This window comes from Papaver somniferum, chromosome 2 (assembly GCF_003573695.1).
Source record: "Papaver somniferum cultivar HN1 chromosome 2, ASM357369v1, whole genome shotgun sequence".
NCBI classification, from domain to species: domain Eukaryota; kingdom Viridiplantae; phylum Streptophyta; class Magnoliopsida; order Ranunculales; family Papaveraceae; genus Papaver; species Papaver somniferum.
The window spans coordinates 159620403-159764581 of NC_039359.1; the positions used below are offsets into that span (position 1 = coordinate 159620403).

The 144179-nt window shown below is 37.1% G+C and overlaps 5 protein-coding genes, 1 long non-coding RNA gene and 3 pseudogenes across 6 annotated transcripts; 4 read left to right on the forward strand and 5 right to left on the reverse strand.

Moving 5' to 3' along the window:
- Positions 1-38180: 38180 nt before the first annotated feature.
- LOC113352341 (agmatine hydroxycinnamoyltransferase 1-like) lies at positions 38181-39224 on the forward strand. Its single transcript, XM_026596170.1, has one exon. The coding sequence runs from the start codon at positions 38181-38183 to the stop codon at positions 39222-39224; it is 1044 nt and encodes a 347-aa protein (XP_026451955.1).
- Positions 39225-56622: 17398 nt separating this feature from the next.
- LOC113354197 lies at positions 56623-58278 on the reverse strand (annotated as a pseudogene).
- Positions 58279-69081: 10803 nt separating this feature from the next.
- On the reverse strand, positions 69082-70053 carry LOC113352342 (uncharacterized protein K02A2.6-like). Its single transcript, XM_026596171.1, has one exon. It carries the CDS (start codon positions 70051-70053, stop codon positions 69082-69084), a length of 972 nt encoding a protein of 323 aa, XP_026451956.1.
- A 6044-nt stretch (positions 70054-76097) lies between these two features.
- Positions 76098-77642, reverse strand: LOC113352343 (benzyl alcohol O-benzoyltransferase-like). The gene is made up of 2 exons (XM_026596172.1): positions 77169-77642; positions 76098-77069 (listed from the first exon to the last, which is right to left on the reverse strand). The coding sequence occupies exons 1-2, from the start codon at positions 77640-77642 to the stop codon at positions 76098-76100; spliced, it is 1446 nt and encodes a 481-aa protein (XP_026451957.1).
- A 1593-nt stretch (positions 77643-79235) lies between these two features.
- On the forward strand, positions 79236-80934 carry LOC113354198 (probable acyl-activating enzyme 6). Its single transcript, XM_026597603.1, has 2 exons — positions 79236-80433; positions 80515-80934. Exons 1-2 carry the CDS (start codon positions 79251-79253, stop codon positions 80907-80909), a joined length of 1578 nt encoding a protein of 525 aa, XP_026453388.1. The 5' UTR covers positions 79236-79250; the 3' UTR covers positions 80910-80934.
- Positions 80935-82766: 1832 nt separating this feature from the next.
- Positions 82767-84365, forward strand: LOC113352344 (benzyl alcohol O-benzoyltransferase-like). The gene is made up of 2 exons (XM_026596173.1): positions 82767-83234; positions 83394-84365. Exons 1-2 carry the CDS (start codon positions 82767-82769, stop codon positions 84363-84365), a joined length of 1440 nt encoding a protein of 479 aa, XP_026451958.1.
- A 4951-nt stretch (positions 84366-89316) lies between these two features.
- LOC113354200 lies at positions 89317-94349 on the reverse strand (annotated as a pseudogene).
- LOC113354201 lies at positions 92490-92891 on the reverse strand. Its single transcript, XR_003361727.1, has 3 exons — positions 92823-92891; positions 92621-92723; positions 92490-92531 (listed from the first exon to the last, which is right to left on the reverse strand). It is a non-coding gene; the product is annotated as an uncharacterized LOC113354201 (long non-coding RNA).
- Positions 94350-95699: 1350 nt separating the features above from the next.
- On the forward strand, positions 95700-97242 carry LOC113352345 (annotated as a pseudogene).
- The last annotated feature ends 46937 nt before the right edge of the window (positions 97243-144179 follow it).

Below are 144179 nucleotides of genomic sequence, written 5' to 3' on the forward strand. Positions count from 1 at the left end.
TTAAGTTGGTTATTTTCTAAAAACGATTATTCGTGAACTTAAACTTATATAAACTAAGGAATGCAAGTTTGAAAACCGTGGATATAAAGTTCAGGAATCGATTCGAGTGAATCAAATAGTTTTTTCTTCGATTGTGTCTTGTATACTTCTATAAGATCTAAGCAATTGAACAACTCTCTAACTAGTTCATTTGAGTCATTTGAACTAGTTATGGTAAAGAAGAATATGGTTCATATGAAAGTGCTCATATGGCTAACCATTTGGTTAACTACTGTTGAACCAACTAGATGTGCATGTTTGGGTACGGTTACACAAACCTAGGTAAACGTGCATTTCATTTGTGTGTAACAAGCTAAGTTTCGATCTAACGGTTTAAAGATATTAGCTTGAATCTAATCAGGTTTTCATCTAACGGTGAATATTGAATGCTTTGTTAGTAACATAACATTGATTGCAAACCCTGATTTGAAAGACTATACAAGGGAGAACTCTAGCAACTGGGAAACCTAATCCCCACACCTCCTGTGTGATACTAGTTGTATTAGCTAGAGTTTATTCTCCTTTAACCTTAGGTTTCTACCGTGACCCTGTAGGTTAACGACTTGAAGACTTCACTGGGATTGTGAAGCCAGAACGAAACTACTTTTCTTGTAGTTGTGTGATCTAATCTTTTTGTTTCTATCGTACTAAATAAAATCGTAAGATTGTCTTGGGATTGATTTCTCTGATAGGCAAGATATAAAAGAAGTCACAAACATCTTTGTCTCGTCGTTTGTGATTCCGCAATATCTTCCTTCGCTAGTCGATTAAGATTATTGTGAGGTGATTGATAATACTAGGCTGTTCTTCGGGAATATAAGTCCGGGTTATCAATTGGTTCTTGTTCACCTTGATTTATCAAAAGACGGAACAAAAACTCGTAGGTATTTCTGTGGGAGACAGATTTATCTACTACCGTAGACTTTTCTGTGTGATACAAATTTGTTTATTAAAGTCTTCGACTTTGGGTCGTAGCAACTCTTAGTTGTGGGTGAGATCATCTAGGAGAATCAAGTGCGTAATATCCTGCTGGGATCAGAGACGTAAGGAGCGCAATTGTACCTTGGATCAGTGTGAGATTGATTGGGTTTCAACTGCAGTCTTGACCGAAGTTAGTTTGTAGTAGCCTAGTGTCTGTAGCGGCTTAATACAGTGTGTGTTCAATCTGGACTATGTCCCGGGGTTTTTATGTATTTGCAGTTTCCTCGTTAACAAAACTTCTGGTGTCTGTGTTATTTCTTTTCCGCAGGTTGTGCGTTGAATCAATCAATTTGGAAATCCAACCTTAGGTTGTTGATTGAAATTGATTGATGCTTGAACATTGGTATTTGGTACCGTTCAAGTGATTTCTCTTGTATTCAATTTGACTCGCAGATTTCTATTTGCTTGAGTAAGTATTGAATCGATAAAGAGAGATATAACTCTTTGATATACTTTTATTAAGATTGAGTTTGACTGTCTAGTTGATTCTCATAAAATTATATTGTAGTTAGTCCATACAGATTGCGAATCGAAATATTGGGTGTGGTTGTTAGACCCCCGCTTTTTCAATTGGTATCAGAGCAGGCACACACGTTTAAGGACCTTACAAGTCTGTGTTTGTAGTGATCAGACTCTATGGACAGGAATTCTATCTCCATAAACGTACCACCAGTTTTCGATGGCTCAAACTACCTATGGTGGAAAATTCCTATGCGTACTTTTCTTCAAGCTCGTGATTTTAAAACATGGGTACGTGTTGTTAATGGCTATGATCCTCCTGTTAATACAAAAGGTGATGTATCTATACCTAAGGATATTGGTAGACATAGTCCAGAAGAAATCCTTGGTGCAACGCAAAATTCTGACGGCTTAAATGTTATCATACATGCCATTACCCCAGATCTTCAACACCATGTGCCTACGTGTGCTAAGTATAAAGAATCCTGGGATATCTTAGAAACCATATTTGAAGGAAATACCAGTGAGAAAGAAGCTAGGCTTCAAAACCTAAATTCTGATTGGGAAAACCTTCGTATGGCAGATGAAGAAACATTTGATGAGTTTAATCACAAAGTGTCTGAAATTGTTAATGCATCTTTTGCATTGGGTAAGACCATTCCTGAAAGGGATGTTGTGATGAAAATTCTCAGATCGTTGCCATTTAGATACGATTCTAAGAAGCATGCCATCGTTGAAGGAAATAATCTCGCAATGTTGTCCGTAAATACTCTGGTTGGGAAGCTAAAGATCTTTGATCATGAGCACATGTCCAAGTCCAGTAACGATGTTGCTTTCAAATCACTAAACAACACTAAATTACTTGACAAAAGTAAAAGTGTTTACATCTCTGAAGATGATATTTTTGAGGCTGATTCATCAGATGAAGATCTTGACAAGTCAGTCTCGTTGATCACGAGACAATTTAGGGATATTCTTTTGAAGAGAAGTAAGCGGTTCTCCAGAGATAAATCCAAGTCATCAGATAAACCACATAATCGTGTTCCTCCTAAAAATAGGGACAATGATGAAACTGATGACGAGGATATGCCTTAGTGCTTTAAGTGTAAAGGCTTTGGTCATTTTGCAAATGAGTGTCCAAATTGAAAGAAATACACTGGGAACAAAGGTCTTGCTGCAACTCTTGATGAAATGTCTGACAATTATGATTCTAATGAAGACGAAAAATAAAGTGTTGTACTTCTTTGTGAGAATATTGATTTTGATAATTGTAACAATACATACATCAATCTTGATAAACTTTCAGAAGAAAACTCAACCAATCTGGAAGATGAAATCGACCTCTCTTTTGGAAACTCTGTGAATAATGTTTCAGGTTCAACTATGTGTCTAGCAGGTTGCACATCTCAGATGCCTGAGTTATATTCAAGGTTGACGTGCTCATATTGTTCACTCAAAGGTCATGAACTATCAAAGTGTTACAAGTATAAACACAAATTGAGACATGTCAACAAACTTCAATGAAGAGAAAATCGATTAGAAAACAAGCTCAAACTTGTTCAAAAGACCGTTGAGGTATGTAAGATTTTATCTTCGTCTAAGAAGTTAGTTTCCAAGGATAAAACAAGACCATTAGATAAGAAATCATGGTCCAATCGTTATGATAGACAAAGGTCTATGGATTCCTCTCAAGAGAAACATGGTGGACATATTATTGTTCACCGCAACACAACTTGATTGTGTTGATTTGGTGATCTTTTCTCATGTGCTTGATCAAAAGAGACAAGGTTGTGCACCTCTCAGGATTTAGGAAAAGTTTGCTTTTATCTTTTCTTAGTTTTGTTTTGATACAAAATAGGAATTCCCTGTCTATCAATAAATGAGGGTTATTCTCAACCAATTCTACTCTCTCTAGGGTTCAGAATTGTGCGTGCACGAACCTATTAAAGGTTGCGTAACCCTACATTCGTTTTTTCTTTCCCTGAAACTTCTTTTATCTTAAGACTACTTGTTGAGTTGAATTGTGATTTCCTCTCACAAACTCATACGCTTATGGATGCTCCAAGTATTATGTCTTCTGATGGAAAAAAATGTTAATATGATTATCAAGCCATCAATCATGAAGGAAAAAGAGAAATTTCCGTTGCATCTAACTTTGAAAAGGAAAAGAAGGAATGTGAGGAAGCCAAGAGTCGTTCCTTCAAATTCTCAGAAGTTTTTTGATGTTCTTGAAGTATTGAAGGAGACATGAAAGGAGATTCAACAAATAAAGGCTATTGTGCTTAAGACTCATGAGATTCAGAAGGCCCTGGTTCGACATCAGTCAAGAAGGTTTATTGATATTAACTTCTATCTTCATGAACCTTATGTCCCAATGGATGTTGACGACAAGGAGTTCGGGGATGATAAAGAATTCTTCAAAGGTCTTAACATCTAGTAAATCTTCTTATGAGAATTTTATTCTTGTATTTTTAGGAAGAATAATTAGAGTTTGGAATAGCCATTATTGTGATTACACATAGCTATGTCCAATGTTTTCATCTTCATGTTTTTTTTAGGTTTATTTGCTTAAATTCTAAAAAGTTGTTTGGAAGATGATTTTTGCAGTATTAGTCTTTATGGTTTCATATATTGCAATGTATTATGGGATATGTGTGTTTGCGTCCGTGAACTATGATTGTCCCATACCTTGTCAAAAGTTAAGTCTTTCGTATGTCGAATGAACTTTTGACATTACAAAAGTTTTAAGCCTATTATGTCATTATGCAATTATTGATGGAAGATAGGATGAACTTTTGATTACAAGGATTATGTCTATTGTATGTCATTGTGAAAATAGTGATGGAAAATAGAATGAATCCTTGTCTATTTCGCAGTATTGATCTTCCCTGATCCATATTTTATGTATATACTGTGCGGATCCGTAAGTTCTCTTATGTCGAGCATGACCAATTGACTTGATCACACCCTTGTGGTAATTTAGTTGTATATTCCGATTGAATTAATCATGGGTTTTCTTGTGGTTAATTTAATTGAGTATTTTTGGATTCAAATTCATATCCATATGTGATTTGTTATGTCCAAATAAATCCTTCTTTTCTTGTGAAAGTAAAGTCGCTCTTGTTGTTCTTTCGGGAATGATATTTTATGGGGGAGAGTTCTTAATTGAACTTGTGCTTAATTTCCAAATCTTTGTGGGGAGTGCGGTTGTGGAATATTATAGGGGTTATCTTGTATCTTTATAAACTCCTTGATGAATGCATTTAGCTTCGGCTATATGATGGCATCTAAAAAGTTGATATGTGCTTTTTTTGGTCATGAAATGTCTCTATGGAAACTTCATTAAGATCCCACTAGTTTTCGTACCTTTGCCAATTTTATTGACAAAAAGGGGGAGAATTAATGTGTAGTTCACACTACAAATACATATGGTTTTCGGATCATTATGTAAGGGGGAGTGGTTTCCATGTGAGATGGAGTATTGACTAAGGGGAAGTGATACATATCACCATAGTATTGTTGTCGAAGTTGTGATACAATTGAACTTTGATGTTGTGTAATAATACTATGGCATTGTATAACAATGATTGATAATTCTTGTTTTCTCATTGTTATGACTACGGATTTTCAACAATGGTGATAATAAACTTACAACCATTGGGATCATTGGAGTACTTGGAAGTGACGAAGATTTCGAGTAATGTTGAAGAACCAAGAAGATCAGGCATGTGAAAGAGAAGCTACAAAAGTTTATTTATCTATTTTTGTATTCCATATGTATTGATAGTTTTGTCACTAAAATTAACAAAGGGGGAGATTGTTAGAGCACTGCTAGGTCGAACTCGCATGCGTTGCTATCTCAAGCATGTTTGTCAATGTTAGTGATCAAAACTATAAGTCTTGATTTCTAGTCTACTTATAGCTAAGTCTCGGACTAGGATAAAAAGTGTAGTTGAGATCAAGAATCCATGGCGATCATCATACAAAGACAAAAGAACTACTCAAGGAAATGGTGGAACTTCATCGACTAAAAGGTATGTGGAGACTTGACCTTATCTATCACTCAAAAGTCTATCTACTTTATCTCCTATCTTGAGACAAAAGTCGTTTTGCTACATAGACTTTGATTATACACATTTGCTATTTCGAGCCGAGTTTATCTCGTTTATCTATTTCTCGAAATATGTGTTGGTAAGCTTTTGCTTTGGCCAAGTTCATCTTTACTAGTGACGAAAGTCATATTAAGTTTCAATTACTTGAAAATTGCTTTGACGAAAAATAATGTGTGAACAACAACTATATAACGTCCTTTAAGAATGTTTGAATGATTGAAATGAGAGTTTAGATTATATAACCATGGTTGGATATAAGCATTGTGTGGTAACTCATACGTGTATAATATGTGTGCTTTGCTGCTCAGGAAAACCGGAACTAGAGTCCGCGTACTGTCGGAGGTTCTCATCCCGAGAATTTCTGCTGGAGTTTGTGAACTGGAAACAAACTTATTCCGGGTACTTAAGTACTCATACCAGTCTGCGTACTTAAGTTGGTTATTTTCTAAAAACGATTATTCGTGAACTTAAACTTATATAAACTAAGGAATGCAAGTTTGCAAACCGTGGCAATAAAGTTCATGAATCGATTCGAGTGAATCAAATCGTTTTTGCTTCGATTGTGTCTTGTATACTTCTATAAGATCTAAGCAATTGAACAACTCTCTAACTAGTTCATTTGACTCATTTGAACTAGTTATGGTAAAGAAAAATATGGTTGATATGAAAGTGCTCATATGGCTAACCATTTGGTTAACTACTGTACAACTAGTTGTACATTTTTGGGTACGGTTACACAAACCTAGATAAAAGTGCATTTTATTTGTGTTTAACAAGATAAGGTTTGATCTAACGGTTGAAATATATTAGCTTGAATCTAATCAAGTTTTCATCTAACGGTGAATATTGAATGCTTTGTTACTAAGCTAACATTGATTGCAAACCCTGATTTGAAAGACTATATAAGGGAGAACTCTAGCAACTTGGAAACATAATCCCCACACCTCATGTGTGATACACAGAAAAGTCTATCAAAGGATATATTTTTCTCCCACAGAAAAAGCCTAGGTATGATGAATCGCCATGAAGTCCTTTGCGACTTCTTTATCTTGCCTATCGGAGAACTCTCACGATCTCAATCTAATCAATAGATTGTACTCGTACGATAGAAGATGAAAGATCATATCACACAACTACGATAAAAGTAGTATCGGTCTGGCTTCATAATCCCAATGAAGTCTTTAAGTCGTTAACCAGGTTTTAGAGAAGAAAACCAAAGCTTAAAGGAGAATCGAATCTATCGAGCGCACTAGTATCACACAGACGTGTGGGGATTAGTTTTTCACAATGCTAGATGTCTCCTTTATACAGCCTTCAAATCATGGTTTTTCCTTAGTTACAAAGCAATCCAATTCATCGTTAGATGAAAACCTGATTTAGATTCAAGTTAATATTTCTCAACCATTAGATCAAAAACTTAGCTTGTCACACACACTTGGGTAGACGTTTACTGGGTTAGTGAAAACCATGCCCAAACGTGTACGTGTATGTTGGTTCAACATAGTAACCCAAAAGGTTAACCATATGAGAAATTCATATTAACCTAGTTCTTCTTCACCATAACTAGTTCAATTGACTCAAATGAACTAGTTAGAGAGTTTTTCAATTGCTATGAGATCTTATGTAACTACACAAGACACAATTGAAACAAAGATGATTCGATTCAATTAAATCGGCTCATGAAATTTATAGCCACGGTTTGCATAAAGCATTCCTTAGTAATTTAAGTTTCATGTTCAGAGCACATCTTTAGATCATAACCACTTAAGCTCACAAATAAGTTCGCGTACTTAAGGCAACCGACAGAATTTTCCAAACTAAGCAGAAAATCTCGGCAAAGAGACTTCCGCCAGTTCGCGGACTAGGTTCGCGGACTGAGTTCGCGGACTTGAACTTCACGAACGAATGTGGAATCCCAGCAAAAATTCTCGGTACAATAACTTCCGACAGTTCCCGGACTGAGTTCGCAAACTGGGTTCGCGGACTTGGCAAAGCCAATTCCTCCGGTATCTCTCAATCAACAAAGTTCGAAAAGTTTGGATTAAGGAATACATGGTTATGTAATCTAAACTCTCATTCCAATCATTGAGATATTCTAAGAGGATGTTATATAGCCGTTATTTACAGATCGTTTCACGTCAGAGAAATTCTCAAAGTAATTGAAACTTTTCATGACTTTCGTCACTAGGTGAAGATAAACTTGATCAAAGCGAAACGCTTTGACAACACACGATTTCGAGAAAAAGATAAGTAGTGAATACTCAGCTCGAAATGTCAAATGTGTATGATCCAGTATATATAGCATACGACTTTTTGTCTCATAAGAAGTACGAGATAGAATAGATAGATTTTTGAGTGATAGAGAAGTTCAGGTCTCCATATACCTTTTTGTTGATGAAGTTCCACGGTTTCTTGAGTAGATCTTCGTCGTTGTATGATGAATCTCCATGAAATCCTTGAGCTCAACTACACTTTTCTATCCTAGTCCGAGACTTATCTATAATAGACTAGAAATCAAGACTCATAGTTTTGATCACTAATATTGACAAACATGCTTGATATAGCAACGCATGCGAGGTCGACCGAGCTATGCTCTAACAAACTAGCATAAGTTTTTTTCCAAAATATGGGATCAACTATCACATCCAGAGCAACCTATAAGAAGTTATTTAAAACCTATTGACAACAAGCATACATGCAAAAAACATTAGTAGAGCCTAGAGCAGAAATGTAAAGACAGTTTACCTTTACAAAAACAACAAATTGTTTAGAACAATTGCAATAATGTTGGAAATAAAGAAGTTCACGAAAAATAAAACATGTTCAAAGAAACTGGAAAATGGAAAACTTCATAGGAACATAAGCCTACCACAACTCCTTTTTTTGCGAACCTCCAATTGCATCCTTTTCTTTTGAAAAACACTCGACAGTACAGTGTACAATCATGTTAACCTAAGAAAAACTCAAGAATAAAAAACAAAAACATGAACTCACAATCACCGAAAAATAAACAAAGCAAAGGCTACAAAACTGCAGGCAACTAGTCAGCTACACAACTCGAGATCAAAAACATCATGAATCTGAATAAAAAAATTGTTAATCAAGTTGACTCCAGTTAAAATTTGGTAGTGACATAATTCACTCGGGCTATGCCCCCTCGTGAAAAGTATAATCAAAGCAACTAGTCAAAGCTGTCTCCAAATTTGGAAACAACTAACACAAGTTGTCTCCAAATCTGAAGTCAACTTGTTCAAGTTGTCTCCAAATATGTCGGCAACTAGCACAAGTTGTCTCCAGAAAGAAAAAAAGCATACACGAATTTGTGAACCTGGCGTGAGTTGAACACACATCTTCTGACAACTAGTTCAAGTTGTCTTCAAAAGTGAAGGAAACTAGCACAAAGTTGTCTTCAAAAGTGAAAGAAACTAGCTCAAGTTTTCTCCAAATATGGAGGCAACTAGCCTAAAGTTGTCTTCAAAAGTGAAAACAACTTAGCCCAAGTTGTTTCTAAATCTAGAAGCAACTTTTTCAAGTTTGTATCCAAAAAGAACAATTATACACGAATGAATGAACCTGGCGTGAGTCGAACACACATCTTCTGACATATATTCGGTTGTGCTACCATTACACCACAGATTCGTCAATACAAAATAACATATCAAAACCACATCTAATAGAAAGATAAATAGCAATACAGACCAAACATGTCAACCGAAAAATTGACAAAGAACTATACACCAGGAATTTTAGTTTCCAAATTGACAAAGAACTATATACCAGGAATTTGACTGAATGAACATAGCTCTACCTTAACAAGATCACACGTGATGTCTAATTTTTTTTAACCAAATATTTCTACAATGAAACGCGAGAACAGCTGATCGGAGATCTCAAGTTTTTGATTTTGCAGACAAGTCAAACATGTAGAGTATAGCAGGAACAATGATAACTGTCTAACACGACAGGATTTATGAAATTCGGTACTAGATAAGGATTCTCACTTTATGTCTTTCAATCCTTCCTCAGCCCCAAAAACAGCCTCTTGGTTGTCTCTCCTACTTGAAAATGCTGAAATGCTATCATAGGCAAAGTCCAAGTCCTCCCCCCTGGCGTATAAATAATCAACTAATGTGTTGGAATTTGTGAAAAAAAAAACCTTTATGAAACCAATAGTTAACAGTTGACACTCATGATTTGCAAGTAGATTATACTCAGGGAAGAGCGCCTAAAATCATTCACACTATATAAATCTCTATAATAGCAAGGGAGGATTAAGTAATGCAATATACCTCCAATAATTTCCCTTTTTGCAGAACTGCTCGTACCTGCAATACAAATATCTGGTAACCATTTTAAAGCTTCATTACTAAGTTGTACAACACCAGTAGAGCAGCATTATTAATTCAACACACTATCATTCTTCAGTTCCATCTGCAAACTATAAGCTTTAATTCTTTCTCCTCTTTTCTGGTGCTTCAAAATCAAAACTTCTCCAGCAACTCCTCTTGCATTCAAACTATCAACACAACCAGCACCATCTCGAACTCGACTACCAGACCCATAACAACTCCACCTTCTCTGTAACTCTAGCTGCAACTTCCACCTAAATCAGCAACAACAATACTCATAGCAGCCAACAACCAACTCAATCATCACTGCCAACTGCAATTTTTCTTCTCAAACCACCAATTTCATTCTTGACAGCACCTCCCATCTTACAATTCATCATACAGTCAAATCCAACCAATTCAGGACCAAATTCGAAATCACAACAACAATTACTAAAACCCATTTCGAATCGAACCATAGAAACATCACCCTTCACTTCCATCTCCTCCATTATCTTCATTGACTCAACATAGATCCCATCGGATCTTCTTCATCTGATAACCCCAACCCTATTTCTAATTCATCAATTACAGTGACAAACACCATCATTTGCTTCGACTAATATCTTCTCTGCCTATTAGAATCAAAGCTCGAGCATCATATTTCTATTTAAACTCAGAACCATTATCATCAATCTCACAATATATATTCATCTTCTTCTTCTCTCAATTCACCATCACAAATCTTAAGTTTTCTTCTTCTATAACCGCCACCACTACCACCACATCATCGTCATTACTCCTTGAGCTTCAATAAAACCTGAGGGATTGAAGTTAAATTTTAGGAACCCTAAATTAATTTTTGTTTGCGGTTACACTCGATATCTCCACAGTTTCAAATTATCCTTCCCACCACCACCGCCACCATCTCCTTCGCTATCAGATAGTGATTTATACCAATCACCAGCTAGAATAACGAGATTGAGACAAGATAGTTATAGATCTATACTTTAATCATGATTCAAGTTAGAAAAATCAATATGAAATCGAAAAAATTAGGTTTCCGAAACCTTACGAATCGATTTGAAATCGAAAAACTATTATTCACTATCTGATAGTAGTGGCGGACGTGACGAAGGCGGTGATGTTGGTCGCAGTGGAGGTGATTGAGATGGTAATGGTGGTGGGGCGATGGAGATGACGGTTGTTTGAGGGATGATTTTTTTTCTGTATTCGAATAAGTAAACAAGAACCAAAGTTGGAGAGGAAGGTTAAAAGAGGAAAATAAAAATTATAATTGTGAATAAAATTTCAATTATGCCATCGAGGGTACATACATAAATGGATAAGGGTATTTGTGAAGGATCCATGGATAGTAGGGGTGTTTATAACATTCCCACTTTTGTATATACATAAATTTTAAAAAAATCCTCATTTAAATAGTTTTTGTATATAGTTAGATACATTTTTGTGTTTCGTATGCATATGCATTAATATTCCCAAATACACATATGAAAAACATTTTTTTGGTCTATTCAAGTTATACATCCATATAAGAATGAACAATTAATTGGGGGATACATGAATTAATTGGTGGTTATTTCATTATAGCTGCCGGCATGGTTTTTCAATGCCGGGAGTCCATCAACCATGTCGGCAGCAATATCCCCCAATTAATTTATGTATCCCCCAATTGCATGTTCATAAGAATAACCTCCATATAAGATTTTTTTTGTGGTCCCTAAGATATTATTATACATAGGTAAAACAACAAATACTAAAAACACACATAGAGAAAACAATCTTCAAATTAGTTGGTGGAAGTCTTGGGATTACCTCTGGAGGAGAGGGTGGGTAAGTCGTGTTTGAAAAAGGTTGGTGCGCATGGGTGTGGTTAGCTGATGCCACACCCATGAAAAAGATTACTAAGACTATGAGAAAGATAAAACGTCGATCCATAATAATTTTTTTTTTCTCGTTTCTCTGTTTTTTTTTGTTGCTTTTCTTGCTTTGTAGTTTTTTTAATCAATATTGCTCTGTAGTTCTTGCTCTTGCTCTGTAGTTTTTGTGATTAATATTCCTCTGTAGTTCTTATTTCTATTCTTTAGTTTACTAGCTTTGTATAATGAGATGTTGTTCTGCTCTTTATAATGAGATTTTCCACAATGAGGAAAGTTCATCGAATTTACAGCTTATTCACATGATATCTTTTCAAAATGTATTGTATTTTTACTCACTGTCTTATACAAATTCATGTGATACGTAATTTAGTTTAATTGGAAATAGAGAATAAATCCCCACATACCTTATGAAGGTAATTTTTAAAACAAAATAAAAATATCCGCGTAAGAGAGTTAAGAAGTACGGACGTATTCAATGTTAGATAATATCATTAGTTTGAGAAGTTCATGAGGTAGTTCTCATTGTCATGCATCGGGTTCAAAAAATTATAGAGAGCCGAGTTGTTAGATAATAGGAAACTTGGTCTTTATTTCCTATTGAAAGTGTGTTTTTCTTCTCATACTTTTAGTTTTGTTTGTTATCTTTTGTATGCCAAGTTAAGACAAGTGTATCTTTCCTGTAAAACAAATCATGTAATCGTATATATAAATAAAACTCTATATTTGTTTTTCTAAAGTTGAGAAACCTTGTATAATATAAAGCATGTTTTGGTATCAAACATGTCGTTCCTAATATGACCTGTTTAGGGCTTTTTCTTTTTTTATTTCTTTCTTCAACTCCAGCTTCTCAATCCTTTTATTCATGGTTGTTAGAGCATAGCTCGGTTGAACCCACCAAGCGTTGGTATGTCAAGTTTGGTTGTCATATTTTAGTGAACCAAAACTCATTTAAAGAGTCGCTTGATTATGTACTAGAGTCAACTTCATACAGGTTAGCTTGAAATTATTAGGATATGAGACATTACAGGTATTGCGAAGATTTGAAGAAGTGAAGAAGTAACGAGATACAACGACAACATCATCCTTCCACTTGAGGTTAGTGATATTTGACTTGAACTGTTTCATTCCCTAACGTATCTTTCAAGTCGTGCATATTGAAAACATAACTGCGAAGCATGAATGACTACACTCTAGTTAGACGTAGTATTAAGGAATACAATACGAAGTATAACACTTATCTTTTGAACTTCGTATATAAGACATATACATAATCGTTTGAATGCTAGTGTGATTATGTATGGATATGAGGTGAAGATTTCATACTAGGAAACAATATTTTACATTAGTTTAAAGGAAGTAACTTCATGAACTTGTTTCATGAATCGAAAGGGAAATCGCTAGGCTTATTGGTATTTTTATTCATTGCATATCTTTTGAACTACCAATATGTGTGATTAGTATAACTGCTCATGACTTGTTTATGTTCTTGGTAAAACTGTTCGCAAGGCCTGACTTTTGTATTGGTATGACTTTTATTGGTGAAACCGATCTTAAGTAACTGAGATGGTATGATAGATTTAGTGTTATTGGTATGGCCAACTCTAGGCAAAGGGGAACCGATCCTCTGAACAGGTGAAACCGATCACAAGAGGGGAATCGATCCTTGTAAGAGGTGCAACACATTTTTAGTAGATGGAGGAACCGATCCTATGAACATGTGCAACAAGTTTTTAATGAAAGGGAAACCGATGCTATGGACATGTGCAACAAATACAAGTAGTTACCATAAGTATGTGGGGAACCGATCCTAGTACATAGTCAACCGAATTTTTGGAAAGCTAGTTTGACTATGCACAGTACTCACATGGAGGTAGAACCGTGAAACCCATGATTTGTGATTGAGTGTTCTTAATCAATCGCATAATTCTTGAAAGTCAGATGAACCAATTCTAAACTCGTTTGGGAGTGTGGAAAATCGGTTTCAAGATTGTAAGTATGAAAGAGGACTTACAAAGTAATGATGTCGACATTCTTTGAACATGTGCAGTAACGCTTATCTTTTATTGTTCAAAGATATTCCTTAATAGACAAACGAAAAAATCCCGGTTGAAAAATAAGTTGAGAATCTTTTAATTAAGGTTTTTAATTTTATTTTTGGAAAATGAATATTGGTAATGTGCATTTACTAATTGGTGATTTTCTAAGCGATTTTCGGTCAATGTTTGGACAAAGCATTTCCAGGAATTATGGAAACCGAATCTGGAATATATTGCATATCTTGAGAATATTTTCGGTTTTGGAAATTCCTTGGTGTCCAAACTTCCTTGGTCTATAAATACCAAAGTTTGCATTTCTAGCAAACTAATCCTCAGAGGCAGCAATATTACCTAGTTGTGTTGTTATTAGTGGAGCCACCTATTCGGAGAGGAAAGTAACCTAATTAGGCGAAATCTCTTACGACCGCTCAGTTTAAAGATTTTTGTGGGATTGAGAAGCTCTATCAGTACTGATGATTATTTTCAATGATGTTGTAGTAAAAGGTTCGTTGAGATTTGTGAAGGTTCGATTTTTAAATTAAATTTCTAAGCTAAACAAAGATAAACTCAAATAAAGTGATATCAAGATTTTAAAACTAGACCAAGACTCCGGATTCCACTATTCCTTTAACTGATTGGTTGATAAAGATTATTTCAAGAATTATTATTAAGCCCTTTTTTCACATTAACTCACTAATATCTGTAAGGTTTCCAAACATTAAATTGTAATCCCTAAGCATGAATTATCAAAGAAATATTTCTGAGCATAAGATATTAAATTGATTCACAACTAATTAAGAAAACCATTTTCATCTCATAAAACACACAATTATCATGATCTTAGTGGATTAAATTAAATTAATAATAATTAAAATTATAAAAAGAAATTACCAATCAAGCATAAGTGAATAGTTTCCTCGTCGCCTTGGTCATGGGAGAATTAGCTCATCATCATGTTGGAAACACGCTCAAAAGTTGATTTCATTGCTCAAAGTGTTTACAAATGATGAAAAATGAGAGAAAATGATTAAAACCGGGTTTGTAACAATTATATTTGTTACAAACCGAACTGTTACAGAGAACGATAAATAGTAATTGTTGTTGACACTGTAGCATAAACGACTGTCGCCTGTGCGTCTTATGTTCTTGGTGTTCTTCACAGCAGCAGAAATGGAAGTTCTCTGCAACTTGATTTTCTCGCTCTGTAATGTTCTGAACTCTCCCTAATCACTTCGTCCCCCCTCCATGAGTCCTGTATCACCCTTATATACTATCAGGATCACCAAAATCACTCTAATAACTCTCGAATCCTCCTCCATAACTCTGCCATACACGGGAAGATATTCTTGCCTTTTTCTTCTACTTAATCTCTGGCCGGTGGCTGCAACAGTTCCCGCCAAAACTGAAATTTGAATGAAGAAGATAACCTCCCCCTAACAGAGATGGGGGTGTGAATAGTAACTGGCTCCCTGGGGTGCAAATAGTCAAGAAGGTGCCTCTTAGTAATTGAGGTGCCCCTTATCCAAACCGAGAGTCCGAATACCAAATCTCCTCCGGGGTTCCAAATAGCACTTTTTGAGCAACTTTTTCCACACAAGTGTATTTCTCCAAAAACACCTACACAAACATAAAAACACCATAATAAGTACAAAATCAAGCACTAATAATAGAGACACTGAGGACAATTCAGACACAAAAATGTGTCTACCAAATACCCTCAAACTTATTATTTGCTAGTCCTCGATCAAATCTAGTATAGAAAATAAAATCCTAACTCACTGTCGCGGGCATCACGGCTACACTTAGCACGTGCAGCAAGCCGTTAAACCGCTAGGTGGCCCTAGCGGCCGAGTGTTGTCTCGGGAGGGTTTACAAGAGGTGTACCCACAAAACCTTTATTCCAGACCCTAGCTATCTACGAAAAACCTTGGAAGGCACTAAAGAATCTCCTTGGTTGGCATACAATCATTGACTATAGGAGGAAGTACCCTGATGCGAAATTCCAATTATTGTACACGAGTTTGTACTCAATCATACTAAAATTCATATATAAGTGACAGAGCTCTACTCAGATAGTTTCTGGACATCATAACCGGAGTCAACCAATCACATGGATAGATTAAGAAGATGGATGTAGAGAAAAACGTAGATGGTTTTGATGTTGACTAAGGTGAACAGTGTTTCCCATATCTGTCTGAAGGCCACTACTAGGATGAACCTATCCTAATGGACGGAGATACCGGTCTGAATAATATCAACACAGCTGGCATATACAAGGTCAACACAACTGGCATATACAAGGGCATCAATGGTCGACTTTATTTAATTTATTCTGATTGGTCTGATGGTCTGGTCTTTTTTTTTTGTGTGTGTATCTCAATCACTCTATTTCACCCCAGTAATGGTAACAACTGGAAATATATTTAAAAGAAAATAAAAAATAGGAGTGAAAAGGATTCAACGAGATATGGCGAAACTACCATTTTTTTCTAACACCTGAGCTCTGTGCTTTTATGAATAGACTCTATAGATGTTACCATCTAATCAGATTGGTTCCTCAACTCCTACAACCAAGATATTTTCATCCACTTAGATTGGTTAATGCCAACCTTAATAAACATAAATTTCTAGGCTCTGGAGTTTATTTATTGCAACTAAAATCTAACAAAAAGTTTCTTCCCCACCACCAAACTTAAATCTAACATTGTCCTCAATGTTTCTAATGAAAGAGCAATACCAAAAAGTAAAGTAACATGAGGAATAAGTAAAGAGAGAAGTCGGAAAGATAGTACCTGGGTGAAGAGAGAAATCAAAAACTAATATACAAATCGCCTTGATGGTCAATCAAGGGTAAACAGGGTCCTCCAGAGGGACCTCCTCAACATCACCTGTAGGAAAGGGCTCTAAAAAGGGTTTCAATCTCTGACCGTTAACCTTCGAAGAACTACTACCATCCGATGTCTCGATCTCAACAACTCCATGAGGAATGACAGTGCAAACAATAAAAGGACCCGTCCACCGAGAAAGTAACTTCCCAGGGAAAAGATGCAAGCGGGTATCATACAGAAGAACTTTTTGACTTGGAGAAAATGAATTTTTTAGAATATTCTTATCATGCACAAGTTTCATTTTGTTCTTATACTCCTTAGCGTTATCGTATGCATCTCTACGAATCTCTTCCAACTCATTGAGCTGGAGTTTCCTATGGGCTCCTGTCTTGTCAAATGAAAAATTTAGCTGCTTAACATCCCAATATGCTCTATGTTCTAACTCAACAGGTAAGTGACATGTCTTGCCATACACAAGTCGATAAGGTGACATTCCAATGGGGGTCATAAACGCAGTACGGTAAGCCCATAAGGCATCAGTAAGCCTAGACGACTAGTCTTTCGGATTAGGATTAACTGTTTTCTCTAATATACGTTTTATCTCTCTATTGGAAACCTCTACTTGACCACTAGTCTGTGGATGATAAGGAGTAGCTACCTTATGTGTAATACCATATTTCTTCATCAAAATCCTAAAAGGTCCATTACAAAAGTGCGACCCTTCATCACTAATTATAGCTCACGGTGTACCAAAACGTGTAAGTATATTATCTTTTAAGAACTCAATCACAACCCTATGGTCATTGGTTTTACACGCAACCGCCTCAATCCACTTAGAGACATAGTCTACAACAACAAGGATGTATAGGTTACCAAAAGAATTAGGAAACGAACCCATAAAGTCAATATCCCACACATCAAAGACCTCAAAAAATAAAATAGGGTTCAAGGGAATCATGTTCCTACGGGAAATTGTTCCTAATTTCTGGCAACGTTCACAAGTAACACAATAATTGTGGGAGTCTTTAAACAACGAAGGCCAGTACAATCCACACTGCAATATCTTAGCAACAGTATTCTTAGCACTAAAGTGACCCCCACAAGCATGATCATGACAAAAGTAAATAATACTGGACTGGTCACTCTCAGGTATACATCTCCTAATAATCTGGTCTCGACAATACTTAAACAAATAAGGATCATCCCAAAAGAAGTGCTTAACCTCGGATAAAAACCTAGAACGATCTTGTTTACCCCAATGTTGGGGCATTCGACCAGTAACAAGATATTTCACTATATTCGTATACCAAGGTAATTGGGTAACAAAGAACAGTTGTTCATCAGGAAAACTATCCCTAACAGGAGGAGAATCATCAGGGTTATCCACAACAAGCCTAGACAAGTGATCTGTTACTACATTTTCTGCACCTTTTTTGTCTCTAATGTCTAAGGAAAATTCCTGTAACAAGAGGATCCATCTAATCAATCTAGGTTTAGTATCATTCTTGAAAAGAAGATACTTCAAAGCAACATGATCGGTGAAGATTATGACCTTACAACCTAAGATATAGGGTCTAAACTTGTCTAAGGAAAATACAATGGCTAACAGTTCCTTCTCCGTAGTGGTATAGTTCAACTGGGCATCATTAAGAGTTTTGCTAGCATAGTAAATCACATGAAGTAATTTGTTCTCTCGCTGACCTAGCACAACACCAATAGCATAATCTGAAGCATCACACATGATCTCAAATGGTAGGTTCCAGTTGGGTGCCTGGACTATGGGGGCGGTAGTGAGTAAAGTCTTAAGCTTCTCAAAAGCCTCTAAACAAGCATCATCAAAGACAAACTTAACATCTTTTGCAAGAAAATTGCAAAGAGGTCTAGAAATCAAGCTAAAATCCTTAATGAATCTACGATAAAAACCCGCATGCCCTAAGAATGACCTAATATCTCTTACGTTTTTTGGGACCTGTAAAGTCTTAATAAGGTTAACTTTGGCTTTATCTACCTCTATACCCTTAGAAGATACGATATGCCCTAAAACAATTCCTGAACGAACCATGAAGTGACATTTTTCCCAATTAAGCACTAAATTCTTTTCATTACACCTAGTCAACACTAATGACAAACGACGCAAGCACTCATCGAAAGACAAACCAAATACTGAAAAATCATCCATAAAGACCTCTAAAAACCTTTCTACCATGTCAGAAAATATGCTCATCATGCAACGCTGAAAAGTCGCATGGGCATTACATAGCCCGAAAGGCATGCGTCTATACGCAAAGGTACCAAAGGGACAGGTAAAAGTGGTTTTCTCCTGGTCTTCTAGGGCAACAACGATCTGATTATATCCAGAGTAGCCATCTAAAAAGCAGTAATGACTATGTCCAGCTAATCTCTTTAGCATCTGGTCGATAAAGGGAAGGGTAAAATGGTCCTTCCTAGTGAACTTGTTCAATTTCCTATAGTCAATACAAACACGCCAACCCGTGGTCACTCGGGTCGGGATTAATACATTGTTATCATTCTGGACTACAGTAATACCGGATTTCTTGGGAACAACCTGAACGGGGATGACCCACTTACTGTCTGAAATGGGGTAGATAATGCCTGCATCTAACAACTTAAGAACCTCGGTTCGAACTACTTCTTTCATATTAGGGTTAAGTCGATGTTGCATCTCCCTAGAAGGTTTCGTGTCTTCCTCTAAATAAATATGATGCATACAAACAGTAGGACTTATACCCTTAATGTCTGTTATGGTCCACCCTAAAGGTTCCTTGTTGTTTTGAAGGACAATTACTAGCATACTTTCCTGATCACTATCCAGGTCGGATGCTACAATCACAGGTAAAGTTTCAGATGGGCCTAAAAACACATACTTTAGGGTATCTGGTAATGGTTTAAGGTCCAACTTAGGAGGCTCTTCTAAAGAGGGAACTAGGGCAAACTTATAAACTGGTAGTGGTTCGAACTTAGGTTTCCATCCATTACTAGTATCTAACAAAGGGGTTGAATCTAACAAAGCATTCACCCCATTAATCACATTATCATCATCAAAATAAATCCCAAAGTGAGCTAGGCATTTCTCTAATGGATCTTCTAACAAAGTGTTTGGTAATGACTCATCGACTAATGTTCCTATCATGTTTACCTCTTCTATGTTCGAGTCATCTAGTTCAGAGGGTAGATTACTAACATTAAAAATATTCATCTCAATAGTCATATTACCAAAAGAAAAATTTATAATACCATTTCGACAATTAATGATCGCATTGGATGTAGCTAAAAACGGGAGACCTAATATCACTGGTATTTGTTTCTCTGGGTTAGGGACAGGTTGGGTATCTAGGATAACAGAATACACTGGATATATAAACTTGTCGACCTCTATAAGAACATCCTCGATTACACCACGAGGAATTTTAACGGACCTATCAGCTAACTGAAGTGTCATCTGGATAGGTTTCATCTCACCAAGTCATAACTTAAGGTACACATGGTATGGGAGTAAGTTCACACTGGCTCCTAAGTCAAGCAACGCTTTCTCAACACGGTATTTACCTATTGTGAAGAAATGGTAGGGGACCCTGTGTCTTTATACTTAGGAGTAGTGTATTCTGAATAATGGAACTCACGTGACTAGCTAGAAAGGCTTTCTTCTGGACACTAAGCTTTTGCTTTCGCGTACACTTATCCTTAAGGAACTTGTCATAAGCGGGAATCTGCTTAATTGCATCTAATAATGGAAGGTCGATAGTTACCTGCTTAAAAACCTCCAATATATCATTAAAGTTGGACTCCCTCTTAGTTGGAACTAGCAGCTGGGGGAATGGGGCTCTAGGAACAAATCCGGACTCATTAGGACCATCATTGGTCTCTTTAGAGACTCTATCAGTCTCCTCATTTTCTGGCTCAGAAGGGAGAACTACAACATGTTCACTTTCAGGCATGCCGACCTTATTGTCAACTTTCCTTCCAATCCTAAGGATTGTAATATAATTTACATGATTGTATGATTTCTCTCCTTTGGGGTTAGGATCAGTATGACTAGGGAACCTTCCATCTTCTCTCTCAATTATATACTTAGCTATTTGGCCGACTTGAAGTTCTAATTTAGTAAGAGTCTGGGAATTATTCTTCAAATTCTGCCTGGTTTCTTGTTTAAATCCAAGGTAGTTATTTGATAACGTATCATGGTTCTTTGCTATCATAGTAAGAGTTTCTTCTAAGGTGGAGATCTTTTTCTCGGAAGTGTTCTGAAACTGGGTTTGACCTGAAGAGTTCTTAGTATAACCAAAACCTGGGGGAGGCTGAGAATTACTAGACTTACCTTGATTCCGGCCCTTAGACCAAGATATATTAGGATGGTTTCTCCAACCAGGGTTGCAGGTCTCTGAGTATGGGTCAAACTTCTGACGGTTTTCAAACCTAGAGTTGTTGTAGACAGCATGGACTTTCTCTTCACTAACCTGACCTTCCCAAAACGAGTTATTGGGTTCTATTCGACAACTAGAGACTTGAGAGGCTCTGATTCTATCATTAGGTTCAACAAGGGACCTATTTTTATACTGACCCATTTCCAAAGCTTCTAACCTTCTAGACAAAGCAGCAAACTTAGCATCTGACCCAAAACTCGTATCTACCACATTGGTGCTACTTCTATTAACCAAGAGTCTTTTAGGGGGTTCAACACAAGACTCCCACTGTTGGGATTTTTCAGCTACATCTTCTAAGAAGGAGAATGCTTCATCAGCGTTTTTTCTCGTGAACAAAGCAGCGCACATAGACTCGACCATGGCTTTGGTCGAATAGTCTAAACCGTCATAAAGAATTTCAACTAGTTTCATTTTCTCGAACCCATGGTGAGGACATTGCTAAAAAAGATCATTAAATCTCTCTAAAAACCTATAAAGAGATTCTCCTTTTTGTTGCACACTGGAACTAATTTTCTGCCTAAAAGATGCGGTTCTATGCTTAGGGAAAAACTTTAAGTAGAAAACAGCAGTAAGTTCGTCCCATGTTTCTATAGACCCAGATGGTAGGTTATTGAGCCAGGAATTGGTTTTATCTCTTAAGGAAAAGGGGAACATCCTAAGTTTCAAGACTTCATCACTAAGGTCTTTAATCTTAATTGTTCCACAAACTTCTTCAAAGTCCCTAATATGAAAGTAAGGGTTTTCGTCGTCTTTTCCAAAGAATATAGGGACCATCTGAAGGATACCAGGTTTCAAATCATAATTAGCCATAGAGGCTGGAAATTTAATGCACGATGCTCGGTTGGTCCTAGTTGGGCACATGTAATTTTTCAAAGTAGTCATTGCTGGCACAGCTGAAGTGCTAGGGGTACTTTCCTCACGAAGAGACAGATTCTCAAAACTGAAGTTTCCGAAAACGGGGCTCTCAAAAGAAGAGTCTTCGAGCTCCCCGCTTCCACAAGAAGAATTACTAGGTTTTTCACTAATCAATCGGCCTAGATTGTCTCTTTTCCAAGCCCGCTCTCTAATAACCTCGGGCATACACTAGAAAAACAAAATTAAAAAGAAAAAAAAAATCCTAAAAGGAAGGGAATTTCTATGCAAACACAAACAAGACTGACTCCACCACACCAAACCTACTGATTTCTAGCAAACAAAAACTATGATGGCTCCACTTAGATTGTTTCTAGACCAGCTTCTATTATTTCGAAAGGGAATTCGTTACAATTTGAGCAAACCTCTCTAGGATCAATCTGAATTAAAGTAAGCTAAATAGAGACGAGGGAAGCTGAGTGGAGCTTTGATACCCAAGGCCTCACCGGCATTACATAGCGGTGCATTCAACTTACAGAAACCATCATCAACTTCGAAATATGCTTGAAAGAGTAACCAATATTTTTCGAACGACTTTACTATTAAGCTCGTTACCCTATCGGTCTCGTTCTAGTCAGTATTTTAGGCTTGGGTTCGCGTTAGGTATCGTTTTCCTAAAGCGGGCAAGAAGAAAACGGTGATAAAATACGAACCCTTATCTTGTACGGCCAGGCCTTTCCCTTTACTAGGAAATTAAAGCAACCATATTCAGTTCCTCGACATATATGCAAATGAAGGAATACAGTAACCCGCAGACAGGGGATTCGCGAGTGTTTCGACAAACTTACCTCCCGTTCCAGACGGGGGATGAACCGTTGTATTCGACTCGGTCCACGACTCCTATGTCATGTACGAACCCGAGGGGCAGAGGCAATATCGTAATTGCCTTCCTTCTCTGCAAACAGTTTAATATTTAATACTACCCCTCCGTAGGGTTTAAAAATAAAAGAATGTCCAAATGTCCAAGTCCAAAGTCCAAATAGGGAAGTGCAAAAAAAAAGAAAATTAAAAAAATAGAGAATATCCTAATACAATTTCGAAAAACTAAAAAAAAAACAAAATCTAAAAGATAAAAACAAAATCTAATAAAATTTTCCCCGTTTTCTTTTTTGTTTTTGTTTCGCTCTTTTCGCTTTGTCTTTAGCTCCAAATATTTAAGTATTCACCACAGGATTTGGCAAATTTTTCTTTCGCTCCGAATTCCAAAATCTGTAGTAAAAAGACAAAAACCCAAAAACGTAAAGTAGAACAAATAAATAAAAACCTAAAAAAATAAATCTAAAAATTCTAGCCTAAAGACGAGTCCGCGTCGGCGACACCAAAAAATTTATGATTATTTTCAATGATGTTGTAGTAAAAGGTTCGTTGAGACTTGTGAAGGTTCGATTTTTAAATTAAATTTGTAGGCTAAACAAAGATAAACTCAGATAAAGTGATATCAAGATTTTAAAAATAGACCAAGACTCCGGATTCCACTATTCCTTTAACTGATTGGTTGATAAAGATTATTTCAAGAATTATTATTAAGCCTTTTTTTCACATTAACTCACTAATATCTGTGAGGTTTCTAAACATAAAACTGTAATCCCTAAGCATGAATTATCAAAGAAATATTTCCGAGCATAAGACATCAAATTGATTCACAACTAATTAAGAAAACCATTTTGATCTCATAAACACACACAATTATAATAATCTTAGTGGATTAAATTAAATTAATAATAATTGAAATTATAAAAAGAAATTACTAATCAAGCATAAGTGAATAGCAAATCTCCTCCGGGGTTCCAAATAGCACTTTTTGAGCAACTTTTTCCACACAAGTGTATTTGTCCAAAAACACCCACACAAACATAAGAACACCATAATAAGTTCAAAATCAAGCACTAACAATAGAGACACCGAAGACAATTCAAACACAAAAATGTATCTATCAAGTACCGTTGGTGGGAAACTAGATAATTGCGGTTTATTATTAGTTTTCGATCGATTTGATTATCTAACGGTTGTTGAACTTTGATTGCACCTAGTTTGTTTATGCTTGTGAATCTTATCTTCTGATGTAAGATTCACCCAAACTAGATCGAAGTCTCGACGGAGATCTTTAGACTGTTTGTAGATCTAAAGACGTCTTGTGATAATTCATTGTTAACAGACTCCGTTCTGTGCATGATTGATCACAAGAGATTCAAGTTGATTGTGTGAGGGTGTTTATTGAAGATCTAAGAAGATTTGATGCCAAAGAAGACTTTGAAGGTTTCTGATTTGGGTTCATAATCTTTGGTTTGCACAATACTTGTTTCGGTTAAAGTGGATCCAACTATAATCAGTTTATCCTTGTGGTAGATTGGATTGATTAGTTGAGTAGATCGACATCAATAAGTTTCTTTGTGATTCAAAGTTTTGATTGCAAAATCTAGACGATTACTTCGGTAATTGTTAGTAGATAGATCTAAGGACCCGACACAGGAGTTTATTGGGATAAACGGAAGAGCCTTTTGTCGAACTCACATCACTTGGTTGAAAAGAGTTGCTACCAAACATATTTGTTGTTCCTTTACTGTTTGGAATACGAACCAAAGGAATTGTTACAAGTATCTGACATATTCATAAGTTGGAGGCGTGGGAATACAGACGGAACTAGGTGAACTATAGGTTTAGTTTCTTGGTCTCAACTATACGAAGTTGGTTTGATTTTGTATAGAGGCTTAATTTTATTTTAGGAAAATGAGAATTAGTAATGTGCATTTACTAGTTGAGATTTTCCAAAGAAATTTTCGGTCATTATTTTGGACAGAGCATTTCCAGGAATTATGGAAACCGAATCTGGAATATATTGCATATCTTGATAATATTTTCTGTTTTGGAAATTCCTTGGTATCCAAACTTCCTTGTCTATAAATACTTGAAGTTTACATTTCTAGTAAACTAATCCTTCTTGACAGAAAACTTCCTCGGTTGTGTTGTTACTGGTGAAGCCGCCTATTCAGAGAGGAGAGTAACCTAATTAGGCGAAATCTCTTACGACCGCTCAGTTAAAAGTCTTCTTTGGGATTAAGAAGTTCTACGAGTACCGTTGGTGGGAAACTAGATAATTGCGGTTTATTATTAGTTTTCGATTGATTTGATTGGCTAACGGTTGTTGAAATTTCATTGCACCTATTTTTTTTATGCTTGAGAATCTTCTCTTCTGATATAAAATTCACTCAAACTATATCGAAGTTTCGACAAGGATCTTTAAACTGTTGTTAGTTCTAAAGACGATCTTGTGATAATCCATTGTTAACAGACTCCGTTCTGTGCGTGATGATCACAAGAGATTCAAGTTGTTGTGTGCAGGTGTTTATTGAAGATATAAGAAGATTTGAAGACAAAGAAGATATTGAAGATTTCTGATTTGGGGTTCATAATCTTTGGTGTGCACAATACTTGTTTCGGTATAAGAGGATCCAACTATAATCGTTTTATCCTTGTGGTAGATTGGATTGATTAGTTGTGTAGATCAGAATCCATACAATTCTTTGTGATTAAAAGTATTGATTGGAAAATCTTAACAATTACCTTTGGTAGTTGAGAATAAGATAGATCTAAGAACCTGACGAAGGAGTTTATTGAGATAAACAGAAGAGCCTTTGTCGAACTCACATCACTTGGTTGAAGAGAGTTGATACCAAACAGATTTGTTGTTCCTTTACTGTTTGGAATACGAACCAAAGGAATTGTTACAAGTACGTGACTTATTCATAAGTTGGAGGCGTGGGAATACAGACGGAACTAGGTGAACTATAGGTTTAGTTGCTTGGTATCAACTATACGAAGTTGGTTTGATTTTGTATAGTGGCTTAATCCTGAGAGTATTCAATTCTGGACAAGGTCCCTAGGTTTTTCTGCATTTGCGGTTTCCTCGTTAACAAAATCTTGTTGTGTCTTTTACTTTTCTATTTCCGCAATTATAATTGTTTTTATTATAAATAGAAGTAAAATACACAAATGTTAATTCCTATTTACTTGATAGTAATCCTATTGTGTTTGGTTAAATCCGAACCTCTTATCAAGTAAACATGCTTCGTTGTTGTATTGTCTCGATCTCATATCCATATACGATCACACGAAGTGTGAACCAATTAGTTGTATTGTCTCGACTCAGTCCATAGACAATCACTTTCGGAGAAAGGACTTATAGGTGGAAAAGTTTTAGATTGAGGTATATTTGGGTACCCTCGTCTTTTCAATGGCTACTGTAGCTTCTCAATCTTGTTCAACTACAACCTCTCAATCGTTCCCAACTATGTCTTCCTCTATGCTACCACCAAAATTCTCCACCATAATCGTTTGTAATCAAAATCTCTACCCTAATCATAATCACCAACATTACAGAAATAAAAAATAATTCGTACATACGCGAAAATCGATATAATAAAAATCGATAAACTTCAGTTTCTTGAGATTTAAAAATTCAATTTCATTTATCAATTTAACATTTTAATAACAATGAAATACAGAGAAGACCAATAAGGAAGAAGAAGTTATTTCCGTCCAAACCTTTTGCGCCCAAACCCATTTCCAAGAGCTCGACTCAGTGAGTCCATTGAGTCATCCCCTTTATCAAATTCAATTTCTATATTTCCACCTTAAATAATGTAAAGGTCCCAATTTATTTAGATCAGGTACCTTTTGAGAGCCTCCATGGTGTTATATCCGGGAAACTAACTGGTCGTAACTATCTGTTATAGAAAGCTTAGTTCACGCCTTATTTACAAGGCTATGATATGGAGAAATATGTCGATGGGTTTCTTGAAATTCCACTAGCCCTTGTTAATGGAATCCCTGATCCGTTATTTTTTTCTTGGAGACGCACATATAAACTTCTTCGTGGATGGATTATGTCTTCTGTCAGTGCTCCAATCCTAGTGTTGTTTGAAGTTTCTAATAAAGAATTCCGTTATTATGTTGTTAAGGACTTGATTCATCTTATGAATCCATTGTTAACTCGTTAATCACCATGATGGGTGTTATTACTGCTTATGAATTTGAATCCATGCTTTTCTCTTATGATCTTCGTGTCACTGCGCAGAATCAGGTTGCCCTGTATTTACTGTTGCTTCTGTGAATCACACTGAGGATGTTCCGCTTACAAGGGATGGTAAACCAACTATTATTTGTCAGATTTGTATTAAACCCTTTCATAATGCTCGAGACTCTTGCAAGAGGTTGGATACAATGACTTATCCTCCTCGTGACAAACGTCCACAGTCCAAGAATAATGCTACTAGAGGACGCCACCGATCTCCTAATGCTCCAGCTGCATATACTACATCTCATAATTTTGTTTATGCCTGTGACTGGCTTCCAGATAGTGGTGCAACGAATCAATGATCTCAGCAACATGCACACCCATTGTGAATACAATGGACCTGATCATATTCGAACTGCTGGTGGTTGATCCTTTCCGATTTCCAATATTGGTGATGGTATTCTTGATACTCCTACTCATAAGTTTCTTCTTCCTAATGTTCCTAATGTCCCACATCTCAGAAAGAATCTTTTATCTGTCTTTAAATTCTGCCTTGCTAGTAATGCCTTCTTTGAATTCTATGACTCTTTTTGCCTTGTGAAGGTTCGCCAAACTGTGGAGGTGCTACTTCGAGGAATACTTAATAAGGAGGGTCTTTATACTCTTTTTCATATTTCACATGTTTCTGCTCTTTTTGGTGAACGTACTTCTTTACAAACATGACACTCTTTTTTAGGGCATCCAATGCTCAAAACTGTTAAAGGCATTGTCTCCAAGCACAACTTACCTGTTTCTTCTTTTAAATTCTCTATGTGTCAGTCATATTTATCCAATAAAAGTCATAAGCTTAGTTTTACTTCTAGTACTACAGTTTATGAAACTCCTTTGGATCTTATTGTTTCAGATGTTTGGGGTCCTGCTCCACTTTTATCTAATAAAGGCTTTCGGTACTATATTATCTTTGCTGATGCTTTTAGTCATTTCACCAGGATTACCCTATATACACAAAATCTGATGTTATAGTTATTTTTGACGTCTTTTATCGCCAAGTACAAACTCTTTTTGGCCGCAAAATAAAAAAAAATCGAACTAATAACGGTACTGAATATAAGAAACTCACTAAAATTCAGCAACAAAATGCAGTACACCATATTGCCCGATTTGAGACATATGGATTTTTGGGTTCGAGACACATATAATAATTTAGTTCGGTATAGCTTTAATTCCACTCATATAAGTGTCTTAAATAAAATATATTAGTAGCTTTAATTTTGATTTTTCAACTACTCTTACGAGTGTCTTAAAATTTAGTCTCTACAAAATTTATAATTTTAATATATATCTAATATTTGTAGATTTTTATTATTTTTTTTTGTAAAATAATAATAATATATATAGTATATATAATTTATCATTTGTTTTTCATTATAATTGCATTTTATTTCCCTCCAAAAACTCCAAACTTCCCCAAAATTTCTCTCCCTTTCCAATTTTCTAAATCACTCGCATTATTTCCCGTCTCAAATTCTACACCCCCTCCCCCCTAAATCTTTGCCTCAGACCAAATCGTATTGAAACACGATTTTCATTTATTCTCACCATTTATTTTTAGTTCCCACCTTTATTTTGGGCTGTCTTAAATTGGACAATATTTAATATTAACAACAATCCGGTCCTCGATATTAATAAAACAACTCAGTCCAACTCTTTCTCTCTCATTGTGTTTGATTTTCTTTTCTCTTATCGACTTCTTTGTTCCCCGCTAAAAAAACCAGAGAAAGAAGGAGAGAAATCAATATATTAGTCTCCTCACAAGTGTTTACAATTTCTTTTTTAAAGTTCTTTTAACTTGATGCAAATAGGTTATGCCTAAGCTGATCATCTCACCAATTAAAAGCGCTTATATTGAGGGGAGACGAATATATAATGGATGGAACATAATTGTTAATTAATTGCTAGATATGCCTGGTTACGGTCTAATGTTCCAGGTACTATTTGCAAGATAGGCTTGGAAAAGGCTTTACATAGAGTTAACGGGACTATCTAGAGTTTGTGTCGAAAGAAATCACATTTGGTGAAAATTTCAACATTGGCTAATTAAAGTTTATTTATTCTTCAGCTTCCTTTACGGTGCTAATAAATGGTCCTTCATTTCGTTTCCTCATAAAGCTCTAGTCATGTTCGACAAGGAGCTCTAAGGCCAAGCACAGTGGTCACTCTTATCCCTTAGCTATAACTTATTTAAAGCTAAGGGAAATGGCCTCAAAGGAAACCTTATCGTGGTGCTATGTCATCTTTTAGCTACACTAGTTTCCGTGTGAATAATACAAAGTGGAAATTCAGTTTCCTTTTTCATTTCAATAAATATTTTATCGTAGAACATTTTAGATAGGTTAAAAGATAATTAACAGAAATAAAATAAGATATAATAGGTTAAAGAAAGTTTTAGTAAATTTTTTTTTTTGCTAGAAAAGTTTTAATAAATCAAAATAGTGAAAAGAGAAGTTTTACGGGAATTAAAATGTGAAAACCAGATACGAATACTCAGTATTCGTTGTGTGGATCTCTTTAAAAGTTGGTATGTTATTTTATGTCGGTACGTTATTTTGTAATGCATCCTTTTTTGTTGGTATGTTATTTTATGTCGTTTTAATAGTCGAGTAAGCAAATTTCTGGAAAAAGACGAAGAAAGTAAGATAAATCTATTATTTTTTTTTTCTTAAAAGTTTTCCAACGAAATAAATTTTGTAAAATTCTAAAACACGATTTTTTAAATATGTTATATTCTAGTCTTCTTGCCAATCATACCTTTAAAGAAAATTGGTTGATAACTCGTGAGATGAAAAATAATCCAACTTTTTTTTTTTTGTAATACAAGGATACTTGTGTCTTCTTACTTTTTTTTTTTAATAATTTCAAATAATTATGGGGTTGACAAAATATTTTGGGCTTGTGAATAAGAAAAATATTTTTTGGGCCTTAGCCTAATTTGTCCTTGTCCATTGGGCCCATGTTTACCAACACTCATGAAATCTCCATGAGTTCTATATTCAGGTAATTCTTGTTAGTTTGTTAGCCACACATATCATCACCCGCATGACAACACATATTCCAGGCACTTATATATCCATGCATATGAATATCGTGTCAATGAACTTATACTTTACACTAATGATGATGTTTCTCAAAACGATGTCGATGTTAGTACGGGGATCTTCTGTTGAAGCTGTTTAACGAAAACCTAATACAAACCATCTTTTCCTTTTCCATACTTCGTATCTTAACGACTAGAATAATTAATCGAATCCTTGCATCGAATAAAGTTGATCTCTTGGACTTTTCTTGTAACCCAGCCGCCGTTTTGGTTCCGCGCAGCTATCCGTTCCAACCTTGAACACTTCGAATAAAATGAACATGTTATAGCTGAGTCCGAGTGCTGGTAACCATGTGACGCTCAATGAATGCCAACTGCAATATGTTATACTGTTAAAAAATATTAGTAGTTGTCCAACTTCGAAGTTTTCGTTGTTTACAAACTTGGGTTTTCTCTGTATACTGCAGATCCGAAGTACTTGAAGAGAGTTTCTGAAAAATCATTCTTGAGATCATTTTTGCTATCACTCCCTCGAAACCATACCACTAGTGATGGTCATATATAACGAATATATGTGTAAATTGAACAAATCAAATGCGGAAGCGAGTTATTAGTTCGTACCTTGTAATCGCTCCAAATGAGGATGACGTCGAACCAACGGATCACTTGCGTTTCACGTTCTTGAACCTCCAAACTCGGCGGTGAGTAGGTGCCACAAAATTGAGCACAAACTATATTTCCACAAACTAAATACCGTATAGAACTTCAATTTTCTCTCTAAAAGACACTAAGGGATTTGGATGTTCTTCACAACTAATGTTTGAATACTAGAAGACTTGCTCACTAACTTGAGTGCTCACATAGAACTCTCTAGCTTAATCTCCATACTTGTTTTATCTCTAGCTAAACTCACTAATATTGAGTTGTAGTATTTTTCTACTTCTTATTCTTATTTCAACAAATGAAACTAGAAGCCTATTTATACTCAAACTTCAAGTATCCTCTCTTGGCAAGTGTCAAGGAAGAACCAAACACTTGGAGCAAGTTCTAACACTCTTTTAGCATGGAGTAAACACATGGAGTAAGTGATCAAACACTTGTTAGCTTCATGCAAATACATGGTGGCAAAAAAACAAGACACATGTTTCACCATGACTTGGTTAGTTGGAGAAGGATTTTCCCTTTGATAAAGTCTAGCATATGACTTTACTCCTCCACCCAAGATGGACTTTGGGCATACACATACACAATGGGTGCCCATATTTTCAACATCTCCCACTCACACATAGTGTGTGTAACGCCAGCATGCTTCCCAATCAAAGTCCTAAGAGAAAAATGTTCATATTAGTAAATAGTTTGTGCGACCGCCGAGATACCTTGATTTTGGGATCTCCATATTAGAACCTCATTACGAGTCAGCATGGAGACATCAACTCTTCACAAAGAATGTTCGTATCTCATTACCTCAGATAATTTGACTACACATGACACAATACTCTTAATCCCTCTAGCAAGCAGTATTGCACCCATGTACATTTTATCAATTGTACTCATGATTTTCGACAGACGAAAAACGTTGGCCAACTATGAGTCACAATTCATGGTGTATCATCAAATTTTCTTCCAAGAAATTCATATCGTTCCAATTCAACTTAACATCTTTCCTAGACATGCATCATCATATGGGAAGTTGCATCGTATTAGAAAACATGTTAAAGTAGCATCATTAAGTATCCTCTTCATGACATAAACTCAAGTAAAAGGGGTAAATGAATTGGATATTAATCCAGTGGCTCACACAGCAATGAAGCAGGGAATCATTCATCGCTCTCACAATCGGTCGACTTAGCACATACATCACAAAGTGTATGCTATGGCGTTTCTCCCACTCAAATGGGCATGTCCAGCATAAAAAGCATATGCCATACAGATCTTAGTCTAGTCTCCATTTAAGCGCCTAACTTGACTTTCTGTTCCAACAGTCATTCACATAGTAACTGTTCAGAAAATCACATCTGGCTGTATAACAGGCTTCATTAAATGGTGGTTACATTTAATGATCCATCTCTTTGTAAGATCTCATCTTAAACATATTAAGGCGACTTCCAGTTATATAGAAAAGTTCGCCATTAAAATCACGTGGTTTTCCAAAAAACAAATCTACCGGAAAACGTCTCTTCTTTGTCTCATATTGCTCGCTATTCTAAGCGCCAAGGCGAATCACCTGTGTGAGTAGGCCGATTCTTTCCTGCTGACAACTTTAATATCCGTGTACAATCAAAAGTATATGATTTCTATAAAAACATATTCATTTAAGAAAACATTAATACTTATAATAATAATGTCATTATCACATGTTCTACATATCAAATCCTGTTTAATCCCATGTTCTCTATGTGAGATTGAAAAGAAATTTTCGGAATGGGCTTAGTCAAAGTGTCATCCAACATTCTATTTGTGGAGATATGTCTAAGAACAACCTTTCTTCGTGCAACCATATCGCGTATAAAGTGGAATCTCCTACCAATGTGTTTGGTTTTTCCATGGTATTTAGGATCTTTCACATATGCTAGAGCTGATGTGCTATCACTGTGAAGCAACACCACTTCTTTTGCGTGTTCCGAGACACCGAGTCTCTTAAGAAATCAGACAGCTTCTTGGACGGCTGATGCAAGTGCAACATACTCTGCTTCCATTGTAGATAGAGAAATACACTTTTGTTTATGACTACACCAAGTGATTGCACCACCTCCAAGTTTAAAAACGTATCCTGAAGTGGATTTAAACTCATCTCTATCGTTGCTCCAATCGGCATCGCTAAATCCTCTGAGTCTAATGTCTTCACCATGGTAACAAATAGGGAGATTAGCAGTCCCTTTAAGATAACGAAATATACTTTTAACTGCTTTCCAATGATCTGGTCCAGGGTTACTTTGGTAACGACTTACCATCCCTACTGCAAAACTGATGTCGGGTCTAGTACACAACATAGCGTACATAAGACTCCCAACCGCAGATGCATATGGTACATTGGACATGTATTTCTTTTCTTCTTCATTCTTAGGGCATTGGTCGTTACTTAGGACACATGCTTTGTCCATAGGAGTGTCAATGGGTTTGCAATCATGCATTAGAAAGAGCTCGGGTATCTTTTTTATGTAAGTCTCTTGAGACAAACTAAAAGTCTTTCTTGAGCGGTCTCGCGTGATCTGAACACCTAATACATAATTAGCTTCACCCATGTCCGTCATTTCAAAATTAGAGGACAGACACTTCTTAGTGGCGACAATTCCTTCTAGATCATTACCCGCTAATAGAATGTCATCGACATATAAGGCTAGGATAAGAATGCTTTCCTGGGATCGTTTTATGTACACACAATGGTCTTCCTTAATCATTTCATAACCAGCAGAGGTGATAGATTGATGGAAACGCATATACCATTGTCTAGACGATTGTTTAAGGCCATAAATGGAACGTTTGAGATGGAAAACTTTTCTCTCTTGTCCTTTGACCTCAAAACCCGTTGGTTGAGACATATAAATCTCTTCGTCTAGGTCCCCGTTAAGGAATGCAGTTTTAACATCAATTTGGAACAATTCTAAATCCAAATATGCAACAATAGCAAGGACGAGGCGAATTGAGTCAAACTTTACCACAGGAGAGAAGGTTTCCTCATAGTCAATACCCTCTTGTTGAGTATATCCCTTTGCCACTAGACGAGCTTTGTATTTTTCGATTGAACCATCCGCCTTGCGTTTAATTTTAAAGACCTATTTGTTTCCAATGGCCTTTCGCCCAGGTGGAAGATCAACCAACTCCAAAATTTCATTCTTATCCATTGATTTAATTTCCTCTTGCATTGCAAAAATCCATTTATTGCAATCAACTGAAGAGATAGCTTCTCTAAAATAAGTAGGCTCATCTTCAATACTTGCAGCATACATTAATATTCCCCCTTCAATATCAAAGTGACGACGGGGTACTTTTCCACGTTCACTTCTGTGTGGTTCAAAAACTCGTGTCTCTAGCGGTTCACTCCCACTAGGATGTAGACCACTCCCACTATCTTCAGCTATTATAGGTTGAGAAAATAATTCTCTACCTTCGCTCGAAGATAGTAAGATATCTTCACTCTCTTCTATTTCAAAGAGTTCCAAGTTTTTGTTAATGTCACTGTTTCGAGGAAAATCATTTTCAATGAAAACAATATCTCTGGACTCCATCTCAGTCATCCCTCCACTTGGATGTTCACCATACATCACATATCCTTTTGAGAAATCAGAATATCTTATAGAGACAAGCATTCTTTCTCTAGGACCTAGATTTCCATACACATGAAAAGCGTTGTGAACATAACCAGCTGAACCCCATGGGCGCAAATTACCTAAATTAGGTTTTTCGCCTTTCCAAAGTGCATATGGCGTGGAAGAAACCGATTGAGTTGGGACACGGTTCAAAATGCAGGCCGCAGTCATAATAGCATCCCCCCAGAAAAATATTGGGAGGTTGGCTTGCGCCATCATTGATCTAACCATATCTAATAATGCCCTATTCTTTCTCTCTGCAACACCATTTTGTTGCGGAGTATTTGGAATAGTAAGCTGTCTAGTTACTCCCTTAGTCTCACAAAATTTCCTGAACATATCGGATAAATATTCGCATCCACGGTCAGTACAGAGAGTCTTCAAACTCTTCCCAGTTTGATTCTCAACTTCTGCAACAAGGCGCTTGAAACAATCCAAGGCTTCGTAGCGGTGAGCAATCAAATATACATAACCAAATCGCATATAATCATCAATAAATGTGATAAAATAAGAATAACCATGTCTAGATCTAACATTCATAGGTCCACAAATATCAGAATGTACCAGCTCAAGAGGTTGAGAAGCACATTTGGCTTACCAAAAGGTTTTCTGCAAGATTTTCCTTCTAGACAAGGTTCACATATGGGTAAGGAAACTTTAGCGAGTGAGCCAAGATGGCCTTCTTGAGCTAACCGAGTCATCCTATCTTGCCCGATATGTCCTAGTCTAGCATGCCAAGTCACACAGTAAATAACACTACCACTACTAGCATCAGACACTAAAGTCTCAGAAAAAATAGAATTAAACAAGTCTAATTTATAGAAATTATTATATAAATAACCATGTCCAAACAAAGTACCATAAAAGAAGATGTACAACCTACCGTCTTCTATTTTAAAAGAGTACCCTAAACTAAGAAGATAAATAACTGAAAGTAGATTATGATGGATTCCTGGTACGTATAACACATCATGAAGTGTTAAAATACGTCCAGAGCGCATAGAGAGCTGATATGTGCCAATTCCCATAGCATCCTCACATGTGCCATTTCCCATATAAACTCTATATGTACCACGTGAAATACGTCGATAATCTACGAGCCCCGCTCGATCTCGAGCTACATGTTTTGTTGCTCCCGTATCTACAATCCATTCAGGGAGAGAGTGAGCAACCATTACATGTGAACACACAGATGTGTAAACAGAGTTAAATGAACAAAGTACCTTTTTAGGCTCAGTGCACTCACGGCCAAAGTGTCCTTTGTTTCCACAGTTATAGCATTTCATCTTAGATTTGTCTCATTTTCCAGCACGCTTTCCACGACGGCGCTTAGCTGGTTTTTCTGCCTTTTCAGCATCCCTTTGGCTATTTTTCTTGCGCTTCCCTTGTGGTTTGCGCTCACCTTGAGCATACAAGGTATCCACACGTGTGGCCTCTTGGCGCTCAGGTTCAAGCTCAACGTGTCGATAGATGTCAGAGAAATTCTTGATGCTTTCATTATGAGTCAGAATTTGCTTCATATGCACCCAAGAATCAGGCAATGACCTTATCGCAGCTAAAACTTGTTGTTCATCACTTAGAACATTCCCAGCAGATTTCAACTCACGAATCATTGACAGATGTTCTGTCATTGAATGTTTGGGATCCTTTCGGTAGACCTCAAATTTCAGCACTAAGCTGCGAAGTCTAGTGGTGGACGTACCACCAAAGTCAAATTTTAGCTGGTCCCACATTTGCTTTGCAGTAGGAAAATCCTCATATTCTCCAATAAGATCATTGTGCATGCTACTCAACATAGTGTGGCGTGCACTACGATCTTTCTTAACCCAAGTTTCCTAGGCTTCAAGATCACGACGGTGTTGGGAAGTATGACCCTCTGCGGGTCGGACCATTTCATTTGTTAGGAGTTCCATTTTGCCTCCTTCATCCAACAAGTATCGTATTTTTCTATGCCACACACCATAGTTCTTCCCATCAAGTTTGTCACCCTTATTGAGATCAGCAATCACATTGTTGCTAGCCATTTCTACACGTTTGTTGCACAAAGTTGGACATTATTATTATGTGTACACTCACTATATTGTCTCAAAATCTAATTGATAAAATCATATCTACACACAAATTCGAGAACGAAAATTTCGCTAGGCTCATAATCATCGCCCTATGCATTTTAATATAACCTCTATCAATTAATTTGGACTAATAAATATTGGTAAAGCATATAACTTAAGCCAATAAAACCACTTAAAATTAACCAACATATGATGATTAGTTATCTATCAACGGAGATAAATAAGCTACAAACTACATCATGTGGAAAACGGACACAAAATCAGGAGTTTCTTGCTACTAATTTTTAAAATATCTTGCTCACGAATGATTTTCAACTAACGAAAATAAAGCAAAAATATGCACTGTTTCGGAAACATATATTATTGAAATTATTTTCAACTAATGAAAATAAATCAAGTAAATTATTTTTCAACTAATGAAAAATAAAATAAAAATATGCCGCTTTTCAGAATAAAAAAAATCCACTTTTAGATTTTTCTAAAATTCTGAAAATACACAGAGTAATATATATTTTCGCAAACACATATACTAAGTATTTTTGTTGAGCAAGACACTAATGATATTAAATTAAACAACATGATTCAACAAATTAATCATATTTAAAAATTAATATCATGCATGTTGTATCTATATGAAATTAATTAAATCAACCACAAAGGTGATGACTCCACATAATTAATTTAAGGTCGTAGTCCTTTCGGGCAGAGGCCGTTTAGTCCATGATCCATTGGATGGTCGGTGTGAGGCCAGAAATTGGAACATATTGAACCACAAAGGTGATTGCTCCATATAATTAATTTTAGGTCATAGTCCTTTCAGGGAATGGACGTTTAGTCCATGGTTCAAAAATAACAAAAACGCATAAAAGGCTCTGATGCCGATGTTGGTCATATATAACGAATATATATATGTAAATTGAACAAATCAAATGCAGAAGCGGGTTATTAGTTCGTACCTTGTAATCGCTCCAAATGAGGATGACGTCGAACCAACGGATCACTTGCGTTTCACGTTCTTGAACCTCCAAACTCGGAGGTGAGTAGGTGCCACAAAATTGAGCACAAACTATATTTCCACAAACTAAATACCGTATAGAACTTCAATTTTCTCTCTAAAAGACACTAAGGGATTTGGGTGTTCTTCACAACTAATGTTTGAATACTAGAACACTTACTCACTAACTTGAGTGCTCACATAGAACTCTCTAGCTGAATCTCCATACTTGGTTTATCTCTAGCTAAACTCACTAATATTGAGTTGTAGTATTTTTCTACTTCTTATTCTTGTTTCAACAAATGAAACTAGAAGCCTATTTATACTCAAACTTCAACTATCCTCTCTTGGCAAGTGTCAAGGAAGAACCAAACACTTGGAGCAAGTTCTAACACTCTTTTAGCATGGAGTAAACACATGGAGTAAGTGATCAAACACTTGTTAGTTTCATGCAAATACATGGTGGCAAAAAAAAAACAAGACACGTGTTTCACCATGACTTGGTTAGTTGGAGAAGGATTTTCCTTTGATAAAGTCAAGCATATGACTTTACTCATCCACCCAAGATGGACTTTGGGCATGCACAAACATAATGGGTGCCTATATTTCCAACGACTAGAATTTTCGTTTGGTTCTACTGCACTTTGGAGCGCTATCAGAGATGATGAATGCGTCCGATATCATAAAGAACGAAGCAGGTACAGTGGAGATCCAACAAGTAAGTAAAAGGCTTCTACAACCAATCTACAACGGTGATCAACCTATCTCGACCACAATGTTTGTCCCACTTACAGTCTTTGATAGATTGGCAGATGACATGCACGTACCGATATTATATGCTTATAAACCACCAAACCCATCAAACACATTGTTAGAACAAGGCCTTCGAAAAGTTTTATCTGAGTACCGAGAATGGGCTGGTAGGTTCGGTCACAGAAGTGTTGAGATTGTAAAGCGGAAGATCAGTAAATATTCGATTCCGCTTCCTTACACAGAAGACGATTTGGTACAACAGGTTCTTCACTGCACGCCCGAGTTCATAGCCATGATCAAGAGTAAGGCTTCTTCTTCACCCTCTTATTCTTTTTCGGATGTTAATGGTGGCCATAGGCCACCTTATAGCACCTCTGTGTGCTTGGTTGCACATTTATGGAAAGTGATCACAAGGGTCTGGAGACTTGCCGATTCTCAAACAACATACGCCAAAATCTCAGTGAACGGGAGGAGAAGGTTGAGGCCTCGTATTCCAGATGAGTTCTTCGGCAATATGGTACTCTGGGATTTTGCTGAAACTCGAGGAAAAAACCTTTACGACGAATCTTTGAGCCACATAGCAGAGATAATACATAAAGAGGTGACAAAGGTAGACAGCAATTACTACAAATCTTATATAGATTTCGCAAACAAAAATTTGAACGATGACAATCTGACACCGCGGAAAGCAGATCCTCCGAGTGTGCCATCCTGCTGGCCGAATTTGGAAATCCAAAGCTGGCTTGGTTTTACATACAACGACGTTGATTTTGGTGTTGGTAAACATTTCATTTATATGCCATCATTTGACCCTCTGGAGGCAGAAACATACCTTGTTCCTTCGATTGTTGGTGTTGGAAGCATAAATGTGTATATAACTTTGTTTCGGCAACACCAAGCACTATCGAGGGAATTGTTCTACAACATTTATGGGATTTCTTCCGCACTGTAATTTTCTTATTATATATTCCCTCCCTCCTAAATTATTAGTCCTCTTTGACTAAGTCAAGATATTAAGGAGACCGGAAGAATGTACAAAACTACCCCTATTAAATGATACGTTATTACTAAAATTTAAAGGAGTATGTGGAGTATGTAAGAAAAATACATTGATAATTATCAAATTTATAGAAATATTTAAATAAAAGATAAAAATAAAAATCATTATGGATTGATTTAATAGATTTGTTTTTTCTATCGAGGAAGATATCATTTAATATTTAGGTTGGCGATATTTAAAATAATTTTATAATTGTAAGAGTTTGAAGGATATATTTGCAAATTTGATTAAAAATTATGACTATAAACAGAAGTTGACCCGTATTTTAGGACAGACGAAAATAAAATAGAAGACAGAAATTTTAAAACAGATGAAGTATCCTTTTAAGAAATAAATTTATGTTGTTGTATTTTAATTATTGCAATATACTGTATTAAGTTTTTGTTTTTCTTGCTTTTATTGAATTTGATCAATAGTTGGGTGCCTAGTTAGTAAGTTCGCGAATGATTCGCGAATCATTCGCGAATTTTTCCGTATCACGAATTTTACCGTCTTATTCGCGTACGTTTGCAACTCCGAACCCAAGTCGCGTATTATGTGGCATTCCCGGATTATTCGCGAACCGTTCACGAATTTTACGTATCCCGAATGATACGTCCGCTTAATTCGCCATAAATTCTTTAGCTTTTATTTTTCAAAGACTCCACTTTTTGGGCTTTACTGCCTCCCGAGCATACACGACCGAATATTTAAAGTGTTGTAATTTTTATGAAACAAAAACGACTGAAGAGATTTGAAGGTGAATGTGAGAGAGATCTCAAACTCACTAACCAAGCATCTAAACCACCATACGACGTCCTCTTGGATAACTAATGTTGTATATATTATTAATATCATCATATTAAGTTTATTTTTTCTTTAAATAACTCACACATATGCATAAAAATTGGTCTATGACCTTATAAATACAAATTATTTGCTATATATAGATACCGAATTTTCAGAGCCGAACTCACATTTATAAATCGAATTATATACGTACGTATGCCGTTCCGAATTACTGACGAATCACGTCCCGTTGACCGAATTTTGGACCGAATCTGGATTTTACAAAACCGTATAATACTCGTACGTTTGCCGTTCCGTACGTTTGCCGAATCCCGAATTGCTAACTAGGGTTGGGTGTCCTTTAATTGGTAAGGGAGACATTTAAACTTCAGCAAAGGGAATCTCGCAAGTTACTTTATTTTATGATTTTTAATCGGGTACATTATTTATATGTCCCTACTTTTCATATCTAATAAATATATCCTTATATAATAATAAATATGTCCCTACTTTTTAATAACTTTATTCATTTAAAATTAGATTACCTTAATACCCTCACCATATAATATTTTTCTTTATTTCGAAATGGAACAAATTTCTTCTTTTACCACTTCACCACCACCACTAGCACCACCACCACCAACATTCAACCACCGTTCAACAACCACCTACCAACCGCCACCACCACTAATATTCCACCACCACTCCTTCACCACCACCATTACACCACCAACAGTCCTCCACCACCACCAACATTCAACTACCATTCCACCACCACCACTAGTCCGCCGCCGCCACCACCGCCACCACCGCCATCGTCGCCGCCGCCACCACTGGTTCAGATATTTTGTATCAACAACAATAATTGATCCAAATAAAAATAGAGCTAACAGTGGAAGTTGATCCAATTTAGGGGATCAACAACGGTAGTTGATCCAAAAATAAAAACGGATCAACAATGAAAGTTGATCCATGTAAATGGAGTGAACTTGGCGTGAATCGAACACGCATCATCTGACATGGAGTCAGTCATGCTACCATTGCACCACAAGTTCAACATTCGAAGAAAATTACATGATTTAAACTACAAGCATGATTATACTTATCCAAAGGAAATATTGTCAACAATAGGAGTTGAAAGGATCAACAACATCAGTTGATCCCATAAAAAATTGGGTCAACAACAAGAGTTGATCCGATAAATGGGATCAACAAGAGTAGCTGATCCCATAAAAAATTGGGTCAACAACAGGAGTTGATCCCATAAATGGATCAACAACCGTAGTTGATCCCATAAAAATTGGGTCAACAACAACAATTGATCCCATAAAAACATATAAACAATAGGAGCACCCATTCCTGTAACTTCTCCACCAATAACATCACCCATCCTTGTTGTTCTCTCAATAACTCATCACCAACATCAACCATCAATTCAACAAAAAACATAAACACAAACTTTATACCACCTCCATGACCACATCCATAGCAACAAAAAACATATTATACTCTAAAATCATGAACCGACCAAATATCTATTGTGCTAGAATGAGTACTAACACTAGAATTACTGGCAGACGAACCTTGCCGTTTTGGTTGTCTCCTTTATGGTAGAACACACGTTCTTAATAGTCTCCAAGTCCATACTAAAAATAATTGCAACCCCAACAACTTACTGATTTCATTACAGACCATCGAAAAAAATGATTTCATTTCCGACGACCTCTACACAAAAATCCCTAGAAAAATTCACAAAAAAATCTAAACAATCCCCTAAATGTAACATCCCTTCAGTTCACCACCGCCACCACCACTAACTCCTCCGTCACTACAACCACCACCACCACTAACTCCTCAACCACCGCCAGGAGTAGTTGTTTCTCTATCAACGAGATTAATTATTAAACTTCAATAAATAAAAAATGCATATCTTAAAATAGAAAATTACCTGAAATAGAAATCCAAAATCAGATCTCCATCTTCTAAATCTTCAACTAAATTAAGAAGAGGAACTTTTAGTTTCTGCATCTTATTAAAATTCAACGAATATCTCTATGTTGTTCTTCAACGAAAATATGTATCTCTCGAATTTCAATCCAATAGAAATCAAATATAAACGATTGAAGTTCACCATTAATGTCAAGATCTTAAATTTGTTGAAACCGAAATCATCAAAGAGGACGATTGATCTATCCGAAAATTGAGGTGGCGGTTGAGGAGGTGGTGATGGTGACGGCGGAGATGGTGGTAGAGGTGGCGATGGAGGCAGGCTGGAAGAGGAGGAGAGTGAAAAGAGAAACACACTTTTCAGATCTAATATACAATGAAGAAAACGATTGATTTTCTTTGTAATTTTATTTACATAGAAAATATCATTTATGGAATTATAAATAAAATCAATTTCCTTCTTGAAAATACAGCAGAAACTCTATATATTAATGATGTTGGGACCACCACAGTTTATCAATTAAGCGAAATATTAATTAATCGATAAATTAATTATTATTAATTTATATATTAATTAATATCTTATTAACTTAAAGAGAAATTGATTATCATTTTTTCTTCTTCTAAATACTGTAAAATATTAAATTCTTCAAAGCACCCTTCAATCTCCACTTTGCTGCATTGTAATTTTCAATCAAATAGATAACACAAGTTTAGAACAATTTAGGTCAATCGTTAGACGGTGAAATCACGCATTATTTGCAAAATTTGATCGAAAAACAGGGTTATCGCAATTCAATGAACGCCAAAATGTGTCCGGAATTTCCGGAAGAAAATGAAGTTACGCAACTGTTGACTGATGAAGAAATAATTGAGAGCATTATGGGAACTGATAAAGATGGGAAAGGAAATGATGAAAATTCTACAATAGATCCCCCTTCACGAAATAGGTAGTTAAAGCGGCATTCACATTAAGTAATTTTTTGTTGAGCTATGAGAAAATAACATCAGGAATTCTTACGATGATAAGAAAAACTAGAGATGAAATTCAATGTGATAATGATTTTAACAAAGAAACAAAAGACAACTGAAACATTTTTCAAAAAATCTTTATAACTCATTGATATATTGAATATATATAATGAATTATTAATTTATATTTCATATTGGGCCTACATGGGTAATCAGAAATGTATTATCTTATAATTTTAGCGAATTATTAATTTGGCACGTTGTTCCCAACTCGGGACCTGCTAAAAATATTATTTAATCGAGTATTAATTAAATTTTTTTTTATTGTATAGGGATATAATTATTGTTGATAAGAATATTTATGAAAGACATCAAAAGGAGGGATATTTATTCAATTACCAATATCCGCATTCGAATAAAAAACACACCATCTAAGAATGCAGTTCTCGCACTCTTTCAGACCATTTTGGTGTAGTGGTATGACACTTATACGTAGTTCCATGGGATTAATTCTCATATATAATTAAAGTCACGGGGTGATCAAGTCTCGTCACATAGATGATTTATGACATCATTAATTACTTATTACTGTAGAAATGGTAAAGGCCAAGTAGCGTCTACAAGAGTTCAAGTAGTCAGGAGACCGAGTCAATACATGAGTGCATGACAAGGTACTCATCAGCAGTCCGCGAAGCTGCAAGGTTCTAATTCCTCACAAGTGCACATCCGTTTGAAATTTTGCACATACTTCATTCAAGTTGGTATTCTTAGGAGCATATTGCTTCTCCTTTGCAACAAAACGTGCATCAAAAATCAACATTTTCATAGATAAGTGCACATTTGTTCGAAATTTGGCGCACACTTCATCCGAGTTGGTAGGCTTACGACCGTATTGCTTCTCCACAGCGACAAAACGTGCATAAAAAAACCTATTACAACTCCTTGCCTTCTTTTCATTTTCGGTACCCAATCATGTAGGTCCATTTAGTTTTAGTTAACTTTAATTTCTCTGGGATACGAAGTTCCATCGTTTGTTGATGCAAAACGAACAAAAGACTAATTTCAATTTGGTGATTACGATCATTAAGAGATTTTGTTGGATCTGTTCCACTCAAAGTAAGGATAAAGTGGACTACAGCATTGAAGTCCTTCTTACAAACATTTCGATCATCCTAAACTCTGAGAAGCATTCGAATCCCATTACAACTTTACGAGCAATGTACGTAGTTATACGGTCAATCTATGACTTCTCCACACGTTAATTAATGGGCGATTTTCTTGTAAACGTTTGGGAACAATTTAATTCAGTCAATCCATATGTAAGAACTTATTTTCCAAATAAAATGCATTGTTCTTCTTTACAATAAAAAAGTTGAGATGCATTAAAATCACTCGCCATGTAGTTATGGGTTTTCCCACAACTACACCCATTAATAATTCCTAAATCTACATCTTGTTCAACATGAAAATGAAGGTAAAAGCACCAAAAATGTAGAGAGACACAAGAGACTTTTACGTTGTTCGATTAATATGATCTACATTCACGGATATTCATAATGAGTATCAGGGACGGACCCAAGAAACCATCTAAATTCTTTTTGATCTGGGTTAAAGGTTGTTGCCAAGGCCAAAAAACTTTTCATCTTGACTTTTTTACACTGACGGACCAGAGGGCCACCCGGACTAAAGCCCGGGTGAGTCCTCTCACAGATCCGTCCCTGATGAGTATAAAATTACATTGAGGTTACATGAGAATCCACTAATGGAGTTTTGTGTTTGAGTCATGTATCATAGTGGTGGTGGTTGAAAGAAGAAGAACTAGTAGGAGATATTTTGTGGTGTTCTCTCTCTCCACTGATTTCTCTTCTTTGGTCTTTCTCCAAAAATTGATTTCCCTTAGGCGGTCGTTTCTCGACTATGGGAAAACTGACAAATACTAGGTAAAACTGGCAAATCTTAGATAAAATAACAAATTTGGTATGATAAGTGGGACCCTTGTTAATAAAAATGTTGTTTGTGTGTATATGTGGGGTATTTATAAGGTTTTAATATATTTGGTGGGACCCGTATGAAGTAAAAGTAATGTTAAAATAAGAAAAAGTAGGAGAGAAGTAATTTGGAAATAATACAAAACTATTTGGCGGTGAAGTTTAGACCCCTAGAGGTCTAGTTTACACCGCCCGGTCAAGACTGGACCGCCCGATCGAGACTCCACCGCTCAGTAGAGTCTCGACCTGACCTGGCTAAGTGACAAATTTGCCACTTAGCCAGGTCTGTTTGCTAGTTTGCCAGCTCCATAATGGGTGCAAAAATGGCAAACTGGCTAGTTTGCTATACCCATAGGAACCATCCTTATTACATTGCCTTCTATCTCTTTATACTAGTAAGGACACATGTGCGATACATATGCTTGAATTTTTACTCATCCAACAATACTAACAGGGGGTTAGTCGTGGGAGAGTTCGAGAGATTTTAATGTATTTAGGTTTTCTCCTGTTAGTCCTGAGGGAGTCTCTCCAAATCTCCGTTAGTCGTGGGGGAGTTTAGAGAAGTCTCCTAAACTCTCTAGAAAACACCTGTTAGTCGCTGGGGAGTTTAAAAAAAGCTCTTGAACTCTCTGTTAGTCATAAACCCTATAATACTAGGGACTTGGTTGCTTTGGGGAGTTCGAAGGAGTTTTTAGTGTATTTTGGTCTCACAACAAATCTCTCAAAAGAGTAGAGATTTGGGAAGGAGTTTGGTGCGTAGAAAACCATAGGAGAAAGAAGAGGAAACGTTTTTTCCAGGTATGTTTTTTTTCTTCTTTGATCTCCATGATTGTTTATAATAGTTTGATTTTTGTACTATTTTGATTGTTTTTCATATCTTTGATCTCCATGATTGTTTATTTTGATTGTGTATATAGTTTTTTTTTGTGGGTACTCTCTCTCTGTCAAAATCCTAATTTGTGGTTCAAAAGATCTTGGTAAGAAATTGCATGATTTGATTATAATGATATCTTTAAATTAAACCGTTGGAATATGATGAAATTTGAGTATGTCGTAGTTTACCTTGTTATAGAAGTACAGTAAAAGTTTCACGGGGATCAGGTCACGTTTTCTACTGCAAAGATTGCACAATATATGATTATGGTCTGCTGAGTTTAAATCCCGAATAGGGGACTGATTCCTATTTATCTCATTCTCCACTTATCGGAAAAAGCTGAAATTTTAGTATGATGTTTGTATATATGACGGTTACCTACTGTAGAAATTTCATTAAGTTCTGATCACTTTAGGTACACCAAAGTGTGAGAAATCCGGAACTGAATTCTGTATGCACGTATTGAAAGTAGTCGGGTTCTGAGTAATGTATCTTTTTAATGAACCGTTGGAATGCTATGATTTTTGAGTGTGTTGTGGAATATTGAGTTGTAAGTGTACCGTAAAAATTTAAAGAGGATCAGGTAAGCATTAGTACTTCAAAGATTGGACAATCTGAAACTGTGTTTCGGTGAAACAGAATTCCTTTACAGCTATCTTCATAATTTGTTATGTCATCATGCATTAATTGGCTTGCTACTTTGCATGGGTGTCATTGAGAATCACTATCACTTGTTAAGTCATCTTATTTAGACACATACTTCTCTTCTATTCTATATGCCAAAGTTCAATACAGTGGCGTACTTCATTCCGTATTGGCGTGTTTTAGCCAATTCATACGGTGCTTTTGTTGCAAGGAGTTGCTAAGGGATTTTCTTTGATTAACAATTTGGCTAAGTAGCTCTGCGTGTTAGTACTGTGTAATCTAGTATCACATTTTTTTATCATGTTTACATTAGACTGTTTGGTGTTATTACTATCCTTGCTTTGTTAAGTTCTAGTATTAGTCTAAGTACTAATGTAGCTAACATGTCACACCATAGAATGGAAAAATCCAGCCAACCTGCTGAAAACAACAAGAAGAAAAAGAATGTTAGGAAGAATAAGAATACGGAACCAGAAACGGAAGTGACTACGAATTACAAACAATGGACAACTCGAGAGACTGAGAAATTATTGGAACTGTTGGTAGAAGCTACACTTGAGAAGAAGAAAGACACTAGTGGATGTTCGTGAACAAAGGGAGTTAGAATTGTATGGAGACCGTTAAATTGAAGGGAAAAAAATTATCTCGTTGCACAAAATAACATACTATTGATACATAGATATGATCATTTTCATTAATTTTTTTCTTTTGATTAAAGATCAATGTTATTTGCAAATAAGGGTTTATTGTTTCTTAAAAGAGAATGAGTTAGGAGTGAACTCTCTCAAACTCCCCCAAACTTCCTCTAATAAACTCTCTCAAACTCCCTACACTCCCCCAAACTCACTGAACTCAAAAACACAAAACTCTCTCAAACTCCCTACACTCTCTCAAAATCCCTGAGATTTAAAATACACTCAACTCCCCCGAAATCACTCGAGGACTAACCCCCTGTAAATTTGAAAGCTATGGAATTTTTTTCCTAAAACAAAAATTTATTATTCTTATTTGTACTCGTTACTTAGATAATTGAAAGAGCTTTTCAAATATACAAACGGTTGGGATCCTGTGACAAAACAATTTGACAAAAACTTTTAACAAATCCAGCAAGGCGTTAAATATTTTATATCTAACGGTTCGCATAATTTCTTACGTGGAGCTGGATTTTATGTTTGGTTAACATCTTCTTCGCAACGCCATATTCTCTTAGAAATACAAAATCTAAACTTATTATTAATCATCGTTATCATCCGTTAATCATCATTATTCAATATTTGCATTACAGAACAAAAAAAACCAATTGTATTTACTTATCGATGAATCGATCAAAGTTCCTAAGCACATCCTTATCCAACCGTAATTAGCTTGTTCCCATTCATTATATAGTACCGTTGCCGAAGCGATCCATAAATCTGAGTGTATTTTTCATTTTCCCTTATCTTTGTTTTTTTTTGCTCAGTGACCTTTTGGAAGAACACATTTCCTCGCCATAGGATTCATTACAAATATTAATAGGTTTACAGTACAATTCTTGTCAAAGATAATGCAAGCAATTGCTTCACTGGGCCTAAGATAGAGAGTTCATATCGAGTTACAAGGATAATCATGATCATGGTGATCAAAATATAAAATTATATATATAAAATCTCGTTGGGTTCCTATTAAAAAATATTCCTTGAATTTCTCCCTACATCATTTCCAAAAATTTCTTTCCATGTATCGGGTGTAGGTACCTGGTACCGCCAAACAGAGAGTAATGTTAGTTAGGTGTCGTTACAGTCAAAATTAATAACCATTGGATGAATCACATCTAACGGGTTAGTAGTTTTGTCGATCTGGTTTGTCAAGCCATTTTGTTAGAATACGGGCATCCAACTCCAAACCAATTGGCGATGAGTGGAGAGGCCCTAAGGAGTTATAAACCGCAGGATCTTAGATGCCCAGACAATGTGGGACTAATAATCTGAACACGCCCCCTCACGTGTAGCCTCGTTGGGTCAAATACGTGGACAATTAAATCGGGTGACGCGGAGTAAAGACGCGGTCAATGACTCGACGCAAATAGCCTGCTCTGATACCATGTTAGAATACGGGCATCCAACTCCAAACCAATTGGCAATGAGTGGAGAGGCCCTAAGGGGTTATAAACCGCATGATCTTAGATGCCCAGACAATGTGTGGGACTAATAATCTCAACACATTTTGTTACCTGATCCTGAACCATATATAAATTTTAAAAAAATCCGGTGTATATTTTGAAAGATAATAAGTTCTTAAAATTTTTGATCTATTTTTAAAACAATGGTAGTTATGTAAATATGTAAAAAGTAGGGACAACCAAGTAATTTAGAGGGTCTCCTACCAAAAAGATCTCTTTTCTTCATATTAGTATAAGATAGATGGTATTCACAATAGAAGACAATCAAGACTCACATGCTGTACTACTATATTCGGACTCTATTTGTCTTACTCGCCATGCTATCCCTAACTGTCGCAATATCACTTGGTCTTCACGCTTCCTTAATGAAGTTGGTCTTCGTATTATCTTCATCGCGTAATTGTCCTTTCACACTCTTTCTTATCGTCGCGTGATTAGTCTTCGTCTTGTCTTCTAATAATTATTTTGTCTCCGTGCTTGAGATTGTTTCGGCCAAGGCAAGGTTGTATGTTTGCCTTGTGCGATATTTCGCCCCGACATTTTGTCTCTTTTCTCTTGAAATCGCTTGAAGAGTGATCTTAAGAGAAAATTCTTCGTAATGTTGTTCTTGCGCGATGATACAGGTATCCATACTCTTTTAGGGAACTTAGTTAACCTCAAGATAAGTTGAGGGAGGAATCCTATTTTAGGCAGGAATCCTTGTTTACGCAGAATTCCTAGTTAGGGAAGAGTTTTGTTTTAGGTAATACTCTTAGTTTAGGAAATAGATTCCTGATAGAAGTCCTTGGTCGGCTGAGTACGATGAAGGCTATATATAGAGGGCTTTGGCTGGGGCTGAACATGGTTTCGGTTTTTCGCTGGAACCGGACTGAACCAGACCAATTAGGAAGAAACTAAACCGAACCATTTACTAATGGATTGGTTATGGTGTAGAAAGTGGAAAACCGATAGTGTTGGTTTTGGTTTGGTTTGACCTCGAAAATCGAACCAAAAACCATTGGAAAACCGATTAATTTTTAAACTTTGTTTTTACAGTTGATTTACAAGTATTAGATTCTACCCATTGATTTAGAGGATAAATAGAAACTCTAAATATAATATTTCATTATGATACTCTCCCTCTTTCTCTTTCGCCTTCTCTCAGTCGCCTCCCTTCTCCACCCCCAACTACAGCAGCCACTGCTGCTACTCGACTTTCTTCTTCCCGTCTTCCTTCTTTTTTGTTTGTCATTAACTAAATTAAGATATATTATATATCTTCTTTTTATCTCTAGACTTAGAGTAAGCTTTAACTATTCTTGATATTCTTTTTATTTATTTTTTGTCTGTAAATTTTTGTAAGCCAATACTATCTGCAGCTACGATTTTTTTTCTGTAAATTTGTGTAATTTTTTTTTTGGGTTTGACATAATTATTGGTTAACCAAAAACCACTGGGACAAATCGAAACCGGCTAGAACCATTTGGAAACCGAACCAATGGTTAATGGATTGATCTGGTTTAGATTTTTAGAAACCGATAGTATTGGTTTCAGTTTTGGTTTGGCTAGAAACTGAACCAAAACCGACCATGAAAATCCCTAGCTTTGGCTAATAGCTAAGGACACAGAATACTAGGCACATAAAACCTAGAGAAATCTTGGAACAATACTTGTGCAAGTTTAGCAAACAGTTTAAGGTTAATCCACTGTTTGGAGAAGTTTGTGAGCGTAACAAAGAGAGAATTGTAATCGTTTTCTTGTTCATAATATAGAGAAGATATTTTCTTCGAATTACTACTTGTGTTCCGTTTTCTAAGTTTCTCGTCTATTATTATTCTGAATTCCGCCTTTATAGTAATAGCTACCAAGGTATACGGATCAAAACGTATCAAGTTGGCATCACGAGCGAGGTTAGTTTTTATGGGTAAATCCCTATGGTTTATGATTTTCACTAGATCTCTCTACATAAATCTTGGTGAGGTACTCAAGAAGATAGAAGACGTTAAGAAGACAAGGGGATCAAGGATGACAAAGTCAGATGATGATCCTAAGGAAGGCGAACCACAAACTGTGGAAGAAAAGGTGGCTACGCTGCAAACGGACATGAAGTCAATTCCAGTTACCCTTAAGGAACTGAGTGAATGTTTTCGTTCTCATACACCCAAGCCGAAAACGAAGAAAAAGATTACACCTTCACCTGAAGGTTCGGAAAAAGATGATTCTGAAGAAGACGATTCATAAGAAGAAGAGGAAGAAGATGAGGATGACAAAAAGAAGAAAAGTGAGTTCTTAATAGTCCTACATCAACTAAACCTCATGGTAAGAATCTAAAAATTGATTTTCGTGTTGATATTCCACTTTACGATGGGAGTGTCGATGTAGAAAAATTGGATGATTTGATTGAATGTCTAGAGACGTATTTTTTTTTCGCGGCAGTGAAGCTACAAAATCATGCTCTATCCTGGTGGAAAGCTTATCAAAGACAAAACCCAGGTAAGAGAGTATTGTCGTGGAAAAGATTCAAGGCAGTTGTAAGGAAACAATTTTATTCGGTTTGCTACCTTGAGAAGAGATGGTTCAAGTGGTACAACTTGAAGCAGACTTACAACCAAACCGTTCAAGAGTATACTTCGGAATTTCAGAATCAAGCTATGATTTTGGATTTAGACTTGGGAGATTATGTTATCTATATGAAATATATTTCCGGGTTCCATGAGTATATACGGAAGGAGTTGAAAATGTTTCCGGTGGATACTATCTCCGAAGCAAGTATAAAAGCTAATGCAATTGAAGGCAGGCTTAAGAAATCCGATTCAAAAGGAAACACGAAGGTGAAATCTGTAGGTACCACTATGAAAGGAGGTGAAAGGATCAAGGAAGAAGGGAAGTCTAGTGAAAAGGAAGGTTCGGCTTGCACCCATTGCAAGCAAACATGTCGCGTTGTCGACAAGTGTTGGGTTAATAACCCTCGTCTAAAGCCTAAAGGGTTGCATAGGAAAGAAGCCAAGAAGGTAGAACTAGTCGCTCAAACTCCAAAAGAAGTCCACAGACTAACGGAACCCAATTCAAAACTTTTTCTTATGACAGGGGAAAAAGAAAGACCTTCAAAAGATGATCTTAGGGAGCGACTCTTCACAGTGAAGATGCGAGTCAAAACATCACTAGTTGATGATGTTATTGACCCGGGAAGTCAGAAGAATTTACTTTCAAATTCTTTGGTGCAGAAGTTAGGTTGAATCATGCGAGATTTTGACTTCCATGACACTACGAGTAACACCGCTCGTAGATCAAATGATACGCGATGGTTGGATTTCCCCATCATTTTAGTGGGCCCCTACATAACTGGCATAAATGGAGACGACTCAACTCTTCCCCTTCCTGCGGGATTACCTGCTTACGATCCTTGGGTATTCAGATGGACTGAAGAAGACAAAGTCGTATGCTACCTTCATCTCTTCCTTTTTCTTTTCTTTTAGTTATTTTTTCTTTCATTTCTCTTATCACTTCCTTTGGTTTCAGATTTCCCAATAGGAAAAGAAGGCTAGAAACTTGCCTCATGCGTCACCTTCGCATGATAATGAAGTAAGAAATACTCTTTGTTTAATTTTAACAATATTGTTGCCTCTGTTTCTTATCTCTCATTATTCGCGTAGGTGGAAGATGTTTGAACTAAAGGCAAGGGTAAAGGTAAACTCAGATATAAGAAAGCCGCTTCTAAATCCTCTTCCAAGTGTCTATCCAAGAAGCTAAAGGAGTTTTATCTCTCATTATTCACTCCAGTGATGATGATATTCTTCTCACTGAAGAACCCTCAATCACATCTTTCATGGCGCAGCTATCTAGTATCTTCTCGGACTCCATGTCAGCAGTTGGTGATGAGGAATTGACTCGTACTTGTGGAACAGTTTCGAAGATATGTGATGTCGTTTCTCTATATCATGAATCCCTTCGCGGGGTTGCCTCAGCGTTAAGTCCAAGTTTTCAATTTTCACTTGGCTCTTTGGTAATCTCTATACTTTCGCTCTCTTATCTTTAATGATGATGATTTGATGTCTTTAATGATGCTTAATATTCGCCTCTTATCTTCGCAGATGGCTCGTATGTCTTATGCTGTTTACACAGACTATCAAAGAAGACTTCAGAAGCTTAAGGCAGAGAATAATAAACTCAATATCCAAGTTTCCACTTTGAGGATGATATTTCTAGACTTCGCAAGAGAAATAATCAACTAGCTGGTGCATTAACTTTGTATCTCTCCCGCCTTCTTGTTTGCTTGTTTTTCGCTCCCTTTTAATTGCATATTCTTGCAAAGATTTATAATCTATCTGACGAAGCAGCTTCTCTATTTCGCTACCTTCATCCTCCTATCAATTATGATTCTCTCCTTGAGCACCTTAACACTTCCTTAAATAATATTTTTGATGACAAATTAAGAACCTTTTCTTTGGAGGAACTCAAGACGAAATATCAACTTCTTAATCGTGATCATAGAAGTGCATTATCTACCGTAAATAATTTTAGACGCCAATTTTTTGAATCCAAAGAAAGGATTAAAGTTTTAGAAGCAAGAATTAGCTCTCTTATCACTGAGAAGGATCAGGTTGCTCTCAAGGGTGCTAAATCTTTAAAGGAGTTTTAAGAAACTATCCTCCAAGTTCAAATTGAACGAGATCTAGCTGGAGAGAAAATAACGCACTTATTAATCATGGGAATTTGTTTCGTTCTCGACTTCTTATAGAAAATGATACTGAATTTGATTGGGCTGCTAGGGTATTAGATAATGCTAGAAATGATATAGCTGTGAATGTTAGCCTTGAATCTGATCATGCCACATTGGTTAGGGATATTATTTCTAAAAAAGAAGGTTGTTTATAATTCTTTTCTACTTGTTATTTTTTGAAAACTATCTTTATGCGGCATTAACCTTCTGATTTTCTTTCGCAGAGGATGAGAAGAAATATTTTGAGAAAATTGAGAGTCTAGAAGCGAACTTATCCGCTCGTGACTCTAAATATCGCAGACTCAAGAAAAACCTAACTGTCACTGTTTCCAATAATAGCATGGATTCTATTCGTATTCGTGATGCGACAATTAAGAAAGTCTGTACTGATAATGACATTCCTTTATCAAACTATAACCTTGCTGAAGTTTCTCCTAATGAAGAAGAATCTGATATTTCTGATAGCGAAGGAGAATATGAAGAGTATGTAGAGATTGAAGAAGAAGTTGGTGATTCTGAAGCTGAGGATGACATTGAAGATGATATGGACAAAAATTAGTTATCTTTCTCGCTTGTAAATTCCTTTTCAGCTTTTTGTATATCAGATACATCCTAGTCTTTGAAATTTCTTCTTCAATGTAAATTCTTTAAATATCCGAGGTTCTTTCGATGTAAACTCTCCCTGATATATACTTGCACCTATAAAATTGAAAAAATTGTTCTTTCCAACAGTTGGAGTTAATTTAGTTGTAATAACATGTATAACAATATTCGCTTATAATAATAAATATCCTATGCGTAAGTCTATCACATGGGGACGAGTAACAGGTTCAATTCCTGTTTCTAGCGCCAAAATGTAGTTGTGAGAAATCTCACAACCACACCCTAAATGAAATGTATAGAACAATCTAAGTAATCTCCATCAGAATCACAGGAACATTCATTAAAATCTTTAAACTGAATACAAAGAGATAAAGAATCCTAACTTGCTCTCAAACAATTTTTCTCTCTCCTAAAATCTTGTCTAAGCTCTCAAAAAGATCTCTCTCTAAATACAAGGTCGCTCGGCTCCTTATATATGAGTTTACATAGTGGATGACAGCTAATAAAGCTTTTATTTTCGGATTTGGACGCACCCTCACATTGACTCTTCTCGCACGTTCTCTTAATATCGCACAACTTTTCACACTTTACTCGTGATTAAGATGACGTAATCTGATGCGTCATTTCACGTATGATGTATGCGGTTGTCTTCGCTCAGTCTTGAGGGTCGTTACTTCGCATATCAGATAGGGGTGCGATATTTTACTCCTACAATTTGCATCCAGCAATCAATGAAGCAGCCGTGGTAGCTGGGGGGAGACACCTTGCGGTGTTTTGAGTTTAAAGTCCAAATTCAACGAATTTTTCCGAAGATGATATCATCAAATTTTGCAGGAGAAAACTGCCTCATTACATGGTCCCAAAAACAGTTGTTTTTGAAGAATCTCTTCCTAACACCACAACCGGTAAAATACAGAAATTTAAGCTTAAGAAAAAAGCTAAAAGCTTGGGTTTTACTCGAGTAGAAAGTCGACTTTAGGTGTGAAAAAATTGTTTTCTAAATTCAACTAAATTTTTGTTTCTAAATTCAGTTATTTTCGACTGGAGGAAGAAAAAAATTAATTATTGGTACTATCTTGCTTAATAATCCGCTAGGCCAATATCCATTTAGATAACTGTGCAAAAAAGTAAGATGATAAGCAACTTAGAAAAGTAAATACTATTAAGGTGCAATGAGTTGTCATTGTGCCTCAGCAGTCTGTCAGTAGGCGGTTAACTTCAGAGGAAGTTCTCCATAATGAGCATGAGCCACTGCACTGTTTTACTAGAGACGCATCATACAAATCTTAAGAGGAACTTGTTCAAATTAGAATTTTAGCATATGCATATCTTATGAGCCACTGCATTGTAAGTTTTTTTTGTGCTTTCTCAGCACTCTTGGAAATGAATTTTGTTGTTTCGAAAGATATTTTTTCCCGTGCTGCGTAGGTTTTTTATATCATGATACAAGAAAATTAGTGTATTGCAACACCTCACTTATGTGGAAAGAACCCACGTTTCATTTAGCAAAAACCTATTGCCACATAAAATTTTTTTTGCCCGTGGCAACAGCCTGGGTGGCAAGAAATTATTGCCACACCTTAAAAACACTGTAGCTTAGACTGGAAAATTTACACTCAAAACAGAAAACAATCTTGCCATCCTCACAAGATGGAATTGCACATTCTACTCCAAGCTCTTAAAACGAGCCTGCTGTTAATACATGGTCCTGGAAGATACCTCACTGTAATACTTACTTATAGGACTCAGAAGAGACCTAGCCCCTAGGGATAAAGAAATCATAAAGGAATAAATCTTAGGATATCCTACAAGAAAGAAACAAAACTAACGATAACGAAAAATAGTAACTATAGAGAGAAGTGTACAATACTTCCTCTTTACAAAAGTTGAGTAAAACTCTATTATTATCTTTAATACATTTCATATTTGATATTTCATCTTTTTGAACCTCTGCAAAATTGTCATAGGCATGCAGCAGGGATGGAACCAGACAGTATATTTCATTTCTCAATAAATAAAGGGTTTTTCACAAAAATAGGTCCGTTTTTTTTGTGCTTTTCATTTCTAGGCCACTTTTTTTATTTATTGCTAGACTAGGCATGTTTTGACCAAAAATGATGGATGGAAAGTTAGCACCGTTAGGTGCACTTAAAAAATCCTCTCTGAAGAACCCTCTCTGAAGAACAAAAGAGAAGAAGAAACTAGATGAATCGATTTCTCAATCCAAGAATCTTTTGTTATTCCTTATACCTTCCCGCGTTGTCGATAATAACAATGAAGAACTATCTTGGCCGTTCAATTCATCCTCGAGATTTCGTGTTACTTAGATTTGGCTCTCAGATAGCAACACGTGGAGATCTTATCGAGACAGGTGGACATCTAAACGTGTGTGACTGACACACGTGTGAAGGACATTTCAGTAATCTTACCACATGTATGAGATCTCCCTATATGATATTTTGGCGAGATATTGACAAGTCAACGCGATAAATTGACCGAGATGGTTAAAGTGGATGGAATCCGTTTAACTTGCCTAGTTTTGCAAGAAATAAAAAAAGTGGCCTAGAAATGAAAGTGAGGGTCCAGACGAGGCCTACTTCTGCATATAATCCATAAATAAATATATTTAGAAACCTTTACAGTCGACTCGTTACTGGAACTGAACCCATATTTTTAGTTTTGTTCTTAAGCTTAAACTTTTGTATCTTCCCGGTTGTAGTTTTTGGAAGAGATTCTTCAAAGACAATTGTTTTCGGGACCATATAATGGTAGTTTTGCCCTACAAAATTCGATGATGTCATTTTCAGAAGGCTTGTTGAATCCAGATTTTAAGCTCACAAAAGCACAAGGTGTTTCTCCCCAAAATTTATCAGGTCGAGCTACTACGGCAGCTTCATTGATTGCTTGGTGTGAGTATAACACTGATTCAACTTCCACACTACTTATATTCTCTCCACCACTTATAATCACATCCTTTGATTTATCTTTTATTTCTATGTACCCATCAGGGTGCATCACACCCACGTCTCCCGTGTAAAACCATCCATCTTCTTTCAAACTTTTGGTTGTACCTGATGGATCCTTAAGATAGCCTAATAAAACTGACGCACCTCGTAAAACAACTTCGCCTGTAGATAATCCGTCTCCTTGGACACTTAAACCAGATTTAGGATCTAATACATCAATTCCAGTCATCCCAACTGTTCTCACACCCTGTCTCGCTTTTAACCTTGCACGTTCAATTGCAGGAAATTTGTTCCATTCATTTTTTCATGCACACGACACAACGCATCCCGCTGTTTCAGCCGATCCATAACCATGACTCACTATAAATCCAAGTGGCTCGATCCGAAAGAGAACCGGGGCAGGCGGCGGAGCTCCGGCGGTTAAAATTTGAACTGGGTTTGACAATGGTTGAACGCTCGGATTGTTGGCTAACATGTTTAACACAACTGGTGCTCCGCACATATGGGTCCCACCATGTTGATGGATCAACCCATACACTGAAGAAGCATCAAATTTACGTAGGCAAATATTGAGGCCACCAACAGCAGCCATACCCCAAGGGAACGACCATCCATTCGTACGAAACATTGCCAGGGTCCATAGAAAGACGGGTTGTTTTGGTAGAGACCAATCCATTAAAGAATCAATGGTCATGATGAATATACCACGATGAGAGTGGACTACCCCTTTAGGAGATGATGTGGTACCTGAAGTATAGTTCAGCACCATTGGGTCCCACTCACTATCAGGTCTGATCCACTTGAAATCAGGATCACCTTTACTGATTAAGCCTTCATAAGTAAATGAAGATCGAGATCATCAGAGGTAGAGGTTGAGTATACATCATCATCCATGATGCAGATGAGTGTAGGAGATTTGGTCTCAGATGGTAAGAGAGATAAAGCTTCAAGAATTAAAGAACGAGAAAGAAAATCGACAAATACAAGTTTTGATTCACCGTGCCGGAGTATAACTGAAAGAGCATGTGCATCGAGACGTGTATTGATAGTGTTCAATATGGCGCCACTCATAGGTACAGCAAAATGAAGTTCATACATAGCAGGAAGATTTGGCGATACAACTGAGATGACATCTCCATGTTGAATACCCATTGCTTTCAAAGATGATGCAAGTTGAAGACATCTACGATTGGTTTGTTTCCATGTGTACGTTGTTTTATTGTAAATGATGGATATGGAATCACCGTATACAGTTGCTGCCCTCTCTAGAAATCCTAGCGTGGTCAATGGTGATGAGTTTGCTCGACTTGGTTTTAGTAAATCCATCGAAAAGATTAAGTAAGAATTTGATAATAAGGTTGGTTTTAGTAATGAAAGATGTAGCTCAGAGAGCCAATTAACAAACTGATTCTTTTTGAAAACTAAAAAAGAAGAAGCTCGTAATCCAAAGAGCACAGAAAGAGGACCATTCGAGTAAGCTCAGATTGTTCGGTAGGTAATTAATTTGGATTCTTGAAGAACTTATTAATAGAGTGATTTTGCGATAATATTTTGTGGACATGACAACTTGTTTTTTCTTAACTGATTAATGAGTTATCTTTGTAGTTTAGATATAGACTCATCTAGGCACTGAGCTCTTTTCTAATTAGGAAGATACTAACAAAAACAAATATTGAGAACAGACAACTTTAAAGAGAAAAAATGGAGATTTTATTATTGAGTGGATCGATCGATCTTTTACAAGGCATGGTAAATAAGAATATGAACAACTATATTTATAGTCTCCCTTTCAAGAGAACCCACGTATTCTGTCAACCTATTCTTTCTCCCACTTCCTATGGTAGTGGAGCACTTCCTAACTAATCCACCAGTAAAGTAGTAACGTTATAGTGAATGGGTTTTCTGCCGGTTGGAAAACTAATACCAAGTCTTTCCCTCATTCACTTGATGCACCCAAACTAAGTCCCATGTAAGCTAACTTGGCAGCATCTTATGATCAAATAATGACCATCCAAATCATATACATATTGTACCACTGTACATCTTATTCCGATAAAACTGGACTAAAATTGTAAGGAACTTTTGATGGGTAAAACGTGGAAGGAGGAACTAGCCCTAATCACATACGGTACTCCTGAGGAGAAGAAGGGTTTATGGAAAGTAATAGAGAATTCATGATGATCTCAAAAAGTGTACCTATTTCCCTTTTACGATGACCTTTTTATGGATAAATGTCCATAAGATTAACATTTTACTAAACTACCATTTCCCTTTTCTTAAGTTAATACCAAACTATAAAGGGTTTTCCTCTTAGGCCAAAGCCAATTGCCTTAATATGCTCTTGGATGAACTAGGACTTCCACTCCTTAATGGGTTAGGCCTGGTTCCCAAGTCTCTTTTTCCTAAAAGGGATCCTTCATAGGCTAAGGGCCATCTATTCTAGGATTGATTATTTTCATGTATCAATATTAGTCCCCTGACTGTTTGACCGGTCAAGGACCGTGTCAACAATCACATGTTAATATTATAGTTACAATTGGGAGTTATGGGCAATTTAAGTGCACGACTCTTTGGATGCTACGGTTACTGGTCTGCCTAGTAACTATTCCTTCTTTTACCTCCTTATAAATAGAGGAGACCTCGCCCTTGAACCCTCATCTTTTCACTGCCTCATTTTCTCTCTCCTTATCTTTTCTTACCATGTATAATGAACCACCTATTTGTGACTTGCCTCCCAGGTCAGAGTCGTACACGCTTGATGAATTTAGGACTAGTCCCCAGCTCAGGGACAAGCTACGGCCGCCTGCTGCAGATAATGGCACCGTTCTTTTCCCCGCTGATGATACACGTATGTTAAATCCTCATCCCCCATATGGATCTGAAGGCTGGCTCATCCGTCCTCAAGCAGAGTCACCTCTTATACCTTCCTTCGAAGACGCACCCCGTTTTCGGCCAATTTTCATTCATCCTATGAATCTCATGCCGCTTGGGAATCATGGATAGACTATATTTTCTCCAACTCGGAGAACGCGAGGGTTATTCGTTCTTTAAGCACAGAAGCTGCTTTAGAGAATTCAAAGATCAGGCATGCCCGGAGGGATCATAAGATCATGAATTGCTTGCGCGCGCGTTGGGGAATTGATCCGCACATGTTTCTATTTTCTTGGGGTGAGGCGACCCCTATCTTAGAAGATGTAGTGGCACTTACCGGTTTACCCGTTCATGGAGATACGATTTTTGATAGTTGTTTCCTTCAGAACGAGAGTGACAGAGGACTTCGTGATTGTTTGCTCAAGGCCAAAGTGAATTCCATGACGTACCAGTTACCCGAAGAGCTTAAAGCTGAGGCTCCGAGTGAGATTGAGTGCCCGGTGGATGAAGGGAAGAGTAAGGCTACTGCATCTGCTTCCCGTGATTCTCCCGCTAATGTTTCGTCTTCTTCAAAGTTCATGGCGTCCGCCATAAAAGCTTCTCAACCAAAACCATCTACCGCTGAAGAGTCTGACGATGTGAGAGAGGTGAAGAGCGACCAAAAACCTAAGTACCGGAAACGCCGAGCCTCTTTTTCTTGATGGATTAAGTATTGGGATCCTTTACAATCGGTCCCTCGTGAAGGTGTTCCTCCCCGAGAAGGGGAAACGGACAGAGCGGAGCTGGCGGGTTTCTTTTTTTTTTGGCTGTGTCATGACGTGTTCGAGTACAGTCCGCGGGACACTATTAAGAATGAGCTTATCCATATGGCCGTGCTGATGTCCCGCGGAGTGGTTTGTATCGCCACTTGGACATATTAACTTCATGCACATCATCATCATCAAGATTCACAGGTTGTTGACTAATATCGAACACATTCAATTCTACCGTCATGTTGCCAAAAGACAGTTTCAACACTCCATTACGACAATTAATGATCGCGTTGGACGTAGCCAAGAAAGGACGTCCTAAGATGACAGGAATGTGACAGTCTGGGTTTTGTACAGGTTGAGTGTCTAAGAAAATGAAGTCTACGGGAAAATAGAATTTGTCAACCTTGATCAAAACGTCTTCGACCACTCCACGAGGAATCTTGACAGATCGGTCTGCCAGTTGTAGAGTGATAGATGTTGGCTTCAACTCCCCAAGACCTAACTTCTCATAAACAGAATATGGCAGAAGGTTAACACTTGCACCTAGGTCTAATAACGCTTTATTGACCGTGTGTTCTCCTATAGTGCAAGAAATTGTTGGACATCCTGGATCCCTAAAATTGGGTGGAGTTTTGTTCAGAATGATGGAACTCACCTGTTCAGCTAAGAAAGCACGTTTTTGCACATTAAGCTTGCGCTTTTGAGTACACACGTCTTTGAGGAATTTAGCGTATGCCGGGATTTGCCTAATTGCTTCAAGAAAAGGAATGTTGATGTTGACTCTCTTGAACAGATCTAACATCTCATTATAATGGGTACTTTTCTGTTGATAGATCAATCTTTGAGGAAATGGGGCAACAGGAGAATGAGTTGGCAAAGGGACATTCACAGCAGTAGAATTGTCAGGCTTTCCAACTTGCTCAGATTCTTTGGTTTTCTGGGGTTGTGGAGACAGCGTGGAATTTGTATCAGATTCATTAGGTTCGCCCACGTTGTTCTCGATGATTTTACCACTTCGGAGGGTGGTAATGGCATGGACTTGATCGGGTGAGGTTTCAGTGCAGGATGTTGTGCCTGTTTGAAATATCCTCTTTGGATTTTGTTGGGGTTGGCTAGGAAGTGTACCCTTTTCTCTCTCGCTCATGGAATCGCACATTTGACTCATCTTTTGATCAAGATTTTTCTGACCTTGCACCAGACTCTGGACCATCTCCTCTAGGGTGGATAATCTCTTGTCGGTATTGTGTTGAGGATATGATTGTTGAGAGTTCGATTGTTGTTGAGGGTTCCTAGGATATTGATAACCTTGATTGTTCTGAGATCCCTGATTGTTTTGATAGCTCTGATTGGGTTGAGATGGTCCTCCCTGAGTGGGTCCTTTGGACCATGAAAAGTTAGGGTGGTTTCTCCATCCTGGATTGTAGGTCTGTGAATAGGGGTTATGCTCTTGTTTTTGAAACATGGCATGTGCCTGTTCAAGCCTAGATTCCTGGACTGCAAGCAAATCGGGGCAATTTTGGAATTGATGGTTGGGATCGTTACAAGCGGCACATACAGACGAAGCGACATGTTCTCGGAGAGTAGTGGTGGAAGGTTTTGAATTTTTATGTAGTTCTAACTCTTCTAATCTCCTAACTATTGATGCCATGTTTGCTCTTCCCTCGAAATCTGCTTCAATCCTAAAAGCCTTAGCTTCGGAAGTAGTCTTTCTGGGTTCACGGATGGATTCCCACTGTTGCGTCTTTTCAGCTACTTCAATCAAGAAGTCCCAAGACGCATCAGCAGTTTTGTCTACGAATAGACCATTACACATTGACTCAACCGTTGTTCGGGTGGACACATCTAGACCCTACAAAATTTGCACAAGTCTCCATTTTTCAAAACCATGATGGGGACATTGGAGCAATAATTCATTGAATCTCTCCAGGTATCTAGCTAAGGTCTCACCCCTAATTGCACAAAGCTATTCAGACTTTGACGAATTGTCGCAGTCTTGTGATTCGGGAAAAACTTTTTGAAAAACTCCTTTATGAGGTCATCCCATGTCATGATGGATTGAGGCTGTAAAGCATAAAGCCAGGCCTTTGCCTTATCTTTCAGGGAGAAAGGAAAGAGCCTTAACTTTAGGGTTTCGTCGGACATTTGAGTGAAACGCAGAGTTCCACAAATTTCCTCGAATTCTCTCACGTGGTGGTAAGGGTTTTCATTCTCAACACCTCTAAAAATAGGGAGCATCTGTATTGTGCTTGATTTCAGCTCATAATGGCCATTAGCCTCGGGTAGCACAATACAAGAAGGTTGACTGGCTCTAGTTGGGTACATATAATCCTTGAGGGTACGGGGTTCTCCCATTGTTTCAGATTGGTCCGGTGTGTTTTCCTCAGAAGTTGTGGGTATGTCAATTGGGTCTATTTGATTTACTCTAACTAGTCTATTTGATTGGTCTCTAAAGGTTACAATCATATCCCACTCATGAAATAACAAGCCCACAGATAAGGGAGAAAACAGGGCCCATAAGGATTTGAAGATTTGGTTTTGAAAGGGTTAAGTGGAATTTGGTTTTAAGGAGTGGAATTTTGGTTTTAATAAGGGATTTTGTTTTTGGTTTAAAATTGGGCTTTGGAAAAGTTTTTGAACTAAACCTAGCATAAATTAGCACAACCCATAAAAGAAAATAAAAACAATAATAATAATTACAAGCCCATAAAAGAAAATAAAAGAAAATAAAAGAAAAAGAAAATAAATAAAAATAAAAATAATTATTACAAGCCCAAATTAAAATAAATTAATTATTACATACCCAAATTGAATATTTAATGAGGCCCAAGTGGGTTACTCATGGTTTTAGGCTTACTTGGTTAAGGAGGGAAGCCCAGTTAGGCTTTTGTTCCCTTTTAGTTGCACAGCCCAGTTGGGCTTTAGGATCGTCCTAAGCAGCTCTCGCTCAAGCCCAGCAACAGGTGGAACAGAGCCCAGCACAGCAGCAACGAAGCCCAGCTCACAGAAGACCACGAGCCCAGCAACAAAAGGAGGCAGAGCCCAGCAGCACTTGGCAAGCCCAGTTCAGTTGAAGTTGGTGAAGCCCAATTCAGAGAAGTACAAGCCCACCAGTAGAAGGCAGAGCCCAGCAGCTTCAGTTGGCAGCCCAGTTGCTTTGGCTTGGCAGCAGCAGTTGCTTTGGTTCACCAGCAGCAGCAACAGCAGCAGCAGCAACTCAGTGGCACCAGTTCAGGAACTTCAGCTTCACTGCAGTTCCAACAGCAACAGCAGCTTTGGCAGCAGCTTGGCAGCAGCAAAAAAAATACTGCACAGCTCCAGCAGCAACAGGTGAGTGAACAAGATAGCAATTAGCTCAGACAACTCTGTAAGCACAGCAAGGCCACAACAGCTATGAAAACTTCAAAAAATATGGCAGCCAGCTCCCCGGCAGCGGCGCCAAAAACTTGGTGTGAAAATGGGGAGCACACATAGCTAAAGTTTACAGTGAGCTAAGGGCAGTAACTATGGTGACAGTGACAATGATCTAGAGTGGTAGTGAAACAAAGGCAGCAGCCTAAGGCAAGGGTATTGAGCATTCAGTGACAGAAAAGGAGAAAGATGCAGAATTGTGTGAAGTCACTAAGGCAATTGAATCCACCTTGTGCCCTAATCAAGCAATGCAATCTAGGTTGAGTTGGAAATCCTATGCATACATCTAGAATGAGATGAAAATCAGCTTGCTCACTGATATGCCCCTAGCATTGACTGTCTTTTGACAGCACAATCAATCACAGGCATGCCAGAGCACTGAGTACTTCCCATTGCTCAAGCAAACAGGCAATAAGAAAACTACCCTAACCATGCATCATCTAACAGTGCACTAGGCTTCATCAGAGCCTTAGTTGCAGTGAATTAGCTCATGCTAGACATGAGTATAACAACAGCATTCATCCAACAAACTAAATTAAAATGCAACATGCATACAGGTTACACACAATCAACTGTTGCTAAAATAGAAATTGGAAAATAAAAATTGATTAAAAAAATTGTTCACTGGCTAGCCCAGAGATGATTTCTACAACACCCATAACATCAATTTATAGTTTGTTACAACACCCTAAATTTCTACAAACCCTAAATTGAAAATCCCCAAATTTGCAAACCCTAATTTTTAAATTCCAAATTAAACTCACTGATTTCTGAATTTGTCTCCCCTGTGCTCGACCCATGCCCTGTTGATGTTCCCTCTGCTCCTCCTCAGCTCGAACTGCACCCAATTGCGTCTACTGATGCCCTAGCTTTTCTCTTTCTTATCTGTAGCACCTAGGGTTGATGCTAAGAACAAGAAAGGGAAATACTAGGGAGCTGGATGATGGTGAAGGCTCTGATTTGGTCGAGAGAATGGAGATGGTGAAGCTCGGGGTGGTGATGGAAGAGATGGTGGTGGCAGTGGAGTTGCAGGCGGTATGGTGGTGGAGAAGAAGTTTTGGGGAAAGAAAATGATTTGGGAAGAAGAGGGTGTTTGGCTTGAGGTCGATGGGTTCGATGGCTAAGGTGTTGAGCGGGTTCATCAAACTTTGATGTCTAGCGAGGAGACGCGTTGGATGTGAAGATGGTTGGTGGATCTAACGGTGGTATGAGAGATGAATCACTTCGACCGTTGGATTGTGAAATACAACAAAGTTAACGGCGAAGATCGAGGTTAGGTGCTGTAGTGTTAAGCGGAAGTATCGAGATTTGATGAGCAGGCAAAGAAGCGACCGTAGGATCTAAATGTGATCTAATCTGAAGGCTTGGAATTTAGGTACTATGGTGTTTTGCAGGGACTTCAGATTTTGATGAACGATGAAGAAGCGACCATTGGATGATGAGATGGATCCGATCTAACGGCTGAGAATGGAGGCGGGTATGGATATAGAAAATGGGTTTGGGTAAGGGTTTTGGGCCTTGGGTATGCCAAGCCCATATCTTCTTTAAGAACAATTCTTCCTTCTTGAGCCCATTCCTAGCTTTTTGGACGTGCGCTCCATTCTTTGCGGCTTCCTTGCGTAATTTCTTCCGGCCTTTCACTACTCTTCAGCTCTTTTCCGCTCCGCAAGTCATCCAGACTTTATTTATTACCTAAAAATGCAAAATTAAGTAAGAAAAATATTTATTCTTGAAAACAATGAAAATACAGAATATGGGATAAAATGTAGAATTACTGCACAAAAGATGAGTTAAATGCCAAGAAAAAGGGATAAATATATACATTATTTGGCACTCATCAGCTCATCATAGCGGAGGGCCTTTCCCTGGCGGAAGAAACCCTTGTTGATCCATCCACATTGAGGAAGTGGGATGCTGCCATTCAAACTTATCTAGTTCTTCGATTCCCCATCCAATGGCTTAAGAATCTGTTGGACTCGGCAAAGGCGAGCCACAATGAGCGGACCACATTGCCTCACGAGATTGAGGAGTTGGAGCGGGAACACCAACGTTTGCTCGATGTTTCCAGTGCTAAGAAGGGAGCACATGATCAACTAATGGCGGGTGTGGGCCGATCTACCAAGGATTTGAAGATTTCTCGGGAAGCTACTGAGGAGGTCAATGGGCGCTTAACTAGGAAGAGGGCTGAGCTGGTCGCTTTGGATATTTTCTGATAATGATTTCGAACAAGACATATTTTGTTGAAATGAGGATTTTATGGTTTTCCTTTCGTTTGCAAGACATACTTCACTACTTGGTTTAACTACATTTATTATTATGGTTGGATGGTAATTAATATGATATTACTATGTGTTTCTATAAGTAGGGGTAAGTGAAATTGCTTTAGTATCTTTCAAGCTTCTTTCAGTATTTCACCTTTCTTCTAGTTGTTAGGTATATTTTGCAGCGGATGGCTCATCGACTTCATGATTATACTTTGCCTTTTTCTCTTGTGCCAATACTGGTTGTGCCTTATGAGAAGAATCATGAGCTAACTCGCTTGTTGTTGGTAAAAGCTGAAGTGGAGATGCTTAGAGAGGTTAGAACGGCGAATATAGTGGCTACATGCACGAAGTTTGATGAGAAATATGAGATATATTCAAAGGCTCAGAGGTCACAGACGTCCGGGCGCCTGACTCTGACTGTACAACGTGCTCTGGATGATACTATAGCTGCCCGAAACAAAGATGAGAGGATGTTTCAAGAAGCGCTAATTATGACGACTGATATTGAACAAGCGATAGTTGATTCCCATGCCTTTATTACTCAACAAGCGGGTCCGAATCTCCGCGGGTGTGTTTTGACTTTGTGTGTTGTATCTTCTCTTATTCATCATGCCGATATGAAAGCGGAGCTAGCGCATTTATTAATATTGAAGGATAAAGTCGGGATGCTACAGACTCATCGATTGATTGCTCTAGATAAGGCCCGCAAAGCCTATGAAGAACATAAGGAGACACTGGATATGGATCAAGAGGCCGGTGCTTCTAGTGATTATGCACAAGATTCATCAAGTATTAGAAAAGGTATGTAGTACTTACACCGATTCCACTACTCAGTATGGTGAGGCACAATTGATGATGCAAGACTTAGATGAAGACATTTCCTACTGCCGCTACTTATAGCTGAGCGTTCTTAGATAGATCACTGCCAGTTTTTTTTTTTTTTTTTTTTTTTTTTTTTTTTTTTAAAGAGAACAAGTTTATTAATTATCATCAACAACAAGGAGTTTACAATTATTGGATGGAAGCCTGTCAACAAGCTGTGCTCCAATCCCTTTAAAATAATTGTTGTCTTGGGTATTTTGTTATTTTAATTATATATATGAGAGTTTTTTTTGGTTAGTGTCAGTAAATACTCCTTGGGTCTTCTTCTCTTTTTTTTTTTTTGGTTTATGGATAATCGCGTGAGGTTAGTTCTGGAAGTGGAGTATCTAAATCGCCTTTTCCAGGTGATGTGCCTTGCTCGGTATAGTTTTGAGATCGAGAACTCGAGTTGGCATGAAAAACTGTCCGTTGCGGATCATCTAGTGAGGAAGATTCAAAGTGAGGGAGGTCTTCCTGACATAACCCTTCTAGAATATCGTGGTTATTTCCATGAGCAGCGTCCGACTACCCATTTTCGATGTGTTGAGGCAGACCATAGTATAAGGTCCATTGAGATGGCTCTTGTGAAGTTCATATGACACTTAGTATGTTACCATAATTAATAATTAATAATAATTTTTTTATATAGTCTAGGTATTCGCAGACGGAAAAGGATTAGTAATAATGGAAGAATCAGTCAGTGCTTTATGTTTGTCTCTTAAGAATCAATAAATTGAATTTTTGCAAGCTATTGTTGCTGGATGCCCGACTCGCTCGTGAATGTGAAGAATTATTTGAGGTTAGCCAAATGCAATACCTTCATGCAATGGATCTGTATGTGGATCGATTAAGTGCTAGTCGAGTCAACCCTTCAATAGAAAACGTTATGGTTTCGGATGAAGCTTCTGAGGCGTTTGCTAATGCTCGTGTCCGGATGGAGCGTAGAGAAAGCGACCAGGTTGTTGCGTGCGGAAGACTGAGGCGCGCAAACTCAGTCCTATCTTCAGTTCCTTGACTTAGTGGATTTTGCCACAAAGTGTATCCCTTTATCTGTTCGATGTATTATGTCGGATGTTTATGAATATATTACTTATGTTAATTTCTATGTATTGTATGCACGCATGACTTCCTTTAGGAGTATTCCCTCTATAAAATGTATTTATTACTTGGGTTAGCCGGAGCCGATTCTTATGTTGGGCTTATGATATCTTTCACGGTCTTAGTAAGCTTTACGCGCAGAACTTAGTTGGCTTTGAAGTTTTAGTGTACTTCATTGGTCATACACAAAATCTAGCCATACTTAGAGTTATTGATACACTTCATTAGTCATGTAGGGGTCTTAGCCATATTCGGGGCTATTGGTGCACTTCATTGGGTCATGCACATAACCTAGCTTTTTGTGGAGTTATTGGTGCACTTCAACGAGTCGTACACGAGACTTAGTGTTGTCTGGGACTATTGGTGCGCTTCATTAAGACGTGCAGAAAACCTAGGGCTTTCTGGGACTATTGGTGTACTTTATTGAGTCGTACACAGGACTTAGTCCTTTCTGAGACTATTGGTGCACTTCATTAATCCATGCACGGAACTTAATCCTTTCTGGGACTATTGTTGCACTTCATTAAGCCATGCATGGAGCCTAGTCCTTTCTGGGACTATTGGTGCACTTAATTAAGCCATGCAAGGAGCCTAGTCTTTTCTGGGACTGTTGTTGCACTTCATTGGGTCATGCACGGAGCCTAGTCCTTTCTGGGGATATTGGCGTACTTCATTGGGTCGTACACGAGAATTATCCCTTTCTGGGACTATTGGTGCACTTCATTGGTTCATGCACATAACCTAGTCCTTTCTGGGACTATTGGCGCACTTCATTGGGTCGTACGCGACACTTCATAGGCGATTAAAGCGACTCAAAGTGTATCATAAGATAGTTGTTTTATTATTTCTCAGCCATCCGACATACATTTAGTTACTTAATCATAATAAGTTTTAAGCCATTTACCATTGATAGGAGTGTTGATGCGTGAGCCATTCACCCGCTTGAGATAGTAATATCCGATTTCTGCAGCTTCGCTAATCACGTAGGGATCTTGCAAATTTGCAGAAAATTTTCCTTCCTGTTCATTGCGCTGGACATGTGGTGCGATCTTCATAACTACATCATTTATGCTGAAAGTCCGTTTCTTTACTTTCTGATTATAGTATCTTGTCGTCCTTTGCCTATACTTGTCTGTGAAAGGTTCAACTTTGGCTCGTTGTTCTTCTAGGGTATCAAGGTGAGCAAATTGATTGACCTGATCCGGGGTAGTGAGGCTGGCCATGGCTACTCGTGCGGAAGGAATTACAATTTCTGCTGGCAATATTGCGTCTTCTCCATACACCAAGGAGTAAGGAAAGGAGCCAGTTGAACTTCTCTTGGAAATGCGATATGCCCAAAGTGCGAGGGGTAGCTGTTCATGCCAACTCATATGGTGATCATGTACGCTGCGGCTTAATATCCTTAGCAATGTTTTATTAGTCGCTTCTGCCCGTACATTTCTCTGAGGGTAGTAGACAATCAAAGTATGAAACTTGATTCCATATTGATCCAATAATTCTTTCACCGTTTGATTAACAAAAGAGTTACCATTATCCGAGTGGATAATGATAGGTACACCGAATCGACATATGATATGTTGTTTGATGAATGCAGCGATCGTGGCACCGGAGTAATCCCGAAGTGGAATGGCTTCAACCCATTTGGAAGAATATTTAATTGCAGTGATGATATACTTATATCGTCCGAATGAAGTCGGGCTTATTTTCCCAATAATATCAAGCCCCCAACTATGGAAATGACAAGGGGTGACGACACTATGGAGCAGGGTGTGGGGGGTGCGGATTAGTGATTCGTGGATTTGACATTGGGGGCACTTCTTTACATGTTCGGCTGTATCAAATTCCATCCTAGGCCACTAAAACCCCCCTTCATACAACTGTAGGAAAAGCTTTCTCATACCTTGGTGTTCAACATTGTGAGTTGTATCCATAACTATCTCTGCTTCTTCTTGTGATAACCCAAAACTCTTTCTATAAAGGATTCCTTCACTCAAGAAGAATCGCCCTGATTTCCTTTGAATTTTTAACGCATCTTGTATGTTCAGCGGCAAACGTTTATGCTGGAGGAAATCTATGTAAGGTTGCCTTCAGTCCTCTACTTCCGCACTACATACTTCTGTTTGTTGTGGGGGCACCTGACAATCTTCACAATTATCCTGGACTACTGCCGCTTGGACATCCATGTTCGGCCAGTATACGCCCATCCTCTGCAATCGGCGGTATAAAGAGATTCCTCATGTCTTTCCGCATGACTCTTCATGAACGCGATTCAGTATTTCTTACGCTTCTACCTCTCCTGCACACCGCGATAAAGCACCTCCGAATGTTCAAAAGTATAGCGCTCCTTGGACTACAACAAATTGTTTTAGCACTTTAACGGGCAATAACTGATCATACTCTTCTCTAGTTAAATCTTCGATATATGTTGTTCTCCAATCCTCTTTCAATTCGAACGCTGCGTCTTCTTTCCACATGCTGGTTAATGCCAACATTTTCACCACTACGGTTCCTTCGTCGGCTTCGTTCAATTGTAGCTTTGCTGCTAAGGTAGCTAACGTGTTTACGTGTTTGTTAGTGGATCTTCCAGTATGCCCAATAACGGTGCTTCCTCTCCTCGCTATCAGTTCTTGGGCTTCCGCTCGATATGGTGCCAAGTGCGCCTCTTTTACCTGGAAGTCACCAGATACTTGGTTTGTGACAAGCTTCGAGTCTCTTTTGATATCGATTGCCCATAAATTGAGCTCTTCAGCCATTCGTAATATGAGATTCAATGCTTCATACTCTGCCACATTATTGGTACATTTAAAGTCTAGCTTGAAAACGAATAATAACAATTCTCTGTTGGGTGTCTCAAATACTATCCCCGCTCTTCCGTAAGAGCCATATGATGAATCTTCAAAGAATATTGTCCAGCGTTCTTCTTCCTCGACTTCTGCAACTTTTCCAGGTATTTCATCACTTATTTTCGTCATATCCATACCTTAGAATGCGGCCAATAAATCTACAAATGCTTGCCTGCTTACTCCTTTAGACCGCTGATACTTGAGCTCAAATTCAGATAGTTTTAGTAGCCAGCGGGCTGTCCTGCTGGATAACACTGGTTTTGTTTCTAGATAAGAGATCGGATTAGAAGTTGCTACCACTATGGTTTCATGAGAGAGCAGATAAGATCGTAATTTTTGCGTAGCATATATGAGTGCTAAGCATGCGTTCTATGCTTTCGAATAATTGTACTCCGCGTCCCTAAACCCTCTGCTGATACAGTGAATCGGGCATAGATGATCGTTGCCGAGGTATTGAGCCAACAGTGCTCCAATCCCCATATTGGTGAATGTTGGGTATAAGTAGAGGGGTTCACCTTTGACAGGGGGTCGTAGGACCCGCGCGCTGATTAGACATTCTTTGAGCTTCTGAAAGGCACGCTCTTGATCATCTCCCCATTCGAATTGCCTATTTTTCTTCAATAGCGGTGTGAATGCTGACAATAGTTGTGCCATCCCAAGGATAAATCTCCGGACGTAAGACACTCTGCCTATAAAAGTTTGTAACTATTTTACATTTGCGGGTGACCTCATAGTGGTCATCGCTTCAACCTGGTCCGGATCAATATGTATACCCTTGTCTATAACAACGAACCCCAAGAATTTTCTAGAAGTGACTCCAAAGGCGCATTTGAGAGGATTCATCTTTAAGTGATACTTTCTACATCTATTGAAAACACGCTTAAGTGGTTGAGATGATCTTCTCGTGCTCGGGATTTTACCACCACATCATCTATGTAAAATTCCATAATTCGATGCATCATGTCGTGGAAGATAGCCACCACTGCCCGTTGGTAGGTTCCGCCCGCGTTCTTTAACCCAAACGACATCACAACATAATAGAAATTATCATACGGGGTTCGGAAGGCTGTCTTATGCGCATCTTCGACAGAAATCATGACTTGGTTGTATCCTCTAAACCCATCCATGAAAGAAAACACATCATATCCGCACGTGTTATTCACTATTATATCTATGTTTTGCATTGAGAAGTCGTCTTTAGGGCATGCTCGATTCATATCTCGATAGTCGACATAGCATCGGACCTTTCCGTTTTTCTTTGATACTGGTACGATATTAGACAGCCTCACTAGGTGTTGGATCGGTTTAATGAATTTGGCTTTCAGCAACTTCTCCACTTCTTCCTTGATCGACAATTATATTTTCTCCGTGAAGTTACAACTTCGTTGCTTGACTGGATTGTATACGTAAATGTGAATACATCTCAGTATTCACGAAGTAGCTTAATCATCCGCGACTTCTCTGCCGCTTCCAGATGTTTACTGATGCGTACACAACGGCGTTCGCCTTCTGAGACAAGGTTTACTTCTTTTAACCCGTCAAGGGTTGGATCGATTTTTTCCTTTTTCTCAGACAAATTTTCTATTATTTCCTCTTCCGAAATAAGAGGCTCTACTTCTACCTGCAAATACTCAATTACTGGGGTCGCCTCCATCATATCTTTATCCGCCGATGACATAGCGCAGTCATGCTGACAGTTGGAGGCTTCCCCGACTAATTTCTATAAGCGATAGACATGTCCTCCCTCTGGACGCGAGAAACGCTTGAACTGAATATTCTTTGTCTCGGTTACAACTCTCTTATTTCCTGTGACAGGTCCCAGTCGTGATGGACTAAAAAATGACTTAGCCTTCCCTTTTGTTTGCTCTTCAGGTTGGAATTCTTCCCATTTTGGGAGGGGTGTTAGATGCTCCGAATGTTCTTCCTGATCGGTAACTGGCTATGTATAGAAGACCACATCCGCCATGTAAGCCTCCTCCGGTCCGAACGGGTTGCCTATGGCTGGGATCCGGAATTTCTTTCCTCCGATGTTGGTTTTGACACATTGGTGATATGTCGACGCTACTATCTTGTGATTCAAAAGCCATCCTCTCCCTAGTAGCATATGGAAAGCAATGTCATCCTCAAGTACATAGAAGGGAGTGAGTGCTCTAATGGTCCCGATTTTCATTATCAAATGCACTATCCCAATCGCCGTCTGAGTCTTTCCTCCAAATCCTCTTACAGTCGTCGAACGCATCTTAATTGTTTTCTTTGACACTCCTAAGGACTCCAATGTGTGTAGTGAAATTAAGTTGAGGGAAGCTCCGCCATCTATGAAAGCTCTCTTGAGAGGTTGTTAGCTGTCAGATATAGAGTACGAAGGTACTATGCCAGGTAGCATATATCTTCATCTGTAAAGGTGATATCTTCTATGGGTATTGGGTTATACGCTTTTCCGGATGCAATTTCCGTGATAGCTTGGATGCTTCACGGATCTGGTTCTCACTGAAACCGAGGGAATCAAAGAACTGTTGATCTAAAAAAGTTTGAGAAAATTTGCTAGCGATTCCATTAGTATATGGGAAGACGACCGTCTTAGAAGCTTCGCATGCTTCTTCTTCTTCCACCGCCTCCCAAGGTCTCCAAGCTTCTCCCTCCGTAGGCTCGTCTGAGATCATCATGACTTGATGTTGAGGATGCGGATCTCTCTTGATGGTTTGCTCTCATATCTCCAACTCGCCTCTAGGTCGTTTCCTTTGCATAATGTACCGTAAGGAGAAACACTCCACAGTCAGATGATGAACTCTCCTGTGATAATGGAAATATCGATCGAGCATCTTATCTGTCGCGGTTGGCGCTGTGGGTACGGGCGGTGGGGTTTCTTCTTTATTTGCCACCCATTGGTCCATAAGCCCTATTATTTATTCTTTGCTCCACGGTAGCGATGGTGGCTGATTGGATCTTCCTCCATCCGTCTTCCTCCTATTCTACCAGAAGGATAGGATCCAAAAGCATCCCCTCCTTTTCTTCTATCGCTTCGTTGATCGTTAAAAGCTGGTGCAGATGCAATATTAATAGAGTGTAATCTTAGAACCGGGCCACAACTTCCTCAACCTCTACAAAGGTTTGAAATTTGAAGTTCGTTAAGTTTAACCGAAAAATGGAATCCATTCCTCGGATGCAGATCTCCACTAATCGCTTTTCTGGGATGTCTTCATGACATTCTAGTGTGAAATTACGGAAGCGAGTGATATGTTTTCCGATTTCTTCCCCTAGCCGCCGTGTACATCTTCCTAAATCTATTGTTGTGACTCTTCTTTGAGCGTAATAGAACTTCTTCAAAAAGACTTGCACCATAGCGGACCACGAACTAATCCTGTCGGGTTTCAAGTTAGCGTACCAGGTAAAAGCGTTATTCGTGAGTGATTTTGGGAATTCTATCATACAAAGGCTTTCATCCTAAGCGTATGCGTTCATTGCTGATATGAAGCGACTGACATGCTCTCACGCATTTCCTTTTCCTCCATACGTTTTAAACTTTGGTGATGTGTAATCCTTAGGGTATAGGTAATCGACAACTTCTACCGAGTATGGGGATTCCAGCGAGTCATAAGCATCGTGCCTTGTCACTCGGTAGTTAGCTTCCAAGTATTTTGCAATCGCGTCGTCCGTCATACCCGGAACGGTACCTCTTATATTGACTGTTTTAGGGGTTGTCGCGTTCTGTTCTCTTGCTCGCTTAAGATGTTCCCGTAGCTCCTGCCGCTTCTTAATGGATGCGTCTAGCTCCTCTTTTATTTCAGACATCTCTTGCTCGCTCGTCTCAGCCGCAGCTTTTCCTTTAAGCATTTCTTCTTTCTTTTGAGATGCTCCTGCACCTCGTACAATAGGCGTAGTGACTATCTCTTGGAAACTATATCCTCATCACTTTCTCCTTGCACGTCTTCCATAGAAACATGGTCCGGGTTAGGAAGTGCTCCGCCCACTGGTACCTCTTGGATCGCACTTGGGAGTATCATGCTGGAAAAGAAGCTAAGAACCTCCCACTGTGGTCGCAATATTGATGGGTAAAACGTGGGAAGGAGGAACTAGCCCTAATCACAGAAAGTACTCCCAAGGAGAAGAAGGGTTTATGGAAAGTAATAGAGAATTCATGATGATCTCAAGAAGTGTGTCCTCTTTCCCTTTTATAATGACCCTCTTATGGATAAATGCCCATGTTAACATATTACTAAACTACCATTTCCCTTTCCTTAAGTTAATACCAAACTCTAAAGGGCTTTCCTCTTAGGCCAAAGCCCAACTGCCTTAATATGCTCTTGGATGAACTAGGACTTCTCCTCCTTAATGGGTTAGGCCTGGTTCCCAAGTCTCTTTATCCTAAAAGGGATCCTTCATAGGTTAAGGGGCCATCTATTTTAGGATTGATTATTTTCATGTATCAACAAGAACCAATTGCATCCGCATCGTAATAGAAAATCACTCTTTATACGTAGTTCAGCTGGCTGCAAAATTGGTTCTTAGAGCATCTTCAATGCAAGGGGTAAAAGTCTTAAAATTGAATGACATCTAGGATTTAAAACTTTTTCCACCAAATTTCCATCTCCAACACAAGGGTGAAGGTCATAGAGATAGATGACATGGCTAAGTGGGGGTAATGGAAAAAGTGTAAATAAGACTTTCTCTATGACCTTGGGTTTAAAAGCCATATCATTATTTTGTCTTCAAATTCAAATAAAGTTTGTTAGATAATACCTTGGGGGTTGGAGATCAACTTGAAGTAAAAATATTTACATTAATCTTTTTTTTGTCATTTAATAATGACCCACACATAAAAACGTGTTTATAAGACCTCCACACAGGATGACCTTGACCCTATGCATTGGAGATGCTCTTATATTTGAGGTCTCGTGGCATATTATCCTTTTTAGTTCCCTTTTCTTGAATGCCTTTTCTATTGACTTTCATAAAGATTTTGGACAAGAAAAGAAAATGTAGTTACATGATATTTTATTCGATCACCACTTGTTCTAATCACTTTAATAACCGAATCAGCTGGTGACAATTTAAAGTGCAGAAGCAATCAGTTTTTTAAATGTCTGAGATTGATTACAGCCCCTACCAGGTGGTTGAATAGCCATCATTCCAACCTCGATCACAAACTTCTTCATGCATTCCAGTGGGAAAGAAAGAGGCACAAGAATACCATATTCTCCTTTGCTGTTTTCGAAAGGGATGTAAAAGCATCTCTCTTCAGGGTTTGGAAGAGAATTTGCTTTCATAATCCCACCATATACAGCTTTTCCCCATCCATAATCCACTTCCGCAAGTCTTGCCCTTGTGGCATCTGTAACAAAGTAGTGACTCCCTGCCAAAGCATAGTTAGTCATAAAAGCTATCCATGACCTAAACATTTTCTTCTTCATTGTTGCGTTTCCATCACCTACAGTTTCTGTATTGAGAAGTTTTTTCTTAGATTCTATAACCAAATCCAATGTGTATCCAAGTGGGTTTTTACACAACTTCTCTGCCGTTGAGAATGCCATCCCGTAAAATAATGCGTTACCATAAAATCCTACTGGCAAATTTAGGCGGTCTTTTCCACGTCCGTTCACAGTATAAAAGAGACGAACATCTTCTTTGGAATCAAGATTGAATGCTGTAGTTCGACATTTCCATAGACATGCTGTGAGGATTTCGAAATCCGAACAAGTACGAAGATGAGGAGGTAGGAGTTTCTTTATAGATGTCATCTCTTGCTGTCCAAAGAAGAAGGTATGCTGGACTCTTTGGTTTTGATCGAAAGGAAGAGAAACAATTCTAGATTCATGTACAAGATCATAATCTCTGTTGGGTATTGATAATGGCTCATGAGAGTTTAGGAGTTCTCTCTTCCAAACAGGGAGCACAGATGGGGATCCAGAGCCACGAGCAATTTCACCAATTGCAACCATCAACTGGTGTAAGCCTTGAGCGTCGCTGATAACGTGGTTGAGACGAAGGGCTAGAATGAATCCTCCACATAAAAGCCGAGTCACCTGTGAATGACATTTTACTTTTGTGATTAGGGTATTTAGAATTCGGAGAAATTACAAATTGTAGACGGAAAATCTCATCTGTATCAAATATAGCATTACCTGAATCAGTAAGAGAGGGCAGTTAATTACATCTCCTGAACCAGGGGCAATATAAAGGAGCTCATCCGAGCATGGAAATGGAGGTTTCAATGCATCCATGCAGATGAACTGGTCAAGACGAATATCAGCATCCGCCTCGATGAACATGACACCTTCACCTATGCATTCTACAACTAACTTTCCCCCATAAGGTGTTTCTCGTACCCTCCCAGCAAATGGGTAGTAAAAGACAAGTGCATCAGCTATGGCTTTTCTGATGACATCGACTGGGTCTGATGTTCTACATTCTATAACAATGTTGTCATCATTTCCATTGTTACGATAGAATTGAATAACTGGTGTGTGAAAACGAAGACGTTCATCGATATCTGAGAGAAACTTAAGTTCATGAGGTGTTGGTTTTGATGGGGATATCAGTTCTGGATCTTTCCTTCTAACCGTGAACGTTAATGTTTCACACGTCGAGGAAATCATTTTTCTGGCGAGAGTTTGAGTGAGAAGGTATAGGAACTAATCTTCGATATATATAATGAACTGAACTCAAACTTAAGGGATGACGGACTAAGCAGAGATCCACTTCGCGTAAATTTATGATCAGATTGATAAAGGAAAAAACTTTATTTATTTGTTCGTATTAAGTAGTGACAAAGCATCTTCTGTCCTCGACTAACATATGAAGATATATGTTCCTTCGGATCTTATACTACAGAGACACATCTTAAGTTTTAACTAAGCTATGATTATTTCTTTTAATGTTAATCGCCTAGTGAGTTATATTCTAAGCAAACTAAGAATGTATATCTGTTTTCCTTCTGGAAAAAGAAGAAAAAAAAAACGTATTATTACTTTTTTGAAGTAATTGGAAACGGAACTAGTCATAAAAACCTAAGATGACCAAACTTGTGGTACAAAAACCCCATTTAAATGTTGACATCAATTAAAACTTCATTTTAAACAAAATTGATACAAAAACCCCCAAATTTTTAAAAAGTGATAGAAAAACCCCAAATTTCAAAATTGGTTTCACCAAAATTTTCTGGGATTTTTGTGTTACTTTTGTTTTGATGAGGTTTTTGTGTTACTTTTGTTTTGATGGGTTTTTTATGATTGGATAGTGACACCTTTGGGATTATAACTCGTGGACCGAATTGGAAATTAGAAGAATAATTAACACAAAAACTCAAACTTAAATTGGAGATTATAAAAATAATAAGGGAGAAAATAATCTGTAGGTATTAGCATTTGACAGCATTTCAGGAGTATGTCACAGTACATGTAAAACACACAATCAAAGTTCCACCCAAGTACTCGCTTGGTATAGAATCCGATATTTTTCGTTTTTGAAACCTAATTTAACGTACAATGTTATTTTCATGTTGTGAACTACATTCCTAAAAAAATTTAACGCATTGCACTATATGCAATTTCACCATCTATTGGTTTGAATTTTATCGGTTCATTATTAACTGTTCAAATTCGAATCCGCAGATAGTGGGATTACTTATCACGCAATATGTACTAATTTTTTACAACGCAATGCGAAGATTTGCTCCCTAAAAGCTTCTGATTAATCTTTAGTTCAGCTCGATTTATAAAGATAAATAATTTTGAATTAAAAGGCTAACGCTAAGATTATTGAGCGAGCTGCCAATAATTCCACCTTGGGAAAGCACGTACTAGGCTGTAGAGCGTCCATGAGCTCTCTCGGATCCATGCAAAACATAGCTTAACACTAATCCGTTATAATATTTTTGAATCCGAACAAAGAATGCCCCGAAACTTCGTACGTCCCTGACAACATCGGCCTTGCTAGTTAAGGAATCACTGTTTAATTAAAAATGACAGGTTGGTTATCTTAATCTGTCCACAGTTGTTGTTTGTTTAAGGAATCTTTGTTTAATTAAAAATATGAAGTTGATTATCTTAATTTGTCGACCATAGTTTTTTAATACCAAGTTGCTTATCTGAATTTGTTCCCAGTTTCTCCAAACTAAACTCTATTAATACCTCTAATAAGTTCCTCAAGAATCCAGATAACCTACCAATAATCTCATCAACATTCTTCTCTTTGTTGTTTTTCTAATGGATTTGTTAAAACCAAGTCCAGCAAACTCATCACCATTGACACCACTAGGGTTTCTGGAAAGAGCAGCAACTGTATATGGTGATTGCACATCCATCATTTACAATAAAACAACTTACACATGGAAACAAACAAACCGTAGATGTCTTCAACTCGCTTCATCTTTGAAATCAATGGGTATTCAACGTGGAGATGTCATCTCAGTTTTATCACCAAATCTTCCTGCTATGTATGAACTTCATTTTGCTGTACCTATGAGTGGCGCCATATTGAACACTATTAATACACGTCTCGATGCACATGCTCTTTCAGTAATACTTCGTCATAATGAATCAAAACTCGTATTTGTTGATTTTCTTTCTCGTTCCTTAATTCTTGAAGCTTTTTCTCTCTTACCATCTGAGAACAAATCTCCTTCACTCATCTTCATCATGGATGATGAGGTAAACTCAACCTTAACCGCTGATTGTATTGATCTTGATTTTACTTATGAGGGTTTGATTAATAAAGGTGATCCTGATTTCAAGTGGGTACGACCTAATAGAGAATTGGATCCGATGGTGTTGAACTACACATCCGGTACGACATCATCTCCTAAAGGGGTAGTCCATTCTCATCGTGGTCTATTCATCACGACCCTCGATTCTCTAATGGATTGGTGTGTACCGAAGCAACCCGTCTTTCTCTGGACCCTGGCAATGTTTCATTCGAACGGGTGGTCTTTTCCTTGGGGTATGGCGGCCGTTGGGGGGACTAACATTTGTCTACGTAAATTTGATGCTGCTTCAGTGTATGGGTTGATCTGCCAACACAGCGTTACGCATATGTGTGGCGCACCAGTTGTGTTGAACATGTTAGCAAACAATCCGAGTAAGGAACCATTATCAGACCAAGTTCAAATTTTAACTGCCGGAGCTCCGCCGCCTGCGACGGTACTCTTTCGAATCGAGTCTCTTGGATTTATAGTTAGTCATGGTTATGGATTAACCGAAACAGCTGGATGCGTCGTGTCGTGTGCATGGAAACATGAGTGGGACAAATTTCCCGCAACAGAACGTGCAAGGTTGAAAGCGAGACAAGGTGTGAGAACAATAGGAATGACTGAAATCGATGTGTTAGATCCTGACTCCGGTTTGAGTGTTAAACGAGATGGTTCTTCTACTGGTGAAATCGTTTTACGAGGTGCGTCGATTTTGTTAGGCTATTTTAAGGACCTGGAAGGTACGGAGAAAAGCTTAAAAACTGATGGATGGTTTTACACAGGAGATGTGGGTGTGATGCATCCTGATGGGTATATAGAGATAAAAGATAGATCTAAAGATGTGATTATAAGTGGTGGAGAGAATATAAGCAGTGTAGAAGTTGAATCAGTGTTATATTCGCACCCAGCAATCAATGAAGCAGCCGTGGTAGCTCGACCAGACAAATTTTGGGGGGAGACACCTTGCGCTTTTGTGAGTTTAAAGTCCAAATTCAACAGTCTTTCTGAAAATGATATCATCGAGTTTTGCAGGGAAAAGCTGCCTCATTACATGGTCCCGAAAACAGTTATTTTTGAAGAATTTCTTCCTAAAACCACAACCGGTAAAATACAGAAATTTAAGCTTAAGAGCAAAGCTAAAAACTTGGGTTTAAGTCGCGTAGAAAGTCGACTTTAAGTGTTTCTACCATGAGTTTATTCGAAAGACTACAAACTGTGCAAGTAGTATATAGAACATGGTTGTAATTCATATTTGGTGATTCCTCAGTCCTTCGGCGACATATGTATCTACGAAAATTGTAATAACATTTAATTACCTTGAATAATAAAAAGTATTTTTTCCTTTTCATCATTCTGTTTTTCTGTTTTTCTTGATCGACGAATATATAATATTTACATGCAAAAGTATTATAGACATGCAGTTAATAAAGTGGAACTCCTAATTACATGAAACCAATTAACCCACAGACTATTTTCGGAACTGGTATTGTACGTGGAGTGTGTATGCAAAAATTTAAGTTGAATTCTAATATATTTTCTAGAATTAAGATTGTTGGACAGTTGTAGATGATTGTATGAGATCATTTCCCCTGGATATAGTTGTAGATGATTAAGGGTGCAACTTAATTTGACTTGAGGCTCGATGCCGAAAACCTGACTATTCGCCGGGCATAGTTGATTGTCGTCAGGTTCATCCCCGGGCCTGTTTAAATCTAGTCCCGACTCTCTGAAGAGAAATTGGGATTTGTTGGAGTTATGCATCGGGCTACTAAAAGGACTTGAATTCAACATATAATGTAATATCCTAAATTATGTGACCAAATTGTATTTGTGAATTAAATTTGGTTATCGAAGATTAACGTCTACGATGGAAACAGCTAGGAAAAACTGTTTTGCATCTTAAGATTATACTAATAGAATTCTACATAAAGATTTATGATGAAAAAACCAAAGTATCTTCCTGAAGCGCCTCACAGGAATCTTAGGTTTCTTTGGCTAAGCATGGGTCATAGGAGCATCTCCAACGGGTTGTGGTGTGCTTCCTACGTGGTTCATGTAAGAACACATCCTTTAAAAACTTAAAGTCTAATATTTTCATAATTCTAGGAATACCAGAAAGATAGTCTCCAACCATATATATCTCTACATTGGTCAGGAACTTTTTAAACCCTTGATTTTAAAAGTAAATATTTGATCCATATGTTAACAAACCATAGATATTGGTGACTAGGATGTTTACATCCTCTAAAGTCTAAAAGAACCTCTAAAATCAGAGGATGAGTTTGAGGATGTTAGTGTAACTACCTTCCATATCACCTTCACAATTAGCCCTCACATTCTAGTTGGAGAAGGATTTTAATTAAAAACCGTATAAATCCTATGTGGCCAAGCTTACAGGAAGTTAAGAGTGTCCCATTGGAGATGCTCTAAATCTTAGTTCCGAATTTCCCGCGTACGTACTCAATTTCAGCATAGATCTTAGACCATGAGAAAATGATTTCGAGTTGGACTCTGGCTCGTGATAAAAATTATTAATCATGTTTGATGTCTCAAATATCAAGAAAACCATTTTTCTAGCTAATGAGTGTTGTTGCAATCATTTTACTGAACCATTGGTTAGTCTATACTAATCCGAACATATTTTTTTTGTCTCTTGGAGTAGTTGGACAATTTCCCATTGTTGATGCCCTTACACGGTTTTGTTTGTTGATTGCTTGTTGTAGTAATTCAATATGAAGGACCAAGAGTTTGAGCCAAATTACATGAACTCATTTCATGAACTTTGGTTATTTGCTCTTTTCTTTCTTTTTACGGATGAAAGATACTTCAATCCTACTTAATACGAACAAATAAACAAATTACAATGGATCACCATACCTTCATTCATCTGATCATGAATTCAAGCAACGTGCATCATTTACCGGATGAACCTAATCTAGTTTAGTCCTTACCCCTTATGCTTGAGTTCAGTATATATGTAAGTATATATCAACATCCATTCCTATATTTTCACATTGACAATCATATTAGAAACATGATGACTCCATCCACAATTGAGACATTAGTGTTCACAACTAGAAAGAAAGAGCCAGAATTAATATCTCCATCTAGGCCAACACCCCATGAATTTAAGTATCTCTCAGATATTGATGACCGTTTTCGTTTTCATTCACCGGTTATTCAACTCTATCGTAACAATAAAAGGAACAGCAAAGTCGATAGAAAATCAGATCCCGTAGATGTGATCAGAGAAGCTATAGCAAATGCCCTTGTCTTTTATTACCCATTTGCCGGAAGGGTAAGGGAATCACCTTTCGGGGGAAAGCTAGTTGTAGAATGCACCGGTGAAGGTGTAATGTTTATCGAGGCTGATGCTGATATTTGTCTCGACCAGTTCAACAATATTAATGACTTGAAGCCTCCATTTCCATGCTTGAATGAACTTCTTTATCTTGTCCCCGGCTCAGTAGATCTGATTAACATCCCTCTCTTATTAATTCAGGTAAAATTGTACATTTACATCACCACTGTTATTCACTAGCACAGTCTAGCGTACAGTATGCATGTACAAGGGAAACCGACCAAGATCCAATTGGTGAACTACATTTTTCTTCCAAATATATACTCTATACCATCCTAATGCTTAAACTGTCATTTACAGGTGACTCGATTTTTATGCGGAGGATTCATTTTAGCCGTTAGGTCCAACCACACTATTAGTGACGCTCAGGGATTAAAGCAGTTCTTGATGGCTCTTGGTGAAATTGCTCGCGGCTATGAATCTCCATTCGTGCTTCCTGTTTGGCAAAGGGAACTCCTAAGCTCTCATGAACTCCCAGAAACACCAAACAAAGAGTGCGATCTTTTTCATAGAACCAGAGGTATCTCTCTTCCTTTCGGTCAAAACCAAGAAGTCCATCGTACTTTCTTTTTCGGTAAGCAAGAGATGATATCTCTAAAGAAACACTTGCCTCCACATCTTCATACATGTTCAAATTTTGAGATCCTCACTGCATGCTTATGGAGATGTCGAACATTAGCATTCAATCTTGATCCCAAAGAAGACGTCCGTCTCTTTTTTAGTGTCAACGGGCGTGGAAAAGACCGCCTCAATTTGCCCGAAGGATTCTACGGTAATGCTCTTGGTTGCGGGATGGCATCCTCAACAGCAGAGAACATATGTAGAAACTCTTTCGAATATACATTAGATTTGGTTGTGAAATCCAAGAACAAACTTCTCAACACAGACACTAAAGAAGATAAGGGCACAACATTGAAGAACAAGATGTTAAAATCATGGACTGATTTTACAACTAACTATGCTTTGGTTGGGAATCACTACTTTGTTACAGATATAACACGTGCAAGATTTTCCGAAGTGGATTATGGATGGGGGAAAGCAGTGTATGCTGGGCCAATGATAGTGCATCATATTCCAAACCCTGAAGATAGCAGCTTCTACATCCCTTATGAAAATAGCAAAGGAGAGTACGGTATTTATGTGCCTATTTGCCTACGGCAGCAATTCATGAAGAGGTTTGTAGTCGAGCTTGGAAGAATGATTAGCGAGCCACCTATAAAGTTGAATAATCAATTTCAGACATCAAAAAAACCAGTTCGTTCTGCTCTTTAACTTGTTAATCATTCACTAATCCTTCTACTATGGTGAACGGAACCGGTGGTGATCACATTATAAAAAGTCATGTCCATAATCTTTATGAAAGTTATGCTAAAAAAAAAAAAAATGGTGGTGTACAAGTTATACAAGAAGATCGGATTTGTGAGCCAAGCTCAAAAAGGCAAAAGGAGTCTACAAATTAGTGTTTTGCGTGTGCGGATTTAGCCGTTAATATTGTGATGTATTGCGGATGCTCCATATCAATATTGAAGCACCATTTATAGTTCATCTTAGAATTACTTTGAATATATCAAGTATGCCCTTGGTTCTAGTATAAATTAGAAGAGATAAGGCTAAAGGAAGGAGTTTTTGGTTTTAGAATATTGTGTGAAGAATGAGAGGTTCTCTTCTTTCAAACCTAATTGTTATCTCTAGGGGGAATTAGATCATCTAATTCTAGAGTATCAACTATACTACTCTCATAATCTTATAGTTTCCAATTTAATTGGGTAGAAATTGTAAATTATTTGAGAAGAATCTCCATTTTTAGGTTCTTCCTTTATTCAAAGGGTAGAAGAAACTAAATTGGTTGATTATTTATCCATTTCAAGTTATCAATTTCAATTTATTTTCATTGTAAGCTTCTGCTTCTCATCATTTGGTATCAAGAACTTTGGTTTGATTCTCAATGGGAAAAGGTGTGATTGGTGAAGATATTTGTGTTTGAGGTGAACACTACTAATCTCTTTCTCAAGTATTTTGGGTTGACTTTTATGTTCTTTGATAGTATTTTCAAATTGGGTTTTTCAATCATATATTGATTTCACTATGGTTTACAAAAGAGAAGTTAATCTGGGTAGGATTCATTCAAAGGATGTGTTAATGAATATTGTACATGACCAGGAATGGTAGAAATTTGTGAAGAATATTATTGGAAACTTGTAAGTCTCCTTAACCAAGAAAAGATTCTACCTAATGATTGTGATGATGTAAGTGAGCTAGATGTGCCAATTTTGGTTGGTGAATATGAGGATGAACAAATTGCCCACAAGATGTTTGATGAAATGTCTCCACCAAAATTTGATAGTTACTTGAGTTATGAGGAAAATGAAATAGTGGGTGTTTTTCCAATCTATCAAGATGGCATGAATGTGATCAAATATTTGATTATTTTACTATCATGGACCAAGTGCTATCACGTAAGAATCAAGAGAAAGAAGAATACAATCCTTTGTGTTCAATTTTTGATGAGGTATTTAATGGTAGTGAAGTAAAAAAAATTGATGTACCAAGGTATGATATTGAATTCGAAAATGCTATGTTCGAAGCATCTCGAGAACAATTTCAAGTATGTGAACCGACTACCGGAAGCAATCCTTCACTCAAGCTATAACAAAATGGGGAGGCAATATATATGAATCCAATTTGAGCTTTCATTGAAGATAAGTTTCATGGTTGTAGTCTTCGTGCAAGGTTGAGAGAAATGCTTGGTGTTTCTTTACTACTTGGGGATGCTCTTAACTATGACCACAAGATGCTACATTTGGTGACTAAATACAATGGAAGGTGTGGAGGTAGAATTGTCTTCAAACAAGGAAGAAGTTCAAGCACTAATGGAGAATATGCTTTGGAGAATTCGTGGACGAATTTGTTTAAAGAAGAGGAGGATGATGTATTTACAAATGAAGAAATACTTGGTGTGTCTTTACTACTTGGGGATGCTCTCAACGATGACCACAAAGTACTACATTTGGTGAGTAACTACAATGGAAGGTGGAGAGGTAGAATTGTCTACAAGCAAGGAAGAAGTTCAAGCACAAATGGAGAATACGCTTTGAAGAATTCGAGGAAGAATTTGTTTAAAGAAGGGGAGGATGATGTATTGTGGATGTCCATATCGATGTTGAAGCACCATTTATAGTCCATCCTAGAATTACTTTGAATACGCCAAGTATGCCCTTGGTTTTAGAATATTGTGTGAAGAATGAGAGGTTCTCTTCTTTCAAACTTAATTGTTATCTCTAGGGGGAATTAAATCATCTAATCCTAGAGTATCAACTAGATGCCTCTCATAATCTTATAGTTTCCAATTTAATTGGGTAGAAATTGTAAGTTATTTGAGAAGAATCTCCATTTTTAGGTTCTTCCTTTATTCAAAGGGTTGAAGAAACTAAATTGGTTGATTATTTATCCATTGTAAGTTATCAATTTCAATTTATTTTCATTATAAGATTCCGCTTCTCAACATATTGCTAGTTGTCGAGATGTTTTTTCTAGTATGCAATAGCTTTACGGAGTTTTAAATAGATCAATAAACTAAAAAAAAAATGTTTGAGGGGTTAAACATCAACCACTCAAGGGATTTTTTTCTTTCTTCGAAGCGGAAGATCCAACACGAGGTGAACCAAGGACAAATTTTAATTTGGTGATTAGGAGCACCGAGCAGTTTACTATTCTTGAATCTGTTGCATCTTCAAACCACCCAATGTAAGGACAAATTGGAGAGTCCTTGTCATCATTTTGACTACCCTGGACTCTAATAAATTTACGAATCCCATTACAAGGAACGGGCTTGCACCGTGAATAGTTTTGAGTGCAATCAACAACTTTATGTCTTTCTTCTCTTCTTTTTTTTCTTATCTCATCATATTAATGAGGTTTTTCTTTAATTGAGCATGACTCTGCAGGGAGATCCTTGGAAGCAGTGACCTACTCAACAAGAGCCAGAGATGTGAATCAAGCTGAATCTCTAGTGCTTCTAAAAGCTTTACGAATGATCAAGCAAATGTAGTAACGAAAAGTTATCATAGGTCTGTTATCAATTGTTGTAATGGTAGTATTAAAGGTTTTAAATGGGAAGATAAGAATATCATATTTGATTGCTAGAAAATCCTTTGAAGCCTTAAGTCTTGCATAGTTTCTTTCCGGAAAAAATCTTATAATAATACAGCTGATAAACTTACAAAGTTTGCTAGAATTAGTACGAGATTGCATAGTTGGTGGAATGATCCCCAAACATAATTGCAGGTATCTTAGCTTTAGAGACCAAAAATTAGGATTTTGTTTCTTGTTTCGGTTTCGGTTCTTTGTGTTTAGTATTGTGGTTTTATTTTTCAATAAAATCTCCTTCTTTGCTCAAAAGAAGAAAAAACATAAAATGATGAAACTTCTGCCATATTTCTTGATCCATTCTTGCTTATATATGAATAAAATGAAATGCATTGCTTATATATGAATAAAATGAAATGCATGAAAATGACTAGCCACCGGCAACCCTAATCTTATTTGGGTGAACAAAATATAAATTAAAGTGGGAAAAAGTGCTAGTTATTAATTAAACTGAAAACCCATAATATCTCTATGTAAGGTGGGGAAAAACACTGACATCTTCAAAAGCTGCTCAATGGATCAATTTATTTTTCAATGAGAACAAATTATGGATATGATTAGGTCTCTTTCAGTTTTTTTATCATCGGGTTTAGTAGTCTTACGACTTTTCTTGTATATATCTTGTAAATACCTTTTCTATTTGATACACAAGAGTGTTAAGCACGTGCACGGATCAAAGGCTGATATTTCGCCAACTTGAGAGCTGTGGTTATAACACGCCATATGTAGTTTTTACTGGTAGGTCCATACAAAATGAGACATGTACCACTATAGTGTTTATGAATAGGTCATATTTCACCAAATTTGTAATTCAATCATAACCGTTAGATTTAGTTTGTATCAGAACTTAGTTTAGTCCGCCTTTGATGAGAGCAAGTCTTATGGTGGAATCCAATCTATTCCAAGTGTGGAAAATCCATGGAATGTCAAATCTAATGGCTTAGTTGGGGTCTTCCACAGAAAATCCAATAAGAGTTCCATGATTTGGTGTAATGGTCCGTGGATTCCATGGAAACGCTAATCAGAATAGCGTAAAGCGCTATTAAGAATAGCGCAAGACAAAAAAACGTTATTAAGAATAGAGTTGAGCGCTATTAAGAGTAGCGCTGAGTTCTATTCAGAATGGAGCTTTTTTTTATCCGTAGATTTAAACTGAGTTGTTTAGAATCTAACGGCTCAGAAAAAAGCTCTATTCTTTACGGATCTCAGCTCTATTCTTTACGGATCTCAGCTCTATTCTTAATAGCGTTTTTTTAGCGCTATTAAGAATAGCACTGAGCGCTAATCAGAATAGCGTTTCTACTATTCCACCATTACACTTGCGCTTCCATCCACAGTTCCAAATGCTGAGGTGGCGTGAAAGATGGATGGATTCCACCATAAGACTTGCTCTGACCAGGATCCAACTCCCTTCATTGTTAAATCTTACTTCCCATTCTTCGTCTTTCTCCCCCCTTTCCACAGTTTCTCTGCTGAAGCCTAGACAGAAGGCACAGAACTATCATCACATGGTTCCACCCCCACCATCACCTTGTTTTTGCTTCTCCTCCGTTAAGATCACCACAATATTTTTAAGTACTTTATCATTTAAGTAATAGGTTAATTGATAAAAAAAACTCTGTAATTTGCTTAATCTTTTTTTTTTATGTTTTATGGGCTAGAGGTGCTTATTCAATTGGGTTGTTGTTCTAAAGTTTTATGATCTGTATCTTTTTCTAAATGATTCGATGTTGAATCTTTGATTACGGAAACATAGATCTGAAACTAAGGGCAAATTCGATTTTTTTTGTTTGCACCTTCGGTTACTGCAAATTACCAATATATCCTCAGTTTTATTTCCATGCAATTCTTGTAAAAGTATGATTTAGGGGTAAAATAGTCCAACACAATTTACAGCTTCATCTGCTACAGTAAGGGGAGTTCCCTTTATATAATATATATAGAATAGACAACCTTTTTCTCTCAAAAAAAAAAAAAAAAAAATTTACAGTACTTGCCTAAACTAGTATCTCACGTTTTATTACCGTAAGCGAACAAATTCAGGAAGTCAAACATTATGATAGATGTCTTGATTTTATTAAAGTCGACTCTTTACTCGAGTTAAACCCAAACTTTTGGCTTTGTTCTTAAGTTTAAACTTCTGTATTTTTCCGGTTATAGTTTTAGGAAGATATTCTTCAAAAATAATTGTTTTTGGGACCATATAATGAGGTAGCTTTGTTCTACAAAATTCTATAATATCATTTTCAGATGGTCTTTCGCATTCTGATTTTATACTCACAAAAGCGCGAGGAGTTTCTCCCCAAAATTTGTCGGGCCGAGCTACCACAGCTGCTTCGTTTATTGCTTGGTGCGAATATAACACTGATTCAACTTCCACGCTACTTACATTCTCTCCACCGCTTATAATCACATCTTTCAATCCATCCTTTATTTCTATATACCCATCTGGGTGCATCACACCCACATCTCCTGTGTAAAACCACCCATCTTCTTTCAAACTTTTGGTTGTACCTGATGGATCCTTAAGATACCCTAGCATAATTGATGCACCACGTAGAACAATTTCACCGGTAGAAGACCCATCTCGTTTGACACTTGCACCAGATTCAGGCTCTAACACAAGGATTTCTGTCATTCCAATAGATCTTACACCTTGTCTCGCTTTCAACCTTGCACGTTCTATTGCATGAAATTTGTTCCATTCGTGTTTCCATGCACACGGGGCCGAGAGTTTTTTTGCCCTGAAGCAAACTTTTTTTTCTATGTCCTAAATTTTTTTTATTTTTTTTTTGCCACGACTAATAATAAAAGATAAATAAGTTTTATAGATGTGTAGAGCATTGTAGGACAAGTATATCTCTAAAATATTAGGTTTAAATATGTTATCTTCTAACTTTTGTAAGAAAAATATCTCCTAAAATGTGAGGTAGTGAGAATTTGATAGTGTGAAAGGATCCTACTCGTGTTAGAATTACAAAAAAAATGGAGAAATGAAAAGGAACTATAAATTACGTTTTTCAATCAATAATTAAAGACCCAAAGAACACAAGAGATTTGGGTGGTTATTTAGAGCACTTTTCTTTTAGGCTCCAAAAGCCAAAGGTAAAAAAAACGTTGGTGGAAAGAAAAAAACGAGTTTGTAGAATATTCAAAATAAAACCCCTACTTTTTATGTTTATTAAATATTTGTCCTAAATATTTACGTAGTATAATCAATAAGTCCCTTATAGAATTTTATTTTTAAGTAAACCCACACTATAAAACTGGGCTGTTGCTGCCCCCTAGACCTTGCTGTCCTAAAGTGGGCCTTTCCCTGATTATCCTATGGGGCCGGCTCTGATGCACACGTCACCACACATCCAGGTTAACCCATAACCATGACTAACTATAAATCCAAGTGACTCCATTCGAAAAAGAACTGGTATAGGGGGTGGAGCTCCGCTGGTTAAAATTTAAACGGGGTTTGATAGCGGTTTAATATTCGGACAGTTTGCTAACATGTTCAACACAACTGGTGCCCCGCACATATGGGTGACACCATGTTGACGGATCAACCCATAAATTGAAGCTGCATCAAATTTACGTAGGCATATGTTGACTCCACCAACAGCAGCCATACCCAAGAGAAAGACCACCCATTCGTATGAAACATCGGCAGTCCACAGAAATATGGGTTGTTTCGGTACAGACCAATCCATCAAAGAACCAACGGTCACAATGAATAGACCACTGTGAGAGTGGACTACCATTTAGAGCAAGTCTTATGGTGGAATCCATCCATCTTCCACGCCATCTCAGCATTTGGAATTGTGGATGGAAGCGTAAGTGTAATGGTGGAATAGTAGAAACGCTATTCTTAATGGGGCTAAAAAAACGTAATTAAGAATGGAGTTAAAAAAAACGCTATTAACAATGGAGCATTTTTCTCGGCCGTTAGATTTCAACAACTCATTTTAAATCTACGGATTAAAAAGGAAACGCAATTCTTAATGGCGTTTTTTTAGCGTTATTCTTATAAGCATTTAGCTCTTTTTTTATTGGCGTTCAGATGGATTCCACGAACCCTTCCACGAAATCGTGGAACCTTGCTTGAATTTTCTGTGGAAGACCCCAACTTGGAAGCCATTAGACTTGACATTCCATGATTTTTCCATACTTGGAATGGTTTGGATTCCACCATAAGACTTGCTCTTAGGAGATGAAGTGGTACCTGAGGTATAGTTCAACACCATTGGGTCCCACTCGCTTTTAGGACGGACCCAATTGAAATCAGGATCACCTATACTAATCAAACCTTCATAAGTAAAATCAAGAAAAAACTCATCGACAGTAGACATTAAGATTTCATCGTCGTCCATGATGAAGATTAGTGTAGGAAATTTAATCTAGGACGGAAAGAGTGAAAAAGCTTCATGAATTAATGAGCGAGAAAGAAAATCAACAAAGATGACTTTTGATTCACTGTGATAAAGGAAAGGGTACGTGCATCAAGACGTGTATTGATGGTATTTAATATGGAAAATTTCTTGTTTGGTCCTAGGTCCATATAGTTATTTATTGTATGGTCCAATCGGATTTTTTTTTTATCCGGAGGTCCAAAATTAATTAAAACATGGAAATGTCCATAATGCCCATTACTACCAAACGTGTGTGTCTATACTGCTTACAAATTTGAGTACATATCTGGTACACTGCTTAAAAATTCGAGTACATATTTGCTACACTGCTTACAAATTTGAGTACATATCTGGTACACTGCTTACAAATTTGAGTACATATCTGGTACACTGCTTACAAATCTGAGTACATATCTGCTACACTACGTACAAATCTAAGTATGTATCTTCCTCACTACTTACATATAGAGTATGTATCCGTTGGACATATTGAACCTGTAAATGTGACCAGAATATAACAATATTATAACACAGCAAGGATTACCTTTCCACCATCAACCCCTCCTTCATAGCAGGGTTTCAAACTAATTGCACGCTGAAGGTAAGGTGCCCAGCGTCCTGTGAGCAAATCCCTCCTAATCATTTCAACGCCTTTTTGGTAATACTATTTTGAAAAAAAAAAAAGAAAAAAAAGATCAGGTCAACCACACAAACTCACATATCCCAACTATTATAGTGATAAATGGGTAAATAGCTAAAGTATCATCTAGTGACTTGTATACCTCAAGCATATTTATAACGAACGGTTCTTCATTCAAGAAGTCTCTCCGTACAAATACGAAAGGCAACTTGTATGACAGAGCCTCACTTACTGTTCCATACCCAATCTTTCCTGAAACAGAATATAACTAAGTATCTGATTTTATTATCAGACTAACAGAAACAAAAAACTTAAATTTTCAACGAAACTTAATCCAATACCGATCATATAGTCACATGCTGCCATCACATCTGGTGTGTATACATCTCTTTTGAGCTTTATAAAATTTGGAGGAAGTTCTTGATTGTCAGATGCACCACATACCTGATTTAGAATAGATTATTATTCTGCTATAATTCAAGTCCGGAAAAATATTTGCCTGCCTAAAACAGATAAAGGGGATAGTTCTGCAAACAAAAGTACCAGACAGAGCCAACCAGGCGGTAAATACTCCTCCTTTAGCGTCCAAAAAACAGAATCAGAAGAAGTTTCAACCAGTACAACATATATGTACTCCTGGATTAAACCAAAAAAATAAGAGAAAACCTATAGACTCATAGTAAACAAAAAAAGAAAACAGTACGTCAGATATGTATTGATGGTTAATACACAAAAGAAAACTGAAAATCAAACCAAAAACCATAAAAATATCAGATCTACTAATGAAATAAACATAAAACATGATTTTTTATTTAGATCTGAACTTGTTTCATTAAAATCCACCAATATATCATATATATGTACCGATGATTAATACACAAAAGCAACTCAAAAGCATATAAAAAAAACCAAAATGGAACTAAAATCAGCTGCATGTGAAAACCAAGTAATGAATCTATAAAAAACTGAATCGAAACACTTTTTTTTCCAGTATTCCATATATATACTTCTAGATTGAAGAAGAAGAATATCCAAAACTACAAAAATAACAAAATTAAAGCATAATTTTTCAGTACACCATATATGTACTGCTGATTCATAATGTAAAATTTAGATGCATGTGAAAAACAAGTAGCGAATCTATGAAAAAATAGAATCGAAACACTTTAATTTGAGTATTCCGTATATGTACTTCTGGATCCAACAAGAAAAACCTCCAAAACTATAAAAAAAAATAAAAAAATTAGAGCAGCATATTTCAGTACAACAAATATGGATTGTTGATTCATAGTCTAAAAATCAGCAGCACGTGAAAAACTAGAGAACATCATGAAATCGAACTACCAAAACTGGAAAAAGAAAGTGAAAACATCATGAAATCAATCAGATCTTCATGATTCAGTTGAGAATTAATCAAAAACAAAAAAGAACTGGAGAAAAGATTACATAACATACCTGTAAAACTACGAAACATCTTCACAAACCCTAGGTCTAAACTTCATAAGCGGCTGCAGCAGAGAAGAGGAGAGCGAGCGAGTGGGAGAGAGAGAAAACGGATCTGAGAAGAAAATTGAGAAAATGTGGCTTTTATTTCTGTTATATTTATAGTGAAGGCCATTTTGGGAATTATTAAAATGCACGTAATAGGTTACACACGTGTGTAGAACCTGGGCTTAAAAAATTTGGTCCATTTTTATGTTTTCTTTTAATTATGGACCTCCGATTATTGGGCTTTAATGGATGGACCTGCCACTAACTAAGAACACTATAATAGTACCTATTGGTAATTCCTACATTTAATATGGCCCCGCTCATAGGCACTGCAAACTGAAGTTCATACATAGCAGGAAGATTTGGTGATAAGACTGAGATGACATCTCCACGTTGAATACCCATCGATTTCAAAGAAGAAGCGAGTTGAAGACATCTACGGTTGGTTTGTTTCCATGTGTAAGTTGTTTTATTATAAATGATGGATGTGGAATCACCATATACAGTTGCTGCTCTCTCTAGAAACCCTAGTGGTGTCAATGGTGATGAGTTTGCTAGACTTGGTTTTAGTAAATCCATTGGATAAGAACAAAAAGAACTGAAGAAGAATGTCGTTGATGAACTTGGTATGGGTGGTTTGAGTTCTTATGGCAACAAATTTAGTATAGAGTTGAAAATTTAGTATTAAAATAAGCATCTTGATGACTAAACAATGTAGTATGGAGTTGAAAATGATGATTAAACAATTTAGTACGGATTTGAAAACTAATGTAAGGACTAAGGACTGGTTGGTCCTTATTTTGGCAACTTGATAATTGTGGTTCACTGGTTGGTCGTTGATGCCTAAATGTCCTTATGGGCCTATGGCAAGGACTTATGGACGGTTGATGGGATTTTCTTCTTCTATTTGGTTGATGGAAAATATAACAAATTAAGATAAGCATTAAGCAACTTGATAATTAAATATTCTTAATAAGTTATTTTAGGATGTGCCTCAGCAGTCAGTAAGCGTTATAGCCGGTTAACTTCAGTCGAGCGTCTCCACATTGAGCATGAGCCAGGCCCAGGGGTTGAAGCTGCTTCATGCTTGTTTCTCATGTGTGCGTACTTAATTGTTAGTTGCTCATGTGAGTAATGTCAGCCTGGAACAAAATTATTTGACAACACGTATAATCTTTACATAATTTTGTCATGGACATGCGTAATAATTACTACTTCCTTGTTTCTGAAAGACAGTCCTTTATTCCTTTTTCGACAGCTTCAAAATTGTGTCCAGCTTCTGTTTATAGTCATACTTTTTTAATGAACTCTCTAATATACCCTTGAATTCTTTATATTCATAAATCCATTTTTAACGTGACCCAATGGTCCCAATCTAAAATATTAAAGAAATTATTATAAATTGAGGAAACAAGTATATTCTTCATTCCTTTTAAGGAAATATACTTTTAACTCTAAAAATTAGATTTCTTATAAAGCTTATACTTCTTAAATTCAATATCTTTTAATTTTCTCTTTTATATTTTGTATTTATAATTCTCACACCAATTTTAGATAGTATTTATTGCTAGCATTTTTATTAAAATAAATAGGTAAATAACTAAGGGTAGTCAAATAAAATAGTATGGTCTCCTTAATATTTTGATAAAGTCAAAACGAACTGTCTTTGTGAAAGGGAGGGAGTATATCATATGGAACTCATTAGGAAAGTAATGATTTTGTAAATTGCTTTGTCACGGAATGATGATTTGATTTCCCTTTGGATTACCATACTTCCATTCATCTCATAATAAGTTAAAGTAACGTGATTATTGGAAATGGATGAACCTATCCTCAATCAGTCCTTATCTCTTAAGTTTTAGTTCACTATATATTTATGTATTTCAAGATCCATTATTATACTTTCTCATTCACAAACTTACTGGAAAAATGACTTCCTCGACATGCAACACATTAGTGTTCTCAACTAGAAGGAGAGACCCAGAATTGATATCTCCATCTAGACCAACACCCCATGAATACAAGTATCTCTCGGATATTGATGAACGTTTTCGTTATCATGTACCGGTCATTTAATTCTATCGAAACAATGAAAATGATGGCAACACCGATATAGCAAGGAGAAAACCAGATGCAGTACATGTGATCAGAGAAGCCATAGCCGATGCACTTGTCTTTTACTACCCATTTGCAAGAAGGGTAAGAGAATCCCCTTTCGGGGGAAAGTTAGTTGTAGAATGCACCGGTGAAGGTGTCATGTTCATCGAGGCCGATGCTGATATTCGTCTCGACCAGTTGGGTAACATGACTGAGTTGAAACCTCCATTTCCATGTTCGAATGAACTCCTTTGTATTGTTCCCGGTTCAGGAGATATGATCAACTGTCCTCTCTTATTAGTTCAGGTAATGGTATATTTGGTACTAAATTTCCATGATTGTACAGCAGCACTTCGATTGATTAGTTCTATAATATAGTTTATATATATGGTAATTGGTTTACATGTACAAGGTTTCCAGACCAAGCTCCTGTTGCTAAACTCTTTTTTTTTACATATAAATTTTAACAATCCTAGTTCCTTAAAGTAAAATGTCATCTACATGTTACTCGATTTAGGTGTGGAGGATTCACCCTAGGCCACCTTGTCAACCACACTATTAGTGATGCTCAGGGCCTACACCAGTTCATGATTGCTGTCAGTGAAATTGCCCGCGGTTATGGATCTCCATCTGTGCTTCCTATTTGGGGAAGGGAACTCCTAAACTCTGATGAACCACAACCAATACCCAATAGAGAGTATGATTTTGTTCTTAGAACTGAAATTGTCTCTTTTCCTTTCGGTCAAAATGAAAGAGTCCAACGTACCTTCTTTTTTGGTCAGCAAGAGATGGTATCTCTAATACCATCTGCAGTTGTTTTTACTCTCTGGACCGAAAGAATTAGACGTACTTTTGAGCAAAATCATGTTTACAAAACGGATTTAGACTTGGAGGTGGAAGTTAAATCTTTAGTACTCTCTTGGGCAAATGCAGCTGGTAGAAGACTTCATATCAATTATGCTTTCTCTGTAATGGCTAATTGGGAAACCTTGTTTGTGTAATCTTGCTGCTTTCTTTTTCTTTTTCGGTCTACTTCTTGTAGAACCTTGTACATTCTTTATCTTGAATAAATTTTCTCTTCTGATAAAAAAAAATAAAAAATAAAAAGATGGTATCTCTAAAGAAGCACCTGCCGCCTCATCTTCGTACATGTTCAAATTTTGAGATCCTCACTGCATGTCTATGGAGATGTCGAACAATAGCATTGAATTTTGATCCCAAAGAGAATGTTCGTCTCTTTTATACTGTCAACGGACGTGGGAAAGATCGCCTAAATTTGCCATCAGGATTCTATACCCGATTGGTTACGGTATGGTATTTTCAACAGCAGAGAAGTTGTGTAGAAACCCACTCGGATATGCACTGGATTTGGTGAAAAACTCCAAGAACAAACTTCTCAGTACAAAAACAATAGGTGATAGGGAGACAACGATGAAGAGGAAATTTCTCAGATCATGGACAGATTGTATGACTAACTATGCTTTGCCAGGGAGTCACTACTTTGTTACAGATGTGACACGGGCAAGATTTGCCGAAGTGGATTATGGATGGGGGAAGGCAGTCTACGGTGGATCAATTGTAGGTGGTCCAACGGTAGAGTATGATCTCCCAACCCCTGAAGACAAAAGCTTGTACATTCCTTTTGAAAACAACAAAGGGGAGTACGGTATTCTTGTACCTATTTGCTTTCCCCAGGAATACATGGACGAGTTTGTGGTCGAGGTTGGAAGGATAGTTAGTGAACTACCTGTCAAGGTGAATAATCAATCTCAGACATCAAAAAAACCAATTGGTTCTGCACATTAAATTTTGAATTGGTCACTTTAAATCATGTAGGGTGCCGTACATATTTTCGTGTCCATAATGTTTATATGAAACTCAGGTGAATTATGTAAAAAGCAAAAGATAAGAAATCTTGTAATTCTCTGATGGTAAGAACCTTATCATGTGTTGAATCAGTCTCCATACGAAAACCTTGTTATGCACTTGAAAACTCTGTACATGAACTCTCCTTAACGATACTCAATTGGTCTTACGATTGTTAGAGAGCCTATGGTTATTTCGTCCTTTTTGTTCATTAACCACATTGGGTTCTTCTCTTATTTCTACTGGTGCCTCTAATTATCATTTGAACAATGTGCTACATGTTCCTACTATTTATAGAAATCTTCTTTCAATGTTTCAATTTACTAAAGATAACAATTGCTACTTTGAATTTCATCCTACTTATTTCGGTGTGAAGGACCTTCATTTTCACAAGGAGCTTCTTGAAGGCAGTGTCAAGAATGGATTTGTAGAGGTTTGTAGTCGAGGTTGGAAGAATGATCAGCGAGCCACCTATTAAGTGGAATAATGAATTTCAGACATCAAAAAAACCAATTCGTTCTGCTCTTTAACTTGTTAATCGTTTCACTAATCCTTTTATTATAGTGATTGGAACCGGTGGTGATCAAATTGTAAAAAGTCATGTAGGTACATCTTTGTCAAGTCCATAATCTCTAAGAAAGTTATGGAGAAATAAGTACACATCCAAAAGAAAAAGTTATGGTGCAACAAGTTATATAAGAAGACCCAACTTTTCTTCTCCATCTTTTATATGATGTTTGAGGATGTGAAAACTACTGATAGACCCATTTTTTAAAGAACGATTTTGTGGAGATCATGGATTTTTTGGGGACCATGGTTTTATTTTGGGTAAAGGCATTAGAAGTAATTTTAGGTCACCCCATATCTAGTTATTTATTTAATACCTAATCTACCCTATTAATTAATTTAGATTATGATTAGTGATGATTTAGTTAAAAACAATTAGTGAGATTAAATTAAAAGATGGGTTTATTATTAGTTGAGTAGAATTATTGAGAGAGTAGAGTTAGAGAAGATGAAGGAGAAAAACATGGAAAATAAAAAAAAAAATCCAATTCACTAAGTTTGAGTATTCAAATGATGAAAACTCATCTGATTCTTCATCTCCATCCTCTCCTAGAATATTTTTTAATCTTCAAAATGATCCGGATTTGAACTGGATTTTGAACAGTTCGGTTACTTTATATGAAGAACAAGTAACCGAACTCATCTGAAGCTGTAGTTCGGTTGCCCCGTGAGATGAACAAGTAACCTAACTCATCTGAAAGTGTAGTTCGGTTACTTGTTCCAAACAAGCAGGTTACCGAACTCTCAAATAATAGAATTTCTAGGAGTTACAGCGTTATGTTCGGTTGGTTCTCAACTAACCGAACTTTGGCGTACAAAGTTCGGTTGGTTCGCAAACTGCATGCAATTTTGATCTAACCGAACTTTACGTAATATAAGAGTATATAAGTTTACAAAGTTCGGTTCTTTCGCAAACTTGAACCTAACACCTAAATAACCGAACTCTGAGTTCGGTTTCTGTGATAAAATTGTGAAGTTACCGAACTTAACAAACAAAAAAAATGTGAAGTTCCAGCGTCTATTGGCTAAGTTCGGTTACTTTGTAGTTTAAAAGTTTTTGCGAACAAACCGAACTCTATTGGCTAAGTTCGGTTATTTTGGAACTCAACATAGTGGCCACAACAACACAGTTCGGTTAGATTGGATTTGTTTTTTTTCGGTTCTAAGGGTGGAGTTCGGTTACTTTGTAGTTTCAAAAATTTTTGCGAAACAACTGAACAGAGAGTTCGGTGACTTAGTTTTAAATCCAATAGAACCGAACTGTTCTTCGTGTTCTTCATTTTCAAGAAGTTCGGTTAGTAAACTAGGGTTTTTTGGAAAATCGGCCTAACCGAACATGGCTCTGTAACTCCTATTAAAACCATATTTTGATGATTTCTATTCGATTGAAGCAATCAAAATCAAATTAAAGTGAAAGGTTTGTTGGAAAATACCTCCGGAGTGGTCCCATGGCAGAATCAGGTTGCGGCTGGCGTCTTTTATACTCGATAAAATTATTATGTGACCGAACTTAATTGTGATTGCATTGATGTTGTTACATTTCTTAAATAGGCGGTGGCGGTGGTGGTGGGAGGAGGTGGTGGTGGTAATCGGTGGTTGGTGGTGGTGATAATCGGAGGTGGTGGTGGTGGTAATCGGCGGTGGTGGGCGGTGGTGGTGGTCGTCGTAATCGGTGGTTGGTGGTGGTGATAATCAGAGATGGTGGTGGTGGTAATTGGCGGTGGTGGTGGGAGGAGGTGGTGGTTATATATATAGGTGATTATTAGGTTAGTTTTAAACTAAATTAGGTTAAGAATAGGTTAGTCATCTCAACGTTTTAGGACACTCCTTATCACCATAGGAAATGTGACCTAATAAAACCATGATCCCTCAAAAAAATCCATGGTCCCTCAAAAAAATCATTCTTTTTAAAAGGGAAAAAGAGAAATGGGATACAAGAGCCCAATAAACTCTAGCCCACAAAGGCTTACGACAAACTCAGCTGGAAATTCATCCATCATGCTCTTTTGGCGCTGGGGCTACCTCATTGGTTAGTGGATAGAATGATGTTTTGTGTCTCTTTGGTTACGTCCGCCGTGAAGATAAACGGAGGGCTACATGGGTTTATCAAACCACAAAGCGGGATTGGCCTGGTGACCCATTGTCACAATACATTTTTATTTTGTGCTCAGAAATACTCTCTATTAATCTTCTTCATCTTGAGTCTACAGGAGCCTTGAAAGGATTGAAGATTTCTAAAAATGCAACTCCAATCTCACATTTAATGTATGTGGATGATCTCCTTCTTACCAGCCAAGCACCCATCAACCAATATTACAATCTGCTTCATGTCCTAAACATATATAGTGCGTCAGCGAACCAGCATTTCAATCTCTCTAAATCTTCCCTTTTACACCATCCTCGGCTATCTCCGGCAACAATCCAGCAACTCAAAACGGTGTTCCACATGCCGTTTGCATCCACACTCTCAACATACCTGGGAGTACCCTTAACGATGGGCAGGAATTCTAGCACTGCGCATACGGCAATAATTAACAAGGTTGCACTCAAAATACCAGGATGGAAAACACATACTCTGACACAAATGAGAAGGTTAACAATGATAAAGACGTCGCTGACGAGCACTACGAACCACATCATGCAAAATACTTCGCTACCTGGGCATGTCCACAACAAACTGGATCAGGTCTATAGAAATTTTCTGTGGAGGCATGCAAATTCGGAAAGGAAACTTCATCCGATCAAGTGGCAGAAAATCACAAGACCAATAGAGGAGGGAGGACTGGGTATTTGAGCAGCTGCCCCAATTGAATAAAGCGTTGTTTCTAAAACGTGCATGGTCCCTTCACCAACATGCTACTTCGCTCTGGGCTCGACTCTACAATGCCACATATCTCAAAGGTAATGATCTTCTGAACATGCACCAGGTACGAGTCTCCAAACCTAGTCAAACGTGCAGAGCAATAAACTCTCAACAACCGACCCTAAAGCAAGGACTGAAGCATATTATAGGTGATGGAAGGTCTACTCCTCTGTGGGATCATGGATTGATTCCAAATCAATCTCCTCTCGATCATAACTATCTGTCTAATTTCACGAAAGTAGCCGACCTTATTGATCCCCTTACAAACCAGTGGGACAGACAGAAAATAGAGTCGATGGCACCATCAGCTGCGGTGACGAACAGCATTTTAAACATTCATCTACCATCCTCTGCCTGCCCGGACAAGATGATTTGGGGCCTCACTTCAGATGGCAAGTTCACGGTAAAATCAGCTTATTTGGCATCAATACAATCATCAAGCAACCAACAACCCACTTCTACCGAGGCTGAATGGTTTAGGGACATATGGAGATTACAATGCCCCCCAAAAATTCAATTATTTCTATGGAAAGCGGTATTTGGAGGTCTGGCAACTCAGCTCCTTCTATGCAATAGGAATATCGCCTCATCTCCCCTCTGTCCCAGATGCAATCAACAACCAGAGCCGGTGGAACATCTGTTCTTCCAATGCCAAATGTCTCTCCAAATTTGGTATCAACTTGCAAATTTTTACCCGTCTCTCACAGGTTTACTTACTGTTTTACAGCACTAATCTATACAGGGTATTTTTGCGATGGACAGAGCAACATGCTTGAATAACTCCACCCTACTCTGCTTCATACTGCGGGGAATTTGGCTATGAAGAAACCAACATATTTTTGGCTCCCGGCGACCCAACAACCGGCATTTGTCATACGCCAGATGTTTTGGGAATTCAGGATTGCTTCATCTCACTCACCATCGTTAATCATTGGACAACCGCCGATGGCCCGCACCACCAACCAAAAGTTTTACCACACAGTCTCTGTCATATGGAAACCACCGGATGACCCTTGGCTGAAGCTAAACACGGATGGTGCAGAAAGAGGCATTTCAGGTAAACCAGGGTTCGCAGGTGCGGGATACATTTTAAGGAATCGCATGGGAAACCATATCATCGGCCATTCCTCTAGGGATGACGACAGCAATAGTGGCAGAAACAAAGGCTTGTTATTTTGGTCTACAAGAAGTGATTAAACTGTAACCAACTCATTTACATCTCGAAATGGACTCATCAACTCTCAGCAGCTGGCTCACAATATCCAATTCAACTGAATCAACATATCCGTGGCAACTGTATCATCTAATTGCAGACATACACAAGCTTCTGCAACAAATTCCAAACGTTCGAATCACTCATACCTACAGAGAAGGAAACCAGGTGGCTGACGCCTTAGCAAACAGAGGAGCGGACAAATCAACGGATCAAACACAGGCTTCATCAACGGAAATATGGATTGATACAGCACCAATGTTTTTAAATTCGTTTCTTGTATCAGACAAAGCCCAGAATCCTGTTGGGCGTGTACTACGTCTTTGTTAATTTAATAAAGTAGTTTTCAATCAAAAAAAAAAAAAAAGTTTCAGAATGTGTATAGGCGGCAATTTCTTTTTCCTTACTTACGGCATATTACACTAGCGATTCGAGTCAAATTTGAACAAACATTAAACTTTTCAGGCTTGCAAAAGCAAAATTGAATGTTACAAGGGGGTTTGATTAAATTTTCCTTACTTTTGGATCCGACGGTTCTGGGTGACCAAAGAAATGAAAAAGCAAACTAGAGGAATCCCAAAAAGTTCATTTCATTTCTTCCAACAAAATATAAGAGCTTGTTTGGTACAGTTTTCAAAATAGTTTTCCACTGTTTTAAAAACATACCCTTTTTTCCTTGTTTTCATTTTCTAAAAATTGTTTGGTAAACTGTTTTCGAGAACAAGGAAAATCAATTAAATCGGATTAAATGTAAAGATTCGTTTAAGAGATAGTGATATTAGCCATGACTCACTTGCAGTCATTTCCCCGATCTCTTACTTTGTTCTGAATAAAAAAAAAACCAAGAAAAAAAAACACATAAAACAATAATTTATTGTTTTCATTTTTTTTGTTTTCAAAAACGGAAAACAGATAGAAAAACATTTGCTGAAAATGTCCCTACCAAACGTGTTTTCTCCTATTTTCCGTTTTCTCTGTTTTTGAAGACTATATCAAACAGGTTCTAAGACATTGAGATGTGAGAATCTCCAATTTTCTTCCATGAATGTTCATTTACAACGTCTCTCTAGTTGCCCATCCCTTGTACCATATTAACATGTCAACAACAAACCCCAAAAAAAAAACCAACAAAATTGCCCATCCCTTCACCATTTCATGAACCCTGAAATCACATAATCTCATATTTCTTAGCACACAGTCTCTTAAGAAGCTCATAAGTATTAATCATGGTAGTTGTCACACTCCCATTTAATCTCCTAAAATTTTTATGGGACATGACCGGCAATGATTGTGGTTCAGTAAATCATCTTCACCCACAATCACTCAGCCTTGCACACCTGCATCAAAGTATGCATATGCCTTCACTCATAAGGCTCTACGCAATGGAAGTCTTTTCTTCTCTCTCTAACTCTTCATGCCCCCATAAGCATAAGAGGTTCTGTCATGTACTTAACCAATTCTTATCAGCAACACAATGAACACAAAGAATACTGCAACAAACCCATTTTATTGCACTAAAGGAAGATTACAAAACTCGTCCAATACATGGACCAAAACAGGCCATTCACGTGAATGCCTAAAACACTCTCTACATTAGTGGTTCTTCTCTCAATTGAACAACACCAACATTATTGATCCCTAAGCTATTTGTACAAGCTAATGATCAGACCAAAACTTCTGTGCAACCGCTTGCACATCCTACAGACAGCCACATGTCCACAGGTAGTTATCCTAACCGCATAAAGTATGCATAACTAACTAGCCTCTTCTGATTTGTGCCACCTCATGCCAAACTTGTCCCAAACGGTTTTGGACACTCTCATATGGTTATAAACTCACTTTATAACCCTTCACCTTTGTCTCACACCTTTGACATGCTTGCAAAGCCAATAACCAACACTTGAGCTATAATGTGCCACTTTTACGCCAACTTGATGCACCACTGCATAAGGCCCTGATCTAAACTTGCTAATACGCCTTAGTTAATCCAAATTCATGCCAACATGATTTCCAATTGATCCCAATACGTGCCATATGCTCATATGAGTTATTCTTGCTTTACTTAGCCAACTTGCTTGACAATTGCGCACTCTCGCATTACTAGCTTGTTTGCATTATTCAAACTTTGGCCAGCCTTGAACTAATGCATAGACTAATCCTTAGTCTATTCTACATTCTTGCATCATCCTTGAGTTTGGGCCAACTTAATTCCACGGACATGGAAACACGCCAACATCACATGTTGCATGTTGCACCTTGTAACTTTGACTTTATCTTGCCTTTCCTCAATGAAGCTTCATTGCGTCAGCCAATAAACTTCATTTTTTAGCCAAATGTGTTTACAATGTAGTGCTACTCTTGCACTTCATTAGCCCTACGGGGTTATGTCATTCTTAGCACTTGGAAGTCTACGCAGTGTTGCGCCATTCTGGCTGCACACTGACTTGGCCTGCAACTTTGTAACGCGCAATCATTATGCGTCACTTGCCTGACCAGTAACAGTAGTCGCCGACAACGAACTTGACACCTTAAATAAATTCCTAACTGTTTGCCTAATTGTTGGTTGTGTACATGATCTTGAACTTCCACTCTCATTCCCACAACCATCTAATACCCGCCAGCCATTGTTGCACTCAGTCCCTGCTCAGCCATTATCTGTCTTCGCACTAGGACTAACGCATCCACCACTGCCATTTTCTTTCTTTTCCAAGTAACAACTGTAACCTCCCCACATAACCCTCTGCGAAATCGAATATGACGCCCAGAAGATCGGCACATAAGTCACCGTAGACATCCCGAATCCCCTATAAAGCCCGCGAACCCCGTCCAATCTCACAATTTTCCGAGACGCGTCAATTTGACCGGAATACCGAGGATTTTTATTGATCCCGCTGCTTCCCCCAATGCCACCTTGCACCATCAATCTCTGACTAAAAATATCAATCGGCGTCCAAACCAATTGTGCAGCCATGGCGGCGGTTAACCCCGCAATCGCATTAGCACTCGCCATCGAATTTTTTTCCTGAACCCTGTTTTTCTGCTCTTCTTAAACTCATCTTTTTGTATAGATCTATGTTAATAAATGATTTTGAATCAACAAATTTGAAAACCCACTTCTAGAAAGATCTGAAAAGTGTATTGGAAGCTTAATATGAGATGATTAGATGTTGGGATTGATTCTTACCGGTGGATTTGTGGGTGTTCTAGGATTCCGCCATTAGAGTTGCTCTGTTTTTTTATTTACAGTAGAGAGAGAAAATTTGTGTGATGAGTAAAGGAGAAGAAGGGACAGTGTGGTTTTATAAATCGAGGTATGGAAGGTAGACACGTGGAGGTGAAGGGACCGGTTTATCCGGTGAGTGTTTACTGATGCTCAAATTTTGATGTGGGTGAAGGATACCCATTAGATGATTCTGTGTGCGTTTGTTTTTTATTTACTTGACATCGATATCTGAATGTACATTGTTGTTGCCTAGAGATAAAGGATGATGCTGCACCTACCGGGGCTGGGTATCGGGAGAAATTCCGTGTCTCACAGCCCCGGAGACCCACTATAGAGAATTATAGGGGTGTAGTTTATCTCCTATGGGATCCAAAAATATATGAGACGCGGTGATCTCATGGGATTTCCCTCCCCGGTATATGTATCATTGTTGAGAGATAAATGCTTGATTGTGTGTTTTTTTCTTAGATGCTAGACTCGAAGCCTAATTACAATTACATACAAGTACTAGATTACTACGGCAGCAACAGTGGAGGGCCAACAAAAATTTCGTATTGACATTTTTAAAATGCACGTGTCATTTTCCCAGCTTTGCTACATACTTCGAAGTGTACCCGAGACAGGGTCCGACGGCAGAAATGTCACTTTCTCTGTATTGGGGTAGGGGTGGGCAGAAATGGACCCCACCCCTCCACTCACACGGTGCCCAACTTGGCACCTTTTCTTCGGTGTATCTAAAATTTTTGTTTCTTTTATGCGGGAAATGGTCGTCCAATTATCGAGATGATTCCTTCGTGTTCTTTTAATATACTTGTCCTCAAAAAACAAAAAAAGTTTATTGCAATTGAATTTAATGGTAGCCAATTAATATAATTTTAAAATCAGTGTGGCTGGAGATGTTATGCTTCGGGTGTATTTAGCATGATTGCAAAGCAACTGTACATAAAGTAAATTGCAGTCAGGTACTTAATTTTAATTCACAAATGTTTGGCTTGTGTGATTCAAGAAACAAAGTTGGTTAATATGTCTAGCTGGTTCTTCAGACAGATTCGGTTTGACAGTGATTTTGGCTGGGAATTTCTTCTATCCCAAGGAACTGCCGGTAATGGTGGTGGACTGATGACAATTTGGGACAATACATTGTTGGAGTTGATAGACAAGAGATTAAGTTTTAATTCTATTTCTTGTTTGTTCCAGTTTAGAAGCAATGGGTTCAAGTTTATACTCACTAATGCTTATTCTCCGTGTGATTATGTAACAAGAGAATTGTTACATTTCGTAGCGATGCTAAAAGAAACATACCAGGAGGTGATGTAAGGAATATGAATCTTCTCAATGATTTTATTATGGAGCAGGAGTTGATAGACCTTCCTCTACAAGGTGGAGCTTATACATGGAGTAACAAACAGGATGAGCCTTTACTTTGCAGACTCGATAGAATTATGGTTTGTACCGGTTTTGATTCTAAATTTTGCAAATGCTACACAAACTTCTAGTAAGAACATGTTCAGATCATAATGCTTTGTTGCTAGACTTATTCAAAAGTGTGAAAATCAACTCAAGCTTTAAGATAGAGAACCATTGGCTTCAAAACCCGGAGTTTGTTAAGTTGGTGGAGAAATGGTGGAGAGCTATGGAATTTGAAGGGTCCCTTGATTATATATTATTCCGAAAACTTCAAAATTTGAAGTTTTTCATAAAGAAGTGGAGTGAGGAAACGTTTGGTGGGGTGAGAAAGGATGAGGAAGAAATTACGGAGAAGATCAAGGTCTTGAACTTGGCGGAGGAATCAGAAAACCTTTATAATGATCAGCTGAAAGGAAGGGTGAATCTTCTTGTTAATCTTAATACAGTGAAGATATCGAGAGTAAGAATGGCTCACCAGAGACCTAAAGTCAAGGAATTCAAAGAGGGGGATAAAAACACAAGGTTTTTTCACAAGATTGCAAGTGCAAAAATAAAAAGGAATTGTATTACTAAACTGGAAGTGTCAGGAGTGGATGTTTTTAATCAAAAGGTAATCAAGAATGAATTACAACAGTATTGTACTTCTCTTTTCACTACAACTTCTTCGGCTAACCCTAGCCTTCTTTTGGTAATTTGGAGTTCAAATGCATAGATGCAGTTCAACAAAATTGGTTAGAGCGACCTTTTGAGGAGGAGGAAGTGGTAGCTGCAATAACGAGATGTGGAACAAACAAAGCCCCGGGGCCAGATGGATATTACTTGGAATTCTATAAATCTTGCTGGGGTTTCTTGAAGGTGGATGTGTTGTCAGCAATTAACGAGTTTCACTGCAAAGGGAAGCTTGATTGGAGGTTTAATATAACTTTTATGAAGGTTATACCAAAGAAGGAAAACTCAGCAACAGTTAGAGACTTCAGACCTTTGAGTCTTATAAGTAGTTCCTACAAGAGTATTTCCAAGCTTCTTGCGGAGAGAATCAAAGTGGTGATTGATGTATTTCAAAAGTTGTTGTAGTAGTAAAGTTCGTTCAAGACTTGTGAAGGTTCGATTTTTAAATTTAATAACAATAAATATACAAATAATGTTAACAAAGTGGGCGAGAGGTACTGGGACTAGGATTCCACAATATTCAAATTCATGCGATTCACCTATTTATTCTAAACCATTATAGCTCATTCAACAAGTATTTTGACTCTATTTCTTTGCCTAAGATAGATTCTTAAAATATTAATTGTAAATCTTAAGCATGGCATATCAAAAGAATTAATCCAAACATAAACCATCAAACGAAATGACAATTAATTAAGAAAAATCTTTTTTTTTTTAATTTTAGTTCAATGCAAATAGTCAAATAAAGAATTAAATGAATTTACCGCATGATGAATTTTGGTTTCCTCCGTCGTCCCAGCGTTGGGTTTAACTTCTCATATTAATCACTTGATCAAAATACATGTTTGTTGCTCAAAAGTTGATTAAAATGATGAAAAGGCAAATAATAATGGTCACAGACGCAGTATCTCTACGGCCACACCTGTGTGTCGTTCTCACTATTGGAAAACGACTGTCCTGGCTAGTCTGTTCTTCGTGTTCTTGATGTTCTTCATCAACAACAGCAGCAGAAAAATGGCAGCTCTGCAACTCGTGATTTCTTCATTCTGTAGCCTCCAAAACTTCCCCAAACTCTCTCCTCCCCGCTCTACTGCTCCTATACACCTTATATAGCCTATCATGCACAAGAAATCTCCTCCATAACTACAAGAAATCTCCTCCTTAACTTCATTACCCGACATTAAGGAAAATATTCCGAGAATATTTTCTTACTTTTTTTTAATCTCTTCTGAGCCTTGATTTGATCCAAACACACTCCCTACACGCTCCAAGATAGATTGAGAAGGATGTATACACGTGCAGGGCTGAAATCTTCATGCCTCATCCACAAGCAAAACCGTGTTTTGGTTCACTCCTCTATTTTCATCCACACGAGATTGTAACCAATTTTAGACGAATCCAGCTGGCATACCAGGCCTGTTTAGTCAAAGAAGAATATTCTGAGTTGAATCCAGCGATTTAATCTCCTTCAAACTCCCCCGAAATCACGACTGAAAAATACGCTGCATGGAAGCTTATTTTCCCGCCAAAAAAAATGTTCAAACCGTGGGGAAGAAAGGTTAGCCCTTATCCAACATCTTGGGTGCCAGAAAACAGTGGGTGCTAAAGATGAAAATGGGCTACACATAGCCGTGGGTGCCTCTTAGCTAAAGTGGGGGTCCGTATAGCAATTGTTTTTCAGGGGTGCTCCGAGCAACTTTTCGAGCCGTGTTTTCCAACAATATTTATTTCCAAAAAATACCTACAAACACAAAAAACATCATAATAAGTACTAAATCGAGTACCAACAATACAGAAAATTGAGGACAACTTATACACAAAAATGTGTCTATCAAATACCCCCAAACCTATTATTTGCTAGTCCTCGAGCAAAAATAATAAAAAAAAAATCCTAACTCACTAGGTGGCCCTAGTGACCGAGATATAATCTCGGAAGGGTTTACCAGAGGTGTACCCACAAAACCATGACTTCTAATTGGTCACAAGTATCCAAAGAGCTATGAGGACATACATATTCTCAACCTATCTCCAAGTAACTAGAATTGCCAGAGAAACTAAAGGTGCCAGATATAAAGATGACTAAAGAAAATGGGAGACACATCCGCAACACTGCTAGATAAAGAGATATCCGCTACACAGCTAGATAAACATTGTAAGATGCGTCCGCTGCTTTACAGCTGGATAAGATTAGGAGAGAGATAAAGAAGAGAGGGACATCTGCTATACAGCTGGACTAATTACGTGTGATGAGTTAAACCAGTGCTAGAAAGATCTTGTGCCAGATTGAAAGCGGACTAACAAAGCAACCAAATGTATCTTTCTTCGACTCTCTCATAGTGCTCAGTAGAAACAACGTCTTCTTCGGTCTTCAACTGTTGATGATAAACTATTGAACCTCATAGAACCTTGACAATTAACTCTTCTCTTCGATTTCTTCCTTGACTTATAAATTTCTACTTCCCTTTGGCCTTATTGAACAAAACGTAACGATGATTTTTTTCATTTTTTTTTTTTCATTTTTTTTTTTTGGAAACAAAAATTACAAGACAATAATTTACATGGCCATGAGAGAAGGACTTTCAAAACTTGGATCTTCGCAACTTGTGATATCTTGGTATCATGGATTTTAACAACTTATATCATTTGCTCTTATAACTTTAAATTTGATTCTTTTCTATTGTTTCTTCTAAACCTAAAACGTCTTCAACTTTCTTCATAGATTTCGATGTCGCTCCGCTTTTTGATGATGATAAGTTTCTACTGAGAGAGAGTCGCAATCCAGTAACTAAGACTACATTGTGAGGTTGCTTTGTCTTTCTGGCATTTCCTGACCTACTTGCCTTTCCATCATGTATGGTTAGGTCCATCACGGTTACCCTCTAAAAGGAACAAGTTCTCTCCTGAATTTCAAGGATCTCAATGTCTTTTTCTCTAATGTCTCAAAAGGTTGTTATCCCTAGCATTCCAATTTCTATCTTTTCGGTGAGAAACAGTATGTAAACTTAGCTAACCGGATACCATGTGACGCTAGAAGTTTCAAAAGTGCAACTAAAAAGTTCTTTCATACCCCCAAACTTAAATATAACATTGTCCTCAATGTTCTAAAGATAAATTTAAAAGCATGAACAAGGAGAAACTGTTACTATTTGAAGCAAAAGAGTTAAGATATTACCGTGTTGCGAGAGTATAGGTTACCTCCCAAGAAGTGCTAAGTTTAAAGTCTTCAGCCAGACTTCAAATACCTCAAAAAGGATTGTCACATTCCAAAGTCATATATTAATAGTCAAAACAATTGTGGGTCCATAAGACCAAATAGAGCTGACACCAGTATGAGACAAATGCACTGGTTCAGAAAAATGAAAAGAAGGAGCACCTCCTCATCTAAGATTTCTGTCAAGACAACTTGGTTTATCTGCGGCGCGTAATTGAACTTCATATGTGTGTCTCTAAAAATAGATTCATCCGAAAAACGGGTCTCTAATACCTGGGTTACCTCCTGGACAGCATCAAGAGGATCGGGTAGCGGAGTCTGAATAGACTCAAGTAATATCTCCGACACACAAGGCTCGAGTCCCAAGTTAGGGACTCTAATTAAGGGTACGTGACAATCACAAGAACCATCACTACCCCCGAACTTAGGTTTTTCATTACTCAAAGACAAACCTCTAACTATTGCTTGAATTTCCGGATCTTCAAAGTCCTTAAAACATTCAAGAGATTCTTCTAGTTCTTTACCCCCAAACTTAGGGTCTTCATTACTCTCAGACAGACCTAAAACTATTTCTTAAATTTCTGGGTCCATAGAATCTTTAAAATACTCAAGAGATTCTTCTACAGATTGATCACACATCTGGTCTAAGAGAATGGTTTCATCGAATTCATCTAAAGAATCTCCCAATAGAGTATCATGCCAATTATCCTGAAATAAATCCTGAACTAAAGTGCTAATCATATTCACTTCTTCTAATTCATCATTTTCAGAAGGTTTTCTAGTAACACTAAATACATTTAGATCAGTGGTCATATTACCAAAGGATATGTTCATAAGTCCGGTTCTACAGTTGATGACAGCGTTAGCTGTGGCTAAAAATGGGCGACCTAAAATCACCGGGATTTGAGCACTTGGGTCCTGAACTGGCTGGGTGTCTAAAACAACAAAATCCACTAGATAAATAAACTTATCAACCTCAATCAGAACATCCTCTATGACACCACGAGGGACTTTGACAGACCTATCAGCTAATTTTAGTGTCATTTTGGTCGGTTTCAACTTACCAAGACCTAGCTGGGTGTATACATGATACGGGAGTAAGTTAACACTAGCTCCTAAGTCAAGTAATGCCTTATCGACAGTGTGGTTACTAATTTCACAAGATATGGTAGGGCATCCAGGGTCCTTATACTTAGGGGGTGTTTGGTTTAGAAGAATTGAACTTACTTGACCAGCTAAAAAGGCTTTCTTATGAAAATTAAGCTTACGCTTTCTTGTACAAAGATCTTTAAGGAACTTGGCATAAGCAGGCATATGCCTAATTGCTTATAATAAAGGAATGTTGATTTTCACCTGCTTAAATATTTCCATTATCTCGTTGAAAGTTGACTCCTTCTTTGTTGGGGTTAACAACTGAGGATATGGGGCTCTAGGCACAAAGATAGTCCTATCAGGAATTTCTTGGGACTCCTTAAAAATTGTTTCAGTTTCCTCAGTTATGGGTTCCTCTTGGGAAGTAGAGGGTGGAACTACAGTATGTTCACTAGGCATGGCTACCTTATTGTCTACTGTTTTACCGCTCCTGAGGGTTTTTATCGAGTTCACATGGTTTGATGATTCCTCACCAACTAAAGATATTTGATGGACCCCCTAGGATTGGCTTGAGTTTGACTAGGAAACTTACCTTCTTCTCTCTCACTTAAATACTTAGCTATTTGGCCGACTTGAAGTTCTAATTTAGCAAGAGTCTGGGAATTATCCTTATGGTTCTGCATGGTTTCTTGTTGAAAGCTAAGGTGGTTAGCTGATAACATATCATGGTTCTTTACTAACATAGTAAGAGCTTCTTCTAAGGTAGAGATCTTTTTCTCAGAAGTGTTCTGAAACTGGGTTTGACCTGAAGGGTTCTGAGTATACCAAAACCTGGGGGAGGCTGAGTATTACTAGGCTGACCTTGATTCTGGCCCTTGGACCAAGAAAAATTAGGATGGTTTCTCCAACCAGGGTTGTAGGTCTCTGAGTATGGGTCAAACTTCTGACGGTTCTCGAACCTAGCATTGTTATAGACACATGGGCTTGCTCTTCACTAACATGACCTTCCCAAAACGAGTTATTGGGTTCTACTCCACAACTAGAGACTTGAGAGGCTCTAATCCTATCATCAGTTTCAACAAGAGACCTATGTTTAGGCTGATTCAATTCCAAAGCTTCTAACCTTCTAGACAAAGCAGCAAACTTAGCATCTGACCCGAACTTGTATCTACCACATTGGTGCTACTTCTATTGACCAAGAGTCTTTTAGGGGGTTCAACACAAGACTCCCACTGTTGGGATTTTTCAGCAATAACTCCTAAGAAGGTAAAAGCATCATCGCATTTTTACTAGTGAACTCACCAGCGCACATAGACTCGACCATGGCTTTGGTCGAATAGTCTAAACCTCATAAATAATTTCTACTAGTTTCATCTTATCAAATCCATGGTGAGGACACTGGGATAGAGATCATTGAATCTCTCTAAAAACCTATAAAGAGACTCTCCTCTTGTTGCACACTAGCACTAATTTTCTGCCTAACAGCTGCAGTTTTATGCTTAGGGTAGAATTTCATATAGAAAGCAGCAATAAGTTCCTGCCATGTTTCAATGGATTCGGATGGTAGGTTGTTCAGCCAGGTCTTGGCTTTATCTCTCAAGGAAAAGGGAACATCTTAAGTTTCAAACTTCATCAGTAAGGTCTTTTATTCTAATTGTCCCACAAATTTCTCAAAGTCCCTAATATGAAAATAAGGGTTCTCATCATCTTTCCTAAGAATATAGGGATCATCTGAAGAATACTAGGTTTTATCTCGAAATTAGCTGTATGGCTGGCAATTTAATGCAGAGCTCGGTGGTCCTAGTTGGGAACATGTAATCTTTCAAAGTTGTCATCTGGCACAACTGAAGTACTAGGGGTACTTTTCACGAAGAGACAGATTCTCAAAACTAAAGTTTCCAAAAACAGGGCTCTCAAAAGAAGAGTCTTCGAGCTCCCCGCTTTCACAAGAAGAACTTCTAGGCTCGTCACTAATCAAACGGCCAAAAGTATTTCTTTTCCAAGCCCTTTCGGGCATACACTAGAAAAAAAAACAAAAATCCTAAAGGAAGGGGGGTTCTAAGCAAACACACAGCAGGCTCACTCCACCAAAACAAACCTAAAGATTTCTAGCAAACAAAAAGCATGATGGCTCCACTTAGATTGTTTCTAGACCAGCTTCTAATCTTTCGAAAAGGAATTCGTTACAATCTGAGCAAACCTCTCTGGAATCAATCCGAGTTTAAGTAAGTTGAATTGAGACGAGGGAAGCTGCGAGGAGCTTTGATACCCAAGGTCTCACCGGTATTATAAGGCGGCACAGTCACGCATTCAACTCGCAGAAACCATCATGAACTTCAAAGTATGCTCAAAAGAGTAACCAATATTTTTCGAACGACTTTCCTATTAAGCTCGTTACCCTATAGGTCTCGTTCTAGTCAAAATTTTAAGCTTAGGTTCGCGTTTGGTTTCGTTTTCCTAAGGCGGGCAAGAAGGAAACGGTGATGAAATCCGAGTCCTTATCTTAATTTGGCCAGGCCTTGCCCTTTACTAGGAAATTAAAACAACCGTATTCAAATCCTCGCATATATTCACCTTAAGGCATACAATAAACCCGCTGACAGGGGATTCGGGTGTTTCGAAAGCTTACCTCCCGTACCAGACGGGCGCAGAACCGCTGAAGTCGACTCGGGCCACGACTCCTATGTCATGTGCGAACCCGAGGGGCCGAGACGATATTGTAATCGTCGTCCTTCCCTGCAAACAGTTTTATATTTAATGTACCCTTCCTTAGGGTTTAAAAAAAAAATAATTGTCCAAGTCCAAAGTCCAAATAAAGTGAAAAAAAGAAATAAAAAAAAATAATAATAATAATTACAAAAATGGAAGGTCTCTAAAAAAAAAAAAATCTCTCTCTTTTTTTTAATTTTTCTTTCGCTTTTTTTTTTTTTGCTTTGTCTTTTTCCTTCTCTTTTAGCTTTAAACTTTGATTCCAAGTCTTTAGTATCCAACTTCAAACCTGTAATACAAAGACACACCCAAAGAAACGTAAAAAGAACAAATGAAATTTAAAAAAAACATAAAAATTCTACCTAAGCACAAATCCGCGTCGGCGGCGCCAAAAATTTGATGTATTTCAAAAGTTGTTGTAGTAGTAAAGTTCGTTCAAGACTTGTGAAGGTTCGATTTTTAAATTTAATAACAATAAATATACAAATAATGTTAACAAAGTGGGCGAGAGGTACTGGGACTAGGATTCCACCAAATATTCAAATTCATGCGATTCACCTATTTACTCTAAACCATTATAGCTCATTCAACAAGTATTTTGACTCTATATCTTTGCCTAATATAGATTCTTAAAATATTAATTGTAAATATTAAGCATGGCATATCAAAAGAATTAATCCTAGGCATAAACCATCAAACGAAATGACAATTAATTAACAAAAATCTTTTTTCTTAATTTTAATTCAATGCAAATAGTCAAATAAAGAATTAAATGAATTTACCGCATGATGAATTTTGGTTTCCTCTGTCGTCCTAGCGTTGGGTTTAACTTCTCATATTAATCACTTGATCAAAATAAATGTTTGTTACTCAAAAGATGATTAAAATGATGAAAAGGTGTAAAACAGCAAAAGTACGACCCACAAAAAGCGTCCAAAAAGACTGTCTTGGATAGTCTGTTCTTCGTGTTCTTGGTGTTCTTCATCAGCAGCAGCAGCAGAAAAATGGCAGCTCTGCAACTCGTGATTTCTTCATTCTGTAGCCTCCAAAACTTCCCCAAACTCTCTCCTCCCCGCTCTACTGCTCCTATACACCTTATATAGCCTATCATGCACAAGAAATCTCCTCCATAACTACAAGAAATCTCCTCCTTAACTTCATTACTCGGCATTAAGGAAAATATTCCGAGAATATTTTCTTACTTTTTTTTAATCTCTTCCGAGCCTTTATTTGATCCAAACACACTCCCTACACGCTCCAAGATAGATTGAGAAGGTTGTATACACGTGCAGGGCTGAAATCTTCATGCCTCATCCACAAGCAAAACCGTGTTTTGCTTCACTCCTCTGTTTTCATCCACACGAGATTCTAGCCAATTTTAGACGAATCCAGCTGGCATACCAGTCCTGTTTAGTCAAAGAAGAATATTCTGAGTTGAATCCAGCGATTTAATCTCCTTCATACTCCCCCGAAATCACGACTGAAAAATACGCTGGATGGAAGCTTATTTTCCCTCCAAAAAAAAATGTTCAAACCGTGGGGAAGAAAGGTTAGCCCTTATCAGAAATGACATAATAAACGACGTCAGATAAATCATGAGAAAAATGTGATGGTCCTGCAAAAATTAGAGAGTTTGCGAGATTAACATTTGTAAGGTTGCGAGAATGTCGCAAGCCATATCCGAAAATAAAGGACAGATTAGCTGTCATCCACTATGTAATTCCCTGTAAATAGTCGTTCAGTTGTAAAGGAAAGGAGATAGATATTTTCTGAGTGAGAAGCAAGTAAATAGGAGAGAGAAAATCTAGAGAAGTGGTTATTCTTGATTCCTTTATCTTTTCTTGTAAGATGGTTCAAATATTCATCAATAAAATTAAGATTGTTAATCTAAAATGAGTTGAATGTTAATGAAATCTTGTGAGGGGTGTAGTGTAGGATTTCCTGCAACTACATAATGGCGCTAGAAACAGGGAGGCTGAAGATTGAAAGTTGAAGATTGTTGTTGAGATTGTTCAAATCAAGAAAGTGATTAAACAAATCAGTGAACCAGTTAAAATAAAAATGATTAGAGTCAACGAAGATGACAGAAGATTGGAGTGTAATATGATAACAAAAACAATGGTTAATAAATTCCATGAAAACATCAAAGGGAGGATACATAAACGAGATTTTGAAGGAAAGAAGGTTATGGCGGTAGAAAAGAAATCACCCTTGAAAGATTGGGAAAAGCAAAAAATCACATTCATGGCGGCAGAAATACCTAAAGAAAATTTGAACCACACATCTCCATTGGTTATTACAGTACCTATTACACGAAAAGAGAAGGGGACAACAACAAAATCCACGGAAGAATGGATATTGAACAGAACTTTAGTCGATATAGGGAGTTCAGTGGATATAATATTTTATCATGCGTTCAAAGGAATGGGATTCAAAGATGAAGAAATGTCTTGTTCAACATATCTTGTTCATGGCTTTGGAAAATCCACAACAAAACCTAAAGTAGAAATAGTGGTGCGAATTCCACTAGGAGAGATCGAAACACAAGTGACACTATGCGTAATGGATATGGAATCACCATATAACATGCTATTGGGGAGGCCATGGATACACGCAATTAAAGTTGTAGCATCAACGTTTCATCAATGCATCAAGTTCCCCATGCCAAATGGAGTAGGTGAGATTAGAGGAGATATTGACAATGCGAAATTATGTTATCAAATTGAAGTAAAGCATTATGAAGGACGAGAAAAAAGGCGACAATTTCGCAGAAAAATAGCAAAGGACGCAAAGAAAGAAGAAGAATTTAGACTGTACATGATAAGATCAAAAGAAGGTAAAGGAATACTCAGCGAAATTTCGGAGGAAGGAGATGGACATGCGAAGATGATAAAAGAGCCAACACCAATGGGAGAATCCAAGGCCAGTTACACTGCGGCAGAACCAACAAAAGAAGTAAATGTTGGAACTATAGAAGAACCCCTAATATTGAGGATTGGAACCAAGATGGATGCATAAGAGGAAGAAAGAACTGTCAATCTTTTGCAGGAATATAAAGATATTTTCGCGGGGAGCATGGATGAGATACCTGGAATAGATCCGTCAATTGCATGTCATAAGTTGGAGATTAACAAGAACGTGAGACCATTTAAACAGAGAATAAGAAAAATTGCAACAACCTATCATCCTCAAATAGAAGAAGAATTACAGAAAATGCTTGAGGAGGGAATTATAAGAGAAGATAAATACCCATAGTGGATAGCAAACATGGTTGTTGCTCCAAAGAAAAATAAGGGATAAGAATTTGCATAGATTTCACTGATTTAAACAAGGCTTGCCCTAAAGATAGTTTTCCATTGCCGGATATTCCTCAAATGGTTGAATCAGCAGCGGGAAATGATAGAGTATCTTCTTTAGATGGGTACAAAGGTTATAACCAAATCCCCCTCATTAAAGATGATCAAGAACATACTGTTTTTTTCGCTCCAAGAAGTTTATACTGTTATACAAAAATGTTGTTTGGTTTGCGAAATGCAGGAGCAACGTATCAAAGAATGGTAGAGAAGGTGTTCGTGAAATGGATACACAAAACACTGGAGGTGTACGTGGATGACATGTTAGTGAAGAGTAAAGAAGCTAAAGATCATGTACAAGATTTGAGGGATATTTTTGAACAGATGCGGCATTATAATATTAAACTGAACCCTGAATGCATTTTTGGGGTTGCATTATCAAAAGAAGGAATACAAGTTGATACAGAAAAGGTACAAGCAGTTCGTGACATGCCAACACCAGCAACGGTAAAGGATGTACAAAAATTGAACGGACTTTTAGCTTCGTTAGGAAGATTCATTTCGCGATCATCAGACAAATGTAAACATTTTTTCAATATACTCAAGAAGGGTGCGATATTCAAATGGACTAATGAATGTGAAAAATATTTTCAAGGGATCAAAGAACACCTTATGAATACATCTATTTTACAAAGGGCGGAACCAGGAGAAGAACTATTAATCTATCTTGCGACAACATCACATGCTTTAAGCGCTGTGTTATTGCGAACGGACAAAGGAGTGGAAAAGCCCATTTATTACATCAGCAAAACATTTAATGCTGTAGAGAGGAATTATTCAAAGATTGAGAAGCTAATTTTAGCATTAGTATACGCCGAATTTAAACTTCGCATATATTTTCAAGCACACAAAATTAGGGTGCTAACAAAAGTACCAATTGAATCAGTGATGAAGAATTCAAAAAGATCAGGTAGGTTGGAGAGATGGAATGCACAAATAGGACATTTCGAAATCAAATATGAAATATTATCTTCACCAAAATCACAAGTTGTCGCAGATTTCTTAGCAGAATTTCCTTTAGAAGATGATGAAGCGGTGGAAGAGATGATGGATATAGAAGAAGAACATGGAGATCCAAATATTAACAGAACCAAACAGATGGGAGATATTGGTAGATGGATCATCAAATGGGGAAGGCAAAGGGTTGGAATTGTTTTGATTTCGCCAGAAGGAACGAAGATGGATTTTTCATTCAGATTGGAATTAGCATCCACTAATAACGAAACGGAATATGAAGCTGTGATACATGCCTTAAAGTTCGTAATAGAAATGAAACTAGAAAATGCCAGGATCACTAGTGATTCGCAGCTAGTTATTCACCAAATAAAAGGAGAGTACACTACAAATGAACCATCCTTGATGAAATACAAGAAGCTCGTTGAAGAATTGTCACCGAAATTCCCAAAGATAAAATGGAGGCACATTTCAAGGAAGGATAACAGACTCGCATACGCTTTTGCTTTCATCTCAAGCATGATGACATATCCAACTGCGAGATGCATAAAAATACAGACACTTCTGTCACAATCAATCAATAAATAAGAAGAAGAAGTGAACGTGATGATAATAAACAGTGGAGAAGAAGAACAAACGAACAATATCGCAGATTGGAGAACAGAACTTCATGCATATTTGGCGAAAGGAGAAACACCAAGAAATAGATTGGAAGCACAAAAGTTAAAAAGTCGCACAACAAATTATGAATTAAGAGATGGGCTGATATACCTAAAATCCTTTAATGGACCATCACTCAGATGTTTGACACGAGAAGAATGAGAAAAGGTGCTAAAAATGTTACATAGTGGAGATGCTGGCAATCATAGCGGGGGAAGATCTTTGGCACATAGAGCAAAAATGCAAGACTATTACAGGCCATACATGCACGAAGATGCAAAACAAATATCAAGACGTTGCGAAGATTGTCAGTGGCACGGAAAGAAAATACATGCACCTGGAGCACCATTGTCATCTTCAACCAGTGTATGGCCTTTTGGAAAGTGGGGCTTAAATATTGTGGGGCCATTTTTACCAGGAACTGGACCAAGAAGATACTTAATAGTCGCAACAGATTATTTCAAAAAATGGACAAAAGTAAAAGCAGTACAGCATATTCGCGACAAAGATATCTTTACATTCATATTCGAAAATATCATTTGCAGATTCGGAATTCCCGCGCAGTTGGTATCTGATAATGGGAAACAGTTTGAAGGACAGAACATAGAAATGTTACTTAATGCATTTAAAATAAAATTTGGAAAGTCTACTCCTCTATATCCACAAGCTAACGGGCGTGCAAAGGAAACAAACAAAACAATTGCAGATATATTAAAGAAGAAATTAGAAGGACATCATATAGCATGGTGCGAACAAGTACATAATGCAGTATGGGCTTATAATACAACTAGGAGAGAAGCTACTGGAACGTCACCTGTTTGTTTAACATACGGAGTTAAAGCAGTGTTACCAACAAAAGTTGTTATTCCGACAACAAAGAGAGAAGCTTGGGAGAAAAATCTTAGTGCGGATTTGATCTTAAGAAAACTTGATGAGTTAGAAGAAAAAAGAGAAAGAGCTTTACAACATATGGAGAATTATTAGCGAAGATTAGCCCGAGAATATAATAAACGTGTCAAAGTACGCGAATTTCAACCAACAGATTTAGTTCTGCGAGAGACACCAATATATCAGCGAGAAAATGGTGGAAAGTTAGTGAAAAAATGGGATGGACCTTACATCATTAAGGAGATAGTTGGGACAGAAGCTTATAAATTAATGGATCCAGAAGGTAGACATGTTGGTCATAGACTTGACAGACCATGGAATAGATTGTACTTAAAAAGATATTATCCATAAGAAGCTTTGAGAAGTTATGGATTCTGAAAGAATAGTTGCGAGATTATTCATATCAAAACAATATCATGATGTGCGAAACTTTCGCAGAGATAATCATAGAACAATGACATAAAAGAAAGGGGCGAACCTTTATGGCGTACACCCTAGTTCGCGAATAAAATTTTGCAAGAGGCAAATGTAAGACCTAAAGTACGTCATATAAGGGGGTACCTGTTGCATGGCTCAGGGAAAGGCTACACCGCCACCGGAACCTGAGTCATGGAGATTTGGGGTCAATAAAGCCCATCCGGGAGAGGCACCTTGGATTCTCAGCTTAAGCATATGACTTAGGTTGGGCGAACAAGGTAATAAGGACTCTCCCAAGGAGTGCAGAATCTGACCAAGGCGCCGAGGTACACGGTTGAGTCAAGAGTTCCAGGGGCGTCTGGAGCGTACCTTGCCATTCTTGACAAGTCTTGGCTTATACTGCACTCGGTCCGAAGAAAACCCCACTTAGGGTGCAGTCTCGTAACCATAAACCCTATAGGTAAAAGGAATAATAGGCTGCGAAAACAACTGGTTGTTGTTAAGACCGGATGGGAGGAGCCAACCTTGTATGGTAGAGGTGCGCCTCCTTGAAGGGGCAACCAGGGGGAAGATAAGGGCGGCACCCTCCATTAGGGAGATGATAAGTGTCTTAAGACGCAAATGTCATGAGGCTTTTTACTCTCAAGGGTATTAAGGCTTGTCATATTTGTGCGACAATCTTGAAGATGCAATAATACAAAAGAAAAATATAATACGAGATCAATGGGTTTTTGCATGAAAGTGCGAAGACGTCCTGCGATTTCGTCGCAAGACGACAATGTAATGGGGCTTTATTTTCGCAAGAATATTTAGGCCTATCATATTGTCGCAACATTCCTGAAGAGGCAATAATACAAAATTAAAAGGTAAGGCAAGATCAATGGGTTTTTTCATTAAAGTGCAAGGACGTCCTACGATTTTGTCGCAATGACAAGAGGTGGCATAATAAGACCTTTAATTAGGAAGGAAAAATAAGACCACATGACAAAACAAGATATTTATAAGTATTCATAACAGATCATTTCTCGCAAGAAAGATAATGAGAGGCAAGTATAGGAATCAGTAAACAAGAGGCATTATCTGGCATTATCTTTCTCGCCAGCAAAATACTAAAAGAGAAAATTAATTCCAAAGTTGGTTGAAGAATATTATTCGCAAGAAATAATAAAGATGAAACAATTCAAGAAGATAGAACTAGATAAGCAGCTCATGCTTCAGTATTAATTCCAGTAGAAGGAGACAATGGACGCTCTTCGCCAATGTTCTCATTATCGCCAACCTCTTCTTCATTTCGATTTTGATCTTCACCAACAATAATTTCTTTGAGAGGGACTTATTTTTCGCCGGCACCTTGGTTATCCCAAGCAATTATATCTTTAGAAGAGATTTCTTTTTCGTTTCCATCTTGATTAGCACTAGCAGTTGCTTCCTTAGAAGGGATCTCTTCTCTATCTTCCAAAAGACTATTCTCTCCACCACTTTCATAATCATAATCACTGTCAGCAGGACGAGGAATTTCATCATCATCTACTTCCAAAGGTTTGATTAGGAGGAAGAGATTTGGATAATAAAATATCATTCACAAGAACTTCAGCCCGGAGAAGAACTTAACGAAGAAGTGCTCTCTGATGATTCATATCTTGAATATCCTTAAAGTAAGAAAGATAATCAAGTCTTCTTTCTGCTCGGTCGCGAGAACCAGTAAGGACAAAGACGAGTAGTGCATTTTCTTTGCGAATTTTGGTATATTTAGCCTCCAAAACAGAAATGGAGGAATTAAGATTTTTCTCAGAATCTGCGAAAAGTAGAATACAAAATTTCAGTAAGATGAAGAACTCAAAAAGATATGACAAAGAAAAGATAGTTAAGGAAGTCAAACTATTATGACTACCTTCCTTTTGGGAAATAAGGTGTTGAATCAAGGTCAGACAACTATTCTCCCAACGGTCCATCGCATCATCAAATTTATCTCCAACTAAACCTTTAAGTCGAGACTGAAGATTTTTCTCTTTAGAAATAAGAAAGGCATTTTTCTTCGCAAGAGAAGAATAAGATTCTTCTAATTTGAAAAATTGTTCTATAAGTTGGTTCGCCTTTACACTTAAAGCTATTCTACCTTGAATGAGTGTATCTCTTTCAGCGATAGATGACTCTGTTACTTCTTTAAGTTCATTTCTCAAAGATCGAAGAGATTTTTCTTGGTCATCACATACTTTGTGAAGGATGCTAAGTTGTTGCGAAGATATCGCCGTCTTGTTTAAACAAATTCGCTTCTCTTGAGATAGAGTTTTATTCTCATCTGATAAAGATTCCATCCCCAGATTAGCTTTAGTTAAATAATAAGAGGGGCGAGATATTTCATTACTTAATAAATCTTGCCTCCAAACTAATTGGGTATTTTCATTGGTAAGATTATTTATATGATCAACAGAGTATGAATAGAAGTTATCTAATTGGTTATATTCATCCGTCAAAATCTCTTTATCAACACGGGCTTCTTCAACAGCAGATTCAAAATGATATCTCTCCATTATTCGTTTCTGGTTTAAGGCTTAACATGCGAAAGAGGGATTTTAAGGATAATTAAATATGGAAAAGATAAAATCATTAGAAAGGCAAATTGAAGACACAAATAAGGAAATCATACCTCTCAGTTCATCATTCTTCTTGCGAAGATTGTCGCGATCCAGCGAAACATTCTGGAGCTTTTGATTTTCGAGACGAAGAGCATTACACTCTTTTTCCAAAGTTGTTTGTGAAGCAGCTCTGTCAGAGCCAAAATACTTACTCAGAATTTCACAAATACCAGACTTGACAGGATCAATGGGAGACTTCTTGCCATCATCCAGGACCTCAGACAAAACTTTGAAAGAAATATCTATTCCTTCCACAGTTTCTTTCGAAAAAAGAAGAGGCTCAGGTAGAGAACTGACAATGATAGAAGGTTGGGAAACATTATCAATAGGAGGAGAAGAAGTTTCATTCACAGAAGGATTAATAAGGGGGGTTTCAATCATTGAAAGGTCAGTTGAAGAAATGAAATCTGAGGCAACCTTTTCACGAATTGGAGATAATGGTTTAACTTTCAAAGATATCGCAGGATATTTTGAAGAGATAAGTAAGTGGAATGGAACATAGGTTTCAACGGTTTTGAGGTGGCGAGATTTCTTGAGAGGTTTGTTGGCATCCTTATCATCCTGCAAATTATAATCCAGATAAGAAACAGAGGCAATAATATTGTTATTAGAAAAGAATAATGTTTCTTACTACCTTCTGATTCATAGACTTTCTTTTGTTTACAACAATCTTATGCTGCGATCTGGGAATATTAGAGTTCTGAACCGTAAATTTGGTGTTAGAGGCGTTTTTGCTGAAATAACAACAGTATGGGAATCACATAAACATCAACATCAAATAAGGAAGTAAGCAAGATCAATTTCAGCAAAACCCATAAGAAAGAAAAAATAAAACTAACCTCGATGAATCCATGGAAAACACCAGCAGGAAGATTAATTCGTAAAAATTAAAAAGGAAGAAAGTTACGAACAGTGAAGATCTACAGAGGGAAAATTATGGGGATGAAGAAGAAATTAAAAAGATTAAAAGAAGAAGAAAGAAGAAAAAGTTGCAATGGCAGAATTTATGGAAGAACAATGGAGTTGCAGAGATGAGAGAGTAAAAAGAGAAGAGAAAGTAAAAAGAAAATGGAAAGAAGAGTAAGAAAAATATATAGAGAAGATTTTTTTTACTCGAAGAAATAAACACCATTAATACGAAAAAATGTGAGCGGTTGAAAAGCAGCGATTACAGAAGACGTGTCAAGAAATAGATGGAAGAAAAGATACGTGTGATAAATGCAGAATATGAAGAGATGGATAGCTGCGGCATTTCTCACATCGTTCTCTACTTCGTAGAGAAGATATGAGAAGAGGCAAGATGTAGGATCAGAATCTCGCAGCAATAATGCCTCAGCGAAATTATTAACAACACAACAGTGTCGCAGAACAATTTCAGAAATGACATAATAAACGACGTCAGCTAAATCATGAGAAAAATGTGATGGTCCTGCGAAAATTAGAGAGTTTGCGAGATTAACATTTGTAAGTTTGCGAGAATGTCGCAAGCCATATCCGAAAATAAAGGACAGATTAGCTGTCATCCACTATGTAATTCTCTATAAATAGCCGTTCAGTTGTAAAGGAAAGGAGAGAGATCTTTTCTGAGTGAGAAGCAAGTAAATAGGAGAGAGAAAATCTAGAGCAGTGGTTATTCTTGATTCCTTTGTCTTTTCTTGTAAGATTGTTCAAAGATTCATAAATAAAATTAATATTGTTAATCTAAAATGAGTTGAATGTTAATGAAATCTTGTGAGGGGTGTACTGTAGGATTTCCTGCAACTACAGATAGCTCTGAAAGAGTTGTTTTAATTATAACTTGATAATAATAATGTGTGTTACAAGAACTTAATAAGCCTTTTTATATAGGCATGAAAAGAAACTAAAAATATAAAAACTCTAAAAGAATAAAAATAAGGAAACTCTAAAAGAAGAAGTTCACGAGTAAATCAAAGTAAAAGTAAAGGATCAACCGTGACAGTTGATACTGCGCAAGGGGATCAACTGTGAAAGTTGATACAGCATAAAGGGATCAACTGTCATAGTTGATACAGAACTATTGGATCAACATGGACAGTTGATCTATTGAAAACAGGTAGATGTCCTACATCAGTCCCCCCCTTCTTTAGAAAAACTCGCCTCTGAGTTGCTTGAAACAAATAATAGATCATTATCACCATAAAAGGTGAAAATCTCTTGAACATTGAACACATTAGAAATGTTCCATTCCATGGGTAGATAAATGACATATGCATTGTCACTGATTTTCTTCAAAATTTTGAAAGGGTCGTACTTCTTCATCTTAGTCTTGTTATAGGTACCAATTGGAAATCTTTCCTTGCATAGATGAATCATAACCAACTCTCCCTATTGAAAAGTTTTTAATCTTCTATGCTTATCTGCAACGTCTTTGTATTTAGCAGTAGATTCTTCAAGTTTTTTTTTGACCTCATGATGTATTTGAGAAGCTTTCTCCAATAGATTATCAGCTTTGACATTGGATTTATGTAACTTAGGAAGTACAACCAGGTCTAATACATGATTAAGAAATTTTGAATAAACAATTTCAAAAGGAGTTTTACCTGTAGATCTGGTTATGGAAGTGTTGAATGCAAACTCCATGTGAGGAAGCAAAATATCCCATTGTTTGTTGTTATCAATACTTTTAGCTCAAATCAAATTACCCAAAGAACGATTGAAAACTTCAGTCTGCCTATCTGTTTGTGGATGTGAAGTAGTGCTGAATTGCAAACTAGTTCCCAAACGCATCCATAGTGTATTCCAAAAATAGCTTAGAAATTTTGTATCTCTATCAGAAGTAATAGATTTAGAAATTCCATGCAATCGAACTATCTCTCTGAAAAATAAGGATGCAATATTTGAAGCATCTGTAGATTTTTTGCACGCTATAAAATGAGCCATCTTGGAGTATCTATCTACAACAACCATCACTGAATCATTACCTCTAGCTGTTCTAGGTAAACCAAGAATGAATTCCATACTAATGTCCACCCATGAAGCTTCTGGAATTGGTAAAGGAGTGTAAAGTCCAGTGTTTTGAACAGTACCCTTAGCTTGCTGGCAAACCATGCATTTCATAACGTATTTTTGTATATCACGCTTAAGTGAAGGCCAATAATAACGTTCCTCTACAAGTGCAATAGTTTTATCTCTGCCAAAATGGCCACCAATTCCACTTCCATGCAGATCACGTATTAAATGAAGACGTAAAGACCCAATAGGAATGCAAAGACGATTACCTTTAAATAAAAAGCCTTCTTGAATAAGAAAATCATCAACTTCATGAGCCAAATAACTGCATTGTTCCAAAAGTAACTTGAAATAATCATCCTCAGCATAAATCTTTTTGATATAATCAAAAGAAAAACTTTCATTTCTAATGGTTTCTAAAAGATGTCGCTATCTACTCAGAGCATCTGCAACTTGATTAAGCTTTACACTTTTATGTTTGACAGAAAAAGTGTACTTATTAATTGTGGATAACCATCTATCATGCATACGGTTAACCTTAGATGAAGTCTGGAGATATGTCAAAGCATGATTATCAGTATTAATCACAAATTATTGATTAACCAAATAAGTATGCCATTGTTTAAGAGCTTGTACAAGAGAAAGCAATTCCAATTCATATGTAGACCACTTTTTTTGAGTATCAGAATTCTTTTCACTATGGTAAGCAACTGTATGTTCTTCCTGAGACAAAATTTCTCCAATTCCAATAATAGAAGCATCGCATCAACTTGAAAAGGCTTGGAAAAGTCAGGCAGTGCAAGTATAGGAGCTGAACATAGTTTTTATTTAAGAGCATTAAAACTCTTATCGGCTTCTTCAGTCCAAATGAACTTTTCCTTTTTAAAACAATTAGTAAGAGGTGCAGCAATGAAGCTGAAATTTCTTACAAAACGCCTATAAAAGGAAGCCAATCCATGAAAACTTCTCACTTCTTTGATAGAAGTAGGAATAGACCAATCCATAATAGCTAGAACTTTAGAATGATCCACATGAATACCTTTGGAAGAAATAACATATCCCAAGAAGGTAACTTCCTATTACATAAATGTGCATTTCTTCAAGTTCACAGACAAAGAATTGTCGTATAAAACCTTGAATACCTGAGAAAAATGATGGATATGCTCTTTTGCACTTTTGCTGAAAATTAATATGTCATCAAAGTATACAATGACAAACTTACTTAGAAAAGGTTGCAAAACTTGATTCATGAGTCTCATAAAGGTACTAGGAGCATTAAACATACCAAAAGGCATAAGTAGCCATTCGTATAACCCCTCTCGTTTTAAAAGCAGTTTTCCATTCATCACCCAACTCTGATTCTAATATGATGATAACCACTGCGAAGATCAAGTTCAGTGAAAATGATAGACCCTGCTAAAATATCAATCATATCTTCAATACGTGGAATAGGAAACCCATAAGGAATGGTGATACGGTTCAAAGCTCTGCAATCGATACACATTCTCCATCCATTATCTTTTTTAGGCACCAGAAAAGCAGGACATGCACAAGGACTATTACTAGGTCTAATTAATCCCTTAGTTAATAAATCATTAACCTGACCTTGTAATATTTCATGTTCAGTTGGACTCAGGTGATAATGAGCTTGATTAGGTAAAACATCTCCAGGTATAAAATCAATGCAATGCTGAACATCTCTAAAAGGTGGTAACTCACAGGTAATTCTTCAGGAAATAATGCTTTAAATTTTGATAATAAAGGTTGTACCTGAGTAGGAATTGTTACCATATGTTTGGTGTTTTCATGAGAACTCAAAGTGTGAGATGAATGTAAAGAGAGAGAGATAGTAGCCACCAATGAAGTAGTCTTGCAATCACTGCGTTCTTGAATCACTGAAGAAGACTTGGAAGGAAATAAATTCACTCTTTTACCATCTTTGTAAAAAGTGTAAGTATTCTCAAAACAATTATGAAATGCTCTAACAACATATTGCCATGGTCTTCCAAGAAGAAGATGAGTTGCAGTCATATCGATAACATCACAAAGCACAGATTCTTTATACCCAACAAAAGAAAACTCGATAACACACTGATGAGTAATTCTCTGAGTATAATAACTATTCACCCGTCCTACAGAATAAGGAGCAGGATGTGGTGTAGTTGGTAATCCCATTTTCTCTACAACAACAGATGCAATGTAATTGTCAACACTGCCATTGTCAATGATCAATATCACAGAATTTTCCACCTATAAAGCACTTGGTTTTGAAAATACTATGTCTTTGAGAATAACATGGTTCAGTAAGCATGAGTGGTCGAATCATTCCAACAAAGTGATCACCATAACTCTCATGTAAATCAATATCTTTAACTCCTTCACTTGTATCTTCAGTAAAAACGTCATCATCTTTTGAGTCAATTTGTACCTGATGATCTCCAATGAAACCATTGAAGCGTCTACAGTCAGCTGAAGAATGACCAGGTTGGTTATATTTATTGCATTTATCTCCACGAAATTTTGAATAAATGTTAGGAGCCTTATTAGGAGGTGGAAACTGTTGTTGCATTCTATTAGAAAATCTGACACTTGTTGGTTTAACTTGTTGTTGGATAGATTGAGGTGCAATGGGGGATGGTAAAATAGGTGTAGTAGTTGGAGGTGTATTTGGTTGAGCAAAAGAAAAACTCAGGGTTGCTGTTGTGGTTGATAAGATGGACCATAACTGAATTCCTGTGGATCAACAGGGACAGTTGATCCCCTTTCACCTTGATTACCAGAATAAGAATTATATGGCCTGGCAGCTTTATAATAATTCTGATAACGAGCTTGGCGTGGGGTTGCTTGTCTGGTAGTATTAAGTACACGCCTTTCCACCTTAATAGCTTGTTGAATCGCCTCAACCATGGTAAACACTGATTGTGTCATCCCTTGCTGAATTAAGTTGTTTAGACCGTCGATAAAACGAGCAACCAATTGCGCCTCAGTTTCATTCAACTGGTTACGTGCAACCAAGCTATAAAATTTAGCTACATATTCTTCGACAAGTCTAGCTCCTTGTCGACATTGTTGAAGCTTGATAAACAGTTGTTGTATATAATCATGAAAGAGAAACTTATCTCTTAATAAATCTCTCATTCTCTTCCAAGTACGTATTGTAGGTTTGTGAAAGTTACGTCGATCTTCACAGATCTTATCCCACCAAGCTTCAGCTCCGTCTTTTAGCTTATAAGCAACTAGTTTTACTTTAGAAGAATCAGGTACTTCCATGAAATTAAAGAAAGATTCTACTTCATAAAACCAATCCAAAAATTCCTCTATTTGTAACCCACCATGAAAATTGGGAATATCATCTTTCAACTTGTATTCTGGTAAAGTTCCATAAGGATTAATGCTGGATTTTAACCTTTTGTCATCTTCCCACTTTTTTTCTTCTTCGGCTTCAATTTGATCCTCATCTTCATCACTGTTTCTTATAAGTTGCAGGTTTCTTATAAGGACTATTAAGAAAGCTCTCAAACTGTTTTGTGAATTTAAGAAACTGAAAAATTTCCTCAGGAACATGAGTAGATTGAATAAAAGGATGTTTTTTTTTTGCTTTAGGAGTTTCACCATCTACCTTTTCTCCAAATTTATTTTCTCCTTCTCCTTTATCATCCTCTTTTTTTCCAGTTTACTTTGCTTCATCTTCTGTATCTTCAGTTAACGTAGGCATCTTCAAGTCACCAAGACCAACATGTTTCCAAAATTTGTCTATACACTCTCCATGCATATCAAGTCTTGTTTTCAACGAACTTGTAACTGAATCAATCTTAGTGTCAAGCTTATTTTCTAGAGAAGTAACGGAAGTTGTAAGTTCAGTAAATTTAGTCTCAAAAGTCTTAAAGGACTTCAGAATCTCTTCAAGATCAGCCATTGAAACTGTACTGAAAAAGTTTTAGGGTTTTGAGTTGCGGAAGTGTTGCTAGGATCTGTTTCTAGATAAAAATATAAAAACTATGTCGAATGATACCAACTAGTGTAAAACGATTGGAGAAGAAGGCAATACGGAGATTGCATGTGTTGAGAAGTGAAGAAAAGGATGAGAAAACATAAGAACAATAGGGTTTGGAGATGAGAAGGATATATAGCTCTAAAAGAGTTGTTTTAATTATAACTTGATAATAACAATGTGGGTTACAAGAACTTAATAAGCCTGTTTATATAGGCATGAAAAGAAACTAAAAATAGAAAAACTCTAAAAGATTAAAAATAAGGAAACTCTAAAAGAAGAAGTTCACAAGTAAATCAAAGTAAAAGTAAAGGATCAACCGTGACAGTTGATACTGCACAAGGGGATCAACTGTGAAAGTTGATACATCATAAAGGGATCAACTGTCATAGTTGATACGGAACTATTGGATCAACAGGGACAGTTGATCCATTGAAAACAGGTAGATGTCCTACATCACTTTTTCAATTGGTATCAGAGCAGGAAAACACCTTAAACCTTATAGGTTTGTGTTTGTTCGATCCTCAAAAATCTATCGCTTTGGGAAATATTTTTGGGAGACTTTCTCATGACATCTGTAACGCACACCAGATCTCTTCAGAAACTATTCAAAGATTATTACTCTTTAGACCTACGGTCTTCTTTAATAATCTTATACCATCTAGTATACCTTCGAAACTAGATGATGAGAAACAGTCTAAAGGGAAAATTAAAAAACCTTTTAAAAGGAAATTTCAAAGGAAACATGATCAACGCTCAAAGGTATGGACCCTCACAAGAATTATTCTTAATCTATTTGAGGAATACTAACATAATGGATCAATTGACAAGGGTCTGTTTAGAGCGTTTGAAATTGTTTTGAAATCCTTAGAAAAGCTTAATTCCATAAAAGAATTGAATTGTTCTGATAAAAGTTTTGTACCGGTCAAATCATGTTCTAATGATGTACAAACTGTTCCAACTACCAACTCACTTGAAGTTGATAAAAAGGTTTCCTGTAAGGTAGGTAAAGGAACCATTTATCAGAAAAAGTAATTTCTGTGTCATAAGAAAAAGAGCCCAACGGATTCTGAGTGTTATCATTATGATTTTACTACTAATTCTGGCCACAAGTGTCAACCAAAGAATTAGCATGAGAAATTTTCTGCATTCTACACCACCTAATTTCAGGAATGGCGTCACCCCATTTGTATATAACTTGAAATGGGGCAAGTAACTGGTTGACTTTGGGACAAAAGATTTTCAAAAGTTTTGTGCAAGTATTCCTTCTTCATACTGGTATTTTTATCCCGGTACTGAAAATGCGGGGGTACTACAACCTCACCAAATATTTCGATTAGCAGTTTATATGGACTAACTCTAATATACTTTTAAGAGAATCAACTAGACAGCCAGACTCAATCTTAATAAAAAGTATATCAAGGAGTTAATATCTCTATCTCTCGATTTGATCTTTACTCAAGCAATTTGGGAGTTTTTATCAAATACTAGAGATATAAACTTGGATGGTACCAAAGACCAATATCCAAGGATCAATCAATTTCCAATCAACAACCAAAGGTTGGATTTCACAATTGATCGATACAACGCACAGCCTGTGATATTTCAATTATATAACAAAATATTACGCGGAATAGAAATAACACAGACACCAGAAGTTTTGTTAACGAGGAAACCGCAATTGCAGAAAAACCGCGGGACCTAGTCCAGACTGGGCACCACACTGTGTTAAGCCGCTAAAGACACTATCCTACTACAAACTAACTTCGGTCTGGACTGTAGTTGAAACCTAATCAATCTCACACTGATTCAAGGTACACTTGCGCTCATTACGCCTCTGATCCCAGTAGGATACTACGCACTTGATTCTCTTAGCTGACCTCACCCACAACTAAGAGATGCTATGACCCAAAGTCGAAGACTTTAATAAAAAAATTTGTATCACACAGAAAAGTATATGATAATAGATAAATCTGTCTCCCACGGATAAACATAAAAGTTTGTTCCGTCTATTGATAGCAATCAAGGTGAACATGAACTAATTGATAAGCCGGACTTATATTCCTGAAAAACAGCCTGGAATTATCAATAACCTCACAATAATCTAAATCGTATGATAGCGAAACTAGATATTGCGAAATCACAAACGATGAGACGAAGATGTTTGTGATTTCTTTTTATCTTGCCCTATCGGAGATATAATCTCAAATCAATTATTTAAATGAACGTATATGATAGAAATTGGAAAGATCAGATCGCTCGTCTATAAGAGAAGTAGTTTCGTCTGGCTTTCACAATCCCAATGAAGTGTTTCAGTCGTTAATCTACAGGGTCTCGATAAGAAACCTAAGGTTAAAGGAGAACCGACTCTAGAAAAACCAACTAGTATCACACAGGAGGTGTGGGGATTAGTTTTCCCAGTTGCTAGATGTCTCCTTTATATAGTTTTCAAATCAGGGTTTGCAATCCAAGTTACCTTGGTAACGAAGCATTCAATATTCATCGTTAGATGAAAAACCTGATTCAACCAAGCTAATATCTTTCAACCGTTAGATCGAAACTTAGCTTGTCATACACAAATGAAATGTATTTCATTTAGGTTTGAGTAACCGTACCTAAACGTGTACACTTAGTTGGTTCACAAATATTTAACCAATGGTTAGCCATATGAGCACTTTCATATTAACCGTATTCATCTTTCTCATAACTAGTTTAAATGACTCATAAGAACTAATTGAAGAGTTATTCAATTGCTTAAGTCTTTATTCATAGACACAAATGAAACAAAATCGGATTGATCCATTTGAATCAATTCATGAACAATATACCCACGGTTTCCAACGATTGGATTCCTTATAATTCATTATTTTAAGTTCACGAACTACCGATTTGAGAAATAACCATCTTGGGTACGCGTACCTTAGCTATCGGATTTGAGTTTACAAACCCAGCAAAAATTTTCGGTTCGAAAACTTTCGTGGGTACGTGTACGGGTATGCATACCTAAGGTGACAAGTTTACTAGTTTGTAAACCACAAACTCAACGGAAATTTTCGGTTGAAAACTTTCGCTGGTACGCGTACCCAACCTGTCTCCTTCACCAATACCGTATGCATACATATGCACACACTTGGTTTTCCGGCACATGGATTTATACATTAATGTGAGAACACAGTATATATGCTTATATCCATAGTTGGTAGTCTCAACTCTACATTCCAATCATTGAAACATTCTTCTATAATGTTATAACAATCGTTATTCACGACTATCGTCATCAAAGCTATTTTCAAGATTGAAACGTCATCATGACTTTCGTCACGGGTAAAGATAAATGTGGTTAAAGAAAAATATTACCAACACATATTTCGAGAAAAAGATAGGCGAGTAAACTCGGCTCGAAATAGCAAATATGTATGTATGAAAACTATCATACTTATACGACTTTGTCTCAAGAATAGGAGATAGAGTAGACTTTTGAGTGATAGATAAGTTTAACTCTCCACATACCTTTTTAGTCGGATGAAGTTCCACTGGTTCCTTGAATAGGTCTTTGTCTTCGTAAGATGATCGCCATGGAGTCTGGAGCTCAACTACACTTAATTATCCTAGACCGAGACTTAGTCATAAGTAAACTAGAAATCAAGACATATAGTTTTGATCACTAATATTGAAAAACATGCTTGATATAGCAACGCATGCGAGTTCCACCGAGCAATGCTCTAACAATCTCCCCCTTTGTCAATTTTAGTGACAAAACTATCAATACATATGGATTACAAAATAGATAAAACTTTTTAGCTTCTCGTCCACATGCTTGATCTCCTAGGTGCTTTAACATTACTCAAAAACTTCGTCTTTTCCAAGTACTCCCATGATTCCATAGATGTTCAGTTCAGCATCATAGTTGTTGAAGTTCCGTAGCCATAACAATGAGAAAACAAAATCTCTCGATCATTATTATACAATGCCTTAGTATTATTACACAGCATCAAAGTTCTTATATCACAACTTAGACAACAATATTATGGTGATATACATCACTCCCCCTTATCCAATACTTCATCTCAACACGAAAACCACTCCCCCTTACACAATGATCCGAAAAACATATATATTTGTAGTGTGAACTACATATTAATTCTCCCCCTTTTTGTCAATAAAATTGTCAAAGGTACGAAAACGGAATCCTAATGAAATTTTCATGGAGACACTTTAAGACCAAATAAAAGTACATATCAACTTTGTTTAGATGCAATCATAAAGCGGAAGCTAAATGCATTCATCGCGGAGTTAAAAAGATACAAGATAACTCCTAAAATATTCCACATCCGCACTCCCCGCAAAGATATGAAAATTAAGCGCAAGTTCAAAAGAACTCTCCCCCATTTGATGTCATTCCCTAAAGAACAACAAGAGCGGCCTTACTTTTACAAGAAAAGAAGGATCTCTTTGGGCACCAAGAAAACCATAAGGAAATGATTTTGTATCCAAAAATTCTCAATAAAACTAATCACAAGAGAACCCATGATTAATTTAATCGGAATACACAATCAAATTAATCACAAACGAATCTATGATTTGTTTAGTTGGAAATGCTCATATAAGAGAACTTATGGAGCCGCATAGCATATACATAAAACATGGATCAGGGAAGATCATTACTGCGGAATATACAAGGATTCATTCTATTTCCCATCTCTATTTTCACAATGACATAATCCTCGTAAAACAAAAGATTTTAACCTATCTTTCATCAATAAATGACATAATAGGCTTAACTTTTGTTTATCAAAAGTTCATCGATCTTGTATCAATACATGCATATCGACATATAAACGAGATAACTTTTGACAACGTATAGGACAATAATAGTTCACGGACGCAAAAACACATATCCCATAATATATTGCAATATATAAAATCATAAAGATTAATGCTGCAACCATCATCTTCCAAAGCAACTTTAGATTTTAAAATAAATAAATCTAAAAACATGAAAATGAAAACGTTTGGCATAGCTATGTGTACTCACAATAATGGCTATTCCAAACCCTAGTTATCCTTCTTAAACAAAAACAAGAATAAAAGTCTTTTAAAAAGGTTTACTAGACAAATAAGTCAAAAAACAATTTATCACCAAAATAAAGAGGCACGAGAAACTACTCATCATCTTTATCTTCAGAGACCATGAAGGTGGAACGAACCTTGTCCATATCTCACAAGTAATTATTCTTGAACACAACTTACTTTGGTATTCAATTTAAAAACACCTTTGTAAATTTGGCGAAGAAGCTTCGTATAAGGATCACTCGAGCCATTAGTTGTGTCACACCTTTGTCTCTTGCAAGCATATTCCTTCATTCGATTGAAAGTACACGGCTGAACAAGCTTGGGGGTTCCAATGGAGTTCCCAATGGGTTCAATGGAGAAGTTGCGACAAATACGCTCAATCAAGCATGGATAGCCTAACTTCTTGTCAACGAAAGTCATGTCTAACATTTGAAAAATAATGAATCCACAAACGTCAAGACCTTTGGTTTCCATCACAAGGTAATAGACCAATTCCGCAAACTCACAACTCCAACGAGAGTTCTCTACCGTGGAAGGATAAAGGTTAGAAATACCCAATTTTCCAAAAGACTTTAGAGGAAAATATAATTGATTAGTAGGAAATTTTCCTCCATTCCACACAACACTTTTACCACAAAGACCTTTTGAAATGGTTTCATGTGAAGGTCTTTCATTGCTTGGTCTAGAAAGACGAAAATTACCCAAAGGGATTTTGGTAATCTTTAAAATTAATTCTCTATTCACTAGAATCCTTTCTATATTGACCATGGTATTGAATTCCATGTCCTCAAGAACAACATCATGAATGTTAGCATAGAAGATTCTAGTAAGAATATCATAACCTTCACCAAGGCCATCAAAGATGTTTCCAAGCTTGAATTTTTCAAAACATGATAAATCCTCCTTATACACACTAGTATTATCCAATTTCTTTTCTAAAATAGACCTAGTAGAAGAAACCTTTTCAAATACTTTGTTATAGGATTCATCCACAAATCTAATCCTAATAAAGTTTTGTTCAATAGGAAGATCAATTGAAAATGATGAAGAAACCAGGGTATTTGAAAAACCTTTTGCACCCTTAATATTCTTCATGGTTCTACAACAGAACCCCTATAATTTAATCCACGATAAATTAATAAATTTTTCCGGTCCCAAGTCGGGACCAACGTGCTAAATTTACAATATAATAACTTTTTTTAGCTTTCTATAGGTCCCTTCGAATATATAAATTAATAACTCTTCAATTTATATAAATTAGTTTTACATTTTTTCTAATTTGGTAAAAAATGATTCAACTGTGACTTGTTTTTTCTTAAAATTGATGTTATGTTGAATTTCATCTTAGATTTTTCTTAACATTAGAAGAGTTTTTGGTGTTGTCATTTCCTGATGTAATAAAAACCTATTCAACATCTTTGTAACTTTGATGGCTTCTTTACGGGAAGGTGGCTCTGTAACTACACACTTTCATCTTCGACTTCCACATCATCACTTTCGTATTTCCCATGACACTCTCAATTTTTTTTTTTTCAGTCAACAAATCTGAATCAATATCCTTTTGAGGGTTGTTTAAGAGAATTTCTTCATCCATTCCACTGTGATAATTCAATCTATTGATTAAATTTTGCAATTCTCCAGTTCCGTTATTACCTAACGCTTCACTTGGATTATTTGATAAGGTGTCATCCATTGGACGAATCTTACAATGACGAAAACAATTTGCAATGGAATAAGGTGTATTGCTTCATTTTGCGGATTAATTTTTTTTTAGAATTAAACAATATTTTGATAAACTGATTAATATATAATTTAATAATTATTAATTTATACGCTTATTTAATATCGCGATAAATTGATAAATTTTGTCGGTCCCGACACTATTATTTTATAGGGGTTATACTGTAGAAGGAAATAATGGAGTGGGCAAGAGATTAGTTACTTGATTTTTATCTTTAGAAATCCCTGTACAAGTTGTTCTCCAACAATCTTTTAATGGAGAACAAAAATTGAACCCTAAAAGTTCACGAACGCGGACAGATGAGGGAGAAAGAAGGGAAGGCGTACCCGTACTTCTTTTATACCCACAATTGGGCTTGGACCCGTTCACGAACCGCGACCCACATAAGGAATGTAGGTTTTTTAGAGGTACACGTACTGGGATAAAAATACCAGTATGAAGAAAGAATACCTGCACAAACCTTTTTGAAAATCTTTTGTCAATAAGAAAAAGAATTCACAAACAAAGTCAACTAGTTACTTGCCCCATTTCAAGTTATATACAAATGGGGTGACGCCATTCCTGAAATCAGATGGTGTAGAATGCAAAGAATTTCTCATGCAAATTCTTTGGTTGACATTTGTGGCGAGAATTAGGATTAAAATTATAGTGATAAAACTCAGAATCTGTTGGTCTTTTTTTCTTCTGACACAGAGATGACTTTTTCTGATAAATGGTTCCGTTACCAACCTTACATGAAATCTTTTTATCAACTACAAGAGAGCTGGTAGTACAAAACTTCTATCAGAACGATTTAATTCTTCTATGAAATTAAGCTTTTCTAAGAATATTAAAGCATTTTCAAACGCTCTAAATAGATCCTTGTCAATAGATACTTTATGATAGTATTCCTCAAGGAGATTAAGAGTAATTCTTGTGAGGGTCCATACCTTTGAGCGTTGATCATGTTTTCTTTGACTATTCTCTTTAGAGAAATTTTTAATTTTTTCTATAGATTGTTTCTTCACATATAGATTTTACGATATTCTAGATGGCACAAGATTATCATGAGAGACCGTCGGTCTGAAAAGTAATCTCTGAGCAGTCTTTAAGGAACTCTGTTTTGCTTTAGAGATGCCATGACAAAGCCTCCCAAAAAGATTTCTGATAGGGATAAACTTTTGAGGATCGGACAAACAAAAAATTATAAGGTTTAATGTGTTTGCCTGCTCTGATACCAATTGAAAATGCAGGGGTACAACAACCTCACCCAATATTTCGATTATCAATCTATATGGACAAACTCTAATATACTTTTAAGAGAATCAATTAGACAGTCAGACTCAACCTTAATAAAAAGAATATCAAGGAGTTAATATCTCTATCTGTCGATTTGATCTTTACTCAAGCAATCTGCGAGTCTTTATCAAATAGTGGAGATATAAACTTGGATGGTACCAAAGACCAATATCCAAGGATCAATCAATTTCCAATCAATAACCAAAGGTTGGATTTCATAATTGATCGATACAACGCACAACCTGTGATATTTTAATTATATAACAAAATATAATGCGGAATAGAAATAACACATACACCAGAAGTTTTGTTAATGAGGAAACCGCAAATGCAGAAAAACCCTGGGACCTAGTCCAGATTGAACACCACATTGTATTAAGCCGCTACAGACACTATCCTACTACAAACTAACTTCGGTCTGGATTGTAGTTGAACACTAATCAATATCACACCGATTCAAGGTACAGTTGCGCTCCTTACGTGTCTGATCCGAGCAGGATACTACGCACTTGATTCCCTTAGCTGATGTCACCCACAACTAAGAGTTGCTACGACCCAAAGTTGAAGACTTTAATAAAAAAATTTGTATCACACAGAAAAGTCTATGATAATAGATAAATCCGTCTCCCACAGATAAAACCTATGAGTTTTTGTTCCGTCTTTTGATAAATCAAGGTGAACAAGACCTAATTGATAACACGGACATTCCCGAAGAACAACCTAGTATTATCAATCACCTCACAATAATCTAAATCGTATATGGTAGTGAAACTAGATATTTTGGAATCACAAACGATGAGACAAAGATGTTTGTGATTTCTTTTTATCTTTTCCTATCGGAGATATAATATCAAGTCAATTATTCAATTGAACTCGTACGATAGAAAATGTAAAGATAATATTGCTCAACTACAAGAGAAGTACTTTCGTATGGCTTCACAATCCTAATGAAGTCTTTCAGTCGTTAACCTACACGGTCTCGAGAAGAAACCTAAGGTTAAAGGAGAATCGACTCTAGCAAAACCAACTAGTATCACACAGGAGGTGTGGGTATTAGTTTTTCCAGTTGCTAGGTGTCTCCTTTATATAGTTTTCAAATCAGGGTTTGCAATCCAAGTTACTTTGGTAACAAAGCATTCAATATTCACCGTCAGATGAAAAACCTGATTCAACCAAGCTAATATCTTTCAACCGTTAGATTGAAATTTAGCTTGTCACACACAAATGAAATGTATTTCATTTAGGTTTGAGTAACCGTTCCTAAATGTGTACACTTACTTGGTTCACAAATAGTTAACCAATGGTTAGCCATATGAGCACTTTCATATTAACCGTATTCATCTTTCTCATAACTAGTTCAAATGACTCATAAGAACTAGTTGAATAGTTGTTCAATTTCTTAAGTCTTTATTCATAGACACAATTGAAACAAAATCGGTTTGATCCATTTGAATCAATTCATGAACAATATATCCACGGTTTGCAAAGATTGCATTCCTTATAATTTATTGTTTTAAGTTCTTGAACTATCGATTTGAGAAATAACCAGCTTGGGTACGCGTACGGGTATGCGTACCTTAGCTACCAGATTTGTGTTTACAAACTCAGCATAAATTCTCGGTTCGAAAACTTTTGTGGATACGGGTCCGAGTATGCGTACCTAAGGTGACTGGTTTACTAGTTTGTAAACTACAAACTCAACTGAAATTTTCGGTTGAAAACTTCCGCTGGTACGCGTACCCAACCTGTCTCCTTCACCAATATTGCACACACTTGGTTTTTTGGCACATGGATTTATACACTAATGTGCTAACACACTATATATGCGTATATCCATAGTTGGTAATCTCAAATCTACATTTCAATATTGAAACATTCTTCTATAATGTTATAACAATCGTTATTCACGACTATCGTCATCAAAGCTATGTTCAAGATTGAAACGTCATCATGACTTTCGTCATGGGTAAATATGGATGTGGTTAAAGCAAAAGTTTACCAACACATATTTCAAGAAAATGATAGGCGAGTAAACTCGGCTCGAAATAGAAAACGTGTATGTATGAAAACTATCATACTTATACGACTTTGTCTCAAGAGTAGGAGATAGAGTAGACTTTTAAGTGATAGATAAGTTCAAGTCTCCACATACCTTTTTACTCGGATGAAGTTCCACTGGTTCCTCGAATAGTTCTTCGTCTTCGTAAGATGATTGCCATGGAGTCTGGATCTCAACTACACTTAACTATCCTAGACCGAGACTTAGTCATAAGTAAACTAGAAATCAAGACATATAGTTTTGATCACTAATATTGACAAACATGGTTGAGATAACAACGCATGCAAGTTCGACCGAGCAATGCTCTAACAAGTACGTGTACCTCTAAAAATCATACATTCCTTTTGTGGGTCGCGGTTCTAAACGGCTCCAAGCCCAACTGTGGGTATAAAAGAAGTACGGATACGCAAACCCTCCTTCCTCCCTCATCTGTCCGCATTCGTTAACTTTTAGGGTTCATTCTTTTTCTCTCCATTAAATCTTGTTGGAGAACAACTTGTGAAGGGATTCCTCAAGATAAAAGTCAAGTAAGTAATCTCTTGCCCACTCCCTTTCCTTCTAGAATCATGAAGAATGTTAAGGGTTCAAAAGGTTTTTCAAATAACCTAGGTTCTTCATCCTCTTCAATGGATCTTCCTATTGTATAAAATTCTATTAGGATTAGATTTGTGGATGAATCCTGTAGCAAAGTATTTGAAAAGATTTCTTCTACTGGGTTTATTTTAGAAAAGAATTTGGATAATACAAGTGGGTATAAGGAGGATTTATCTTGTTTTGAAAAATTCAAGCTTGGAAACATCTTTGATGGCCTTGGTGAAGGTTTTGATACTCTTACTAGAATCTTATATTCCAACATTTATGATGTTGTCCCTGAGGACATGAAATTCAATACCATGGTTAATAGAGTAAGGATTTTGGTTAATAGAGAATTGATTTCGAAAATTAGCGGAATTCCTTTGGGTGATTTTCGCCTCCCTAGACCAAGCGATGAACGACCTTCACGAGAAGCTATTTCACAAATACTTTGTGAAAAGAGTGTTGTGTGGAATAGAGGAAAAATTCCCACTAATCAAATAGATTTTCCTTTAAAGCCTTTTGGAAAATTGGGTATTTTGAATCTTTCTCCTTCCACGGTTGAAAATTCTCGTTGGAGCCGTGAGTTTGCGGAATTAGTCTATTACCTTGTAATGGAAACCAAAGGTCTTGACATTTGTGGATTCATTATTTTGCAAATGATAGACATGACATCCGTTGACAAGAAGTTAAGCTTCCCTTTCTTGATTGAGCGTATTTGTCGCAACTTATCCATTGAGCCAATTGGGAATTCCATTGGAACTCCCAATCTTGTTCGACCGTGTACCTTCAGTCGAATGAGGGAATATGAATGCAAGAGGCAAAGGTGTGACATAATTGATCGCTCGAGTGATTCTTCTACGAAGCTTCTTCTCCAAATTTACAAAGGTGTTTGTAAGATGAATACCAAAGTAAGTGTTCACAAACAATTACTTGTGATTGGTACCAAGTATCCCGATATTAAAGAAGACATGGACAAAGTTCGTTCCACCTTCATGGTCTCCGAAGATGAAGATGATGAGTAGCCTCTTGTGCTTCTTATTTTTCTAGGAAATTCTCTTAAGAATTGGAGTTTAACACCAATTCTTAAGAGAATTGGTGTTAAACTCCTTGTGATTGGAATAACCATTATTGTGAGTGCACATAGCTATGTCCAACATTTTTATCTTGCAATGTTTTTAGATTTATTTATTTAAATTCTAAAGTGATTTGGAAGATGATGTTTGCAGTATTAATCTTTATGTTTTTACATATTGCAATATGTTATGGGATATTTGTTTTTTGCGTCCGTGAACTATCATTGTCCCATACGTTGTCAAAAGTTATCTCTTTCATATGTCGATATGCATGTATTGATACTAGATCGATGAACTTTTGACAAACAATAGTTAAGCCTATTATATCAATTCTTTGATGGAAGATAGGTTAAAATCTTTTGTTTACAAAGATTGTGTCTATTGTATGTCATTATGCAAATAGTGATGAAGATAGAATGAATCTTTGTATATTCCGCGGTATTGATCTTCCCTGATCCATATTTTATGTATATACTGTGCGGCTCCATAAGTTTTCTTATGTGAGAATTTCCAACTAAACAAGTCATAGACTCCTTTGGGATTAATTTGGTTGCGTATTCCGATTAAATTAGTCATGGGTTCTCTTGTGATTAGTTTGATTGGGAATTTTTGGATACAAAATCATTTTCTTATGGTTTTTGGTGTCCAAAGAAATCCTTCTTTTCTTGTAAAACTAAGGTCTCTCTTGTTGTTGTTTCGGGAATGACATCAAATGGGGGAGAGTTCTTTTGAACTTGCGCTTAATTTCCATATCTTTGTGGGGAGTGCGGCTGTGGAATATTTTAGGGGTTATCTTGTATCTTTATAAACTCCTTGATGAATGCATTTAGCTTCGGCTTTATGATTGCATCTAAACAAGTTGATATGTACTTATCTTTGGTCTTGAAGCATCTCCGTGGAAATTTCATTAGGATCCCGTTTTCGTACCTTTGCCAATTTTATTAACAAAAAGGGGGAGAATTAATACAACTATGATGTTGAATTGAACATCTATGGAATCATGGGAATACTTGGAAAAGACGAAGTTTTCGAGTAACGTTGAAGCACCAAGGAGATCAAGCATGTGGACGGGAAGCTACAAAGTTTATTGATAGTTTTGCCGCTAAAATTGACAAAGGGGGAGATTATTAGATAATTGATCGGTCGAACTCTCATGTGTTGCTATCTTAACCATGTTTGTCAAGTTTAGTTGTCAAAACTATATGTCTTGATTTCTAGACTACTTATAGCTAAGTCTCGGTTTAGGACAGTTTAGTGTAGTTGAGATCCAGACTCCATGACGATCATCTTACGAAGAAGAAGAACTACTCAAGGAACCAGTGGAAATTCATCCGACTAAAAGGTATGTGGAGACTTGAACTTATCTATCACTCAAAATTCTATCTACTCTATCTCCTACTCTTGAGACAAAGTCGTATAAGTATGATAGTTTTCATACAAACACTTTCGCTATTTCGAGCCGAGTTTACTCGCATATGTCTTTCTCGAAATATGTGTTGGTAAGTTTTCGCTTTAACCACTTTTCATCTTAACCCGTGACGAAAGTCATGATGACTGTTTGTACCCTATTAAAATAGCGTACGTGCGTATCACATGAGGCTTATAATGGAAGCCTAAATCCGGTTTATTATGGAAACCGGTGGGTTTGTTATGAAAACCCACAACACTTATTATGGAAGCCTGGGGTTGGTTTATTATGGAAACTGGTGGGTTTGTTATGGAAACCCACAAGGCTTATTATGGAAGCCTGAATTTGGTTTATTATGGAAGTTGGTGGGTTTTTTATGGAAACCCACAACTCCATGGGTTAAAAGATCTTAATA

Bases quoted from the DNA above. Each gene is read 5' to 3' on its own strand.
- LOC113352341 (XM_026596170.1), top strand. From the start codon at position 38,181: ATGATGAATGCGTCCGATATCATAAAGAACGAAGCAGGTACAGTGGAG.
- LOC113352342 (XM_026596171.1), bottom strand. From the start codon at position 70,053: ATGGAATTTGATACAGCCGAACATGTAAAGAAGTGCCCCCAATGTCAA.
- LOC113352343 (XM_026596172.1), bottom strand. From the start codon at position 77,642: ATGATTTCCTCGACGTGTGAAACATTAACGTTCACGGTTAGAAGGAAA. The intron at 77,070-77,168 runs GTAATGCTATAT...TGTCATTCACAG, and splicing joins GCCCTCTCTTACTGATTCAG to GTGACTCGGCTTTTATGTGG.
- LOC113354198 (XM_026597603.1), top strand. From the start codon at position 79,251: ATGGATTTGTTAAAACCAAGTCCAGCAAACTCATCACCATTGACACCA. The intron at 80,434-80,514 runs GTGCGTCGATTT...GGTTTTACACAG, and splicing joins TGGTGAAATCGTTTTACGAG to GAGATGTGGGTGTGATGCAT.
- LOC113352344 (XM_026596173.1), top strand. From the start codon at position 82,767: ATGATGACTCCATCCACAATTGAGACATTAGTGTTCACAACTAGAAAG. The intron at 83,235-83,393 runs GTAAAATTGTAC...TGTCATTTACAG, and splicing joins TCCCTCTCTTATTAATTCAG to GTGACTCGATTTTTATGCGG.